This window comes from Oreochromis aureus, linkage group 18, assembly GCF_013358895.1.
Source record: "Oreochromis aureus strain Israel breed Guangdong linkage group 18, ZZ_aureus, whole genome shotgun sequence".
NCBI classification, from domain to species: Eukaryota; Metazoa; Chordata; class Actinopteri; order Cichliformes; family Cichlidae; genus Oreochromis; species Oreochromis aureus.
This window is the reverse complement of record NC_052959.1, coordinates 16951414-17095592: the sequence shown is the minus strand read 5'-3', so window position 1 is coordinate 17095592 and position 144179 is coordinate 16951414. Positions and strand designations below refer to the sequence as shown.

Here is a 144179-nt window from a genome sequence, read left to right as displayed (position 1 = left end):
CAAACACAAAAACAACTTTCAAAGTTGCAGGGTTGAGAATTTTACCAGAGGCAAGTCTTGTTTGATGAATAATGCAGCCATCTAACAAAATTGGTGAAATCCTTACAGCACATATTTGCACACGATTCTCTTAATTTTAATATGCTAGGGCTGTATGAGCTAAATGTTTAAAAAAAAACATCAGCGTTTTCATTTATGGAGAAACAAAACACCAGAAAGGTATCATTTCAGTACTGTGTATAATATAGCATTACTAATGAGAGAATATATCACCCTGTAATATTGTAAACAAACCTAATTGCACTCATTTTTAGAGGTTTATATGAGTTTTGATTGCGGTTTAAAGGTAAGCAGGTGACCAGCTATACAGTTAAACCTTATTATAAACACACTCTTTCTTGTTTTCTCTCCCTCTGTCTCATGCGCTGGCACAGACACACAAACATAAACACGCACAGCAGATGTGCACTAATGCGTTATCTTGGCTAAATGCAGTGTGGAAAAAAGGAGGGTTCGGGGACTGCCTGAGGAGCTACAGAATTTGCTTGATCCTAACTGAACAATTTTGCTGGGGAGAAAATGTACATCAATATAGCCATTAGTTATAATCATAGTCGATTAAGGCCAGAGCTGGAATGCGCACGGGTAAGCCCATCGACCAACACAGCCTAGCTATTCAACCATCATCACATGTGACAAGAAGCAAGGCAACGTAACTACTTGCTTTAATTTCTTCTTCTCTTTTCTTTTTAATCCCATGTGGACTTTCATGTTAAGGCATATAAATGGCATTGTTTCACAGGACAGAGTCATTTATAACAGGAGATGATTGGTAGGGTATGCCATGTGTCATAGGTTAATGGTCACAAATGATGGATAATGACAAAGCTGGATCGAATTTTCCAGAGCTTAAAATGCCTTTGAAGGTTGAGGCTCTGTGCCTTAACCTCTATCCGTACTGATGGACGCAATATGATTCGGTGGCTTTTCAATATTTCGGCCAGGTATTATCTTCAAGGATCATATCCCAGCTTTAGTTGCAACAAGAGAGCCCATACTAATCCCCTGAGTGCATCCTTTCTCTCTGGGTACATCTATTACACTCTTCTCTTAGGGTACACACACATACTGCAGCAACAGAGCAGTAGAGGTCATCTGCAGTTCAGTCTGCAATTAACTCTATGCAATTAATTGCTGATTTCAAGAGAATAAACTGTTCCGAACATAAGGCATGCTGTGGAATTTGGAAGGCTATGGTTTGATTGGCTTTCATGGTAGCTTAGGCTCAAACGGTTCATGCATAATGGCTAACACTGTGCATTAGTATGCCATTAGGTCCCCTTTTGCATATGGGGATGAGTATGCATTTGTAGGGAATATATAATCAAATAAAGCCTTGTGTGTTTGAATTACTGTGGAATACAAGGTCTCTTGCTGCATTATTTGTCCAGGCTGTCCATTAGTTATCCTTGACTTTCATACAAATTAATTTAGCCCTCAGCACCCAGCCCAAGACATAGTTATTCAGCATACGCTGTCTACTAAATTATGATTGTACAGTTTGTCCACAGGCGCAGGTCAGAGGTGCAGGTCAATTACAACCTGCAGTGGCTGAGAACTGTAAGCCCTGGGGGAGCCTGGGTTTGATCTGTAGAGGCATGGGGAAGACTGGGAAAGAGTAAGCACTGCAATCCCGAAAAGAGAATTGGGCATTTTGTCTGCTGGAAGGAAAAGACTTTGAAACAGTCATCCCTTTACAATTAGTTCAAGGTCTGGGCTTTTTTTTTTTTTTTTTTTTTTTTTTTTACCAGGAGGGGAGAGGATACTGTTGATTAATTTAGACAGAAAAGAGTTTGTGGCCTGTGGACCATTTTAGAAATGGAAATGAAAAAATAAAGAAAACTAATCACAGAAAATCTAGAAGCCTCAAAGACAAGAGAATAGAGATGACAGCCTAATTAGTTAGGTTCCAGCATGGTTCAGGAAAGAAAGTACTGATGCTGTGCTGTGAACCAGGATGTAATGATGAGAGAGCTGGAGTGTGATTGCCAATGTGGCCCTGAGACCCACAAGTTTTCAAAAGGCGTGGGAGGAAAGACAGCCGAGCTCTCCTCCCTGACTTGACAGTGTTTGTTTCACAATCTGATATTTGACATAATGAGCAAAAGTATGTGTGCGTGCGTGTGTTCGTTTGCGCGCGCACGTGTGGGCTAGAACTTACTCGTAAGCATAGATAGTGATGGTAATAAAAGGAAAAAAGAAACAGAGCGCTCCATCTGGTGCTAGGCACTACAACTTCCCCTGTCAACAATCCCTAATCATTGGAGACAGGCCCTATTAGAGGACACAGACTGTCCAGCCCTCACCAGAGCCCCCTCTGAGTGCAAATCATTACTCTCTGTATATCTCACTCTTTTGTCAGCACAGGTCATTAGCCAGCATAAATATGTAATGCTCTGACATTTAGGCTAAGGAAGAGGGTGTAATGTTAAAGTAAAGTTAAACTTGGGCAATTAGGGAAAAGGGAAATGTGGGGAAAATTAAAGGACAATGATCCACTAATGTCATGTTTTATTGTTTAGGAGAAGAAGAGCTAGAAAATATTTCCAAACTAAACACATTTGCGTTAAGGTTTTGATATGTATTTATTTCACACAATGCCCATTAAAGTTTAAATTGTGTAATATCCACTATTACATTTCTTTCAGCATTTGAAAACAGCACTTTACTTATTTACTCCTTTTACACAACCCATTACTTCTGTGTTAGCCAGATACATGAGGTATTTTTAGATAAGTACCAGTTAACAACATAGTCTTAAACTTCACATACAGGCATAACAATTATTTCTCCTAACAAGGAGGACAAAAGGCACCAGCAAAGTGAATGGATGGATATTTTACATATGACTTTAAAATAATATATCACTTTGCAGTGTGTTACTCCCAACGTCACTGATGCCTCATTAATCATTTATTAGTTTCCTACATGTTCTTCTTCATTTGCCAAATGCTTTACTGCAATTTAATTATAATAATTGATGGCCGTCAACTGGAAGAGAAGATGTTTGCGCGTGGTTGCTTATCATATATTAATATACATACCACTTGCAAATTTAAAAAGTGCCTCTCATTTTAGCATTTCAGCGAGTCACTGTTTTAAGACAATAAATGTTTTATTGGCTACAAGATCATCAAGGCTGCCTTGACATACAGATGTAACCACTACTGACAGCTGACTATTTCAATCACGTAGTGTATAAAAAGCATGGATCTTAACCAATTCATGAAGAAAAAGCACTAATGTGTTTTCGTGTCATGGCTAGTGGTGACTGCGCCTTATGCATAAATTCAAAGCTAGTTTTTAATAGTTTGTGTGCACCAGAAGGAGACAAAGAAGGAGTTGTTATTTTAAAATCTAAGAATTTTTTACGTTTGCAGAGCAGATATCAGGAAAAGACTGAGGCAGTGTCAAAAAACTATTTTGATTGCTAGTTAAACTGGGACTTAAAGATCTAGCAATCAGCCATCGAGGCTGTATCACACATACCACTTATTGCTTCCCACCATACTACCAATTGGGTGCAATTGTGCAAAAGAGAAAGGCTGACGGGAAAAAGGAGATAACGTTTGCCTGCAGACTTTGATTTTTTAATCAGGGAAAAATACGGAGCTGACACAATCTTTTCAGTCGCATACTGTAATGTAAAATGCAAAAATCTTCCTTGTTAAGAGTAAAAACTGTCATTGCGGGCACAGAAAATGAATTCGATTTAGGCATGGGAATATTACATGCGACCAGCCTCGTTGTTTTGAGCAAACCAGAACACTGGTGATGTTCACGCACTCCATTTCTGATCAATTTACTCTGTGTGATCAGTGAATGCCTGTATTTCCGTGAGATCAGTCGAGTCTTTTAATATAGGTTAATGTGTGTTGTTGAATGTCAGGCGTCGCGTCACGGTTGAGGCTTGAGAAAGCCAACTCTGACCACCTGTCAACTTAAAACCCATTTAAACAAACAGCTCGGTGAGACATGCTGGAAGGATATTGACTCGTGCTAGTCCCTGGAGATTGCATAGCAGCAGGAAATAAAGAAATGTCAAAGAAATCTGAACAAACGAGGCAGGTTGTTTCCAGCACCTTTGGGTAAGAAAATAGTGATGATAGTTTCTTCTTTGAGAGAAGTGCAGGCAACCTGGAAACCTCATAGTCATTGCAGGAGAGAAAGAAACTCTGGTGTATTGTAGTCTGGAGGATTTAGTCTGTTCCATTACTGAGACCCTTTAGTGTTCGACACCATATCTGCTCAAGTCACTCATTCCATCCATCATATCCTTTTAATGTTAGCTTTGCAGGATAAGCAATTTAGAAGGACAAAAAGGGCAGCCCGTGTTAATTCCACGAAGCTCCAAACTTTTAATTAGGACAAGCCACAAAACAACAACAACATTAACAATAGAATACAACACAATAAAAGGGTAATTATCGTGAAGCTATTCTCTGGCTGCCAAGAACACCATAAAACTAATTACCAATGTCTGACAGCAGATGGTTTGGGGGTGGCAAGCAAAACTGGGAAGGTATATGTGCATCAGAGTATGTGCTTGTGCATGCATGTAAAAGAAGGAGTTGTTGACTGCAAAACAAGAGCCCTGCTTGCAGTACTACTGAGCCTTATCTAGCTTTACTGCAACAACAATCTGTTTTGGAGTGACAGAAAAGAGAGAAGATTGACAGTTTCTCTTTGGTAGTCAAATAAGGTACTGTTTGGTAGGAATAATTTACCGGCTCTCACAATAAAACCTGTTCTAGTTTTCTTTAGGAGATGCAGAATCACAGGCGGGATGGGCTGAAACTTGTGAATCTCAGACTTTCTTTTTAATTGCTTTCAGATGCTGAGGAAAGTGACCTCTATTTCCAGCAACACAAGTTCAAGTGGAGGAAAAAGTTTAAAAAAAAAATCATCTAATCTGCCAGTTAAAGAGAAGAACAAGCAAACAGCCTAGTCAAAGCAAACATCCTGGGAGTGTTCTCCAGTTGACATTAAACAGAGCCATGTTTGATGGGTACACAATGTCAAACTAGTGCAGCCTGTCTTGGTGGCTTCGATAGCATAAACTCTTCTTTAATGAAGAAACAGTCTTTCTGGACCCCACTGTATGGACTCGGGGCACGTGGCAGTTATTATAATAAAGCCAGTATTTCATTTAGTTTCATTCATTTCATTCAGACTTTATCTATTTCGCTTTTAAACATCTGTCTTTATTCTGTGTATGTCCATGTGTGGCCTGTCTGTGCTACTACTACTTATTGAATTTCAGGAGTGATCACTCAGACTCATTTAAAAGGCTGGACCTGGAACATGTTGAGGACACCACTTTATATTCCTGAAAGCATCGTGGCTGTATTCCAAAAGCACTGGAATAAATGTAATTAACAATTATGGACTGCCCTGCTTGACATCTCATTATTTGAGCTTTCCTGGTGTCCTCTTCCTTCCCTGCCTTCATCTCTTTGTCTCTGCCACGGAAATGTTTCAGCCAGTCAAAACACACAAAGACAGCCACGGGGTAAAAAGGAGACAGGGGTCTAAGGGAATGCTCGTGTTTAAGTACATTTTTGGCTTGGGCTTCAAAACTAGGGGGTTGAAAGATCTTCTAGCAAACAACTGGATTAAAAAATCCATTTGTGAGCGCGCACACGGTGCTGCCCGCTGATATTTTGACATAAAAGGAGTAGGTGGATATGTAGTATGCACACATCAAACACACAGTCAAACATGCCTGTCTGCAGCAGGCCATTAGGCCCAGGTGAAGTGGCTGATGGATGATATCTCTGTCTGCCTCAAATCATTCACATCCAGCTTAGTCCAGAGGGTGACTAACGGAGGTCTTGTAGAACTTCTCAAAGTCATGCAGTGAGCTGAGTGTCTGTACTAGCTCACCCCTGAGTCCAGTGACAGAAGCACAGCGTTTCTTACATTGCTCTGAAAGAAATGTGAGGTTTTTGCTTAACATCACATATCAATAACATTTAGAAAGGTGAAACTGTTTTAGACACTGTGGCATATTTGCATCTTTAAGATTAGTTAATGAATATTCTCAGTCAACAAGTAAAGATATGGCCTGAAAAGAGAATATAGAGGATATAGTATTTAAAAAAAATCCCAAATAAAACATTTTAAAAGCTGTCAAAAAAGTGATCCCCCATAAAAAAAAATCAGGATAACATTATTCACTGTCTTTGGCCATCTGCATCAAAGAAAAGTTATGCATGAGTGATGAAACGCGTGCAAAATGACTTTTAAGTACACTGAGCTGACGAAGAGCAGTATGATCATACCTAAGGTACTTCACCGCTACAGACAAGCACACTCTTTGATTTTCAGGGCAGTCTCATTTAACTAAATTATTCAGCTGGTTTTGGAAAAAATTGTGTGTCTTCTTCATTCTTAGAAAGATGTAGACATTCAAAGAAATTCTACAAACAGGATTAAAGACGAATATCAAATGGCACTCGCTAATATTTCAGTGGGCTGGATGAAAGAGGAATTTAGAAAAAGGTATGGTAATGAACAGTTATCTGGTTGCTGAGAACTACAGCGACCTTATGACGAACTACGCTTGGAAAGCAAAATGTGACTTCTGAACAGTTTTTAGCAGATGTGGAGGACTCATTAAAAAACCCCCAACAACTGTATAATAATTTAATATTATTAAAATGACTATACTGTATGATAATGATAATGATAATTATACTGTATTTTTACATTTTAGCTAAGTGACTGCACATACTGTGAAAACGCCCTGCTAAAGTCCTCTATTATTATATATCGTATTATTATATAAAGTAATGGACAGATGAATAAAGCTGGGGGTGTTCTTTATGTCTTAAACCAGTCAGAATATTCAAAGGCAGCCCTTCATCTCAAAACATCCCTTTTATATACCATCAGAGTGTGAGTCAGAGGTTTTTGATCATTACCATGTAGCACATTTGTTTAAATTCTTCTTGTGAAAATGGGTCATTAAAAAAAGGATAGCACGACAAAAACTGCTTGTCCTTGACAGCTTATTAATCTTTGGGTTGTGAAAAGGTTTTAGCAAAACAAACTTTTTTCTGTATGTGTACTGGTTGTTTTATTGACTGACTGAGTAACTGATTGCTTCTTTGAATTCATTCACAGATCAACTGGTACAATCCTAAAGTGGTGAAAACATAATAATAATTCTTATGTAAATATTATACACATGCATATTATTTAGGTTTCAGCAGGTGATTTGTGTGTTCTAGAATCATTACTACAGGTGCATCCTTAAAAGATGATAATGTTCTGTGTGCGGTGTTAGCTTTGTGGTTATTAGATGTCACTTTTAAAGCAACTAATGTTATATTTCACAATGACACCAGAATATGTTGATTAATTGTCCAACTCCATCCTAGCTCACTAACATTAGCTCACTAAGCAGCTAGCTATCGTAGCTGAGTTTACCTGTTTCAGTAAGCTAAGCAACTGCACATTAGCCTCCCTGACAAACGTTACTGCAGTGGCAATGTGAAATATTTGCATTGACAGTAGAAGGCTCCACCTGACTGCACTTACTTTATGCATAATTCTGTTTAAACAAAACTAATGACAACAACAACAAAAACCATTCATCAAATAGGAGGAAAAGCTATCCTCCTGAGAATTAAAAAAAGAAGAAAAAGTGGATGAACAAGCAAAAACAAGCAAGCCAGTGCTGAGTGGGTCAGATAATAATGATCATATATAATAGTAAATAACTATATGCTGCTAGTCTAGGGTTAAATGTAGTGGAGACACACTTGAATGACATCCCTTCCACTAGGATTATATTATTTGTTTGTTTACTTTCACATGAATTAGCTTAGTTTGGAATAAAAATACCTGCTGTTGACTTGTTAGCATGGTTAGCAGGCTGAAAGAAGCTATCATTAACACTTCATAACCAATTAACTTGATCACGTGTTTTACGGAGTAGAAAATTTGCAGGGGTAAATTTAACAAATTTGGACGCTACTTTTTAACCTGCGTCCAACTGAGTTAACTGTCAAGTTATGAAATTTACATATTTCTCTTTTTTTGTTTTTTTGTTTTAGGTTATGTATTATCTAATGGTGATAAACACTGGTTAGAGGGGCACCCTGTGAATTTTTGACTAGGGCCCTAACAGATGAAAATTTTAATCTCAATGAGATTTTTACCTGGATTAATAACAGATCACTGACCCCAACACATATCTTGGTCTTCCGCAGACCCAGGGATCTGATGTCAAGCGCATGGTCTTAGACAGGAGTTCATAACAGTGAAATAACATTTTTTCTAATTAATATATTATAGGGAGATGTCATCAGAAATGGCAGCTTGTTTACTTCTGGCTCGTCCATTGGTTTGTTTATTCGTACTCCATATGTGACGTCTTCAGGGCTGCTGTGTTTTGTTTGCATATCCATAGGTCTGCATGTGTATAAACAGCAGTGTAAAGGGAACTTTTTGCTGCATGATTAACTAGGCACTTTCCATTAAAGCACGCGAGCCAGTGACCATGAAAGCTTTGTATAGACTATTGTTATCTATAAACACAAGTATTGAAACACTGAGGTGTACCGCCAGAAGTTCCGTCTTTCTGAATTCCTTCCAGTCGATATGAGTTGGAGTGGGTGCATTTCATAACTGTGTGATATTGTTTTGCATAACTGCATTTTGTTCTAAGTTTAGATCTCAAACTGCTGTACCGAGCAAAACTGGCAAAATCATTGTGGAGCTATAATAAGATGTGTTTCTGTTAGACAGGTGCTCCAGTTGTTTAGACACTTGGATAATAATCCTGATTTCAGTGCTAGATCACTGTTAATATATCACATTTTAAATTTCATACAAGTAATGCTCCAACTCAATATAATAATGATTTACAAATGTAATGTTTTATTTTCCTTATTTAAGTTATTCTAAGTGTATTATTCTTCATACATTACACCAGATGTGTAGATTTATGCTAGATTAAACCTTTGCTTCCAGAACTTTATTTGGTTTACTAAAAAATAAAATAAAATTGGTTCAGCACCTGTGGTGGTTAATGCTCTTTCACTTAACTGTAAAACAAAATCCATTTGCTGTAGAGTTCACTATTCACTTGCTTGGATTTAATGCATACAGTGAGTGTGGCCCAGGCAAATAGGGAGAGAAGTATTTTCTCTCACTGCCACAGAAATCCCTGCTAAGAGAGAAAAAGAAGCTACACTTAGAAGAGATCAATACCAGCTCTCGCCAAAGTAAAATGGATGACACGTCTGACCTGCTGAACTTGTTGGAACAAAAAGTCATCAGACCATTATCAGAGCATTCGTGCAAGACGCCCACAACAACAGAGAGAACAAGGGCAGCTTGTTGTGGACAAACAGGCTGCACTTCCCGAAGAACCCTCTCCTGTAAACTTCTGGCAAATACAAAACAAATCATCGAGTCATAAGACAAGTGTTGAAAAAGTGGTGACGATAATGTTGATGGTGCAAATCTGAAAAACGTAATGTCTGGAAAGAGCCGTTTTGTTAATGAAATATGTATTATTGCAACTTTATGGCATAAGAGGCTAATGTATTGCATTGCTGCTGCTCCGAATAACTTTGTTTTAATTGATTTGACGGAGCTTATTCATGAAGCTTTTTATTCAACATCCCCATTGTATCGATCAGGTGAAAATGTACAATTGCCTTGCTATGCCATAAGAGAGGAATCACTCGGGGGAAACTGTCCGGTAATTAAGAGCCTGGCCAAAACCATTAAACTGCTCAGTAGCCTCTTTAGTTTGAAGTGCACAGCCTCCAACAGTCCATTACTTTGATCTACAGGTCACAGTGGAACAAAACTCAATACTCGGGCTTAGATAGTTTTATGAGCTATATCAAGTTCAGTTCAGTGTCGCTTGGAAATCCATGACTTTTCCATTGTATAGCAGCTGTAATTTCTCAATACGATGGAGAATTGAGATAAAAATAGCTTAAGACTGTCACAGCGCATCATTTCAGTAATACAGCTGAGCAGCTCGATGGTGAATAAATGAATGAAAAGCCCCAAGTCCAAACAGCTCCATCTGAATCCCCACATAACGATAACTGAATTTCACCACATTTGAATTTCAGAGAAGTATTTGCTGATCGTGTGCCATACCTCAAACATTAAATTGTCTTTCTAGATACTGTGCTCATAATGCCAGTGCTCTGCTTTAAATAAAAATGCGATCACCAATTTTAATTGTATGTTTAACTTTTGATTATGCCATAATCAATAATCTATAAGACTATTGTAATGAAGTAAAAAATAAAATAATGACATTCTTACAGCCATCAGGTTACATTTTTTCTTGCGATAAAACAGTTTCATTATCAGTGCACTCACTACACAAGTGAGAAGGCAAGGTACTAGATTTGACGAATTATAATAATACACTCTTTACATGGCTGATTGATGCTGACAATTTTTAAGACTGCTAAAAATGTCATTCAGTAGAGAATCAAGCCCTAACAAACTATTAGTTAGTGAGAATATGGTTTTCTTCAATTTCTGATGGAGAGACTTGATTAGATTTCATTTTATTTCTACCAGTATTTGACATCAAATTTTAGTTTGTGGTAGACCACTAGAGGGCTCCACTCACACCCAGTTTTCAGGAAGTGTTTTGCTGAGTTTTGTGGCGCGCTGTGGTCAGTTGTTAAGAGGTGAAGAACAAAGCTGGAGTGAGAAGTGAGAGCTCTCGTGTCATCCGTGTTTACCTCCACATTGGTGACCCCGACGTGATGTGCGAGCGGTTTCACCGGTCACTCAAGGCCGCGCTCTGGGCTTCTCTAACAGGTGGCAACTGGGTTGACTGTCTTCTGTGGGTTTTGCTGGGATTGCGCAGCGCAGTTAAGGAAGACCTCAGGGTTTTCCCTGCTGAACTGGTCCTCAGCCAGCCCCTCCAGGAATTCCTGCCTGAGAGCCCCCCCTGTGTTTCGACACCTCTGTGCTGTCTCTCCGTTCCCCAAGAAAAACTCATTTTCTGTTCCTGGCCCGGTCCACCATTGCCTGCTCAACACTATTGTTCCAAGTTGTTGGACTCTTCTCGGTTTGTTTTCGTCAGGCACGATGCCCATAGACCTCCATTGCATCCACTGTACGACAGCCCGTTCAGAGTTATTCAACCGGACCAAAAGCATTTCCTTTTGGACTTTGGAGGTCGGCAGGAGGTTGTCGCTGTTGATAGACTTAAGCCTGTACATGTTCTGCAAGACGATCAGGTGGTGCACTCACCCACCTACTGCCCGGCTGACAGATTCTGCTTTTTCCTCTAGGAGCGCCCATCGGAGCTCAAGTTGTCTGCAGCTTTTTATGACCGCCAGTGCCAGCCTTGTCCCCAGGCTAAGTTCCGGCCGTTTATTGAAACCCTGGGACTAGTTGCGGTTCTGCTGGGTGTTTGGGGGGGACATGTGTGGTGGATCACTAGAGGGCTTCACTCACACCCAGTGTTCAGGAAGTGTTTTGCTGAGTTTTGTGGCGCGATGTGGTCAGTTGTTAAGGGATGAAGAATAAAGCTGGAGTGAGAAGTGAGAGCTCTCATGTCGCCTTATTTAATGTCTAGTTTTAGTTGATGAAATAGAATATTATCGTAGACTGATCTGAAGCTGACTGAAATATAAAATCCAAGTTTGTCGTGTGAGAGTTGTTCAACACAGTTTACAAAGCAGTCTCATTTTCCTGGACATGCAGAAGTAAGAACAAATAAGTAAGACCAATGTATCCTTTGCTATCTCGGCATTCTTCTAGGAATTTTTGAGTGCATTGGTTTACATAACTCTTGTTTTAATGTTTGTCCCCCCCCCAGTGAAAGATTTAATCAGTCTAAAGTGTGGTGTTCAACAGTTGTTGTTGGCTGTGTGAATGATGTAATGCTTTTTAAAAAACTTATCTGGCTCTTGCTTGCTGTAGACAAACAAGGTGACGCTGACAGCTGCACTTTGAGTCTGAACGTGAGAAAAGTGTTGAAGATGATGAACATGGTGTGAAGGAAAGTACTTGAATCTAACTGTGATGATAGAAAAACTCTTTATATTCATTTTCTGTATATAAATTGATATATAGAGAGAGTAATTATTCTTGTATAGTTTCTTCTTTTTGTGTCTACACTTTTTCTCTTATTTATTTTTTATATTTCTACTATATCTCTAATTCCCGTTTTCTTGTTGACCCATATGCTGCTATAACAGTGGATTTCCCTGGTGTGTTTTTAATCAAGTCTATGTCTAATAAATTCAGTAGACCACCACTGGTAATTACCAAATTACTGTTTGGTAATCACCAAAATCAATTTTAATGCTTCTTAATCTTAATGTTCTTTAATTAAAGTGGTATTTTTAATGTTAACATATAATTATTGTTGTTATTATTTTTTGATTAAGCTCCCTAATTACAGTTATTTATTTGTATTCCTCAACAATAAAAATAGTTTTACTGGCTTCCTAAAGAAATCCAGTGTGCAGGTCAATATGAGATAAAAACGTGCCCAATAAATAACAATATCATTTTAGCTTTAAACAAGCTATGACAGATTTTTCTAAATTTCAAAATAGTTTTCCCTTTTGTATGATGGGTTTTGTACTAAATTACTTAAGCACTATAAATATATGTATCTTACTGACACAATTACAGTAATAAAGTTAGCAATGAGTCACAAAATACCAAATATTATAGACGTTAGATTTGTTTATTGTATGTTACAATAATAGAGAATATCTTCACACAACATGTGATTTGGCTTGGATACCTGTTTGTGATGTGTGTACTGAAATGCCTTTAATGTGTTCGGAAATTGGTTTTCCAATTTTCCCACAGTTGGGATAAGCTGAAGTGATTTGTCTCCGTAATTACCACCTTAATTCTACAGCAGCAGCCTGAAAAACCTATTTGGCCTCTTGTACAGCAGTGCCATTATAATATCTGATTTCACTGGTCTTAACATGCAGGTACAATAAGTGGTAAATGATGCAGAGTTAGTCTCCCTGCAGAGAGGAATGCCCTGACTACTGCAATGAATTTGCAAAGCCCTTGTGAGCTAATTATGCTGTATTTCAGGGCAAATTTATCTAAATCAATCAGCACAAAACAATAGCATCTAATTTGTGCTCTTGTGTCCTATTCTGTTCCTCCATGGAAAAAAGAGGCAAAAGGCCCACCATTCTTTTAGTGTTATTAACAGTTTAAGCACTCACACACACACACAAGATACAAAAGAAATAATCCTTTTTTATACCCTGCTGATAAATACCTACAAAACAGAGCCAGCACAATACAGAAAACTGCATTATTTTGGAAATGTGGGGACCTTTAATTTCTTGAAATTTAAAAAATGCAATCAGGAAATTTAATCATGCCATTTGTTAGGCGAGTTGATTTCCCATGTTAGGTGAACAAAAATATTCTTTTCACGATCGCACTCTCTAGATCCCAACTGTCATTTCATGTGACAACAGCAGCAGTATCCACATTTTCGTTTGAAAACATAATTTTTTTGTAATACCTTAATCATTGCTGTTCAGTGACAGTTTGACACCAAAAGATGCTTTGTTTTTCTTATCAAAAAGTCCTTTTCTACAATCAGCCGCTTGTTTGTGTTTCCAGTACTAGAACATCTTTGATGACAATCTTACCCATCTAAATTTAGGCATCAAAATTCTCTGCAGTTCCTTTCAATAAGCCACGTATACCCAATAACTGTTATAAGCAGCGGGGGGTATAATAGTGTTCCTCCAGTGGTGGCCATTTAATCTGTTCAAAGTACTGTGGCATTTTATTGACCCTGTTCAACAGTTTTTGAAATGTTATTTGAAATGTAATCTCTGCTCAATGAAAGAAAAGATCATTATCGCTATTGCAGTCTAAAAATGAAATCCAGGGATCAAATGCAGGAGTCTGCAGATTTGTTAATTAGCTTCTTGTGGTTTTGTTGTGTTTTGAATACTATGAGGATAATGTTTTGCATAAGAACAAAAGTAAGACCTTTTCTATAATCCTTCAAAACAATAACAACAACAACAACAACAAAAATGAAACTGCCATTATCACCTGCCCACATTTTATGTTGAATGACTTTGTAGCAAGAAGGTTTGTAACAAGATCCCAAGAGCCTTAATGTACTTGTGAATGTTTGTCTGTCTCTTCATGCTTTAGATTGGAAGCCATATGAATCAGAATACTTTATTAATTCCTAAAGATTATCTCTATGACTAGGCTATGACTGTAGTCCAGCCTATTCAGATTCAAGATTCCCTTTATTGTCACTGTAAAAAATAATACAACAAAATTGAATTTCACCAATGTAAGAAACAGATCTCAAAAAGGGTGATTTCCATTAAGAAAACATTCACTTCACACACTAAAAACACATTGTGCACACATCCAGTCAACGTGTTTAAAAGTCCCATATGCTACATGCTAGATCATTATAAATGAGTATATATTGCACGTGAAAAGGTATCACTGCACATGAACAAAAGTTATTGCACAGATTTGAAAACTATTTCATAGCAGCATTCAGTATTTTGATAGCTTTTCAATAAAAACAGATCAGTCAACGAGAGGAGAAACTGTTAAAAGAACTACAAGGAGTAACGTGGTTATTGAACAACATTGAAGACAGTGAGACGAAACTATTAGAAACAACACAACAAAACCAAGCTCCAATAGCAGGATATGGCAGAGTTAACAGGTAAGACAGTTTCAATAAACAGCATTTATAGAGTGATTATAAGAAGTCAGCGAGTGTGAATAAGCACTGAAAAATGTTAATGTGGTTGTGTTGAGTAATACAGCGAGAGCTGATATAACAGCTTTAAGAAGCACTTGTAGATAGTAATACTTGTTTTACACTCTTTATGGTGCTAGCTTGAAGTTGCAGTGTAAAGGTTAGCGTCTATTGTACTAAAGCGGTTACCATTTAAACAATGTCATGACAGAAATATTATTATGAGAGAGGCTTTTCCTGGTTACCAGAGACAGCACCGCCTACGTCAGGGCTTCTCATAGTCATGTATTAATCATGATGATTATGAAGATGACAATGAGCGCAACTAAGACTGTAAAAATGCATGACCATGACTGTTTTGCTGCCTCCTGATTATTAATGAACATCATGAGCATGTTCGTGTGTTTTCTCATTTTTTTCACCATCATTTGTTAATAACAAAGTTGACCAAACTCAAACAGTTTAAATTCTGTATGTTTTCATCTTTACAAGCCACACTTTAACTGTAATTATGACCGAAATATTAGCTTCTCTCATAGCTAATTAAGATGCTAGTTTATTAAGTTACTGATAAAATGATTAATGAAGTTCAAACTTCAAATATGTGGTGGCATCATCAGATTGGCATCATGGATGTGTAGCGGACAAATCTGCCCAACTATGTGATGCTATCACTACGGACCGAAATCTCAGAGGAATGTTTCCAGCATGCTTTCGAACTATGTAACGAAGAATTAAGACAGTTCTGAAGGCAAAAGGGTTTCCAACTCAGAACTACCAAAGTGTACCTAATAAAGTGACCAGTGAATGTGTGAGGGAATGTTTTATAATACACAGAGGGAGAAAGAATGTCAAAGTCTGACAGTGTCAATCAATACAGCATGAACAAAACATCAGGCTGTCCTCAGTGTTGTACGTGTGTTGACCTGCTAGAAGAAATGGACCAAAACATCCTCTTACTCGATCGTGGGGCGATCGTGGCTCAAGAGTTGGCAGTTCGTCTTGTAATCGGAAGGTTGCCAGTTCGAGCCCCGGCTCCAACGGTCGTTGTGTCCTTGTGCAAGACACTTCACCCTTTGCCTACTGGTGGTGGTCAGAGGGCCCGGTGGCGCCAGTGTCCAGCAGCCTCGCCTCTGTCAGTGCGCCCCAGGGCAGCTGTGGCTACAATGTAGCTTGCCATCACCAGTGTGTGAATTTGTGGATGACTGAATGTAGTGTAAAGTGCTTTGGGGTCCATATGGACTAAGTAAAGCGCTATACAAATACAGGCCATTTACTCACCTCATGCACCCTTGAAGCATTCTCACCACATCATTGAAGACAAATGCTATTATCCATATCCAGTTTAGGATTTATCCCCCGTATGGATTAAATTATAATATCATCATGGAACATTGGTTCATCTACTAACTTGTTTACCCAGTTACCTGTTTACCCAATATTATTGTTTCATGGGATCAAAAAAACAAACAAACCAAAAAACAGGCTAGAAAAATCCCCCAAACCCCTCAATTGTAAGAGAATTATGAGTTTTGAATTATGAGTGTTTGTCAGTGTCAGGCATTAGCTCCTAACAGTCATGGTTTCCCAGACCTCTACCACCCATCTCTTCTCCATCCTTTTGCTCTCTCACTCTCTCCTCTGCCTGTGTATGCAGGTATGTGTTTAACTCCGCTTGTGTGTTCCAGAGGCGGAGCCTTACCTGGTTCTTCAACTGTCCTGCCTATTCACCTGGAGATTGCTTGGTAGCGTGGCTTAGCACCTAGTTTTGGTATATTGATGATGTAAGTGAAATCTGTCATGCTTGTGTTTGGACTTTCTGGTCTTTTCCTCTCTACACACACCTTTGTCTTTGTGGAAACCTCTGGAGAAAGTTTCAAGAAGGAAAGGACACGTGGAAGAAAAACCTGAGCTTGGAAGAAAACCTCTCGGATAACCTCCCCGTCCCCTAAATTGTTATATTATATTGTATTAATGTCTATGTCTAGAGGAATAGATACATCAAGTTGCATCAGCACTTTTCATACGTGTTCTTGTGCATTTTATCAAACATGCAGTATAGTGGTCTAAATAAATGAAATACCAAGGCCTTGAAAAGACTTTTTGTCGTGAAGAACATTTTTCTCAGTCTATCCACACTGACCTTCACATTCCCCAGTTATTTTAATTGTAAGTACTATTTCAAACTCTTTTTTTCTTCTCTGTTCTGCAGGTTTGCTATAGAAACACCGGCTTCGGATGTTATCAGTCCATTCAATGGACATTATTAGTGATATCAGCCCCATAGATATGGGCCCCATCATATCCTCCATTCAGATGGAGGATCACTAACAGGAGTATGGGAAAACTCCAGAATCCACTGTCGCTGACTTCCGGTGGATTCAGCGAGAGCTGATATAACAGCTTTGAGATGCATTTGTAGATAGTATTAAATGTTTTACTGGCTTTATGGTGCTAGCTTAAAGTAACAGTGTAAAGGTTAGCTTATATTGTACTAAAGTGGTTACCATTTAAACAATGTCATGACAGAAATATTATTATGAGAGAGGCTTTTCCTGGTTACCAGAGACAGCACCGCCTACGTCAGGGCTTCTCATAGTCATGTATTAATCATGATGATTATGAAGATGACAATGAGCGCAACTAAGACTGTAAAAATGCATGACCATGACTGTTTTGCTGCCTCCTGATTATTAATGAACATCATGAGCATGTTCGTGTGTTTTCTCATTTTTTTCACCATCATTTGTTAATAACAAAGTTGACCAAACTCAAACAGTTTAAATTCTGTATGTTTTCATCTTTACAAGCCACACTTTTAACTAAACAAACTTTAGAGATTGTTGACTCAGTGACTTTATAAAACCTTTAAGTGGTTCAGGCAGAGCCAGCTTTTGAATTACTATTAACTCTTACCAATTGCACCTGTACAGCAGATTTGTAAAAGAGGCTTTGCTCTCAGTAAGGTTGAAGTCATTTTCTGATTTTTTTGGTTTTGTAATCTCTGGTCTTTCTGTATTGTGCTCAGTTTGCATGCTCCCTTTAAGAATTTTTTTCTCTGTAAGTGATTGTAATTCAGTGAATATTCTCAGTTGCTTGTCCAGCTATTTTTTTAATACTGTTTACATCTCTTAATATGACCCCTGTGGATTGTTCAATGGACTGGTTGTCTTTCTGTTTGTAACCACTGCATGTGTTTGACCAAAGATTTGGATTTTTGGCCTTAATACAGCCTCTCTGTCCTCCATTTGTGTCCTCTTCCTCTGTGAATGTGTTAAAGACACAGATGTTTTATTTTTGATAATACAGCTTAACTAACTGTACAGATTCATACTAAAACAAGTACACAATTGACAATCTAACATGCATTATTGGTCTCAGTCATCATAAATAGTGAGCCTGAGCCTATGACATGAGAGTATGCCATTTTTCTTCGAAGTCTTGTGAGCTGGGAAGAAAATGACCTCACAATGTTACGCTTTTTTTTCTATCTTGCTTCTTTTTTCTGTTTGTGTTTTCCTTTTTCTTTTATAACTGAAACCGTGATCAAAGCTACTCACGCTCACAGAGTGTAATAATATTGACAGTTCAGGGCATTATTGTTTGTTGAGCTAGGGTTAGGGTTAGCAATTCAGACATTAATCCATATTACTCTTGCTGGATCTAACAAATATGTAGGAATATCTCGAATTATAACTCGATTTTCATGCAATAATCATATTCATTATCAGTCCTTTGAATTTATAACCACGTATCCACTCAGGCTCGTGGTGGGGCTGAGCTCTATCCTGGGTTCCTTGAGTGAAAACCAATGTACACCCTGGCCAGGTCTCCATTCTATCATAGTCATATTCAATATTTGGTTCAAAAATATGAACGCAAACAAAAATCAAACTAGGATTCTTGCATGAAAATGAAAAGATGGCTGTGCATATTTAAGTATGTCTTTGACTGTATCGTCTACCTGATCCATCAAATCACCTGCAAGTAAACCTTATTCATGACATATTTGAAGGTAACAAAGTAAAAAATTAAACAGTGACGGTGCACGCTGAATGCAATGTGCATTTTAAACTAGACTTCAGTGAATTATAGGAATGTGCAAGGAGCCATGCAGGACTGTAAAACATCAACTACAGACGCCCCCCTGTCTTCATTAAACCTCTGGATGGTTCATTTTCCTTTTTATATCAGATATTTTAAAGGTTTTAGTAAAGCTGCATAGTCATGGTGAGGTAAAGTGCTTTATATGTATGTTTGTGTATAATCAATGGCTATAAAAGGATTTTCTTAATGAAAAAGTGACGTTTGAATTTGAGTTATGGCAGACTGGCAGCTACATCACTTTGTAATGGGACATAGCCCTCCTACGCAGACAGCTACCAACAGGAATCATTCCGCCCAAAAAACAGTGGCTGCAACCACCACAGCAACTTCCTAGGATGACCTTAAAACATATTCAGCCTTCATAACTAACAAAAATATAAAATGATTTGCAAACAATGAAACTGTTACAGCTGCACTGGGCTATGGCGGTATCTTTGGAAGCTGTTTACAAAGCTAATAATGTACCATGTGATGTAACCACAGAGACAGAGAGAGTGTTAGCTAGCAGTCAATGTTTACTGCAGTGAATGAAGTGATTGTGTGCACCACCTCAACACACTGCACAGGTTAAAGACATTACTTGAATGTTGTACTAAAATATATTTTTCCTTTCTGTTGATATTCAATACAAAATCCTAGCATGCACTAATATTACACATCTGCAAACAACAATCAGTTACTAAAGACGCATGTTGCTTTTAAAACCATGTGCAGTGCGTGACCATGACTGGCACACTGTAATTAGGATTTACACAGCAATTCAATGCAGTGTCTCAGGTAGTCTTAGTCTTTTACATCTGTTGATATCAGCTCAATACAAGTAACACTCTGTGTCAGGGAGCTCCTGTTTGGTAACTAGTGGTTTTTATGTTTGTAGTCATTTAACTTCTATTCATTTAACCATTTAACTTATGCATTAACTTATGGGGGAAGAAATGTCAGGTTTGTGCAGGCTAGTTAGAGGTGCTAGGTACATTTGGTGCCGTATTGTCTTTAACTAAATGAGTTAGTTCACCTTCTGGGGGTGTATCTGGGGTTATATCATGTCAGTTTGTGCAGGAGTGCCTGTCCCTGGTTAGACTTAGCAAGTTTCTCTAGGAACTTGTTGTTTTTAGGTAGAAGTGAATGTGGGTAGAGCTTCTAGCTCAGAAGCACATCTGTGGCTGTGCAGGCTGCCAGTTTTTTAGTTGCTCTTTTTACCCAACTGCATTTGAGTTTGGAAATACCCCTCACTAGTTAGCGCTGACTGCAGACTTGTGTAGTAGCGGTGGGTCTCCTGTGACAAAAAGAAAAACAATTATCTAGGATATATAAGTGGCTCATTGGGACATAGAAACCTTTTAAACGAAATCCCATCACTTGATATCGAACATCAAAGAATATCAAACCTGTAAAAGTTGTTTCATTTTGTAATTTTTTTGTAATCGTAAATAAATTCGAACATGTGAGCTTTTCTCTATGTGTCGAATATCAACAGCAGACCTCTTAGACTGTAAGCTTTATTCAAGGACAACCAAAAACTGAGTTGTAGAAGCTGTCACTCCAGATGTCTTATGATAACAAGATAAAATACCCTTTCAGTACACGGCCTCAAATATTTCTTCCCCGACTTCTGAATGCCATCGGCCTTGTCGGCTGATTTGAAGACAATAAACCACAAAAAACAGGATTTTGTCATTTTATTTGCATCATGGAACTTCAATGTGTAATGAGATTGAAAAACCATAGTTATCCCTCCCCCGTGTCAGAAGTATTGTACTGTACAGCATCTGATTGATATGTAAGAAATCCTTATGTAATATGATAACAACCATCTGGTCTAAGAACCACATACAATTTACTAAATAGCTGGATGAACATGAAGAATATGTCCATCATTGCAAATGAAGATAAGAGTCACTCGAATAATATTCAACTAAAGATTTAAACGATGTTCTTAAATGTCCTCTAAGTGGCAGAACAAATGAACAAACCATTGTTAATCGCTTACTTGAGATGAAATCTGTTCAGCCACTTTGAAAGCAGCTTCTAACTGGTTCCTCCCTGGTAAGGCCATCATGCAGTCCAACGACCTTTATAGTTCTGCTTTGATTCACCAGGAACCGGTAGGAGATCCTTTCAGTGCCTCCAGCCTCCTCTGAAACACACGGGCATAAACATGTTCCACAGTGTTCCACAGTTTGATCATTTTGATTTTCTCATCCTGTGGGAAACAATGTACATGGATGCAGGTTGTTGTAAGGTTTATTTATTTAACATATCCACCTCCAGCACCTCTGTGATCCTGAACTGGATAATTAGTTAAGAAAATGTGTGAATAAATGTGAGAATGTCTCATGCTCACAGACTTGGAAACTTGACAAAACTTCTTCAGACTTTTCAGACTTCATGAAGCTTTCCTTGTATATCAGGTGTATTTAACACAATTACCTTTTCTATCTGCTTTCCTGTTTTTGTAATTGGTCATTACTTACATTTTGATTACATACTGTGAGTTTTTAAACTATCAGATAACATAAATGGAAACAATGTTTCCAATTCAGGGTTGGCTGTGCCCTCAGTGCAGTTGTCTCTGCAAGTGCTTCTGCTTCTTGTCTTCTCCTAATATTGACTGCCTGCCTTTAGTATCATTCACTGTACCTTAAGGAAAAAAGGACAAACACTTGTCTTCCTTTAATAAATATATTCATACAATCTATGGAAACTCACTAGCTCACCCTATGGTAGAGAAATCCATTTCTCTAAAACATTTCTGTAAATGAACATCGTGTGAGAAAGAATGAAATGAGTTTTTCAGGTGGCACAGCAGTCCCACACTGATAAATGAAACTTCTGTGGATGAAGAAACTGCCAGACACCATCCTGGAAAATGTCGAATGAATACAAGACTGGTATATAAATGAGAAATATGTTAAACGCACATAAGTATTGTTGCTCCCCTTTGTTTCTCAGAATGTCACTTTAAAAAATTGTATGCCATCAGCTCTCAGGATTGGGGCAGAAAAAAAAGCTTTTAAAGACCTTTCGATTTACAATCTGGCTCTGAAAGAGCAATAGCAAAAAACTACAGTGATGTAATAATTAGATATGCTGCTTATTGGTGCAGCACTAAACACAGGTTTCCGAACTGTAGCCGATGCAACTTAAAAGTATTAAGGATGAAGCAACAATGCTTCTCTTTGCTTTTCCTCTGAAATCTGTGTTCTCTGTACTAAACAAAAACAAACAATGTGAAACGTATTAATAAATTAATAAAACTTACTAATAAATGTATCATTAGGCTCCTAAATTTGCAACTTTAAAGCTCTGTGAACCATCTTCAGCCTGTTTTCAACAGAGAAAAGTCTCACACTCAGTGCAGCCTGACTCAAACCTGATTATAAATGTTCAGCAGAGACACACAGACAGAGAGCTTAACTTAAGTAACTGATCATTTACCGTATTCCCCAGAGTGAAAAGACGGCCATGAGTCTGGCTGTCGTTGCATTAAACGTTACTGTAAACTTCTAGCTGATTCTCAGGTGTGACAGGTGTGCCAGCAGGAAAGAGGGTCTATAAATCTGCATCCTGCGGTTTCTCATGCAGGATCAAAGGAGTCAGACTTTGTTCAGAAATGTCGAATTTTATTTTATCGACCCTGGCTGAGTCTCATACAGTTTAAATGAAGCGCTGGAACTAGCACATATTGAATATGAATGCACTGAAGCTAATCAGGATGTTTATTTCAAATCTGTGGCTGTGATTAATCATTTTACTGGTAACTTAATTAACTATCAACTTAAATAGCCATGACAGAAGCTAACAATTCTGTCATAACATCCTTTAAATAGTAACTGCGTTACTGCAATATATGCTAACCTTTACAAAGCGACTTTAAGCCAGCACCATAAAGGCATTAAAACATGTAGTAATATCTACAAATATATCTCAAAGCTGTTATATCCACTCTCACTGACTTCTGGTGGATTCAGCGAGAGTGGATTCAGGGGTCTTCCCATACTCCTGTTAGTGATCCTCCATCTGAATATGATCTGATATCCGCTAATAACATCCATTGAATGGACTGATAACACCTGAAGCAGGTGTTTCTGTAGCTAAACTGCAGGACAGAGAAGAAAAAAAGAATTGAAAAAAAGTACTTACAATTAAAATAACTGGAAATTGTGAAGGTCAGTGTGGATAGACTGAGAAAAATGTTCTTCACAACAAAAAGTCTTTTCAAGGCGTTGGTATTTCATTTATTTAGACCACTAAACAAACAAACAAACAAAAAACCCTAATGTATCTATGCCTCTCTGCCTGGACATAGACATCAACACGTGGAAACATTTATTTCATCATATTGTCAGTGTTTGGATAATTTAGGGGAAGGGCAGGTTATCCTAGAGGTTTTCTTCCAAGCTCGGGTTTTTTCCACACGTGTCCTTTCCTTCTTGACTTTCCCCAAAAGTGTGTGTAGAGAGGAAAAGACCAGAAAGTCCAAACACAAGCATGACAGATTTCACTGACATCATCACTATACCAAAACTAGGTGCTAAGCCACGCTACCAATCAAGCAATCTCCAGGTGAATAGGCAGGACAATTGAAGAACCGGGTAAGGCTCCGCCTCTGGAACACACAAGCGGAGTTAAACACATACCTGCATACACAGGCAGAGGAGAGAGTGAGAGAGCAAAAGGTAGAGGACTGGGAAACCATGACTGTTAGGAGCTAATGCCTGACACTGACAAACACTCATAATTCAAACTCATTATTTTCTTACATGTGAGGGTTTTTTTTTAATCACATGAAACAATAACATGTATAAATATACAGGTAACTGGGTAAACAGGTTAGTAGGTGAAGCAATGTTCTATGCCGATATTATAATTTAATCCATACGGAGGATAAATCCTAATCTGGATATGGATAACAAAGTTTGTCCTCAACTTGTATGATGCAGTCAGTGAGTCAGTAGTTGGAAAAACTACTTTGTATTTGGAAAAAAGAAAGCAGATTATGAGGACCAACAGCTGCATCCTCAGACTGTCATAATGTCACTGATGATGTGGTGAGAATGCTTCAAGAGTGCATGTGGCAAGTAAGAGGATGTTTTGGTCTAGTTCTTGTAGCAGGTCAACACACCTGTACAACACTGAGGACAGCCTGATGTTTTGTTCATGCTGTATTTTGTCAAAGTCTAAATCCTGTCCCAGATTTCTCCAAAGGATTGACACTGTCAGACTTTGACATTCTTTCTCCCTCTGTGTATTATCAAACATTCCCTCACACATTCACTGGTCACTTTATTAGGTACACTTTGGTAGTTCTGAGTTGGAAACCCTTTTGCCTTCAGAACTGTCTTAATTGTTCATGACATAGTTCAAAAGCATGCTGGAAACCTTCCTCAGAGTTTTTGGTCCGTAGAGAACTGATAGCATCACACGGTTGGGGCAGATTTGTCCGCTACACATCCATGATGCCAATCTGATGATGCCAGCACATATTTGAAGTGGCCAGCAGGTCATCTTGATCCTGTCAACATGGTTAAATGCACCGAGTTGCTGCAATGTAATGGGCTTATTATTTTCAATAACGTATAGTGGCCATTGAGTGTATATTTGTAAATTAACTAAATGATGGTGAAAACTGGTAAAAGATAACAGGCATTTAAAGATACAAACTGATAGGTGATCATGACACAGAGCAGAAGTTCTTAAACTTAACTTTAAGTTAGTGGTAGTGTTAAATAGTACCATTAAAAGTAATTTTAATGCTAATAAAATATTAAAGTGAAAAGTCAGACATGAAATCAGGTAAGAGCAATCATCCAATATTCCAGGACACCAAAATATTCAGAAATGGTGCTGTATCAATTAGCTCCCTAAAATGAATCAATGTAATAATTACACATCAGTGTTGAGTAATTAAGAGTTCTAATTGACTTCTTACATTTTAGTTTCCACCTTAGTAGAGACTGGTAGCCTTTCCTCTACCCGGTGAGACCTTGCTAGTTTGTAACCATTTTAAGTTTTTAAATATCACTTTTTAAAGCCCTCATAGATAAATGAGACTCCCTCACTTCTGAAGAATATGTTCTGGCTTGCACTCCTGTTCTTTGACTGCTTACTGTATTCATCTTATTTGCGCTACGTACATGGAGAACACGTGGCAGTGTTAGTGCCAGGTTAGAGAGAATCTGTCAGTGTCAGTCCAAGGCCCCCCCCACCCCCGTCCCACAGTCAAGGCACTTAGTGCAAGGCCTTTATTAAAGATATCTCAGGGTGAAACTGAAGCAATGCCAGCAATGCAATTAAGAGTTGGGAAAAAAAAAAATCAAAGTCAAGCTGTAAGGAATTTAATGTGTTATTTTATTTACTCAGCCTATCTCACATTACCTCAGTGTTTGTTTTATTATGTGAAGCCAAACTTTCTGTCAGTGCTGAGAAGGAAAGGGCAACGTTAAACCGATACCAGTTGTGAGCATCTGGATCTTGTGAAATTCAGAGCAGCAAACGTGTTTTACATGATTTCCGCTTCCATCTATAGACTTTTCTTTCAACTTTACTGGAGAGCAAAGGGTCAGTTTAACTTTCCACCAACAAAAACAAAACAAAATAAAATTAAAAAAAACAAAAAATGAAGTAAAGGTTCACCACATTAATTACGTGCAAAGAAACTTGCTGTTTAACGGAGCTGTCGCCTGAGTCTACCGACCAGGACGATGGAAACTTGCTGTGCAGTTAATAGCGGTGCTCCATCTTTGGCGCCTCAAATAGGCTGATCATACAGCCACCGAACTTTCTATTTGTCATCACCCTCCAGAAACTTCTCAGTGTGGCAAGTTTCTCTCAGTGGAGATTAAACCCTCCCAAAACAAACATTTTTTAGCATATCTCATTTCTCACTGAGCAGATATCGTTGTAGAGATATGGAGATATGCTGTAATAGAGGTCTTTTAGAAAATGACTCATATACTCGAAACAATAATTTTGGCTGCAGCAACCTCATGCAAAATCATAATTTGTTATCATGCCAGCATCGGACATATCTCATTTAACAGATTTAAAGGGTTACACATAGCCCCTAGGTTTTTATTTATTTTTTTACAATACATGCGTAAGGCCAGACTAATCAAGAAATTAAAGACAAGAAAATTAATTCTTACGGAGAAATAACTCGAGGCCATATGATTAACATCATTTTAGATCTAACTGATGAGCTCTCTACACAGACAGCGAGATGTTTCCACTCTGTTGGAAGGATTAATAACAATCATAAACATGGGTATGGTCCATGAAGGACACTGGTAGGAGAAGCCTGTTTAACATGTCAGTATTTGTATCAGAAATCTAATTAGCTATTTTAAGATAACACATTTTTTTCCTACTTTGGATGCAGGGAGATGTCACATTGTCCTTTCAAATTGTAAATTGCGAACACAAATTAAATTAATATCATAATATAGCAAGGACAATTTTCTGAATCTGCTTCACACGATTGTTATTTTTATCCTGCTGTAGTCCCGAATACATCTCAGATGTTTGATGTGTTTGAGAAGCAGAAGAGACATAGGCATGGCATAGAATAAAGTGGGTTTTCACAATAGATTTCACTAATCTTTAGCCACATGTTTGGCCTATTTTTACCTAACTCGCAGCGAAGGTTAGGAAAGGACAGCAAAGATGTCCTGCTTTTCAGCTGAACGCTTTGGCAGGAGCTGGATGATTATGACAGAGAGCCACAAATTTGTTTCTCTCACAGTGTAAGAGGAATCATACATGAGCAGTAAATCATAAAAAAGCAGCTTTGAAAATATATTAAGGGGATTAAAGCATCCAAAATAACCTGCCTTTGAAATCAATCATTTTAATCCCATAAGTAATAATTCAGGTTAACAAGGTGATTTGCTGGATATTGAGCAGCATTTTAATTGAATAAAATAAACAAGAGTATATAAAATGTGCTAAAAATATAAATGTAATTAATAGAATTAAAGAAAGTATATTGCAGTTTTTTTTAAAGAACAACAGCGGTGAACAGTGGAAAGACGTGGAAAGATTTTAAGGGGCATAAATATGGAAATTGAACAAGTAGATCACAAGTGAAGTTGCACGTATGTATAAAAGCACAGCCAACTTGAGTTACTTTCCTAGATCCAGGATTGCTCAAAGAATTGCTAAAAATAACATGCAGGTAATGGAAAGAGGTAAATCTCAGCTGGTTCCTTTATTTTATCACCGTATTTTTCTGATTCCAACATGGTGCCGTGGGGAGATTGAACGTTACACCTGTTCCAAGTTTATACAGTGGATAGGAAGGTTTGATAAGCAAAAGAGCTTTAAACTTTAATCTGATTGTTTCTGTGTGATATAAAGGATTTTTTTTTTTCTTTTTGACACATGGCTCTTAAGTGTTTCAGCCTCCCCGTGGCATCGCGGATTCCAAAATGTGGTGGAAAAGGTGGATCGGTGAGTCAAACTGAAGAAAGTGCATGAAAATCAACAAAAGCATATTTTTGGAAAAATAAATCACAAATTATTATCTGTTTTTTAAGCATGCTCATCTGCTGTGGTTAATATGTACTGCTCAATCTACATGTGTGTGGGGTTTTTTTAAATTTGTTTTGTTTTTTTAGTTGTTGTATGCTGAGGTCTCTCAGCCACTGTAGAAAAGTGCAAAGCCCAGAAACTGAGAAAAAAAAAATGCTTGGCTGCACCGGCTCTTCCACTCCGAGCATGAGCAGCGTAAGCTTGTCAGGAGTGAACCGACTCATCTGCTGACTGCCTCTCTCCACCTCAGTGCCACCTTGTTTAGCCTGATCCGCCAATCTTCAGCAAGCTAATGCAAGATGACACTTTGTCACCAGAATCCTAAACTCTACCCACAATACAATTTGTCATCGCATTCAGGATCCCGTGACATTCATAAGAGCTTCTCTGTCAGTATCAATTTCAGTCTTACTTTAAGGGGGTCTGAGCCCTGGCATTCTCAATAACAGATGCTCCAACAGTGTCCCCAAGGTTCATCAGCACTGTATCCTCAGAGTGCTCACGGCCCTGACAGCTGGTCATATTCATAGCATAATATCTACATCTGCTCTGCGTCTTTAGATTGTCCCTAATTAATATAGTCATTTTTAGTTCAGTTTTTAAATTGTGCTATGTTTAGAGACCTGTTTCAAAAATAATTTCATACATCAACACACACTTTTATAATTGTGCATTGAATTATGCTGCATTTACTAGCCTATGAGGCTGTAACATCCATCTCTAATCAAGGTGACACCTGTCTGATACGGGCCTAAAGGCAGAACTGAAATACAAGCGTAATGATGCATTTATGAGAAGTAATGTCTGACCCTTGAGGAAACAATGCAAATTAGACACCCGGACATTAACATACTGGCTCTTGACCTAACCGACATTATACTAACATTTACATTAGTTGTTCAGCGCATAATATGATCACTGTGGAGAAAGTTTTAACTGAAGGTTGACGCAACCTTTTCAAGAGTATGGCTGGGCAATCAGTCTTAATCTTGGGGGAGCAATGTGCGGTTAACCTACTCAGGTTACATCACATCTAATATATCTGCTTTTTGCAATCTGCCTGTATTAGAAAAGCAAAGTAATGAATTGAACGTGGAACCTAATTAAAAGTAGACTGCGAATCTGTAAGTCAAAAGGTCAGCAATCTGTTTCACTGTAAACTGGGCCTCACAAAATTAACCTTGTCAAGTAAGATTAGGATAAAAATACTTGTGTGCAAATCAAAAAACACCAGTAGAACCAACTTGGTGAAATCAGTGTGACTTCAAAAGGTGAATGGCTGTAACCTTCTCCGAGTAACCGCTTCCTATAGCGAGACCTGGCAAAGCGATTAATCTTTTTATTTTTGGATCACTTTCCTACTTCTCTATTTCTTCATTTCTTAATGCAAAAGTCAGACAACAGTTCTGCCAGAAGAAATACTTTGTCAGCAAGTTAATTGCATTTACATGGTAGAGTGAAGCCAAAGCTGGAGCAAATTAGAGAACTCAGCCATGGACTCTGCTGAAACAACAGGCACTTTGCGAAATGCCACGTGAAAAATAAACACTCGACAATACTTAAAAAAAACAACATTTGTCAAAGTTACTCGCCATCTGCATTTTGTACAAGATCTTTTTCAATATTTTTCCTTCTGATTTGTCCACATGCAGATCATTTTATATCCTAAAATAAAGAAAGAAAGAAAATAGACCTCCAAGGGAAAACAACAGGATAAAGAGGACTGCATACAACGGCAGATGGCCAGTATTATAACCTAAATCTCTGAGGGACAAAATCCATAATTTGGATATTGTGCAATGCATCCAGTTGTGGTTGTTGGTATATGAGACATTTGAACACTCAGTCGATGTTTTAAATAATAACAGCTTGTCATTTACAGTTTTGTTTCTTTCACTTTCTCATACTGATAACTGTGTACTCAATAGTACCTTGATTTTTGAATTTCTACTTTTCCTGAAATTGGTTTTGATTATTGCAAGAAAATATACTTCCGAATGGCTAACGGTATAATTTGAGCACAGCAGTCGACCAGGTTTTGAAGATGTCCCTGCTGATTTAGAAGGCTTGATGACTCAGTGTTTACCACTAATGTTTTCAATGAAGTATTTCCACTGAAAAACATTTCCACTGCTGGCAGCTCTTGAAAACTCTCAAGGTGACCTCACCTCACTTCACATAGTTTATAGCTGGCCAGCACTCGCCAGTAATACGTCATCAAGCACCAGGCCCAGAAAAATATCTCTTCCTACATTATAAATAACATTTGGGGTTTGGATTTGATTTTTCTTTTCGCTCAGCACAGATTAGTGAATCTAGTTAGTGAATTGGAATAATGAAACATAAATTAACATTTTCAGCCAAACAAATTATTAACAAATGTAGCTTTTATTACTAGGGTGAGAAAACAGATGTTTATTTATATATCCAGTAAAGATAAAGTAACTTCACCAATAATTTGAGAGTAATACTCAATATAATTTCTCTAATTAATTCTGTTTGCAGCTCCAGGAAAAATCTGTCCCTTTCAGAGCCTCATTTCTTTGCACCATTCAAGTTAGTTGCAAGCATCGGGTGTTTTCTGTGCAGTTTGTGAAATGCTTTTAGACATTCGCAGCAGTTTTTAAATATTTAATGGTTATATTTAACAATTAAGTTGTAGACAAAATGAAGATGCTAAAACTTTAGGCACAAGTAAGGGAAACCAGATAGTTGCGTGTTGTTTTTCGCTTTTCACGTTGCACCCAGTCTAAAACTTAAAGTTAATAAATAAATATTAGAAGTAAAAACTGACCACATAGTGCTTTTCTGGGTGTATCTATACTGCTGTAAGCAGGAGTTAAAGTGCACTGGAATGATGTGGAATGGTGTTCTGACACCTTCAGTAAATCAGTATTTAAGTAGTAGTTTAACTAGTGAGTCATTGCTTTTTATGCATTAATGGTGCAGATGGAAGAGTTGCTCTCATGGTACTTCAGCATCTAGCTCGTGTTACTAAAGAGCAGTGAGCATAAATGGAGTAAAGTGGCAGGTACTTTCAAATGCATCTTTTCAAACAGCTCAACAAATCACAAATCACCAAACTAAAACTTTTGTTCTGTGCTGTTTGTCATACAATGTATCGCATTAGCTAAGTGTAAACTGGGTAAAAAAAAATGTAACACATGAGAAGAAGATAAACGATTATTTTTCAAAGGTAAGAAATGCTCAGCTCATGACATTTAATAAACTGAAATTTTAAAGCTTACATGTAATGTCCTAATTCACTATTACTTGATGTGTTGCTGAAGTTACGATCTTTTCATGTTGGGAAACATCTCACATGAAAAACTCTGCAGTTTAGTGCAGGGTTGTTCACAGTAATGCACTTTGTTGGACTGGTGCAGAGTACGGTGTGGCGTTCATGGTCAGTTAGGTTAAATAAAGGGTCACAGACATCAATTTAAATTTATGGTGATGATGTTGATTAGATTTACTGACCAAATTCTACATTTTATACTAGCTTCATTATGTGAGGGGTTGGAAATTACCCATGATGGCCCACGAAACATCTGCTTGTAGCTTGTTAAACTCAGCTAGCTAAAGCCACAGAGAGCAGGAGAAGCGGCAGGACAGATCAGCTGATCACAACCTGCAAACAAAGTAAAATCTACTGAAGCTCCCAATACAAATCATTGCGTGAGTTATTTCTAACTGATTCTTTTTCCCACGCTCCACTGCTGCACCTGATCTTAGGGTCCCCCCCACCTGCCAAAGCCCACTTTAACCCCTGCCTGTAAGGTATGATTTGTAAATTGTCTTTGCAGTGTGCTCCAGGAATCCAAATCAGCCCATCCTGTCCATTAATTTAAAATGAAAAAAAAAAACAACATTAACCAAAAAACAATTTGCAATTACAACCTCATGAGCGCACCAGGGGCCATTGAAAATTTAAATCAAACAATAAAAGCTTAATTTCATTTGTGCGTTCAGATCATAGGACTGCGAATACAACAGTTGTGTGAGGCTGATTCATGTAATATCCCCCCTCTCTCTGGTTCCAGAATCCCGCTGACACAGCAGCTGCTGTGTGTGTGTGTATGTGGGTGTGGGATCTGTGTGTGAGTGGGAGGGTGAGTGTGGGTGTGTGCACCTCTGCCTGCGTGTGTGCATTTGTGTGTGTGTGTGTCACTGTCTGCGTGATTGTGTGCCTGTGCAGGTGGTAAGAGGGAGGGACAGAAATGCCTGTGAGCTGAATAACAAATCTAGCATACGGCACACCTGAGGAGCTGTCACTGTCATAATCAGCCGTTTATAATGCATGGCAGAAGGGGGACAGGAGTTGAGAGGAGGAAACGAGGACACAGTTGGTATCAAAGCTCTGTCAGTATTATATCCTTTTCTTTTATCCTCTCTATTGCTGCATGCAGAATTGAAAAGGTGAGGCGAGACGCTTTTTTTTCAAATTAATTTTCACTCTGTTCAAATGTTCTACGAGTGATGGCGTGGATTTTTTGCTCAGTCACATTTGTCACATGTGAAAATCTGGACAGCTCTACTTCCTCCTTGCCTTCATCCTTTTTTCACACCCCGCCTGGCCCAGCAGGTGTATGTCCGGACACCTCCTCCAGAGAGAACTCAAGGTGACACGTAGTTCCTCAGGCACAGATGAGAGGCTGTGTCCCTCGGCTTCCTGACAACCGCCAGTTGGCCCCCTCGTTTCTTCCTTTTCACAACCGCACCAGAGTCTCTGCCCAGTGTGTACAAACACCCCTCCTCTTGAGCCCTGTGTTGTTTCAGTGCTACGCTAATCTATGGTTCAGCTGTGAGGGCCACAGGAGCGGCAGGTTGACTCAATTCCAGCTCACTGACACAATCATTCACTGCTTGCACTGGGAGTGCTGGGGTTGTGTCCGGGTAGCCGGAACGCTGCCTGTTAGACAGCCTGCCTGATATTTTTCTGCAGGGTCAGCAGAGACTTGGCCAAGCTAGCATCGTGATGGAGTAAATCAATGAAACCCAATTAGATACCAAGAAAGGTGAGGGGGGTATTGAGTAGAAAAAGCACAAACAGAGACAAAAACGGATCCTTAAGACTTTTTTTTTGGATGAAAATATCCTGAAGCACAGAATATCATATTTTTAAAAAACGGAACTGCAGATAGCTTCAGTGAAAATCCATGAGATTTCCAAAGTATTGTGTGAAACATGCTTTGTGTGTTTAAGGAATGTGGATTCTGTGATTCACACTGATGAATCATTCTTTGGTTTAACCAAATATAGTAAAGCTCCACTATGACTAAGGAAACACCAGAAACACTGACCCTAAAAACTCTTCACTTCAAAGTCTTTGCTGTGTCCTACTGACCCTTCCTCAGCATCCCAGCGGGTGAAAGGAACAGTCATGAGTCTGTGTGGAGGGCGAGAGTAAAGGCAATATGTCTCATGATCACCTCCTGAGTGAGCCAAATGAGGCACCCTTCGCACTGAGCAACCTGCCACTAACATCTGCTGCTTTGGCTACAAGTGCCTTTCTATGCTATATAATTTGTGTGCTGCTTAATGGTTTGAAGCATTGTCTATGATACAAGGAAAGAGCTGAATAAAAAAAAACTACCATTAGTTTAACAAAAAAATGCATTTTTTTATTGATGTCAGTGGATCGTTTTTTTGGGTATTTGGGTTTTTTTTTTTTTTTTTTTTTTTGGATGGCAGAGAGTTGCACATATTGAAGGCAAACACAAGTCTATCACTGGATGAAATCCAGGCAGAATCACAGAATGAACAACAATGCATTACAACCTTCTCCATATTGCTCATTTTCAGGTGCTTTATTTTTCAGCAATTATCTGTTCCAGATGAAAAGTGCAGCAATATTTTCAAAGTTAATGAAAGAAAAACATCACTTTTGATAACCTGCTGACTGCTAATGAGCTGTAAAGATAGCATTATGCACCAGATAATAATCCTGTTCATACTAATGGGGAAAAAATAAATACTAATATCCACGGGCAAGCGTGTTGGAGTAGGTACTATGACAATTACTGTGAACTAGGATCATATTTTAATCTCATTAGAGCACAGTATAATGTATCAAATCAACAATGTTGTCTTCAGTAAAATTCATAATGATCTTAATTTGGTTGTCCCTAAGACGATTGGTTTTATATTAAAAATAAGCATCTTAATTTTCTATGTTTAATCTATAATGATACACTGCGATGATGTTTTATATTCACAAACTTTCTTTTTGTAATTTTTTCCCCCTTGTAATTATAATGAACACACTGTACCGCTTTAAGCAATCTGACAAACTCCGAGAACAAGCCAGACCTTTGCCACCTTTTTAAGCCTGCAGTAATTATTAACACATTTTTGTTACCAGGCTTCTCCTTCATTTGCATTAAAGCAATCTAATAAATGTGAAAACTAAACTCTCCCAGCTGAAAACATGAAGATAACCAAAAAAAAAAAAAAAATTCAAGCATTTATTGGGATAACCTCTAATCTCATTACCTCTGTGATTACAGAAAAAAACCAGTGTCTTATTCCCCAACTGCCTCCAAAATTAAGCTCCTAATAAGAAAGCCCAGTGTGAGGTAGAGGGAGATGCAAGGGGTAGATCAGCAGCAGCACCAGCCTTCGTATAAATCCCCTGATGCCCCTGTGCTTAGACAGGCTGTTGGTCCACTCCTAAATCATACGGGCTGGGCTGTCACGGCCAAAGACCTTGTCTTCTTGCAGATCAATAGTGATAAGGGGAAATACATTTTTGAGCTGGAAATACTGAAGACAAAAGAGACAACAGATTTCAGAAAGCTCAGGAGGAATGTTAAAAGAATAAAAAGAAATGTTATGTGTCAATTTGGAAATTGATAGTCTCCCTGCATTAGCTTATCATTTAGGCAATGCAGTGTGGTCATGCAGTCAAGTGCTGTGAGTGTCTGTATATGTATGCATGTTTTCTGCAGAAGCCTTACTTTGATCTGTCATATAAGATAACATGGTGATATGATAGCATTATTTATTAAAGCAAACTTTCAAGTTTCGCTCCAAAAGCTCAAGTGACAGAATCACAGGCGTGTAAAGGAAACTTGTTAAGCTGCTTTTCTCATAACCATTAGGATGTGCATGGCAGATATTTTATGCCATGTTTGCGGGTTGGGTCTGTGGATAGACTAAGATGTCTCAGCACCTAATGACAGAACACTCCCATTAGCTTGTACTGTAGGTGACTGTGTGTTTTATGCTAATGAGCAAATGTAGCACGCTAACACTCTAAGCTGAAATGTGAGCAATAAATAATTGGGATAAGTGTCTTTTTGCACACACATGTGCCATTACAAATCAATAGCCACACTTTTATTGCATCACTAATTAAAGATGTTTTCTTCTCTCCTTGGGTTGCTCGGGAGTTCAACACAATTTCCCTCAATCAGACAATCAATCACTATTAGATCTGTGTGGCACACCAGCATGCAGCAGACAGATGTGGCCTCCAGCAAAAACTGCAATCCATAAATTGGGGCAGACACACACTTGTAAAAGCCCCGTGACTCCGTAGACATTGCCAGAGCTGCTTGCAAAGCAGCATTTTGCCTTTATTTGTCGACAAAGGGGGTGGCACCAAGCTGCTTTACTGACATGTCTTTTCACAAGAAATTACAGAGAGAAAATGCTCAGCAGAAATCTTCGTGCATGTCTCCCTTGCTGTTTGTCACTTTGCAAATAATAAAATATAATCAGATCCTTTCAAGGTTACAAAACTTCAGCCAAGTAACCGTGCAATATTTTCGTCAACATGCCACGCACTATGTGGAGGATGCGAAGCGGAAACCTCGCTAAAAATCATTGTAAAAAGCAGGGAAAAAAACAGGCGTATATCTGTGTACATGCAATAGAGAGTTGCAGCTACACCTTACTATACGCCACGTCTCTTTTTGGCTCTATTGTTCAAATGGAATAAAAGACTCAATGAGCCGATTTGGAATGAGAGGAGAATAATCAGAGCAATACGACGGTCCTTAGAGATCCTTTATTGAATGCATAACAATGAAGCTTGATTGAAATTGATAATGGCGTTGAGGTGCTCCTTTCCACTCACTAATTTGTTCCAAAGCAACCTTTGACATGCATAGGACAATAGCAGTGACAATGTAATTAGCCAATTGTTGAAGGAGGTCGAAATATGTGTGTTTATACCCAAAGGGAATATATTTCAATGCTAAATACTACTATTTGCAAGATACAAAGCTGTGCCCACAAGTGTCATTGAATATTGTGATATACAGTAAATTTGGCTTTCGCAAGAAAATGCCTAAGCTCCGCATTACACTGTGTGCGAGCAGAGGGTGAACTGTGTCATATTCCTGTATCAACACAAAGTCAGCATGAAGAAGTGCCGCGGATGTGAAAGTGCTGCTGACCTCGTCCATTTTTCTTCCAGTGCGGTCAAGGCCACCGTGCTGCAATACACCACACAACATCCAATTGTGCAGACTAAAAGGTGTGGAATCGAGGGCTCCTCCAGGCCACCGGCCCCCAGACACCTGTGCTTATGAGAGTCAACAGCAGTGTCAGCATCACCACCAACATGCATCATATAGCTGCCTCACCCATGCTTGCAAAACAAAGTTATCTGTCTGCACACAGAGTCGCTCAGGCCTGAGAATATATTATCCATAGACTGCAAAGTGACCTTGATGGCAAAAATGTTCTCCCCTAATCGTACATTTTGAAGCCACGGTAAAACATGTGCTGCACGAAGAGTTCTTGGGGGTCTCAGATTGGTATTATGCATCATGCAATGTGATATTGTTTGATTGAATGCACCAAGTCCAAATTGGATTCCCACTAACGCCTCCTCCCGTCCCTGCCTAGACAAGTACTGATGAAAGATAACCGCCTCTGCATTAATCAAAGAGATGGAGCATTTTGATCCCACTCTCAATTAGATTACATAAATGTAACAATTTGTACAAAATGTGATATCAATTATCAACAGGTCATTCGGTTTGATCTCTTGCCCTATTCTGTCACAGCAAAGAAAGGAAGGGCACGTGAAATGTGGCTGCCTTGGGTAAATAAAAACATGACTTTGTGACTTTCTTTAATCGACGAAAGAAAGGGAAACGTGACCACAACAGTTTATCTGTGACAGGTGTGTGTTATATTCATTTTTCATGTGCATTCTTCTTCTTCTTTTGTTTACATTAATGAACGGTTTAATTATTACTTTTAATCATCAGGCTTGTTAATTAATGATAAGAGTCAGAGGTGACTTATGTCCCTTTTCTGCAAAAAGGAAACACTTAAAAAACAAAGCTACACATGGTTTGCTTCTCATGTGTGTGTATGTGTGTTGCATGTAAGAGGAATTTGATGGTGCTTACTGTTTGTTTAGGATTACAACAGACTCTCAGGAGTGGATGGTTTGATTTGTAGAAGGAGTGGAGGCAGCATCACACGCATACTTGTCTGCACCTGAAACCGCCAATAACTTGGAAAACAATAGATTGCCCAGGAGGAGGTGAACCGAAAGTCAGCCTTTGTTTATTATTTGCAGATGGAATAAGTATTTTTTTTTCCCCCTCCCTCATCTACAGAAATAAAATATCTCAGATGCGATCTCTTTCGTGGAGCTATCTCATGATAGTTAATTAGGTGTCAGCAGCACAACCCAGGTGACTTAACCTTCATCAGGCTGTATCACATGAGGAGGCAATTTAAGAGAATTATTCATTGTGTCTTTGAGTGGAACATGAAAAAAATATCTTTACTTGCAAATTCTAAGCCGAGGAAAGATGAATAGACTGCAGAATTCCAAATTCCAGAGCGAGTGAGCCATTTATGAAACAATGAGCTTGTTAGCCTGTGATGGGGTGCTCAGTGTATATGTGTATATGCATGCGTGTGTGTGTGTGCGCCTGTGTGTGTGTGTGTTAGAGAGAGAGAGATCAATAAAGGATAACCAAAGCAGATTCACACCCTAATCACTGATAAATGATAATCCTTAGGATGTAACATGCGGCAAACAATATTTATCCGAGGGCTGGTGTGATCTGAATGTCACACCTAATGATCGGTAAAATCTGGGCTGTTTTTCATGCCAGCTGACAGACAGCTAACTGGTTTACTGATGCCCATGACATTCAAAAAGCATTTTCCTTCTCAGAGGAGTCTGGAGCCAATGACCAAAGAGCTTGGCTGGGAAACTATAAGGAAATACCAAAATGTTCCACTAAATGTGTGACAATCAGAGGCTAAATAACTGTGTGAGTGTTTAGTTTGATACACTACTAAAACTTTGTAATACCTATGTATATGAAAACCATATATACTGTGTTTGGAATCAGGACACTAATGTCCAATCAGCAGTTTTGTAATTGTGTATCTTTTCAGGCTGGAAACCTAAACCTATAGTTATTTCTTCTACGTTTGAAAGCATACTTTCATTTGATGCATACTTTACCTATAAGACAGACAACAAGAACAACGGCAATAAAAATGCCATGCCAATAGTCATTAGACGAGATAGCTAAGGAGAACCCGCTCCTTTCCAACAGTGAAATTGGCTGTGTCACCGGCAGGGAGAGACAGTGAGATGGGCGGTTTATAGACTAGTGGCCGGGGCTTTTTTTTTTTTTTTTCGTGTCGGACTGGATGGGAGGGCGCAGCAGCCTCAGTACCAGGCAGTGCTCTCCCCTCCGTCAGCTACGGACTGGATAGATAGACAGAGGAGGAGGCTGCTACATGCTGCCGCCGCTCCTGCCGCTGCTCCTGCCTTTGTCGTAGAAGGATCTCTCTTTTTTTTTCTCCATCGAGGGCTGTTACTTGAGTCAGCGGGATATTCTTTTTTTTATTTTTAAATTTCTTTTTTTTCTCCCTTTCTTTTCACGGATTCGGAGGGAATTAAGCATTCACGGGCGTCCAAATGTACTCCTTACACGAGGGCAGCGGTCTGCTTCTGCTGCTGGTCTTGGCAGGACTGCAGGTAATGTAACGTGTAAAGCGGCTTCGAGCAGGAGTTACACCGGACAGTTTGGCCGCTTGTTCTCTTTAGTAGCGACGCTGTTAACGTTGAGTTTAGGGAACCCGGGCGAGCTGCTTAGACCCTCCAGCGGTCACTTTACATTGCGTGCAGTTTGATAAAAACAGTACACAAGAATCCGCTATAAAGTGGATTTGACTTAAATGGCTTATTTCTTTCTTTCTTTTCTTCTTTTTCAAGAGATGCTGCGTGCGCATTTTAGCCAAAAAATAAAAATAATCATTTAGATGATTTGCAATCATGTTGCAGGCTAATATGTTCTCAGTTGGGCGATACAGGCCCACGTTAACCTAGTTATGACTTGGTTATATTTAGTTTGGTTTAATATTTATGTAGATTGCTGCAGCGTGTCCCTGTCCCCCCGGGCGAGTTAATTGCATCTGTGGTAGAAAAGAAAAGTATTTAAGAAGAACAATGAAAAGTAGCCGACTACATATTATTGTGGTAATTTCACCTCAGTGATGGGATAATGATTGTTGTCCAGCCTTAAGGTTGGAACCCCTCTGTGTAATGGGGTGACTTGTGGAAATGTATTTATTTTCATTAGTCAGACACTTTGAGCAACAGAAAAAAAGCAGTCAGGCAGTTAAATGAAAGCTTTTGGGATCTGAAAAAACGGCAACTGTGATTTATGTTAACATTTGTATCTAGAAATATACATCCCTTATATACCTCCCTTATTCTAACGTGCCAGACTTCCAGCTCTGCTCCTCCTCCTGCTCCCCAACCCCTCCTCTCTGCGAGCATTTTCCATTTAAATTCCTCTGATTAAGAATGGCAAGTGGCACGGATACTCACAATGCTCTTTTTCAGCGGGGCTCCTCTCGTCTTACATTCTTTTGAGAGTGCACGCAAAGAAACAGGGCCAGGCCTCCCTTCCTAGGAGCTGTTAGTTGGCTACATTTGGGCATGCCTGGAGACCAGAGCATTTTTTCTTAATAAGTATACCCTGCGTGTGTTCTTCAGAGTCGCTGTTTTCTTTGTTTCGCGCAAAACTCACTCTTGATGGAACACAAGTGTCAGTGATTCACATAAGCTTTGTTTTCTTTCTTTACACCAGGCATATTACTCTCTAAATATCTTGTCCCCCCCAACTATAGCTTTCTTCTTGAAATTAGGAGTTGAAAAAAAGATAAAAAAAAGGAACATATTGATCAGTCACAACCTCGCAGAGTCTTTAGAAAAAGCTGTGGTTTGGGGGTGTTTATTCAGACATTCACACGTAAATGTTTATTCCCTCAACAGTGGATTGTTAGCATTTACTTTTTATTCCCTTGTTCCTGTACTTCAAAGTGAAGAGTGTTTGTCTAGAGTAGTGTGTTGATCAGAGGGGCTGGCCGAGAGCGTTGGCTATTACCCTGTGCCTGGGCCCCTACACAGAGACAAATGGAGCTTGTTCTTGCCTAGCCATGCTTTTTGGCTAATGCTTAACCCTTTTGGCCTCATTATCCTAATTGCGGTCCCTGCTATAAAAACAACAGATGCTTTTGTACAACTGTAGGGACTTCAGAACGTGACCAAGGGGTTTCGGAGGCAACAGGAGTACATTTCTGAAGGTTGATTTATGACATTGTTGCCCCTTTCCCACCCCCACCCCACTATTACAGATTGCAGCAGAGAGCAGGGGTGCCCCACCATGCAGGCCAGGCTTCTCTGAAGATGTATACAAGATTGTGGTGCCAGATATCACCGAGAAAGGACAGCCCCTTTTTAACGGTAAGTAGTGAACATTCCTTGCCCTGTTATGTCTCTCCTTGAGGGTGCGAGTGTGTGCATGCATGCATATCAGTTGAGCGTGCTCACCTACCTCCATGTGGTACAATTCGGGGAGGATCAGAACAAGCCTGACAGATTTAAACAATTAGCTTTAGTGCTGTTGTGTGGTATTGCAAGTCATGTAGTTTGCCTTGTAAACCAGCTTAAATGTGCCTCAGCTTTTTATGGCTCTTTTCCGCTTTGCTTGCATGGTGTTTTTTTTTCTCATCTCAGAGCAAGTTGAAAACCAGGCACATTGTTAGCTGAGTGCTGGGCAAACACTGTGGCTACATTATTATTATTATTATTTTTAGTTGACCTTTTTAGCAACTAATATCTGGTGGATCAAAACTTGTTGAATCCGGTGAAGATATGCCTCCTGTTGCAAAGCATTGAAACCCAATTACTCACACATTCGAACACTTACACAACGTTAATCAAGCAAACAGTTTAGTTATTAAACATTCCCTGCCTTGCAGTGATGGGATGAATCATTTTCATTATCTTATGCCATTGCCTTGCAATGTGTTGTCATAATTTATCCTCACTTCTGTACAGATTTAAATCAAACTCGTTAAACATTTCGCCTGTTAGTTCAAACACTCAAAAGTTCCTGCTACAATGATAGTGTTCTCAACTACAGGGTGACACTGCTAAGCCCACTCAATAGCAGTAATAACAGCAATTTAAATATCCTGGGGAATGTTTGTTACCTTCTTTGCTGAACACAGAAGTGGGTTTTATGTTTTTTTTCCAGCATATAAACTGGCGCAAACAAGAAAGTAGCAGTTCATTACATTGCAGCAGGCATGACCAATACTGCTTCTTTGGAGTTTAATATTGGTGAAATGAGGATGCAGCTACTGTGAAATGGTACGCAGGTCTGGAGACGGTAATAAAAGTGGAATATATCACCGGTGTGCCATCAAAAGGGTTTAGAGCCTTGAGGTCATTTGGACTAGGAAACATTTTCGCTTGTGTTGGATTTCACAGCGCGTGCCTAAAACTCGCACGCTGCCGTTGGTGTGAGTCTGAGGGGTGGAGGTGGCGGGGTAGCAGTGCCGAGGGAAGAAAGAAAGGAGCGAGGGAAGAGAGTGCTCCGATGGGTGGGTGCAGCTTTCACTGGGCTTTACCTTGTGCACAAGTTCCTGTTTGATCCAGCAGGTGATGGATTTCCCTCCGTCGGCTCGTGGATGAGCCGTGACTGGGGGTAATCAGGTTCTCTTTTGTTTGCCCCCACACTACCCCCCCTACCTCCTCTTTTCTCTGCCCTCCCCTCCCCCAGACGAGTTGCTGCTCTGTGGAGATTTCCTTGACAGAGTGGGGCACTCCTGTGTCATTGTAATGCAGCAGAGCTCAGCAGCGTGGGATGATGTTAATGAAACTGCATTCTCTAATGAAAATCTCCTGTGGCATGTTTTGAAAGACAAAGCCCCCACAGTGTGAAGAGTATTCCCAAAGTTTTACAACGTTGCTTTCACCATGCTGGTGTAGAATATTGCTTTTCACTAGCAAGCTTTTATTTTTTTAACTAATGCTTCTTTAGCCACACTGAGCAGGCTAACGCTTTATGTTTCCTCGCATTTCATTAACGTCGTCAGTTGTGAGCCTGAAGGTTTTAAATAACGAATCGGAAAGACACTGGCTGAATTGTGGAGTAGCTGATTAACCAGTGAAGGTTCATTTCAGTATGCAAAGTTTTCTCTTTAAGTTGTTGGTGAAGGGTCACCAGATGTCTGATGGTTTGATTAGCTTATTTGAAAGAGGATCTTCTGGACTGGCCCATGTAATGCTATCAGTGCATTGTGTCTGGTGTCAGTAACATGAGTCCTTTGATCATATGATTTTGCATTTGACCCCAGATGCATTAGACACCTCGGAGGTGAGTCGTCTGACATCTTTGTCCCATCTAATTGCAGCGTCGTCTTTGCCATTGAATGACAATACACATCCCGAGGCCTGTAAGACCTGGAAATGGTGGCGGTTCACATGGAAACTGCTGACATTGTATGCGCTAATTTAAAGACATCCTGTGGATTTAATGATAGGAACTGTGGCCAGCCAGTTAACAATGTGTATTTAGTAGTAAGCGTTAATCAGGTTTATGTAAAGCAGACTTTAACTGTTTGCTAACCATCTGAAAGCCCATTGATTTTCATTAGATTGGTAACAACTAATTGCATCAAAGTAACATGGCGGAGCAACACACAGAAAAGTCAGGGAGTACAACTATTCTTTTATGAGGATTCCTCTACAATGAGCCATTCAAGGGAGGCTGTGCTCATTGTTTGTAGATGCAAAACCACATCAGGCATGGGCAGTTGCGCGCTATGTCTCCTCTGGGCTGGACATGACCTTGCTTTTAGGCTGGAATATTTGCTTTGGCCTGATACTACCGAAGAGAAATGACCAAACATAGTTGTTTATTATCAGACCATCACACACGTGAAGGCAGTGCTTCCCCCTTATCTAGTTTAGTTGTTTGACAAAGTGACTTTACTAAATTGCATTTAATTTCAGGTAGGCTGCGGCTGCGGGTGGTTTGCTCCTGGGTTTCTAATGGAATCCTTGCGGCTTTGGAGAGCTGACACACATTGTGCCGTTTTTTTTTTTTTTTCTTCTAGATGAAGCCTTTAAAGCAGGGTTGCAAAGCGAGTTTGTTGGAGCATTATTCAGCAGAGGTTTCCCTCCCTAAAAACTGGGTTAATGAAAAGCCCAAAAGCTTAATTGAGTTTAATACACTCTCTTATGCTGCTGTTCTGCTATCCCCACCCCCTCCCAACCTTCTATGCTGCTTTCATTTTTCTTTCCTCCACCCCTGAGCCCCGAGTTTCACTTATTTTCTTGACAATTATGGGAGCTCTGGTGATGAAAAAGAAGTATGTTTATAGTCAGCTTTGGCCTTGGTTCAAGTGCTTTAAATGTGCTGGTGTCAAGAGGGCCCAGTTGGCTGGCTGGCTCCACGCATGACTTGGAGGATGGATTTACAGTTGACCGGTTTAATAAAGGGATTGAAAAAAGCTGCATCAATATCAGCAAGTAGAATACATCAGGAAAATGTTTCCAGGCTAAATATATCTCAGAATTTGTGGTAAATGTATTATTATGACTAATTGCACCTCTTTGCTATGTTTGTTTAAGGCAAACCTTTCAGACAAACCCGATTTTGCTCTTTTGGCAGAAGAACGAATCTGTTTGGAAATTCAAAAACTCTGAAGCAGATGAACCCAGTGTGTTGTTTTTCCGTCTCTCTGCTCTGTGTTAACATTCTAATACAGCCGGGGCCACTCATATGTGTTCAAGGGGCCCCAGTGTTTGGTGAGACATGACCCTGCTCGACCTGCTCTGCAAACTGGACCTAGTGCTCAGCAACACGCTCAACCTTTCTGCCTGGCCTCAAATTGGGAATGAGGTTGTTGGGGGTTTCCTGATGAAGTATAGATAAATGGAATACCAGCCAAAAAGGTCCTGACCCATCACCGGGGGAGGCCGCAAATGCATAGCACTTCTACCTTATGTTATTCTGACCCGCAGAGATGATCATTCATCACTTAGAGACACAAATCTGGACTCATCTGGACTCATCTGCAGCATCTGGACTCCCCAGGAACCTACGCCAGGATCCTGTTTGTGGACTTCAGCTCTGCCTTTAACACCATCCTTCCAGACCATCTCCAAGGCAAGCTTTCCCAGATGAATGTGCCTGATCCCATCTGCCGGTGGATCACTGACTTCCTGACGGACAGGAAGCAGCATGTGAGGCTGGGAAAGAATGTCTCGGACTCCCGGACCATCAGCACCGGCTCCCCTCAGGGCTGTGTTCTTTCTCCTCTGCTCTTCTCCCTGTACACCAACTGCTGCACCTCCACCCACCAGTCTGTAAAGCTAATCAAGTTTGCAGATGACACCACCGTTATTGGACTCATTTTCGACGGGGATGAGTCTGCCTACAGGAGGGAGGTTGAACGTCTGGTGTCCTGGTGCAGCCACAACAACCTGGTGCTGAATGCCCAGAAGACAGTGGAGATTATTGTGGACTTCAGGAAGCACACAGCCCCACTCCCCCCCATCATCCTGACTGACACCCTCATCACCTCTGTGGACTCATTCCGCTTCCTGGGTACCACCATCACCCAGGACCTGAAGTGGGAGCCCACCATCACCTCCGTCATAAAGAAAGCCCAGCAGAGGATGTACTTCCTGAGGCAGCTGAAGAAATTCAACCTGCCAACACGGACTATGATGCAATACTACACCGCAATCATCGAGTCCATCGTCACCTCTTCCATCACCGTGTGGTACGCTGGAGCCACTATCAGGGACAAACAGAGACTACAGCGTGTTGTGCGCTCTGCTGAGAAGGTGATTGGCTGCAGACTCCCATCTCTGCAGGACCTGTACACCTCCAGGACACTGGGGCGTGCAGCTCGGATCACAGCTGACCCTTCTCACCCTGGACACAGTCTGTTTGACCTGCTCCCCTCAGGCAGGAGGCTCCGGTCCATTCGCACCAGAACCTCTCGCCATAAGAACAGTTTCTTCCCCTCTGCTGTTGGACTCATGAACAATAACCATATGACTGTTCCCACCACTAACACATGACCCTACACTGCGTTCACTGAATCATCCCATGTTTGGCACTGATCACCACCTGCACTCATGTATATATCTAACTACTTAGCACTTTTAATTCTTATTTTTATGTCTATTTAAGCATTATATGACAGAATGTTCGCACTAAGTACCGCAGCAATTTCCTAATGTTGTAAACCTGCTCAACATTTGGCAATAAAACCCTTTCTGATTCTGATTCTGATTCTGAAATGGAAATTTAAAACCTGGGGTTTTTGAGACGTATGCAAGTTTCTAAGCATTTGCCCTCCAGCAGCATGATGGACAGTAGGTAACTATTATGGTTTTTGTTGAGTGGACCGAGAGCTGTATGGATCTGCCTTTGGAAAAATCTATAGAGCTCTTTTGTTTGTTGAAATATTTACTGATAACTCTGAAAAACAGGAGAAACAGGATATTTACTGAGCTGTTGAGATCTCTGTTTTTTGGGTGTGTGAAATAGATATATTTTTTTAAACTCTGTGGCAGGACTCCGCATTTTAATCACAAAACATGACTTTATTGATATTCAAATTCATTTTCGAGATGAGATCCATAGGCACAGAGTAGATGGGAAAATAAGGAGCACTACGAGGAGACGCTCGTCCTTTATAGCAACTGCTGCTCCGTATTTCACGTATTCTCTTTGTCGCTGCGGAACAACGGGACCATGGCCATCTTTCTCTTTTACCTCCCTTCATTTTTTTAAGCTAAGGCAGCACTTTCACTATAACTTTGTTCAAAAGAGCAGTCCGCTGCCCCTGCCTCCCTCTTTTTTTTTTTCTCAAAGTGAATCAATGAATTCAGGGTCTTTGTTTGCTGAGATCAATATGTTGTAATGAAGGCTGCGCTCCAATTCCCAGCTAAAGAATCACTGTCGGGTTCGGGTTGAATTTGTTTTATTCTTTATTGTTATCAGCCTGCATACATTTGCTTTCATCTGACTTCACTCTACCTTTTCTTTCCTGGGAGCAGCGTGGCCTAGATAACCACCACATATTGTGACGACAGATTGAATCTTGGCAGCAAATGGTTTTGGAGAGTAACCTCTTGTAAGTTGCCTGCAATATAACAAGGAAACAGAGTGACTGGAGTGCCATTGGTAATAACATCGCAGTCATTTGTCAGAACATTATAGCTCCATTGCAGTCCTAAGGCTACACTGTAACAGTGAAATACTAGTAATGTTAGCGTATGAAAGCAAATACACCTATTTGTAGCTAAATTGTGTGCGCTTTCTGAGCCTGCTGTGCAGGATGCATTTTATTGGTTTCTGAACTTAGCTGAAGTTTTTCACCGAATCAAAGCTAGTATCAAATTAATACTCCATATTTGGAGGCAAATGAGTAACTTACACAGACACTGGCTCGAAGCTTCTTATCGCCTCAGTTCATGTCCCTCTTATCAGTTACAGGCCCTGCCCTCTACAATGGGCACCTAACAGCGTACCACTGACACTTGGAAGTAGTTAAGTTGCCCTTCTGTCATGCCTGTGAGTGTGCGTAGGAAGTTCGACCTTGGCATATAATTAGCTTGTTCTGCCCAGAGAGGTCTCGGTGGAGGTGGAGGTGACGAAGTATAATGGTGACTGAAGCTTCTATAACCAGCGAGGTTTAAAGGTTCTGTTAACATAAGATTTGACAGAAAATCAGCTGTCAGGCCGTGCTATATAATTTTGACTGTGACTGGTGTGTCGTAAATGGTCATTTGCCTCTCGCATAGTGTACACGTGGAACTCCATTTGCCAAATCACAGTTTTAATGTCTGTTTTCAGTGCGCAGTGATTGAAGACGGATTTGAGAAGCAGGTATTTCACACGGTCATATGAAGGTTAAGGGAGTTTATGGGTTATTTGGTTCTAGATCACACCTGTGCTTCTAGTCTTTTCATCTAGAGACTGAAGAGAAATGAAGTTTTTATCTTGCCACGTTTGCAGTTGGTAGTGACATGAAAAAGATCTGGAACATTCCTAGTTATTGTGATTATGAATACCTGGCGCACTGGTTCTGATGTGTTTTATTTAATGTGAAGAACACCCAGAACGTGCAATAGATGACCCCGCCGTGTAATGAGGCCATGTATAAATAGCTGTATTGACCTGACTTTCTGCATATATGTCTCTATATAACTGGGCTAGTATTATTTTTCACAAGTGAAATGCTAGAACCAGTGAGGAAAAAAAAAGAAAATGCCAGCTTGCACCTAGAAGACAATACATCATCACTTTGGAGTGAATTGTTTTCTTTTCTAGGGTCTGATTTGTGGATTTCAGCGTCATTTTTCTTCTGTGGGAGAGCCTTTTTTTGGCTGGTAGAGCAAACAACTCCACGTCTCTTTCACAGATTCTGTCTCTACAGAGAAAGCGCTCTTTGTAGTGTTTCTCCAGCTGTTTATTGTGCAATAACCCTGTTCGATTTTGCCCACAGTTTCTGTCTGTGCTGTGCTTGTTTTTCTCATTATGTTAAGCTACATGAGTGCACGGAGGACTCTGTCCTCACGTTTATGCTGGCAGGCATGTGAAAGGAAGCCCCTCCCACTCCCCTCACTGCTCTCTCACTCTTGTTAAATCTTTTGTTCGTAAGGCGTTACATTTAACTCCAGCCTTTTTTGCTTTCCACCAGACAAGTAGGCATTCACTTACTGCTCAGGTGTAAAAGTCGTCGGCATTACCTGTCTTGCGTAGCTACGAACGACAGACAGCGGGCAGACAATGGAGTCTTTGAGCGCAGGGTCAAACCAGGAAGCTAATACTCGAATGAATATATTAATGAGATAGTTTGTGCAAAATAAAGACTGAGCAAGCCTTGTCTTTAGCCTTAATTATGTATGCAAGCGACACACATATCTCACATATTTCAAGCCTCAAAATCAAGAGACTACAAGAATTGGCTTTGTATTATTCCTCTGACAAAAGCAAACAAGTGAAATTTGAAGCATGGATAGATTAATTGACCCACATAGTGTCGCCGTGTTCAAAAGGCCCAGTATCCTGCTTAGGAAGAGGCCAGTCCAACTATTGTGTTCTGCTGCAAGCTGAAATTTCAATGCACCAGCTTTTTTCTGGACACTAGCCTCTGATGACTTGCTAGGTTGTATCTTGTGACATTCTCCATGTTTGATCCAGTCCTCTATCACCTCCACCACTCGCCTTTTTTTCCCTTCCCCCTCTGCGTCATGATGAGTGCTTTAAGATGGAGGAGCTCCCCTGGCTCTATATAATGATTGATGTGCCTTAATTGGGTAATGCAAGGACAGTACTGTAGCATTTAGTCCTTTTACTTTGTTTCTTTCTTTCTTTCTTGGTTGCAGTGACCTTGGTGTGTTCTTGGTTGAATACATATGTATATATATGTAAACTAGTGCATAAAGCTTTCAGTTTAATATTGATTTGGACTGGCGATTGTAAATATTTCTTTACATTCTCTCCCCACAAACTGGTGGCTCATCATATGTAGCCCACAGTATTACTCGTCTCAAGTGATCTACTGTTACCAGGCCTTGCTGACACCAGTGTCTGCCAACCCCAGGGATATTATGATTGACCTACAACAATTTCTTGCCTCCATTTGAGCATGCACTATAGCAGTGAGCAACATATCACTTTGCGGTCTGTGTTGTCTAAGTTTATATTATCTCTGTCTATATTTACTAAGACATTAAAGATCTCAGAGAATGTCACCGTTTTTCCCCCCAGTTGCACTGCCACCTCAGCAGAACAGGGTCTGCAAGGGTAATGTTTCTTTTCTAATTGGTTATGCAAACTGCAGGTCTGATAGTTTCAAAGCATGTTTAACCAAGATATATGGTGCTTAGGCAGGTAAGAACAAAGAACGGGCATGTTTCAATCTGATTTTGATTGGTATCGCTCTTGTTATGAATGTACCTTTTCTGACATTTGTGTGTTTCCTTGCTTTTGTCCTTCCTATTCTTTATGAATTGAACAGCATTTGCTAGAAAACATAAGCTAGCTATGCAGTCAAGTAGCTACATTAGCAAAGCTTTGCTAGAAGTGGCTGTAAGATTTCTGAGATAGAAATGTTACCACAAAACTTACTTATACTTTCATATGAGATCTTAGCTAACAGTGGTGTGGTTTGCACAGAAGAAAACTTGAACAAGGGAAGCTATATAACTCCTTGTTACAATGCAATGCCATACTCTTTGGATGCTGCGTGATTGGAGCTGGTTTCCTCCCACAACAGGACACTGACCCAAAGCAGAGCTTCAAACTTTGCAAAAACTAAAGTTTTAAGAGAAGAAGCAGTCAGTTGTACATTGCCTGTAACAGTGGGCAGATCTCAAATGAATATTAATGAGATATGTTTTGCAAATGTGCAAAATAACGAACAGAGCGAGCCTTGTCTTTAGCCTTTTTATGTATGCAAGTGACACACACAGGGCGCACATATTTTAACCCAGATTTGAACCCCATTTTAAGCAGAGTGCACGAACTGGCGTTATGTATATTTTTATCACAATACAAGTGAGATTTGAAGCAGAGGTATGTTAATTTGCATGAGTTCAAATCAGCTTTTAATAATCTGTCCATCCCCAATTGGACTTAGGGATGGATGTTTAACAAGATTCAGATGAAATGTGTCTAAACAGGCAGAATTCGCAAGTCCTGCAAGCCTTTGACTTCTGCATTATTCTTCAAGATATTCAAATATGAAAAGTAATAATATATTTTAGGTGAAACTTATAACTTCTATTCAGCTACCTTAAAAACAACAACAGCATTGTGATGTAAATTATAGGTCATATTACACATGTCTGCCTATTCTTACCTGTCAAAGCAGCTCAGGTATTCTCACTATTGTAATGGCCACTTTCTTCCAAGTACTGGGCCATGCTTAGTGTCCCGAGTTCTTCCGTACTCGTTCATTTTCTTTATGGCTTTATATCATTTCATCCTGGGCAGATAGAATCTGCCTGTGTCAGAGAGCTGGCAGCAGCTGCCCATTAGATCTGCATGAGCACTAATATTAAAATCAATATTTACATTCCTAACTTTGAAATCTTATTCTGCATGTCAGTGTTTTTTTTCCCTTTGTTTAAATTAGCAGGAAACCTGTTGGCACACTTGTATAGAGTCCAAGATGGTGGTGGTGGACAAAAACACATAGCTGGGAGAAGAAAATCATAGCTGTACTAGTGGAAGGTGAGATCAGATAATTTGCCCAATGCCATGAAGCAGTCAAGGCCATGAAACTACTATGAAATCCCAGCTGTTTCCATAGTTTAGTCTCTTGACGCCTGGAGCAGAAAAAGTAGTCTTAACAAAAACCTTCAGGTCAGACGTTAGGCTGGTGCTGTGCTTGTGCTGCTGTTTTCTGGTCACTCATACTGATCTTTTTTAGCCATGGGAAATGCATGGTAAATTCAGTGTATCTGTTTTCCCATACAGGGTGTTGTGTGATTCAAGGTTAAAAAAAAAAAAAAAAAACTCAATAAGGCTTTAAAGAAGTTTCAGAAATCACTCTGTATGCTGCGAATGTGGCTTCGAAAAAGTCCGAATTGGTCGAGAGAATTGCACATCTCTGCTCTTTATCTTTACCCCATTGTGTATATTTCTAAAGATCAGAAAGTAGTGAGTTGAACTATTGCTCAATAAAATTGAACTTTGACAAACTGAACATTCATTGAAAACACAATAGAAGCCCCTCAATGGCTTTTTAGATAGAGTACCAGAAGTCGTTACACTTTGTATAGCCTGGATTTGAAGATGCTGAACAACATCCCACCTACCTTCCATGTGATTTCTCACAAATAGAATATGCTCGGTCTTACTGTATATAGGTCCTGTGTCAGTTCTTCGCTGTCACACTAAGTGATCTAAATGTTGTGACCTTTGAAGAAGATAAGCTTCCTTTGGCTGACTTGAAGAGTTTGGAATAACGCCTTGAACCATTAATTCGCGGCACTGCTAACCATACGAGGGCTATGAGCCAAGGTTATTGACCTTTCACGCCTGTCACTAGTGATAGAGGGACCCACACCCAGAAGGGAAAATAAAATGTGCTTATTAAGGAGCCGAGCTTTGTATCTAACCGAGGGGGCAGCTTTATTCTCCAGATTGTTTTTTATTAGTTTTTTTGCTTTCATTTAAATCATTACTGTGTTTTTTTTAACAGTGTTTGAACAATTGTTTGCAAATAAATTAGACAGCGAGAGCACATAAAGCTAGAATTACACAAAATCACAGTGCTTCTATGAATATGTCTGGGAGAGATCGGGGTATGTAATGTGCAGACTCCATGGAGGATTAAAACTTGGAGCACAAAACACATTACAGCAGCCAATCTTAAACTGAGGTCATTATTATCTGATGGATTCAGAGCCACTCGTGAGCCTTTCTGCAAAGATAATTTGAAGGACCTTGGAGTTTTATTTCAATCACAAATCTTTCTTCTTTGTTTTTTTGTTTTTTGTCTTCACAATTCTTGCTTATGCTTTATTGTGGCTGGAAGACAATGGGGTAATCTAACAGGCAGAAAAACCATTTGAATAAAATGAAGCATGTAAAGAATGTTTGTGTGGACTGTGGAGAACCAGAGCTGTGAATAGAGAAGACTGAGCACATGTTATTTCAGCCCTGTCCTCCCTCTGAGCTCCCAGCCTGTAAAATCTTGTGGGAGGGATGCATTTATATTGGATCAACATGCTATGATGTTATTTTTTTTTACAGCCCCGCTGGTTTTGTGTTCATAATCATACCTGTTATCTTACGGGATTCAACTAAAACCGGTTTTATATAGTGTGGAGAAGCTCTGTGATGCATTGTTTGTATATAGGTCTGCAATTACATCCCAGTGGAAAAGGAAATAGATAAAAACAAGAGACTTGTACCATAAATGTATTTTAGTTATTAGACAACTTTGTCAGTGCGGTTTAAAATAAGGGCAATTTTAATATCGTGCATTTGTTTCGTTCACATGTACCTCAGATATTGCGTGCGTGCTTCACTATAGTCCAATTTGGAGAATCAGTAAAATTATGCTACTTACACCATCCTCCAAGGAGGGCTGCTATTTTTTCAAGTGTTTGTTTGTTTGTAGGAAGATAGATATAGGTTGAGGCAAAAGGACTAATGCATGAGAATTGCGTGCTTGAGCGTGCTGTCGGTGAGTGCAGTGCCTACTTATGCGTTATGGTGGTGGGGCTTGTTTTTGTGCTTAAATGGACTGTTTATCAAAATGTACAGTATAAAACTGGAAAAAGTATTATCTTGGCCTGTGGGTAGCAGGGGTGGGTATGAGTGGGAGTGTGTATTTTGGACCTGAAAAGCTCCATATCGCAAGAGCTTATACGTCGAGCTGGTGCTGCAGACAAGTGGGTGGCAGCTGATGGAAAAACATGCACTTAGGGTATGATCACACTGTAGCTAAGCATGGCTGTCACCTAAATCTCGGGTTCACACACAGTTCAGTTACAAAAGAGGAGGACCACAAAATGCTGGAAATGAAAAAGTAAAGCCAAAAAAAAAAAAAAATCTGGCTGAATTTCAGCGTGTATTTATTTGAAATTTACAATGTGTGTTGAAAACACAGTGGCGAGATAGTTTTGCAACATCACTCATAACCTTTTTACTTTCTCCTCATTTCTCTTGGAGGTGTGAGTTGCCTGTGCCCTTTCAGTTGCAGATACAGATATAGAGACGGGAATAAGCTGTAACATCCTAACATTTTCAATCCAGACGGTGTCTTTGCACAGGGGCCGCCTCAGAATGTGGGACATTTTGCAGTCTGTGACCGATTGCAGCACTTCACACTGAGCATTTCTTTAAAAAAAAAAAAGCCATGAAATTTGTCAGAAAGAAGAGTAAGTATTGTGCAAAAGTCTTGAGCCACCCCTCATTTCTTTATATTTTACTTCTGAGGAGACTTTCTTGTAAGGTTTTAAAGTGGTTCTGAATAAGCATTTCTCAAGGTTTTCTGAAAGTCTTTTAAATTTGGGTTTATTCAACTTTGGCTGCTGTTTCGCTCATTTTCAGTCCAATCCTTTTACCTAACCTTTTTCAGATGACTGTTTTTTTAATTGTCCAGTTACTTAATACTGAATCGTTCATGGAAAAACAAAAGCCAGCAACCTGTCACAGTATTTGAAATTCATGTCCTTAAGAAATAGGAAAAATACAGCTGACACAGGACCTGAAAGATGCATCTGACCGTTTAGTTGACCCACTTGCTCTTCACAAATGGTCTGAGTGAAAGAGTGGCTTACAAGAAGCTATTTCTAAGTAAGAGAAAGAGGAACAAAAAGGCTAAAGTATGCCAAATGACACAAAAGCTGGGCTGAAAATTAGTGGCAACGGGTCTTATGAAGGTTTTTGGTTTAAATTGCCGTCAGTATGTATGAAGCAGGTCAGGAGAGAGGTACAACAGCGGGAGATATAATCTTCTGTAAAACACGGTGTTGGAGATCTTGTCAAAACTGACGAATTATGAATGGAGAAAAGTACAGCGAGAGTTTGATCCGCCATTCAGTACCACCTGGAAAGTGTCTGATTGGCTTCATTTTTCAGCATGACAATAATCCCAAACACACCTCCAATGCAGTAAAGGCATAGCTGGATAGAAAAACCCACAATGGACCTCAGCATTATTGAAGCAGTGTGGGGTCATCTTAACAAAGAACAGAACAAAAGGCAGCCAACATCCAGAGAAGAGCTCTTTTAATGTCCTTCAGGAAGTCCGGAGAACTATTCCCAAAGACAACTTAAAGAAAAAAACAAAAGAGATGCTTAAGATCAAGCTTGTGTTGAAGTAAAAAGGTGACCATACCAAACATTGACTTTCAAGCTCTGTAGATTTGTACACGCGCTGTTTTTGTTTTGTTTTCATGTTTTTTTTCTTGATAAATTGCAGCACCTATCTGAGTTTAGACTTTTGCCCGGTATTGTAAATAATGTCGCTTTAATAAAATGAAAGCAATGTTTATTTGAACTATGCAGCCCTGGCGCTTTTGGCCGTTTGTAACCTTTTAAATTATCATGTTCTGCTCTCATGGAGTTTGCCATTTCTAATCTCGGTTGGTGGTTGATAGGGCTGTCAGTCAGAAACACACAGTCCGAACACTAGCTGGCCACCTTAGTCTATTTGTCATTAGTGTTTGAGTCAGGTTTTTACTGGAAATGAGAAATTAGCATTCACTCACGTCACTCCTTTGTGGAGCAATGATGGTGAGGTGATTTTCCAAAAACACTGTTCCACTGATTATCCTCTCAAAGAGTAAACAAAGAACTTTTTTTTAAACAACAGACAGCTGTTGATGATTTACCAAGAGCACAGACCATCAGGTTGACATGGCATTATTAAGCCAGTATTTAGTGTTTGTTTAAAGCTGCTGTCTCCTCCCCCGCCCTTCTCCTCACAGCACTCACACACACACACACACACACACACACACACACACAGAGCTTGTCTTTTAAAGGAGATCTTATTGGATAAATAGCGGAAAAACAACTGTGGTGAACCCGTTTGAATGTTTCCCCTCTGTCCTACCAAGAATGTGTTGTCTTGGAGAGCTGAGGTCAGACACACAAACAAGGCTTTGTTCTCCATTTACCAGGCTTATTCTGTGCAGAGTGACTGTAGTGGGCAACACTGGCACACATTGTTCATTTATGCATCCGCTGAATGATTGGGTAGTTAATTGGAGGAGAATATTTATTTATGAGTGTCAGTGCTGTGTATTAGTTTTATTTAATTTTGACTGTCAACACAGTCACAAACATCTTCGGAATTACAATATATTGAAGTTTTGCACTCTGAGGCTTTTCCATAGACCAAAAAAAAAAATGCATTCAATTAAATGCACTTATGTTTTTCAGAATTTAGACTATGCATATAGTGCATGCAAGCATGCAGCTGCTATTAGGATATGAGAATTTAGACTTTTTATTTAGAGTGATGTCATTTCTAAAGCAGAGCTGCATAAATGAATTTCCTGACGATGTCAGATAATCACTGTGTTATAAAGAAGATTGGTACAAATGTCAACAGTGTGGCTGGTGTTGCTTTTTTACAGACAGTGAGACTAACAACCAGAGCATCTTTGTAGGTATTTAAAAACATCTGAGCAGCATTCTATGAATCGCGGTCACAGAAAGCGTCTAGCCTTTGCGTCGCCCAAACCCTGGGTTTCATTTATACATCCCGCTGCAGCGTGCTTGGAAAATGCAATTGCACAACCCTTGATTTGTGTCTGTTTGAAACAAGGCAGTTGAAACACAGGTGGCATGCATTGATGTTAGGTTTTTTTTCTCCATTTCATATCAATGTCCATTTCACTGCAATCCACTTCTAGCAGATCCATTGGTAGCATGCCCCACAGGTGAAAACCGTGGTTCCTTAGTTCCTTATCGTGCCCTCTACCAGACCAACAAGGGGTCTAAGCATGTGTATACAGGCGCCAGTGCACCACCATTAAATTCCATTCTGTGCTGGATAAGTGGGGATTGGCATTTTTCTCTGCCCGTCAGAGGGGGGTTTCATCTGCTGGAAAACGTGACAGCTGGGCAGAATTCTTTCACTCTTCCCGTATCAGAAAGAGAGACAGGAATGAGGAGAGTCACGCAGAGAGTGGGGTAGCCACATTTTCCTGGCTGCGGCTTGAAACGTGGCAAACATTGGCACATGTGGTATGAGTTATCGCTAACATAACAGTTTTTTTAAGAGTGGCCTCAAACATAAAAGATGCGGAGACAACTTCTGTTTTCTTTCGTTTGTCGTGATGCTCTAAACAGTGAGAAGTAATGGAAGGAAGGGTGTAAGAAAAGTAATTTATGTGTGGACTAGAAGCATGCGATGAGCCCTCCCTTTGGGATTAATGGGAGTCTCTGTCTCTGTTCACAGGAAATATGAAAGGCCCTTTGTTGGTAAAGGGCTTGCTGCTGCCAGCAAATAACTACCCCCTGTCATATCAAAAAATCCCCCAACCTCTAAATTCATTGCGTCCTCTGCTGCTCATCCTTCACCCCCTTTTTTTTTTCTATAAGCCTATGCTGTTTTCTGTCAAAGTCGCTCATTTATGATTCTACTCTGCGCCTGCTGTACGGAGGCCCATGAGACACAAGCTCGCATTGTTAGTATTCACTGTCACTTCTAGGGTTCCGGCCATTGGGTGAGCAGGGAGAAGAGTAGGAGCAATAGTCCTGTACAGGTGGTGATTTATACTTTCACCTGTGACACCCATGTTCACCCCTTTGTCTGTCCTTTTTCTGCCCGTGTTTAATTTCAGGACGCGCTATCTTATCAGGCAGGGAATAGCTGGTTTGCCGTGGTTGATGTGCGACTTGTGGGCCGTGCTGGTGGTAATGGTTTATTTTTAGTGTCGGTGCCGGTGAGTGTTGGTGTGTGTGTGTGGTGACTAAGAACACCTCCTTAGGCTGCTCTAAATTAAGAGTGGCCTATCAGTGAGGGGAAATGACTGTTTGCCACTAGACTGGCAGTGTGCCTTTCATCAGGTCACACATTGGTCTCCTCACACCTGCAGCTCAGGACAGGAGGGTGAAAGGCTGTTGGCAGGTGTTAATTGCTAAAAGAAATAAGACAGTGGAAAACGAGGCTTGATGCTGTTTGTGTTTTTGCCATAATTTTGTTTTTTCACTGAGCTGATATTTCATACATGTATCATTTCTGTTTTTGCATCTACTCTGGAGGAGTAAAGAATTTCACCAACATTTTTTTTTTCTGCATTTGCTCGCATTTCATTAATTTTCTCAGGTCTGTACAAAAATCCCTCATTGTTTCAGAGTTTACTACAACTCCTTTCCCCCTCAACTTTTCATTAAGCTCTTGGCTCACTGTGTATCGTATACACTGCACTTTTTTATATCAAAAAATCTTTTTTCCTTTTACTAAAAACTCTTGCCTTTAAAAAGTTAGTTGTTTAAAGCTTTCTGTCATACTCTCGGCAAAGTCTGCCTCAGCGTTTAATAAAAAGCGCATAATCTATTGGCTCCATATTGACTTCCCCAGGCTGACTCCAATGGATTTGACATGGATAACATGGTTGTGTTTGTAACGAAAGGGAGGGGAGGGGATTTAATAAAAACAGGAGACCCCCAACTGAAAAAAGGACGTAGGCAGAGTGAAATAAGAAGAGAGGAACTTAAATTAAGAGGGCTCAACTTGGCAAAAGCCACAGGTTGTTTGGGGCAACTGAAATGGTGCTGTGCAAGCTGCCTCTCTCACCCCCTCCCTTCCTGAAAGCTAACATTCAGGCATTCATCAGGACTGAATATGAGCCTGACATTAAAAGACTGAAAGAAAATGTACACACTGAACGTCTTCCCTATAAGTGATTTATAACTGACTTATCTAATTCTCTTCATGGAGTGAAGATCGTCAATGAGCTTCATTGTTTGATGTTATTCAATGCTTTAATTGTAATACTGGGGACGCCATTCATTTGTTTAATTTACTAGACTGGGTGCTGATGGCTGTGCTGGCATAGTAGGAGGGGGTTTAATGGCCATCTTCTGGAAAGGATAAGGCTTATTAGGTCTGATGGGCCTCCTGTCTCATGTAACCTAATGTGGTCATGATAGACAGAGGATTCTGGGTTTGGATGCATTGGAACTATAAATCGAAGCATATTCCCAGACTCTGGACTTTGTAATTGCCCATTAAGGGCCATGTTTGTAGATGGAGGGGCCAGATGTCCCTGATGTGGCTGAAGGTCCAACGTGTGCTTTGAGGCAGCGTGCAGTTAAAGCGACGAGGAGCATGGACTGGACATTACCCCCTCATTAAAATGACCCATTCTCTGCAAGCAGGCTCATAAAAAACCCTTTAATGTTCTTAACAGAGGAGCTTCACAATTTGCCCACAATTCCACAGCCGTAAAAGAGGAGGAATTGAATTCCATACAAATTCTCTGCTGTCTTAGCTCACAGCACCAGCTGTCTGTCCATGTTTAAATCTAACCCATGGGCGCCACTCCCTCTCAGTTTAGTGTGTTCCATATGCTACATGGATCTTAAAAGCTCAGCTCCCACTGGTCTATTTGAGCAGAAGACTCTGACTGGATTGAAAGAGACATTTGCAAGGACAACATCAGACATTTTAGTATTTCATGGAAGAAAACAAACGATCCCGGTGATGATAACCTGATGGATTTGTGGTACAAAAACGAGGCTTCTCATATTACCACTCACATCATTTGTCCATTATTCTCTCTTTCTTAGTAAATATATGCAAATGCGTACTTGGTTCTGTGAAACCGGTTGTCATGAGATGGATGGTAATTTAATTTACTCCAGGCGCACAGTCAGGCATAGTGTTACTGTCATATTGTTCATGCACGACAACATCAAACCCCCGCTTTAGACAATAAACTGGCACGATTTGAGGCGACTCCCAAGCGTTAGTTAGCATTGCATATTTTTAGCAATGACAATATGGCTCAAAGTAAATACTGAAGTATGTATATCTGTGTATATCTGGTTCAATATGCAGTACTGCTAACAAGGATCTCAAACAAGGATTAGCCTATGCTCACTAAATAATTAATGGACTAATTATATTCAAACTTTTATTGAACATTATGTAGTTTTTGAAAGTTACATGCCGCACGTAAATAAAGTTACATTTCTACTTTTGTTCATATTGCGATGAGAATAAAAATGTGATTTGTTGTAAGTGCTAATAAAATCCTAACTCTGGTTTTTGTTTGGCCTATAAAACGCACTGCACAGCTGCCATTGATCTGTAAGGGGTGGGGGTGAGGGGATCTGTGATGCCGATGACCTCCTAATGTGGATTCCAGTGAGGTCAAAAGGCAAATGTTTGTGCTTACAGGTCTTCCCGGTATCCCGGGTTGCTACAGCTGTCATGTTAACCTCCTTTCGCATAAAACACCAGCTCGAAACACAACATATTATCTTCAAACATCGCAGCTGCTGACACTTTAATGCGTCTGCTGTTATTTTGACAGAAGTCACGATATTTAATTGTTAGGTTTCCGACGCAGCCGCCCTCAGACTAACCAGGAAACTCAGCTGTAGCTGTTGAGGATGAAATCGTATTTCTAGCTCTTACAACGCCGTGCGCTAATGACACTGCTGAATGAACATACATTTTTATGTGGGTTGTGTTCTGGAGAAAGTCAATTCTCCGCTATGCTTGTTTAGTGTGCAACAATCCCCCGCCCACTACGTCTGTAATTTAATTGTTTTCTTTCAGTGGAATGTTAGCCTTGCCTGTATGCTGGCTATAATGAGTGCCGATGGAAATCTTATTTACACTAGCTGGTTTAAAAAGTGTTGGCCAGCACAGTGGAAAGTGTCTGCTCTTTTTCTGATGGATGGGTCTTTTAATGTGACAGCTGAAAGAAGCCCTGCAGTTTCTGCCATGGGCCAGGATACAATAAAACATCTACAAGCAGAGGACTACTTTTACCCCCTCCTCTTTCTCTTTGCTTCACAATGCCTTTGTAGCACGTATTGCTGTCTTGTTCCCTCTGCTCTTCTTGTTTGGCCAAAAAGTAATATGCAACGGACTGCTTCAGGTTACAATGCAGCATGTAAGATACTTTTCAAATGGTTAATATAAGGGGTTATAGTAGAGCGCTGAAGGAACGCAGCACCGAGGGAGGAGCTACTTTCCCCTTTGCTGCTACGCTCAAAGCATTCAGCTCCTGCCCATTGTGTGCTCTTCCTGAAAGGGATTTGTTATGGGGATGATCTTTGACCTCTCTACACCCACATTATGTAAATGAGTGCACAAAAGAGAGAGGTGATACTATTATTTTTCTACAAACACAAGGAGCGTTAGTGCGTTAGTGCTTTGATTTTTGTGAGTTTGCTGATAAGCCAGATACTTGCTTGCATGTTAAAGTAGTTATTATACATTTGTCACTGGATTTCTGCAGGGGGTTTGTTTGTTTTTTTGGTGAAAATCACTGGACAAAAAGCCCCTCAAGCTGTGAAGTAGCACAGATACCCCTAAAGTAAGCTGTACCTGTTGTCATGCAACTAAACTTCTTCCGTATGTTGCTAAGGTAGTGGTTGGGAAGGTAACTGGATCCCCCCTCGACATCCCTCAGATGCCCTCCGCTCAAATGCTGTTATTGTCCCTGTGCACAAAGGATGGTGGGGGGGATGTGTAATGTAAGATGGAGCAACACGCTGAGGTTCATGGACAACGCCCTTTCCCAGACTGTATCCGAGTATATCAGCTAACCATTTCTGGCCTTAGAGGTTTTAGATTTCACACCGAGGAGACCATCTTGTCAGCTACAAGGGAAATAAACATAATAACAACTGATTGTCTCCACTGTTCAAGCATTTTAATTGATATCTGTATATTTATAAAGCTGAATAGTATGAGGAAAAAAGGGGTATAATACCGACTGATGTATTTAGTATATGGATATAATATGAAAAAGGAGCTGACCCAGTAGGCCGATGTTATAGTCCAAAGTACTTTTGAATGTCTTCAATAAGCGACTCATCAGTTATCATTTTGCTGTGTTTGTTTTAATCAGTCATTAAAAAATCCTGTTGCCCTTCCCCTCCTGCCTTTTGTGTGCAGTGTTAATGATTTTAACAGCCCCCTAGTTGACACTTTAGTAAAGTTACACAGCTGGACTTAATGGTTCTCAGTGTTGTCTTTTTATACACTTTCTCTGCTTTTATGTTGATTTTCTTTTCTCTCAGTTCAGTAATGCGCTTGAAAAACGGCGTAATGCCTTTCAAAAGAAGGACGGCCTTCGCACTGAATAAACTAAAGTTTTGCATCTGCGTGATTGGCAGTTGTTGGTAATGTGTGTCTACTACTGAAAATGTGCAGGCGATGGCGGGCGTTGTAGCCTGTAGTCTAGCATGTTAACACTACACACACAACGCTTTCCTGTGCTGATAGAAAGAGTTTGTGGTTTACAGTATTTAATTTCAACCAGGCTGATTTCACCTGAGCTGTTTCAGCTTAAAAGTATTTTTATAGGTGGAAAATGCATGTTGCTGCTTAAAGGGTCAAACCGAGGGATGCTCACTGTCAAAAGCTATCTAGATTTTAATTTAAAACATTTGCTGGACGCCCATGAAACAGCCGGCTAAGTGTTTTTCTTTTGGTAACACAAGTACGCTGTCAGCATTTCTGCACATCAAGATCCATTTGAAATGTGTTCTTCAGTTTTTTAATTAATTCAGCATTTGCAAATATGCGGGACCTTTTGCTTGTTTTTAAAAACTCAGTCTGACTCTGATGTGCATGATTCGAACCATATGCTGCAGGAGCTTAAAAGGTTTCCAGTGCATCAACAGACACAGCTGGCCAGCAGTCTGTGATCTCATAGCATGACATGTTTGCTGTATTTTGCTGCATTGCCAAAGCCCTACCTCTGCTAACAAATTTTTTTTGCCCTCAGATGCCAAATTGCATGCTGATGAATAACCTTCCAAAGTATCCAGTGTTATGCTTTCGTTCAAAAACAAGAGCTGGTGAATCAGATACTGCGGTGAGCTTCAGGGCTCCACAAAGACTGTGGTGACGTCACAGAGCTGTTGAGACTGTACAAATGTCAGCTGAAAGTTATTTATGCGCGCTCGGCTTTGGTGGAGCATCTCTTCGACACCCATGTATAGTGTTAGAATGAGAATTACAGTCTGCTCTGGCACTGAGGTGGAGATGGACAGTGAGTTACAGCTCAACTGTCATCACTGCTGATCATTAGCGGGCCTAACAAACTGGGCTATTAAAGTTTGTTTTACTGCTCCTATCAATAACCATGCAGAGCTATAGACATGTGCTATTGAATTCATATAATATGAGTTATTAGGCTGTACATCTTGAGTGTCCATGTATATTGCCACATCTGTCCTGTGTGGTCCTAGAGAAAATTGAGTAGCACAGGAGATCATATTAGTTCATAAGCAGCTGTGCCATACCCCGACCACATAAGATATGAAAAAAATAAATAAATAAAAGTTTATTGTTATCACCCCTGGACTGCTTGTCCGAATCCCTGTATTCATCCGAGGGTGGTCACACATTTGGCGCAGATACACTTTGTTCAAAACAATAAATAATAAGCTTACTTCTACCACAGGGTTTTATCAGCCAATGAAAGTAATGAGATTAAACTCGTAAAAAAAAAAAGAAAAAAAACTTAATTCCTGTGCCCACCCCAGTGAATCAGAGGCATGTGGATAAGTGAGGAGAACAGCCCTAGATGAGAAACAGTGCGAGCAATAAAATCAGCCACACACCAAGAGATGCAACCCCCATCACTCCTCTTGGTCTGTTCATGTGCTTTAAAAAATAGGATCAATTTTCAGTCTTGAGAACTGCTATTCTTGTACCTGCAGGCCTATCGGAGGAGTTTTAAAGAAAACAGGACCCCACCTGGAACAATTTAATTCCAACACATATTTCCAACAAAGAAGCAGTGCTGTATCGCACCCGCGTCATGTGCCTGCTGGCCAGTTCCTGCCAACGTGATCCGACTTTGGCCTTTTCCAAGTAATGAAAAAGTGGACCAGTGTCCTTAAAAAACAAAACCAAAAAACATCCGCAAAAGAATACCTTTTTTGTTAAGTAAGTTGTAATTCTCCTTTAAAAAAGTCTTACAAGAACTTCTCAAGCACAGGACTCAATGTGAATTAGTTTGTCTTTTCAAATGAATACATAAAGGAAGAAAGCAAGACAAACAGCGGAACACATCAGGAATTTGGCGTTGGATTAGGGTGCAACAGTGTGGTTTGATGTTTAATCACTTTCTATGCGTAAGCTCTTCTAAGGGAGATAGAAAGGCTTTTCAGTAAGCTCTAATGACAGCGGGATGTTTTCTTGGTGAATCTTGCCTCGGCTGGCATAACACTCTGTAAACCGGCATTTTTTAAATTTATTTTTTTATTTTTTCCTGCCCGAGAGGTTCCACTGAAGCAGAATGATCGGACAGCACCAACCAAACATAGCACCTCACTTCTCTCCCTCTCCTCTATGTATCTCGCTCTCTATGTCTCCGGGTCTGTTAGCGTGACTCACGTGGAGGCAGCATGATCGCTTGCATGCTTAAAGTTTGAAAACCATATTTCACATTTGCACAGAAATAAGAAAGAAAAAGCCCAAACAAAAGAATTGTGCTACCAAATCAGGCTGCTTTTTCCCTTACTTTTAAATAATGGGCACATGAAGAAAAAGCAGGGAAACAGCGCTCGTCATTCGCTGTAAAACTCTGGGCAATGATATGTGATACACATGCAGAGACTGGCCGGCGGTGTGAGGAGCTGTCTGCAGTGATTCACATGTTTGTGCCACCTGCTTGTTTGTGCCACCGCTCTCGATGTTAGTGTGACCCCGACGAACATCGCTATCACCATGAGGCAACAGAGTATTCCCACGAGTCCTCGCATTAAAAACCCGAGGTCTGGAAACATTTCCGCAGGCGGCCTTTCCAAGCGAAGACAGATTTGTACATGGTCGTGCTTGCGGTGTGGTGTTTTAGCTGCAGACAAACTGAGGACAGATGTGTTTGTAGCTCCCTTTCCTCCTCTCCCTTGATCATCTATTCCCTTCCTCGCTACTTCCAGCTTCCCTAATCTGGGAGTCATTGTGTGTATAATAAAGCACAGCTGCACAGATTCTTTTTTTTTAACCCACTTAGTTCAGCTGATTACATGGGAGTAAAAAAAAAAAGAGGGCTCTCGTCTCACAGAGTCCAGTTCACAGACATGCTCCCCACATGGTAATGTTCAACTGTTCCCCTAACACGGATAACGCTTGTGAGAGGAGACACTTCCTTGTGCTGGACCGATGCCAGGACTAATTGTTCACACCTGATGTTGCATTTGCACCGAGCAACTGTTACCACGGAGGGACTTCGAATATGAATTTCTATCTGTGATTTGCAAAACAGATTTTTTGCGCACAGTGGGGGGAGGAAACTGTGCAAGCGTACACATCTTCATGTCTACACGTTGTTAAAATGGGCACATGTTGTCTGATCAACAGGCTTTTTGGAATGGAAAACTTTTTTTGAATTAGACTTTTTTTTTTTTTTTTTGGTAGTTTTAATCTTGCTCTTGCTGAATAATGTGAAGACTCCAATGCAGCATGTCAATTTTCTAGACTGGATTGTGTTAAATTGCTTCTGCTCAGAAAAAAAAAAAAAAAAAAGTCATGCATATGAAAGTGAGCAGCTCCAATAGAAAGATGTGTCTCTTTTACAAATTGGTGCCACATTGAGCGACAGAGGCTAAACTTCTGCAATAAAGACCGAAAAAAAAAAAGTAACAAAAATCAATAAAAAATTCTGAATTCTACCCAAACCGCTTGTCACGCGCAACATACCAACTTTCTACTTAAATGAGATAAACAACTGGTGGCAGCATTGCTTGTGCAGTTTGCTTGCAAATCATATTTTAAAAATCAACAATTTATTTTTTAAAAATTGCTATATTAGAAAAAGTTAAATATCTGCATGATTGCCACATATCTTGTTAATATCCATTTAAAACAGCATTACAGAAAACGACACTTAGACCATTACACAAAATCGGTTCAAGAGATCACGCCAAGAAACTGTTTCTCCACAGAAGAGAAGTTCATTTTAAAGTAAACTTTTGGCAGACTACTTTAAAACAGGGGTGTATTTCCACTGATGTAATGAAACTGTGGAATCGCCAATAAAAAGCTTGTTGTACAGTATGAGTCAGATGATCTGTGTCTTTCGGGATTTGTAGAAAATGGCCAGTTCGGCAGCTCATTTTAAAGTTGTCATGCTTATTTTGCTTCTCTTCTGTTTTTGATCTTGTCAGTGTATGAATTATGCTGTCACCTGCTTGTTTTTGTGCATGTTTGTTAATGCACATATGTATATTTGCATCCATACAGTCATTTTGCTCTTGTAAATTGCCTTATTTTAAACTCCTTGTTCACACAAAGGGCAGGTTTCTAAGATTTTCCTCTTCCTGCACCTTTTTTTATCCGCTTTGATCCAAGTTTTTTTATTTTTATCCTTTATATTCTCAAATAAACTTAAATTCAGCTCTGAGATAAAGATTTGAGATGGATGTTAATTGCCTCGCAGTTAAGGCTTGTGGCTGATACAGCCGTAGAATAACAGCACCCAACCACCCCCACACTCCTATTATTCCACTTAGCTGATCTCTTTGAGCTCGAACTGAGTGTGGGGGTGCCAAGGTTCAGTCGGGTCAAAAGAAGTTGCATGCATTCACCATCTCAGTTGTGGTTTGATATCCCCAGGAACCAAAAAAACAGTGCAAAAGGATAAGCTCAGTTGACACACTAAGACGCTGTTTGTAAATTCATACAAATGCATGGTTTCCTCGCTGTTTGCTTTCTTCGACTTGGTGCAGCAAATAACAAGCTGTCATGTGTTGACGTGCAAGCTTTTGAGGGGAACATCGGACTTACCTTTAATCTTCCTTCTGTGTATTTTCCGTCTTTTTCTTTAAACACGGGCTAATTGTGTTTCAAGCAGAATTTGACACGTATTGATTCAAATGTACCAATGGCAAACGCGCACACTCTGTATATTGGCAGCGGCAGTAATCCCTGTCTTTGAAGAATTTCAGTCCTTACAGGGTTTTTTTTTCCCCTTCCTGTCATTGTTTTGACGGTTAATTTTTGTTTTTACGTTGTCTCTTCTACCCAGCGTTTCAGAAGATGCACGCTAACTCCACAGTGCCGAGATTTTCAAAATCACGTTGGTTTGTTTTTGTTCACGTGAAAGGGTTTCGGAGAGCGAGGGAGAGAGAGAGATTTCCAAGTGTCTCATGGTGTGTGGCATAGGGCAAGTGAGTAAAATGAGGATAATGGTTGGTAGCTGTGACTGTAATGGTCTGCCTACCACGATGACTCATTTGCTTTGTTTAGGTTGAAAGGGAAGCATTTAAATGTCCTTGTGGCCTTTTTGGCAAAAGAGTGATTTTTTTCTCTCAGCTCCTCTAATATTTTTGCTTTGAAATGTAAAAATCCACATTCCATCCCTATAGCAACATTTCAGCTGATTAATGCATAATTTTTTTACAGTTTATATTGATGCATACGTATTTTTTTTCTTGTGTGGATGACTCAGTAATTCATCTTTCTTTCTTCGAGAGAGATGCAGAAGCAGCCTCGATCTTACAATACAATAGTCTACTCCAGAGGCTGTCAGCCTCATCTTCCTTTGTCTGCTGCTTTGTTTCCCAGCCAAAGCAGATTCACATGCATTCTCCTTGTTTCTCCCTGTGCCCTGACTTCTACACAGCAAAAGGCAGAGAAGCAGGAATTCCATTAGCTTTGTTCTCGAAAGCTCAGCATGAACTTGTGACTGTGCTATACGTGACATAATGGCCCCGGAACTGGTCCCATATCCCCACGCATTTTTTTTCCCGATAGCTTTTATTTTACATGATATTCTGCAGGTAAGTGAATCACATCCCTCCATTTACAGGCACTATCTGTTCTATAAAATCCCCCAGCTTGCTGCGCTGGACTGTTGTGAGCATGCACATGGATAAAGGGAAACAGTGTATGTGAGAATGTGCAAGCATACATTTTTTTTTGGTGTGAAACTTAAGAAGAAAATTCAAAAAAGTGAACAAAAATGGCATGTTTGTGTGTGTGGTTAGGTTTGTAATTGGATGCAGTGGACTGTAACAGTCTTTACCTGAACTAGTCATTTGCATTGGTTTGATTGACAACAGAGCTATGCAAAGTAGGCACAGGCTTTATTCCCTGTGAAGGCAGAGACGTTGTAAAAAAAAAAAAAAGCATCCTTTTTTTTATTAGCTATCACTTTTTTGTTGATTAATATTGAGTCATTATTGCTGAGAAAATTGTTAAAATAAAGGCATGTACTTTATATTCAGATGCAGTCCTTGAACTGGAGTTGATCGTGGTGGATTAGCTCTCAGCATAGGTTGAAGCTATAATGGGCATTTCTGCAAATGTTTAGGAGACATTTGATCTTCCTGCACTCCAAAAAAAACCCCTAAATGTCCTATTCTGTCCTTACACAAGCAGCAAAGCTAAAAAAAGAAACATCGGGTCGACTTTAGGATGGCATTTGTGCTTGAGATTAGTCAAGCACGAAAACACATCCAGGAAAAAAAAAGCTGAAAGAAGGTGAAAGAAATAAAATTCCTTTCTATGTATGGTGCACACAGAAATAAACCTGGCTTCCCTATTATGCCTTGTGCATTTTTCTACTGTTGTTTTCCAGTATACAGGATGTTGTTTTTTTTATTCCACCCACTTTAAAAGTCTGCTTGACTTCCACTCACTTGTAAATGTGCAATTATGACTCAACAAACAGATGGGAAGTAGTGCTTCTGAATCGTAGTATTATTCATACCAGTTTGTTAGGCTCTTTGCAGACACGGGAAAAGTAAGATTGCTTCACCACGCTCCTGTCATCACACAGGCATTGGTCATTTTCATGTTAATATGCACTTAGACATACCTGTGACAGAGAGAACTGTCACAGGTATGTGACATATGTGCAATATCAAATTTTCTTACCATAGAATTGATACTTCAATCTAGAAAGACTTGCATTGGAGCTTTCACAGACTTTCAATGACCAGCATTGGCTTTGCCAGTGTAAGATTTTTAAGGCCGATACTAATGTTTGGTGTTTAAAAAAAGCCAATATTCTGATATATCTTTCTTTTTTTCTGTCAGACACACAAAACACAAGCATTTCACTTTCTGTTATATTAGTTATTTGTAGTTACCTTAGATTCAGACTCAGATTATTTGCAGCTTTCCGAATGTGCATTGCTATCAGAGAAGTTCCAGAGTGCCTTTCTTGGTTCTGGTGCAACATTAACACTCATAACATGAAGGGTGTTTCTTTCATCTTGTCTTTAGTTTTTAAACTTTTCATTTATCATCAATGGCAAAATAGTTAATATTGGTCAATATTATCAACATAGCAACAATGCCAGGTGGGATCTAGCTCGTTCAGAAGTCAAAGGTCACATATTCCGTTGAGAATAACTGAATGGAGTGCACATCTAAAAGGGTAGTCATGTATTATTAATCTATAGGTATGCATGCAGTGTCTGAAAAGCAGGCGTCTCAGCATCGAGGTCCACTGACTTTCTATATTAAATGAACTCCATGTCATTACTTGACATAGAGAGGGTAGGCAATTTGTCAGAAGTTAATCACATTCTAATAAATAACTGGTAATATTATCAAAATTGTGGTCAATCTGCTGGGAAATAGCCTTGTCTTGAACATTCATTTGCACAACCTCGGTCCAGTCCAAATCAAAGTTTTAATTAACAGTGTGGTTTGTTGTCTCCGAGTAAAAGTCCTCTCTAGCTTTTTAACTCCCTCGCATTATATTTGGTGTGATATTTAACAAGTGTGTATGTGAAGACGTCTTACTTATCAGATTCTTTTTTCTTATTTCAACGCAGAACAAACTGCACTGTGACGAGACGATGGCCGCCGTTGTCTCCCGTCAGTGGTTTTAACATTGCGGCTAATTTCTTTGTTTCGTCTCTCAGAAACAAACGGAGACAGGAACCAATTTGTTGGTATGATTAAAAAAATCTTTCAAAGACCTGAAGCCTGAACATGCCAGCAGAGGTTATCTCATCACTGGCCACTGCTACCTTTTTTTGTCTCTTTGATTTTTACGATGGTGTTTTGACATGAATGATCAAGGGGAAGAATTAAATAGCTTTGAGTCTGTGCCTTTGAGATCAAAAGACCCTAATAATGTCACATTACAGGCTGCACTAAGGCAGTTTTAGTGCCTGGCCCTCGTGATCAGCCTCTTCAGAAAATAACAGCTCAGCTTGAAACCCGAGACACGGGGCTCATAGTGATAAGCTGATACAGTAATAGACTGCTTTACTTTTGTACTTTTCTCTTTTGAATATTAACCACCAAATTAAACCTGGATACCACTGGCTCTTTTAGCTTATTCACTTATAGGTTTAATAATTGTGTCTGTCAAAATCTAAAAATTAGTGAAAGTAATACAACGGATAAGGTTATCTCACCTAAAGATTTATTTGAAGTTCTTGCGTAGTTCATAGCAGCAGATACATAAATGAAAGCAATCAATATCTGATGTTTAATATTTATGGTTATATCTCACCCAACCAGAGCCTCGGGGATGCATTAACTTTCTGTTCAGCTGAAAAAGCCTGCGACGCAGCAACGCTGTAGCAACACATTGGCATAGTAGTGATAGATGCAGAGTGCAGTGGAGCATTTCCTAGATTGTGTATTACTGCAGTGTATGGTCACAAGAGAATGACCTCTGTAATAGAGAAACAATAAAAGCTAATGCATGTGAACACCTAAAATGGTGTATTAGGCTTATTACTCACAATCTGATTTCCAAAAACGTTTCTCAGTGTCTCAGTCCACCTCAACCAAATTGTTTATCTTTTTATAAAAAAATTTTTAACCCCTCTTCCTTTTTCTATCCTCTGTTCTTCGTCATCAAAGCCTTTGTTGATTGAAAAAATGGACTATTGTTAGTACCTATAAGGAGAAGTAAGTTGTGGTGATGACTCAAGAATGACAATAAGGTCGAGGGTTAGCTATTACAGACATGAATTGAAAACTTAACCCATTTCGCTGAACTTTGGTTTAAATGAGAGGTTCTGCATTGTAGATGTTTGTATAAGAGATAGGAGTCTGTGTTCTTAATATATGGTCATGCATCTAACATTTAGCCTTATCATAGTGTGCAGTAATTATAGGTTTACTTTTTCAGTGTCAATTATAGTTCTTTGATGCTGAAGATGAAGGAAACTATGAACTATGTTTTTGTTTTTTAGGTTTTATTATAGAACCATTCTAATTTTAGTTATTTTATTTTTCGACTTATTAATGCAACAACAATGCAATCAGCTTTACCTCCGGGCATTTACATTGGGGTCACAGAGCTTTCCTCAGAAGGATCGTGATGAGTAAGCGTAATTGACACGTTAGTAATGTGGTCAGCGTGATGGCATACTAAAGCCTGAGTATCAAGCTGCTTGTCTCAATAACTCACAGAACAAAACCCCAGTAGCTATGCACTGATAACTGCAGAAAGATGCAGCTTAGCCTTATCAGTTCTTCGTTTCACTGACACGGTAATCCACACAATGCTCGGCTGTCATTGTACTGGAAAACACAGGATCGTTTCATTTACCAACAAAGGCCTGGACATAATTGTGATGTTCCTTTGCTTGCCCTCTTTCACTACTAACCCAGTGAGATTACTCATTTTCAAAGGCTAATTATTACTTATTCAAAAGAAACCTACTATCATACATTTTTCTTTTTAAATAACCTCCTTTTTTTTTTTGCTTCTGGAATAAGATCATTTTAGAAAGTGGTTGGTTGCATTTGATTAGCATTTTAGCCTAGTCAGAGCCCAGCGGGTATGTACCAAGCATGCAGTTGATATGTTCGCATTGGGCAGCCAGTGGAGAGGGGTAATGTTTCCCTGTGGCTCATTGCTGGAATATAACCACTGTATCCTACAGGACTATGGAGAAGTGTTGAGACTCCTGGAGAAAAGGGAGATGATTCTTGTCCTGGTGGGTATTTTGCTTGCATTGTAATTGTCTTTGAGTACAATAGTTTATAAATGGGATTGCTGTACCCTAGAGAAAAAATGACCAAATGTACAAATGTGATATTAATGCAAGTTAAAAAAAAAAAAAACAAGAAGAAGAAGAAGAAGGAAAGAACATCAAAACAAATTAAATTTGTTTCCATCTCCTAAGGGCCAGATTGCTAGATCAAGAGAGCTTAAAAACCCCAGTGTGAAAGATTAGGCATGCTTGCGCTGTATATTGTCATCCCCAGTCAGTGTGTACACTAATATGTATGTGTATGTGATAAGGAAAGGTAGTATCAGTGTGTTTTTTGAGAGCCTCTTCATAATTCCCTAATTGAAGTGGCAATTTTAGGGAGAAAAAAATTTATCTCCAACCATATGCATAAACCTCACAAACCAAATACTGGGGGAATGGTCACTGCAATCAAGCTCGGAAAATGAGCCAGATGCTTGTTAAATGTGTTTATGCTCTGATGCAATTCCTCTTTAGTTTTCCTAATTGCTGGAGACACTGAACAGAGAATAAACACTGCAATATTTTTCATGCAAATCCCTTACATATTTTAGGCCTAGCTATAAATGCATGGAATGCTTTTGAACGTTTGAAGTGCAATGCATTAGTAAAACGCCTTCAAGGGCTTAGTCTGGCAAAAGGCAGTATCATCATTCCCAGATCCAAGCTTGAGCTACATGTTGGTTTCTCTGAAGAATATCCTATTTTTGAAAGAAAGGGGGAAAAAAACACAAATATACCATGGGCCTCTATGTGCCTTTTAAATAAATCAATATTTAGCTTTTAATATAATGAGTGAGTTGTTGTTTTATGAGAATTTAATAATGCATGATGCAACCATTTCTGTACATTTGAGTACATTATAAATATCCAAAATATCCATCATTTGGCATAATTTATAAAACACATATGTTGCTAGAGATATAAATATCGACAGGAGGGCTTGAAAAATAATAAATGGACTCAGTATATGAAAACAGCTGTATTAAGTTGCACAGTGGTGTTTGTTTACTTACCAGCCTTGAAGGTGTAGTTTACACCTTCAGAGTAATAGCATTAGAAAAAAAAAAACTAATCTTGCAACAATTTAGAATTTCATATCACAGCAGTTTGAACTGAAGTACAAGAGTGCGAGCTTCAGTGGGGGCTTAACGGGATCTTATAAACAGTGGTGCTGGCATGGATGTCTCTCACAGCACATTCAGTGGAAGCCTCTGCTTCATATCGCATTGTCTCCTTGCCAGTGCGGGCCACTGTACTAAACGTGGTCGCATTCATTAGTGAGGAATGCATTTTGTCAGAGGTACAGATTTACCAGTGCTGGGTCAGAGAGGCATTTACCTCAGTATGCAACACCTACGCTGAGTATTTCTCAACTGTCAGTGACCTCACTTCCCATAAAATGAATGATGGCATATTGATATGATCTCACACGAGAAGTTTCAGTCGTGTCACATTTATAGCGCATTAGGAGGGACTTTCAGCCTGCTCGCTTGCAGCCGATGCATTTGGCAGGCAGGCATAAAAGATGAGATTGTGGAACATATTCTTTGCTTCCGTGAAATCCCAGCCTTCACATTCTATGTTTGAAATTAAATGCATCTCTCGGTGCACCCCCCGCACCCCCACCCCTTCTCTCTCCAACTATTTGTGTCTGTCTGAGTTGGAGTTGTCACGTGACTCATCAGACAATAGAGAGGCACTCTTGCACTATGGAGAGGTTAGTCGGGGTTTTTGTGTTGTCAGGCAAGAGGGGGGATGGCATCTAAGCTGTGAATGGGATCATTGAGTTGGAGGTAATTTTGGGCCCCGGTGAAGGGCATTAGTCAGAGAGGCCTTTCTGCTGACATGCCTGTTTCCCCAGCTCTCTCTCTCCCGCGCTCCCCCCCATCTTTTTTAACCCCAATCCACAGTCGCCCCCCTCCACCTATGCTGCATCGGCATTTCTGTCCAATTCCAGCCTTCATCGTTGTGCCCACGATGACATGTGTGTTAGGGCGTGGCAACCAAGACCTCTTTTCACCCTGTACCTTAGGGAGCCAACACTCCTAGCTATAGATAAGCAGCAGTGCCACACTACACATTTCTCTGGTTTTATAAGCCACCAGAGCAAGCCTGATAAATGAATAGACACATGCAGGACATTCACATTCATTATCATTGGAAATGGTTGTGCCTGCTGGGAGTTTTTGTAGCAATTGCTGTGGGGCCTGACTGTTGAAGGGCCTCTCAGAGGTGTCCTGATGGCCAAATTTCAGGCAATGTTAAGGAGCTGCAGCTCAGCTCAAGAAGAGGCCTGGGCTTAAAAAAAACTCACGGGGGAAATGCTGCTGTCAAGTGCATGTCTGCACACATTCACAAAAGACTCATTGTTAAAAGCGGCAGTAGGACAGAACATGGAAAATAGGAGGCAATATATGGTATGAACCTCCAAACTGAGAGAGCGAGCAACACCTAGATGTATTTATATGTAAGTGGGGCCATGAATGTCAGGTAATTTTTTTTGGGAGAGAAGCCAGTTGGGCTAGATAGACATATGTTGTCTATTAATTGCCTTTTTAAGGCTAGACATACCAATGCTTGTATGGCATTCCTATTTATTGACAAAAATCTGAATGAAGTGTCACTCAGTACAATGAGGAGGGGAGGAAATGGTTAGTTAGTACAGCTGAAAGAATGCAGAGGTGGATAAAAATGTTGGAGGGTTTGTGTCAATAATCAACCAAGCACAAGGCTCTCTGTTCCTGCAATCGCAGGTCATTAACTAATTAACAAAATAACCAGCTAATTTGATCAAATCTACGAACATTTGCTGAAAAGGATTATATATTTCTTAATCCACTTCAGTCAGAGCAGTGTGAGACTACCTACCTTACGCAGTGTGAAGCGTTTTGAATCTTTTGACTGCCTTCAGTTTTGTAAGTTTTTTTGACAGCCTCTTACTCTGTATTCTGCCTCTGAGTATCTGCTGACTTGGGCTGGATCATGATAGCCTGAAGGCTCTGAGTTTACGTGTACCTGTCTTTAAGGTAGAACCTTCAGAGGGAGAAGGTCATTTATCTGATGTCAGCAAGAAGAAAACAAATGGTCAAGGGTAATTGAACCAGAAGGGGGAAGGTCAATAGAGAGTATATTCCAGTATGGAAGAAAGATGGTGTCATTTTTATCTTTATTATTTGAACTGTTGGATATGAACAGTTTGTAATGGAATGCAGAGCATGGTCCTTGCAAAAGATGTTCTCTTCCCATTTTGAAGAATGAATATGTGATCCCACTGCATGCCAATTTTCAAACTTTCCTCAGGCAACCTCATTGATTAATTCTCTCTCTTTCTCTTTTCTTCTCGCTTCTGTCATCACCAAGAGATTTAATAGTTGCAAGATGCGGTGTGCTTGTGGGGATTTCCAGTAGACCTTAAGCAAGTCTGCTGCATCCTCAAAACCCAGAGGAACTCAATGCTCTCCAAGAGCAGATGATGCTCTGAAGACATGAGCAAGTCCCCAGGGAAGCAGCACAAAGGAAGATTAGGCACCCACCTGCAAGGGTTTTGTTAAGTTATTCCACATCTGCTTTAATAATTCAAAGCAGCATCACCAGAGCGGCCATAGAAATGATATATCTGTTTTTCAAGTATGGGGTGGGATGTTTGGGGTGTGGGGTGGGTTAACGGGGAAACATACCCATACACAAAGAAATTACACAAAGATGTTCTTAAGTGTCCAAATATGTGTGTATGTTTGTGTGTATGGGCTTGTGCACGCACCTGCAAGAGCTACATAGGTTGTGCTGGACTGTCACTCACTTGTAACATGAACTGATGTTGTACCACTGCCACTGAGGCACCTGTGGGACTCGAAACTCCACCTGTCTGATGCCTCGGTGTGTTTTTTGTGAACTTGCCTTTAAAATAAATACTCATGCACATTCCCACACATGCCCACACCCACACAAACACACGCACCTGTCTTTCGAGGATCTGAGGATCGCAGTCCTCCACAGAAGGCTTCCCTGTGTGTCATCGGGGACAACGCTGCATGGAATGGCTTTAGCTGGAAAGAAAATAGTATTTAACTAGCAGGATAAACCATGTTTATGCACTTGCCTCGTAGTTTCTTAAACACAGGGAAGCATGCAGACTAGTCTAATTTATACATCTCCCTGTTAATGTATTGTTGTGGGTTTTGGGGCTTTTCATTAATAGCCCTTGAGGGGCACTCTTCCTCTCTTTTTCTTTAGTTATTTTTTTTTTCCTCCTTCCATCTTTCTCCTCCGCTGCACCTGTTTTGAGCAATACCTTTGGGGCACAGCTTGAAGTGAATAATGTATGAGCATGAGAAGGAGAATCAGAAAACCTTTGTGGACCTTCTGTCTGGCTGCCTGTCTTCCTTCTCCTTTGTCTATATCCCTAGCTCTTTCTTCTTTATTTTCTGGGGTTTTACAGTTAAACTAATTTTGAACTCAAATCTATTTGTCTCTGTCTCTTGCAGTGAGGTTTGTCAGCTGTGGCCGTGGTGGTCTGATGCGGTTTGAATGCAGCAACCCATCTGACTTTCGGATAGAGGCCGACGGAGTCCTTTATGCTGCCAGGACTCTTCAGCGCTCCACACTCCCTGTGTCACCTTTGCAGATCACGGCGAGTGACACCGCCACTCAGCAGCAATGGGTGGCCCAAGTCAGACTGGTGCCCAGGCAGCAGGTGAATACACCTCATCCCTTTTTATAACATTTCTAACTTGTTTGTTGAGTGTCTGATTGATGTTTAGTGCCATAAAGAAAGGTTGAATGGTCAATTCTCCCCTTGCATCAAATAACTTACACTTATTAGGTGCACTTCACATTCACAGTTGACTACTTCCCTAAATTGTAGCAGGTGTTCCGAAAGACTGGATGGATGCTTGCTAATTAAAAGTTAATGTGTCAATTTACTAGGAGCACAAACATACACTCAACACGGTCAGTGGGTAGCAAGAGCAGATGCCGAATAGCTCCCCATAAAGTTGATTTCACTGAGCGTGCCTTGTGATTGGGAGGTTATTGCCTTATCATGCAAAAGGGGCCACACCTCTTTCAGTGCTTTGGAAGATGGGGAGCATCTGTCTGAGCTGTAGAGTACCGCTCTAACTGTTCCTCTGGATGTGCTGTGCAGTCATCTGCAATTAGTCTGAATGACCATGTGCTCTTACGTCAACATTGTGGTTGGGAGGAGATCAAAGGAATTTTACCAAAAAAGTGCTCCACATGTCCTGTCTGTCAGATTTAGAAAAATGTTGTTGTAGAAGTCTTAACTAAAAGACAGTAGATTGTGTAATCTACTCAATTAAAAAATATCTGCTTACAGTGCAGACAGATACAATAATATATAAAAGACTTGAGCCACTCCTCATATTTTTTTCCCAAACAGCCAGATGTTTTCCTTCATTTTTTTAAAGTAATATTAAGCAATAGTTCTCATTCTCTCTGAAGATTTTTTAAAGTGTTTTTCAGTCCTTCTATCTGACCATTTTCAGAGGAATGTGATTTTGTTTGTTAAACCACTTGAAACTGACCTATGAATAATTCAAACATGGCACCTAACCCAAGAGATGGACCTGTGTTGTGTCTAAATGTAGCAGACATATTAGCAAAGAGACAATTGTATCTTTAGGCACTTCGTTACTGGAAACCTGTCACAAAAACACATAATATGTCCCTCTTTTTCATGCTTGTTGAATCTATGAAAATGCCAAAAATAACAGTGTGACAGATACAAAAAAGGTTTTTGCACCAACGAGATGGTCAGCTGAAACGTTATCTCAGCATGGAGTTTAGTGTGTCCTTAAAAAAATCTGAGGAAACTGGACAAGTGGAGGACAAACGTAACTGTAGTAGGCCTAAACACTATCTACAGCAGATGAACAGCATCTGTAAGTCATGCCCTTAAGGATGGAAAAAAATCCATCTGACAGTATCTGAGAGACACATCTGGTCCTTCGGGTTATCTAGCTACCTGTCTATTGGTGCCTATCAAGAATAGACTCTTAAGGAATGGAAACTGGGAGAAAAGGCTGAGCTATGCAAAATTACACAAGAACCAGACTGAAAATCAATGGTAACAGGTCGTATAGAGAAAGGAATTTAAATTATATACAGAGGAAGGTGAGTATCTAAAGGAATCCGTGAAGCCTGGTGGAGCTTCTGTCATGGTTTGGGGTTGTATTTCAGCCAGTGGTGTTGAGGATCTTTTCAGAATTGACTGAATTGCAAACACACACCCTTAAGTACCATCTGGAAAGCATCTGATTGGCATTGGCTTCAGTTTTCAGCATGACAAGGACCCCAAACACACTGTCAGTGCAGAAAAGGCATACCTGGATAGAAAACATACACAATGGAACACTATCAGTCATAGATTGACCTCCCCAGAGCCTGGACCTCAACATTAGTGGAATCACCTTGACAGAGAACAGAACAAAAGGCAGCCAATGTTCAAAGAAGAGCTTTGAATGTCCTTCAAGAAGTCTGGAAAACGATTCCTGAAGACGTCTTAAAGAAATTACTAGAAAGCTTGCCAAAGAATGTTCAGGCTGTGTTAAAGAATAAAACTTTGCTTTTTTTAATCTTATATACTGCATTTTTAATTATGTTTGCGTGTTTCAATAAATGCAGATATTTCTAAAGAAATGAGTGGTGGCTCAAGACAAACTACTGTACATAGATACTATTTTCATCTGCTACTGTCCAGTTTAGCCCTTACTATAAGGTTAAAAATGAGCTTTTAAGTGGCTCTGTAAGTAGTCATTAAAATCTAGTACTCAGTAAAAACTTTCATTGGCCTTCCGGTGACTCTCAATGAATTTTCCGAAAAGCAAAACTCTTTTCAAAAGACCAATGTTCTTTTAATTTCAATCCAAGTACTGGACTTAAATAAACTCCCAAAAGTATTCATTTCTAAATGTTTAGCAACACGGATAAAAAGTCAATAGTTATTTTGTGTGTTTCTAGAATTAATACTGACAGTTCTGTGTAGTTACTATCAGTGCTGCAGGCATAGTGGTCTGCTTGGCCGAAATTAAACTTAGTGGGCTTTTCAAAACACCATCGTTAGCCACTGACAGTCATTTGCTATAGGGACTCCTGCAGGTATATGTGATTTTAATGATACCATTACTCACTGTTGTTGGGTGGTCACAGGTAAATATATTTTTTTAAATAATCAGGTAAACATAGACTTTTCCCAGTTTCTGCATTGTTAAGTCCAAATCTCACGTGGTTGCTACATGTGTATAGAAATGATTAACTTTATTATCAGTATCTGAACTCTGATCTGTATCTGGTGAGAGCTGCTGGATTTGGCCTGATTTGCTTGTAATGAAATCAGGGATTGACTTTCCCGTATCTTCCACGTTTACGAGGTCACGAGCGGCTATGTTATCTTCCCCTAGCACAATTATTGTCATGAATCATCACGCATCTCTTAATCACATCAGTGATTACATTTTTTTTAGTAGTCCCCTGAATGCTCCAGCCTTGGGGAAACATTTTAATCAATGACAACCAAACAATATCCTCATTAACATGAGTGTGTACTTGCCCACTGTCTTGACCTCCATTAGAACCTGAGATCCAAAACAGTCCGTGAGGAGAAAACATTTCAATATCCGAAAGAAGAATTTCTCCTAAAAGGGGAAACACACACACACACACACACACATATGAAATCCTTTCCACACACTCACAAACACTCAGGCCATCACTCAGCCAAACACTCTCCTGCACTCTGAAGTAGACTCCTAGTCGGAAGATGAAGAGGGGTTCGCAGAGTGTGGATTGGTACAGACCTCCAGCGTACCAGAGATAGATTCGCGTTGGGCAGAACAAACCCACCATGCCATTCATCATTCCAGACACAAGTTGCAAATAATTACTGCTCTCACTCACACCCATTTTAATAGGGTAATAGATATTTCTGAAGCATGCTCCTTCACTATCTGTCCGCTTGCCTCTCTGCATTTCCAATGTGTGAAAGCAGTATAATCGGATTTCAAACATGATTAGTGGAAGCTCGGCAACAGCTCCCCAGATGTTAGAGCAGGGGGAGTGTGGGATATGGGTCATGTTATAAAGGTGAGAAAGTGGTAATTAATTTCTGTGTTTGCATAGGATACTTTGTAGTTTTTAGGACTTGACTACCTCACAACCGGTCAACATTTAATTAATTACATAAAAATAACAGTGGGGGAGATACTTGAAGGGGCACGGCAGCTCCATTAAAATTCCAGCTATCATAGATTGACATTGACGGATTTTGCATATTGTTTTTCTGTTTTCCTTTCTGCCTTGTTTTGTTCAAGGTTATTTTAACTTTCTCTGGCACTACTTCAGTCTCCTCAGTCTCTGGAGCAGCATAGGCAATTTGAGCCATCTGTGTGTTTAGTGTCTGGCTTTCAGGTACCATCCTCCTTTGTTTCAAATCTCATTCATTACAGCCGAGGGAGGATGGCAGATCCATTATGGAAGCTGCTCTATCTCTGTGGGTGTATTTTATCAGGACATAAGAAGACGTCTGCCATTTAAAACAAACCAGAACTCGTAGTGTGTTTCCTTACCATGCTTATATTCTGAAATCGCCACGTTAGTGTTTGCCGATGAATGCTATTAACCCATAAAATAAATACATGTAATTACAAAGGAACGTCTTAACACAAGGGTAAGAATCACTTTTATATATCCTGAAGGGAATGTACCACATTTTTCTGGCATGCATTAATGGTCTCTTCAGTTCCCAGATCCTGGTTCTGCCAGAGGTTTCTTCCCGTTAAAATAGAGTGTTTCCTTCCCACTGTCGCCAAGTGCTTGTTCATAATGGGTTATCTGGTTGTATTATTGTAGTATCCTTACCTTACAATATAAAGCACCTTGAAGTGACTGTTGTTTTGATTTGTTGCTATATAAACTAAATTGAACTGAATTGAATTCAGTTGTTCTAACCACAGTTGTCCGCCTGATGCTTGTGTCTGAGGTAGAGTCAGATCAGTGAAGTCATCAGGAGTCTAAAATGCAAGAATCTTTGTACAAGCATTCTCTGCAAAATGTAAAGTGACTGTTGATAAACTTCTGTGGCATTCAAACTTAAGGATCAGCTTTACCGTCCACAGAGCCGTGCGCTGGCAGGGCTAAAAATGTACGTGCTCATACTTGACCGCATACATGTGATCACTAAATCATTTGCTTTTGCCAGGTGCAGGAAGGCGCTGTCCCTCCAGTCATGTCCAAGGATTTAAAGGAAATAGCATTTCCACCACGAAACATGGACAGCCAGCTGAAACGCATGAAGAGAGACTGGGTCATCCCCCCAATCAATGTCCCAGAGAACTCACGAGGCCCATTCCCACAAGAGCTTGTCCGGGTAATGTACTTCACACAGGCACATGCATGTCCACGCACACACGCGCGCACACGCACACACACACACACACATACTGCTGCCCAAACCAAAAAAAAGCCTTTTGCTCTATATGATAACCTTGCAGGCTCGTCCTTACCCTGGGCCTTCACTCAAAGGGTCATAGACAGGAGATTTGTGCCTTGAACAAAATGCTTCATATTTACAGCACTTTGCTAAAGGTTAGGGTTTTTTTCTTCCAACTGTATTATTTATCTTTTGTTTCAGGGAGCAGTCGGTACCAGTATAACCTGGCATTATTTAGAAGCAGGGAGAAATCTGAAGTGCTCACCAGCATAATTGCTCTTCGGTTGACTGCTGAGATATTACACTCCTTTTTTCATGGCTCAAGGACAGACACAACCCAATTCATTTACACCAATTCTCTAGTCAGGGCTAGGTGTGGGTGGCTGACAGAGGACACGGAAAGCTTGAGACAGCTAAGAAGTAGATCCTTTCAGCATATTAGGCTTACTTCCTTACGGAGTGTTAAGTACTGTACATTCTCTAAGTATGATTTATTTTTAATCCGGCCATATTTGATGGGATGTTTATTGGCTTTAGTGGGTGATATCAGGAAGAGGAAAAGCTCAGTTTGCTCAGAACGGATCAAGAGTGTAGGAGCTGGGGTCTCAGCTTACATGGCAAGCAGGATAGACAACCAAGAGAGAATTTCAATACGTGTATATGTAGACGCTCAGTTTTATGTACTATTGTATTCACATAACAACCTATTTTTAAACCAATATTGTGATTGCTGTTGAAATCATTGATTAGTACTGGAAATAATTAGCAATTCAGGGATTATTGGGTTTCATATATATACATATATGCCCTATCATTAACAAATCTTTATACCAACAGATCCGATCAGATCATGATAAAAACCGATCCCTGCGATACAGCGTGACAGGCCCTGGTGCTGACCAGCCTCCCACTGGAATCTTCATCATCGACCCAATTTCCGGAGAGCTGTCTGTCAACAAGCCCCTTGATCGGGAGCACATCCCCAGCTTCCATGTGAGTCATGTAAAATAGTTAGAAACAAAGGCCCTCTTCAATAATTCCTTGTGATTTGAAAAGGTTTTTTCCATTCTGGATTATAAAGAGAAATGTTCTGTGGTAGTGCTGTACGTGCCTGCCAATTGGCATGTGCTCAAGAGTCATGTGTAGCCTTAACAATCTCAGACTCCATAAAGACTGGGGTCTCCCAGGAAATCTGACTTATCCGTCTGAGAATTTCAAGGATTTTGAATAAATTGCATGTGTGTTAGATATATCACACTGAGCTGCGATGCTGCTGTATTAGTGGTTTTTCCATTCCATTAAGTTTGACTTAAATAATGCGCTTGAAAGCAATATGGTAGAAAATCATGAAGGTTGTAGTTTAAATGAAATTATAGCCTTTGACATATTCGTCTTGTAAAGTCTAATCAACTGGCCTTGGAAGGTCACAGTCACAGATGTCTATGCTTGTCCAATTTAAGCTACATGTCCATAATTCTTCTGTAGTTTTTGCAATTTCCTCTATTAATTTTACTGTCTGCACTTGACACTGTAACATGAAGTCCACTGATTATTTTGCAATTCAAGCACAAGGTATAAGAATCACACAGCAACTTGTGGCAAAAGACTAGTAGATGATGCTATTCTGCTGCTGCACTCGATACATCACATGACCTGAAAGAAAACAGACAAAATCATAAAGATTTTATTTATCCTCTGCTTTGTAGTGTCAGTATGTGTCTATGTGTAGAGCTCTGTTGTAATAATGTGTCAGTTAAGTTGATTTGGCTTCATTTTATATACCATTTCTCCCCCGTGTGAGTTTCTTCATTACAACTTGGTTAACTTTATCTTCATTCATTTGATGGGAATTATCACAGTGACTTAAGAAGTAGTATCTCTCAATCTGTTTAGAGAGCTTGCATCTAATAGAGTAACTGTATTCGCTGCCACAGATATAGCTCTGGATTTATATTTTGTTTTTATACTTTTATGCTATGCTAGAAGTATGACAACTCATATATGAGTGAGTTTAAATCCCATGTTAGGCATGAACCATACATTATGTTGGACAAAATGGACTTGAACGGCAAAAAGATGCAGTGAATCAGATTTAGTCTTATAAAACAAATGGGCTTCCGTGTTAGGCAGCAGTATAACTATGATAAATGATAAATATGGTAAATATGATATGAGTTAAACCAGAATGTATTTGTCTCGAGAGACATCCATGAAACAGCAGTGGCATTTCATTTGAATAAATATAGTCGTCCTTTATCTTTTGCTATACATGCATAGCTATCTTTACTGCGCCTTGAAAAAGTATTCATACTCTTTGAATTTCTCCGTGTTTTGTTATGTTGCAGCCACAAACATAAATGAATTTTATTGGGATTTTATGTGATAGACCAACACAAAGAAGGGTATAATTGTAAAGTAGAAGAAAAAATATGCATCTTTTTATAAAGAAAGATCTGAAAAGTGTGCCGTGCGTTTGTATTCAGCCCACTTGTGTCAGTACTTTTTTGAACCATCTTTTGCTGCAATTACAGTTGCAAGTCTTTTGGGGTTTGTGTCTACTAGCTTTGCACATCGACAGACTGCAATTTTTGCCCATTCTTCTTTGCAAAATAGCTCTAGCTCAGTCAGATTGGATGGAGAGTGTCTGTGAACACCAATTTTAAAGTCTTTCCACAGATTCTCAATAGGATTTAGGTCTGGACTTCAAATGGGCCATTCTAATGCATGAATAGGCTTTGACCTAATCCATTTCATTGTAGCTCTGGCTGTATGTTTAGGGTCGTTGTCGCTGTTGGAAGGTGAACCTCCGCCCAGTCTCAAGAATTTTGCAGCCTCAAACAGGTTTCCTTCCAGGATTGCCCAGTATTTAGCTCCATCCACTTTCCCATGATCTCTCGCCAGCTTCCCCACAACATGATGATGCTGCCACCACTATGTTTCATAGTTTTTTCAGATGATGGATTGAAAAGTGCTCTGTGAGATATTCAAAACCCAAAATATGTTTTCATAACTTAACCCTGCTTTAAACTTCTCCACAACTTTATCAGTGACATGTCTGGTATGTTTCCTGGTCTTCATGATGGTTTTTTGTTCACTAATGCTCTCTGAGGTTCCTAGAATGCGAGGCAGAGCCTTCAGCTCTCAGGCCTCTCCTCTGTATAACCAGCTCCCAGTTTGGATTCGAGAGAAAGACACCCTCTCTACTTTTAGGATTAGACTAGATAGGGCTTATAGTTATGCCTGGATCAGGTGACCCCGAATCCTCCCTTAGTTATACTGTAACAGGGCCAGGTCTTTTGCCCTGTCTTCCTCCTATTACCCCCAGATTGCTCTCTGATGCCTGATTCTGCCACAGGCTTCTTCCTGGAAAAGAGAGTTTTTCCTTCCCACTGTTGCCAAGTGTTTGCTCATAGGAGCTTATTTTAAGGTTGTCTCTGTATTATTGTTGGGTCTTTACCTTAAAATATAAAGCACTTTGAGGCACATGTTGTTTGTTTTGGACCTATATAAATACATTTGAATTAACAAACCTCTGAAGCCTTCACAGAACAGCTGTATTTATACTGAAGTTAAAGTACACATAGGTGGACTATCCAAGTAAAGGAGGCTGAAAAGAAATGCACACTTTATGTGGCTATCACATATAATATCTGTTAAAATATGTTGTTGTAACATGACAAAACGTGGAAAAATACTCCAAATGCTTTTTCAAGGCACTGTATGTGAGCAGTATCCCGCACACAAGTTGGTATAAGACTAATTCTTGTAATGGCTTTAACACAAAGTTGAATAGGTGAGACTGAGTAAGTGCTTTGTGGTTTAAGCCCATATGGTGTTTATGCGTATGAGAACATCCTTTACTTGAACAGTGCTTATAGTACAGATGTGTTTGTATTTTCCTCCAGCTGAGAGCTCATGCAGTAGACCTGAATGGAAACCAAGTTGAAAACCCTATTGATATCGTGATCAATGTGATCGACATGAATGACAACAGACCCGAGTTCACCCATCAGATCTGGAATGGCACCGTTCCAGAGGGTTCCAAGCCAGGTAATAAAGTGTATTCTCTACCATTGTGTTCGCAGATTAAAGAGTATTGATGGCATTTCTGGGATGGCCACTGTGTTATCACTTTGTCTAGCGATCAGCTGTATTATAAGAAAACAAAAGCATTAAGGATGTATTACAGCAGAGCTATAATTCAGCGTAGCGGCGTTCGCTGAACTTCTAATGTATTTTGATTGCCAATTAGAGCGGTGACGTGAAACTATCGACACCCTGTCTCGTTCTTTCTATCCCATAGGATCATTTGTTATGACAGTAACTGCTGTTGACAAAGATGACCCCAAAACAGCTAATGGGATGCTACGTTACAAGATCTTGTCTCAGAATCCCGAGAGTCCAACCTCCAATATGTTCACCATCAACAACAAAACCGGAGGCATCATTACAGTGGCAGCAGGCCTGGACAGAGAGGTATTTGACACTTTTCTTTCCTTGGTGCTTGTTTAATCTGCTCAAATACTGTTACTACCTCACTCTGACTGTAAGAATAGTGTTTAAGAAGGTTGATTTAATAGGCATACTGCATCTGCGTTTAAGTGACACCTTCATTAGGAAGGCCATCCATTATATTCTGTGTTCTTCATCTTCTTACTCTGGAGATATATCAGTACAATTGAGGTTTATGTTTCGATTCCTTTTTAAAGGAATGCCAAACCTGCTTAAACATATATCAAGGCTGTCTGAGAGCTAACAAGCCAAAGGGAATATTTCTTATTTAGAATTAAAAGAGAAGTAGAACTGGACTTTCTTCATTTTCACCTTCTCTGTGTTTTTCTTTTTTTTCTCCTTCTGTCTTTTTTCAAGCCTACGAGCTGTACTCTCATCTTATTTTTCTATCTCTGGAATTGCAGGGCTCTATCTCATAATAAATAAAGTAATATATACAGCTAGTTGCCAGTTGGTTCAATTCTAGTGAGGGCAATCTGGCTGAGGTGGCTGCTCAATCACTTCCGCCCTGGGGGCCACCATTTTATGTCCGCCAGTTGCCACCATGAAAGTAATTTGGCCGATTCTCATTACCTAGCAACTGGTCCATCACCTGAGTGGTTTTTAATGTGAAAAGAGTCATTTGTTAGCTTCATGATAGTGTCCAGAGCAGAGATGTACTTTTCACACGCGCACACAGAGACACATGAACAAATTCAGAGTACCTCACAGGAAATAAACCAGATTATTATAAAAAACCCACCATCAGTCACGATAATTATGAAGCTAGCCTGTTCAGTTTGGTTTCACTTTATTTGGACACATTAATACTGATTTACTGTGTGCTGCCTTCTTAATAGGGAGCCTCAATCAATTCAATAGTCTTAAGAATGGATCCTGTTTTTATGAAGCTTCAAATGGAGATTTTTTGATGATGCTGTTGGGAGTGATGCTAATTCAGCCTCTTTTTTCTTTCCCTTTAGAAAGTGCCACAGTACACACTGATAATCCAGGCCAGTGACATGGAGGGCAATCCCATGTATGGCCTCTCTAACACGGCCACAGCTGTCATCAGAGTCACTGACATTAATGACAACCCGCCAGAGTTTACTGCTGAGACGGTAAGAAACAAGCTCATATTGGAGATGTCAGCACAGCAATCTTAGCGTAAAAGAGGCACCACAAGGACTCCTGTTTCACCCCAATGTAGATATATGCACTCAGCCATCAGTTCTGCTCACTTACCTAGTTCTGCTTGCCCTGCATTTCTGAAGCCATACACAGATATACAAGTTACCAGCCATGCGTAAAGTGTTATATCCCCCTCCAAATGTTGACACATGCAAGTACAGGGGATGCCTGCCCGAGTGAAAGAGGCACTTACTGTGCCTGCGAATCACTGAAATTTGTAATGCTACTGTTGTGCTATCAGGGGAGCACGGGGAATGAGATGACCATGACGACATGATAAGTTACCTTAGATATCTATTTACCCAAGATCGGTCCTGCTGTGCCGTGTGAGGCAAGGCTCGGTGTATTTTTCGCTGCCACAGCAGTATCACTAACAGCTCGCTGCTCTCTGTGTTCATGGTTTATTCATGCAGTTTTTCGGCGAGGTGCCTGAAAACCGCGTGAATGTCATTGTGGCTAACCTGACAGTGACTGACAAGGACCAGCCCAACACGCCGGCCTGGAATGCTGTCTACAAAATCACCGGGGGCGACCCCACCGGCAGGTTCTCCGTGCCCACTGATCCAACCACTAATGAGGGCTTGGTAACAGTCGTCAAGGTAAAGCCTCCTATTGAAAAAGCTCTTCAAACAGCCTGTAATCCCATGGAAACGCATAGTATATGTATGCATATATGTTTGCAATGATACGTGACTTGTGGTCTTGCATGAAAAACATGTGGCATGTTTATTTGATTAGAACATGCATGGATTTAATAGAAGGAAAGTTGCCTCATATGTCATCTCACCTCTTGTCAGTAAAAACACATTAGCAATCCATCCTGATTAATTATCTGAAAGTAGAAAAAGAATTTTGTGTAAAGCAAAGTAGAAGAGTACTGATAAATTGCTCTCGGATTTTGTTTTTGATTTTTCTTTACAAAGGTTAATTTAGTGATAGCAATTCATATTTTGTAAAAGCTTTGCTGCTAGCAAATATTGTGCAAAATCAAAATTTTAAAACATAATGAAAGATTAAAATCCTTTTTTTTGTTAATTCCGACCACATTTCAAATGGAAAAGATTGGTTGCACATCTCTTACACCAGCTCTCCTGCTGTTTTGTATCCTTGAGCTGACCACAAAAGGATTTAGTCTCTTTATCTCGTCCCACTGTCCAATGCAAGTGTTCACTATAGCATTTTTCAGGCAAAGACGAAGAAAATGATTTAGTTATTGCTTTCAGATCAGTGACACATAACCACAACTTTCATGTGATTTAGTTTACCCTATATGTTTAAGGTGTGATTCACTCCAATCTCTTTTACTGTTTTTCAGCCTATTGATTATGAAACCAGCAGGACTTATGTGCTGACAGTGGAAGCGAGGAATGAAGTTCCCCTGGCCAAAGGCATCCACACTCCCCGACAGTCCACTGCCACCGTCTCCATCAGAGTGATAGATGTCAATGAGAGTCCCTACTTTGAGCCCAACCCCAAATTCATTAGGCTTGAAGAGGGAATGATGCCAGACTCAACACTGACCACTTTCAGTGCACAGGATCCTGATCGCTTCATGCAGCAAACCATCAGGTACATTTTGCAGTAAAAAGTAAAAAGGAGAGTCTGATCGAAACTTTACACCTCTTCAAAAGATTCAAGTCCACCTTTCAGATGTGGAAATTTGGAAGAATTCCTCTAATCTTTAAAGTTACCCCAATTTCCTCGAATGTCTTCTCCCCTTTTAAAGTACATCACATCCAGCTTCTAATATGAATAATGCTATTCAGCATGTGTGAAAAATACGGAGTAATATGGTAGGTTAAGGTGACAGCTATTCTCTCCATTAGGCCTGTTAAGATAACACTTAGCAGCCAGCAGCAGTCTCCATCTTATTCTTCAGCGAGCCTTATTTTTTCCTTTTCATCACAGCTATTTGGCAGTGGAAGTATTTATCTGCTTGAAAACAGTCCATGAGAAATGAGCTAGCTTTGTAATTCCACGGCTTGTCCTACAAATTAGTTTGAGCTACTGATAACAATAAGCCAGTTTGGTTTCCCCTGTGAGGCTGCTCTCAAAAGTTAGAATAATTATGTAAAAATTCATGGTCTAAAATATTTATTCTGTGTAAACTAATAAAGACAAAAAGAATAAAATGCCAAGCTGGAAACAGAGACTTTTTTTCCAGCAGAATACAAAATTAAACCTTTGAGACGTTCTCGTTGCTTTTATCAGAGAACTCGGTAAATAACGCCTGGCTTGAAATAACGAGTCACTGTGTGAATCTCTTTGTATTTCTTTTCAGGTACTCCAAACTCTCAGATCCAGCCAACTGGTTAAGGATCGACACAAACACCGGCCGGATCACAACGATTGCCATTTTGGACCGAGAATCACCTTATGTGAAGAACAATCTGTACAATGCAACATTCCTGGCTACTGACAATGGTACGCATCTATTTAGATGGTAGTATAGTAGTTTAAAAAAAAAAAAATAAATAAAAAAATAAAGTTCCTGTGATGCACAGAATCTATTTTTTTGTGTTTTACCCAGGCTGTCACAAGCGCTCTATTCCGGGCCTTACTGTTAGAGCATGCAGTAAGAGCTAATACTCACTTCTCTAAAGGAAGCCTAGCTGTCTAGTGTAGCCCACCTCTCAAAGGTCAATCTTCCACCTTGCATCACTTTGACTACCTCTGTGATGTGTTTCACCTGAAGCCAGTGCACAAGTGCAACGCATCTGCTGAAAAAAAAATCTATCTCGGTTAAAGCCACAAAGACATCCTCAATTCTCGAAGGTCAACCTTAAACCAGGCACTTGGCACATCTGAAACGCCGAGCACCTTATTGGGGGGTTAATGTGCTAGCAATCCCAGAGCATGTGGATGTATTCACCTCGTCTCTGAACTGGCGGGATTTACCTCTGTTCAGGTTTACCCTGTTCTACGGAGCATAGCTTAGGCCAATAGGCTTAAAAACTCCACCAATAAAGAGGTTTCTCAGCATTAATGGGTCAGGATTGGATGACTAGCTCCTTTGAGCGTGGCCTGAATGGTAAAAAAGCCTCTTAGCTGAGTGAATACATAGAGGAGCCTGAGAGGAGCGACAGTGGGCTCTGTTTGTCTGCTTTAGTATTCCCGACCCGTGCCCTTCGTCAGGAAGACATTCTTCAGACACACATACAAACATACACACTCAGAGACACACACACACACACACCAAATGTTCTGATATCCAAGTCTTTCGGCCCATCTCCCCACATAAGATTAAATTCTCAGATCAGTATTCATTTTGTGCAGATCTTCCTCCACTAGAGCAAAAAGCTTTTTAGAGTGGAACCCAAAGTTTAAACTTCATGCTTTACTTTTCTATGTCCACTGTATAGTAACTGCAAAATGAGAAATTGCATTTCAATAGCAAGTATTACTTTCCATATGTGAATTTTGGGAAATCTTGCGTCTCGTAAAAAGTTGATGTTAACTATATGTGTGTTTTTATTTTACACAGGTATACCGCCAGCAAGTGGCACAGGAACTCTCCAAATCTTCCTACTGGATATCAATGACAATGCGCCCCGGGTGTCCCCTCAGGAGGTGGAAATATGTGAAAAGCCAGACCCCAATGCCATCAACATCACTGCATTTGATGGAGACCTGAGCCCAAATGCTGGGCCATTTGCCTTTGAGTTAGCCAACAGGCCCGCTGATGTTCGGAGAAACTGGACCATAACAAGAATCAGCGGTAAGATACAGACTGTGATTTCACCGTGCTGCTCAGGAACTCGAGCCCTGGGCTAATTAAGTAAAACTAATCTTCATGTTGCTGTTCCCCAGATAGTATGTGAAAGAAGAAGGCTGTTTTGCCCTTGCGTGCCCACGTTTGTGTTTGTTGATGTAAAAGAAAAGTAAAAAGTGGCATTTGATGATTAATTAGAAAACTCCAAAGTCTCAAATCATACAGTATTTATAGCATTCACATCTGTTATCCTCCAAAGCACTTGTGAAATTTGTGTATTAGTAGAAATCACGCTGTAGAAATCACACAGCCAGATCTGACAATGAAACAATATATTAACCTTACTCAGCAGTCATTAATTGTTTATGCTAATTTACAACAAAACACGAGTGTAGGAACTCATCTGTTGTTTGTTAGCTACTAGATGGTGCGAGTTGAAACGCAGTGAATATATCTTAATAGGATAATGGCATTTGGATTATCGCAGCTGGGAATTTAGCCTAAGCAGCATTATCAAAACGCATTCAGTAGATTTATAAGCTCCAAATCCAAATCAGGACCATGTTTTGGATTAGATATGCTGATGCAACTTCCAGGTAGGAATTTATGTTGCATATTTGTGGTAATAGGAGTGTAATCGTGCTGCGAACATAGTCTACACAAACGAGCATTCAGAGTTTAGACTTAATCCCCTATGAAAGGCTTCCTGTCTCTTTTATATTTAAACAGCCTGAGTTATTTAATCTTTAGACTCACCACTCCAAATGTGTTTCCTCTAACAAGGTGCTAAGACAGCTCTTTTCTCCTGTCTGTCTCTCAGGTGACTATGCTCAGGTGAGCCTGAAGATTGGCTTCCTTGAAAGTGGTATCTATGAGATCCCCATCATAATCACGGACTCAGGCAACCTGCCCATGTCTAACACCTCCTACCTGCGGATTAAAGTGTGCCAGTGCGACATCAACGGAGACTGCACTGACCAGCAGCACATCATGGCCGCTGGCCTAGGCACAGGCGCCATCATATCCATTCTGCTCTGCATCATCATCCTCCTCAGTGAGTGTCTCAGTGCCTCTCTCAAACAGCACACCACGCGAACGCACACAGGGATTATAAAGACAGCTAAACATTATCCGAGATATCACTAGATTACCGCAGGATTACCAAAAAGATAGCCTTGATCAGGCCCACGTCCAAGCTCTAAAACACCGGATCCGATTACATTTGAATGAAAATATGCCGGTTATTATTTTTCATTGTATGAGATCTGTCTTTCTTTCTGCCTATTAGTTCTCGTGCTGATGTTTGTGGTGTGGATGAAGCGTCGTGATAAAGAACGTCAGGCTAAGCAGCTCCTTATCGATCCTGAGGATGACGTGAGAGACAACATCCTGAAGTATGATGAAGAAGGTGGAGGAGAAGAGGATCAGGTAAGAATCATGTGGTAAACACACTGTGTAACAGTTTGGGTGAAACTCTGAAGAATCAGAAAGCCTGCTGTTCTCAATAGAATAGGTAACAACAGATGTTAATTACTGATTGTGAATTTTACCAGGATTTAAATGATTTTAAGAGAATCTGATGACATTTGTGGCAGTGTCTGCTTTTTCATTCAGCCCCAAACAAACATCATAAAACCCAAACAGTGCTGAATTGAAAAGTTAAATTAATAATAAATAATAAATGAATCATAGAGTACTGTGCAAAAGCCTTGAGCTACCCCACATTTCTTTATATTTTGTTTCCAAGGAGCCAGACGTTCTTATTTTTAAAATGGTCCTGAGCAATAGTTTTCCTGGATTTCTAAAGGATCTTTTAAAGCAGCAAATATTTTTATGGACAATTGCTGCTTTTTTCACTCATTTTCAGTCCAGTCTTTGTACCTGATTATTTTTCAGAGATTTTTGTTTGTTTAACTTAATGGAGGAAGCTATTTTTCAAAGAGTCATAGTTAAAATTGTAATTTTATGCCTTTTACTAGTTACTCGCAAACACTTTCCCCTTCCATTTCTATAGTTGAATCTACTGAAAATACCACAGATTACACAGTTTGATAACAAAGTCCTTTTTGCACCAAGAAGGTGATTCCCAAGAGCTATTATCCAAAAACATGGCATATTTCACCACCAGAACTGAGGAAACTGAACAAGTGAATGACAAAATGCAAAATGTTAAGCCTAAAAACAAGGGCTGAATGATGCAAACTTCCACAAGAACTATAGTCAAAATCAAAATTAACAAAAAGTCTTATGGTGTGAAATTTTTCGTTCAAATTGTCGTCAGTATGTTCAGAAAAGATCAGGAGAGAAGTACGGCACGAGAGTCTACAGCCAACTGTAAAACACGGTGGAGGCTCTGTCATGGTTTGGGTCTGCTCTCAATGTCAAACTTCATGGAATTATGAACGCAGCAAAGTACGATCAGATTTTATCTACCATGCAGTATCATCTGCAAAGCATTTAATTGCAACATAGAAATGTTTCAGCATGGCAAAGACCCCAAATACAAGTATACCTGAATAGAAAAACAAAAAAATAATAGACCACTATCAATCAGCTTTCAGTGTCCTTCAAGAAGCCTGGAGAACTATTCCTGAAGACTGCTTGGGAAAGCTTGCCAGGGAGAGTTCAGGGTGTGTCAAAGAGTAAAGGTGATCGTACTAGGGCTGTGCGATATGACCAAAATCTCATATCCCGATATAAGACATCTATCGTCCCGATAACGATATAAATCACAAAATTTAACATTTTCTGTAAATTCTGTGAATCTCGGGCAACTCGACTTGCATGAAGTGTTTCCAGCTGGGCGTCGTGTACCTGGAGTCGAGTGTTTTAACCGATGCATGAAACTATACATTTTTAGACATAAGTTGTAATGGCCACCGTTTTCTTTGTGAGTATTTATTACACCGCGTGCTGCGGGGAAAAGCCTGTTCTAACGTTTGAGTCTAAGGTTTATGTTTTAGCGCCTGACGGCTCTTTTTTGCTTCTTATCCCTAAATACTCTGCATACCCTTTCAGGTGATTCAGTTTATTTTGAAAAGTCTCAACAGGATCTTGAGCTTTATTGTGAAAGGTTTATGTGGAAAATAAACAACCGGACACGCGATGGTTTTACCGTTGTTGTTGCTAACGGCAACGCATAAAAACAGGCGCTTGTCCGTCCGTAGTGTGGTTATATTAAATATAAGAGAAAGAGAGAACTTTAAGAAATTAATATAGCCACTACAGTGACCATCAAAACGATGAAAAAGTATTGCCGTAAACAGTTTATTTTGCGACACCACGAAACAAACGATAGCGTAAAATGAAACAATAGATGTTTTTATATCATCATCCGATATATATCGTTAAATCGAACAGCCCTAGATCGTACCAAATATCGACTTTCAAGTTGGTTAGGATTATAGAGACTCTGTTTTTGATTTTTGCACATTACTGTATGTATTGATGTCTATATTAATTAGACATTAATAAATAAAGTAACAGAAAAATACTTTACAAATGGAAAGTTACATTTTTTTTTTAATTTATTTGGACTGTGTCAACATAGTTTAGTACAGGGAGATATGAAACAAGAAAACATCTCAGGGGCAGTTAAGAGTAACTGCAGTAAAGTAAACCAGATTTTAATTCTTGGGTTTATTAAAGCATAAAAACCCCACTGGAACAAAAGACCAATAACTGCACGACAAAACAAGACAAGAAGGCGCTCTCCGTGTTTGTGGCTCGCGAGGGAAGTCAGCCAAAGTTGAGGAAAAGATTCCTTCACCTGAACTCAGCCCACTTCAACTGACTCCTTCGCTACAGCCCTTTTTATTGTCACATACATGAATATGGAATTACAAATACACGTGACATTCTTAAGCAGGCATATCTGAACAACATCAGTGTCTGTATTCATGTGTGTGGGTGTGTGTAGGTGCATGTGTGTGTGTGTTTCCAGCCATGCCATACATAGACAAATGCAGAAGTAAGCGTCTTGCTAAACTATAAAAACAGGAACTTGCAATAGGTCATATCTCAAATGAACATTTAAAGGTGTGAAGTCTTGCACTTTAAGAAACAGAACAGTCTGGTTTCTAAAGCTATAATGGAAATTATAACGTCGAGGCTGCTTCTTGTCGTCTCATGGTACACAAGTGCACACAGAATCTTATCAGACCTAATAAGGATAAGATATTTTATCAGCATACAAATGATTATATGCTTTTAAGCACAAATGACAATATAAAAAATATCAATCCTGACATTAATGGTCCTAAATAACTGTAATTCTTTGATGTACCCAAAAAGTATCAAAATTCCACATCAGCACATTTTTAAGTTAATAATAACGACAATAATGCTCAGATTTCTAAAATTCTTTTTGCACTCTATCATGTTTATATGTTTACCCAAACACCTTTTTGTTCTTTTTCTTTCTTTTCTTGTTTTGTGGAGAACTTTTGTGTTATTGCAGCTTAGGAGTCTATTCAAACTGCAGAGAAATGCCATGCTATACACATCATTTAGCTGTACAGTGTGTGGTCTTTGTTGGTGAGGAATATTCAGGTCATATTTATGCAGCACGGAAGCAATTTCTGCATAGCTGAAGCTACTAAGGACATAGAGGACCACCTAGATTCTTTCTGCAAGCATGCATAGACTTACAATGCTTCATTCTAGCATGAGGTCTGCTCATTGTGCCGCTTTAGGATACACTTCAGCAATTCACAATGAATTGTAAGACAGTTTTTATTGTAAATTGGAAGTTTTTTTTCTAGGAGGGAGCTGGAAATCGAAAGCTCGAATCAATAAGGCAAACACATTTTGATCCAATTGGTTCCAGAAATATTGGGAATGTCTCTCAACTGGAACTGCTCTCCGCTTCGCAACACCAACACAACAGACATACATTGCCACAGGCATCGGTAGAGTCACATCTCTATATCATCCCGCACTGATCAGGCTCACACACAGGCACAAATTCAATTGTCCTAATAACCCCTTGTTAGCAAAATGGAATCATTTCATAAAAAAAAGGCAGTAATATACCAAATGGGCTATTTTCTTGCTGCTTGCTGAAGTGCTTTGGTAGCTTAGATATAGCAGAAATGTGCGGGAGACCCCAGCCTGACCCAGAGCAGTGGCAAATTAGCCTGGGAGACTTGTAATTGGTAAGCTGATGTCATTTAGAGACAGACATCTGCTGTGGCACAATAATGAAGCCCTGTCTAAGGTAACAATACGACTGGAAAGCCATTACACATCTGCCAGTGATTAGACAGGAGGGACTGAACCACTTGTGTATTCGCGTCCTCACTTTCCAGCACAAAATGCACAAACTTGCGGCCCAAAACATGTTGAAAAGGAAACGGCCACATGATATAACACCCCTCAAAGGCAAACGAGCGGGTGCAGCGATTTATTGAGGGAAAACAAGCTTCCATTTTGAGTGGTGCTGAGAAGGGCAGGGAGCCAGGAGAAAATGGTCTTGTCTGTGGAATCGGCGAAGTCAGTGTTGGGTAAAAAATAGACCTGACTTTCCCAGCAATGTGGTCTTTATAATGCCCACCTCTGTTCTCCCTATCTCCCGCTGGGGAGGAAATTGAAGTGTCAGACCATTGGGTGCGCTCAGAGTATATGATTTTAGTTGTTGCTGCCATTGCCCTGGTTTTGTATTGCTCTGTGAAGTACGCATTTTATCAAAGGCAGACAGCTGATCAGGCACACACTCAGCACACAGTGAAAAAAGTAATAATAAGGAAATAATGACAGATGGACAAACAGTTGTCGACAGGTTTGCAAGTTAAAAAAATGGGAGAGAAAGAGCCATCTGCTTCCTTAAGTGACCTCAGGAAAATTTCCTTCACCTTAACCTAACCCAGCGTGGCTTTGAAGGCATGCTTTAAAAAAAAGAGAAAGGTTTTGATTTATTTTTCAATAAATGAAACAAATTAACCACCTGTTACACAGATAAGAAGACATTCTGCACATCAGAGGAACTATGACTTAACTTCAAGGAGAACTCCAAATTTATTAGAAAATAGCGCTTGCTTTTTTGCACCTTTGGTCATTATTTAAATTTTTCATAACCCTGAGCAAAAGAAAATAATTACTGAACTACATCTACAGCTTTCAAATAGTTTTTCAAATTTTTGGATTTCTTTTTTTTTTTTAACTCTTGTTTTATTAATATTGCTGTATATAAGAAAAGGAAAACTATGCTCAAATCTGCACAGTAAGAAGTAACCTCAGCGAAGATGGGGAACTGCTTACAAGCAGCCCTATTTCTAGTCTCTATGCTGAGCTAATGATAAGCTTATAATTGCATGGACATGAGAATGGTAGTAATCTTCTGATCTGATCCTCCACTGAGAATGATGACCAAACGCATCACAATAAAACAGAATGACAAAATAATCCTCTAACAGTCACCTTGCATTTTAAAGCATGTTTTAAAGTTTTAAGCATGGTTTGGACTTGCAGTTCAAATACATACATACATATATATATATATATATATATATATATATATATATATATATATATATATATATATATATATATATATATATATATATATATATATATATATATATAGGGTGTATAAGGCTTAACAATGTTTAGTCTTCTTTGAATGTGGGTCATGAACGCCGGTGGCAACTATTTCGTCAGGCCAGCGTATGTGTGAAGAGTCTGATCCCTGAAGGGGGCTGGTATATCATTAGACCTTCCTGCATAGTTCAGCCATTATATGGCTCCATTGCAATTCCTGTCACTTGTTCCTGACCCTTCTGGAGCACGACCTTAGACAAGGTGAAATGGGAGTTGGACTGAAATGAGCCAAAGATGATGGATACCTTTTTTGTGTGGCATGTGATTGTTATTATACTCCATTCACCATCAGAGCTTTTGTTATTGGGTATTAAATCAAATAGCAAAAGAAAAAAAATAGAGTAAAGTAGTTGTAAACTGAATTCTTGCTTGGCTGTGTTTTTTCTATTCAGGATGTTGGTGCTTCATTTGAGGATTTGTTGTATTGGTATTTTTTTTTAAAAATAGTTTCAAGAATATCTGCACGTTTTTCCACTCTTTCGAGCGTCTGTGTGTAGGTACATGTGCAACTGAGCAAAGACAATTTTGAAGGGGGATATTAGAGATGGATGGATTACGAAAATCTCTTAAAGAGGGACAATCCATCATGCACGCTTATTAGGCACACACTCTGATTCTCAAATGGCATTTTCTCTATCATATCTGCTGTCACCCTGATACCATTCAGTCATTCAGCTCAGCTGGGTTGTTCTTCACCACAGCCTCTTTCTCGCTCTTAACTCCTTTTTTCTCTTCACCCTTTTTTTCCTCCTTCTTCCTTGCCCATGACTTTGCACAAACTGCGAGCCATTCAGGTTGCCTTGGTAATGTTAATAGGATTAGGAATGGCTTATGCATATCCACCATCCCGTGTCTGGGCATTGATTAGAGCAAAACAGTCGCCTGCACATCCTTCCTGCAGCACACCGCCCAAGTACAAACACTCTGCAGCGTATGATGTGGTCCTCAGCTTGGCCCCCCCTCAGCGCTGGCGCTTTTTTATGTGTCAAATTGTCCCTGGGCTTGTACTTCACAGACAAGAAGATTAAAGTTTCCCTCGTGTTCCCTCAACTCTTCTCGCTGCATTCTAACTTTAAAATCTCCCCTCCACTGAGCTGAACTCCTTCTTCCTACTTACAGCACAGGATGTGCTTACCTATTTAAATAATCATACTCAGTTTGGGGTCTTTCCACGGTGCTTAGCTAAGTCCCTTCTGTCTGTGTTCCCCAGGATTACGACCTGAGTCAGCTCCAGCAGCCGGACACGATAGAGCCCGATGCCATCAAGCCGGTGGGAATCCGCCGTCTAGACGAGAGGCCCCTCCACCCTGAGCCACAGTACCCAATGAGGTCGGCAGCACCCCACCCCGGAGACATCGGAGACTTCATCAATGAGGTAAAAACATCAGCCAGTAATGTTGTTGAAATCTGACATTGTTTTGCGGTGAGGTGAAAATCAAATCCAAAGATAAGAGCTAAAATAAAAGGATCAGAGATCTCGCAAAGCTTGAATTTCATTTCCAAGCTGACTGGTTTTCTTATAATAAACTTGTGTCTAAATAAACAATTTGGCTCATATGACTGAGCATCAAGGAGTTGCTCGCTCCCTTGTAGTTGACAGAGAAGTACTTTAAATTGAATCAGTCGTTATGAGAATTGTTTTCATCTTTTCCCAGCAGAAAGTTGAAACTTTTCTCATTTCAGAAATATCCACTCAGACATGTATAAAGCCCAAAAAGTACATGATGCTAACTCACTTGGATATAATTGTTTTTCTCCTCACTTTCCGCCAAAGTAGAGTTATAGATGTGTCAGCATAGAAATAGGAGATGAGAGAAGCAATACATTGGCTTTCTATCGCAGTGAACTGTTCGGCGTGCCCTCGTTTGCCTCAGGCCATCATTGACTCCAGCATGAAGGGAGAATGTAAAATGAAAAGAGCAGTCATATATTTTTCACAAGCTCCAACAGACAAGAGTTTCACAGCATTACAAATGGAGTTCTCCCCTAGTTTTTGGATGGTGCCCATGTTTTTAGATTAGCGCTAGCTCTCTCTGCTCTGCCCCCGAACATCTATCTCTCAGATCCCTTTACTCAGGCACCTCTTATTTTAATCTCACCGTGAGCCATGTTACTTGTCGTAACAGCTAATATGTGGTGAAATGTAATAGTCTGTGCTGTCCCGCGAGTAGCAGCCTGACAGTTTAAACCATTCTTGATCACCTATTTTTTTCTTTAGTTTTTTTTTTTAAACATATCATTTTATAGTGCTTGCAAGACCTTTGAGACATTTCCGAGCACCCTGACCTAGAAAATGCTGTTTTTAGTTCCAAATTTGACTGCCACTAAAGCTCAGTCATGGTAGCTTCAGCATGCACATGGAGCTGGAATCCGACCTAACTGATAGGGCTATCTGCCAAAGGAGCAGGGAGACAGCGAGGGCTGGGGGAGGGGGAGTGTGTCTGATCTCCATCCTGAATGGTCTGCACATGCCCCAGGAGCTTGTGTCTCCTAATTAAATTAGATGGACAAAAAATAGGAATAGGTTTAGCAGAAGGACTTTAACTTGACAATCTGACAAACAAAGGTCTATTACTGAACTCCTGCTCTGTTCTGACAGAGGGGGAGGGGTTAGTTTAAATACAATAGCACCAACGTCAAATGACCTTTGTTGTCCACAGGTGGGACGTCTCTCCACAGAGGGACGCAAACCTTAAATGATTGCGTTCATTGTTTTACATAGAGCCTGGCGGGGTTAGGTGTGCCTAGAGATTACAGTGGATTGATTGCACATCTCTTTGTTAACCGTGGCACAAAAAAAGAGACCGCGAGTTCACCATTTTACTACGAGTGGTTATTATCTTCGGTGCGGTGTATGACTCAGTTAACAATGAAATTACAGTGAGTTCTGTGATTGACTAACCTTATGAAACTGCCAGTGGGGTTGTGGTTGTAGATGGAGGGGGCTATAACCAGCAGAGCGATTATGGTTGTAATTGTAATGAACGATCCATCTGTCATATTTCCCACAAAATTATCAGCACCACAGCCCTGAGCAAATACTTAACAAAAAGCTAACAAGTGGAAAATAATCGCTAAGTGCCCGGGCACTTTAATTCAATACATCTTTTTATTTGAGAGCATTTCAGCACTGTAATGGCAGTGCAGAGGAAACTATAAATCTTCGACAAGTTCCCAGCGAGCTGAGGTCTCGTCTCTCTGCGTTATGTTGCTCCACTTTATTTTTAATTCATTTGTTATTTGTTGGGTGTCCTCAGTTCCGGGGGGTAAAAGGGAGAAAAGAAGCCTGGATCCAAATGGTTCATGGCCAAAGCGCATCTCAACTCCTAGACTGGCAATCCATCAACTCTCCCAAGTCCCGTTAAGGAAGGAGGCTGGAAATCAATAACAATCCATGAGGACTTTTCACACTGGTGTGAGGATTTCTGGGAATGTCAAACATGATCTTGAAAGTAGAACTGCTCCCACCAGCACTGCGGGCTTCACGATAACACACAGAGACACATTCTCTCTGGTTGCAACAGTTAGGCTTAGTGTTTAGGCCACATTCAGATATAAAATGTTACAAATATTTTGATCTGATGATAGACGACCATGTGTCGGTGCCAGAGTCGTGCTCCCTGTACGAAGCCAGAGGAGTGTTAGTTGGGGGAAGGGGAGATGGAACTGTCATCTGAGGCTACTGGTCATGCTCAATCTTGGCTTTCGATCAAGCCAGCAGCCTAGAAACATCAGGAGAATCCCAATGAAAAAACACAGAGGAAACACACAGGAACAGTAGAGCCTGATTAATCCAGACAAGAACCTTATTTCCTGAACAAGTGCGGAGGGAGCGACCGACTGTTTTTAGTACAGCCGTTTGTGTGCGGCAGTGGGTGGGAGAGAGTTATTTTTACGTGACTCACTCCTTGTTGGAGACGGTGTTTAATCTTCTCATCTAACTCTTTTTTTTTTTGTACAGGGACTCAAGGCAGCAGACAATGACCCCACCGCTCCTCCCTACGACTCCCTGCTAGTGTTCGACTACGAGGGCAGCGGCTCCACAGCTGGCTCCCTAAGCTCCCTCAACTCCTCCAGCAGCGGGGGTGACCAGGACTACGATTACCTCAACGACTGGGGCCCTCGCTTTAGAAAACTGGCAGACATGTACGGTGGAAGTGACGACTAGGACACACAGTCACGCCCTGAAGGATATAAAGATGAGAGAAAAAAAAAATGAAGAAAAGGAAAGATTTCCTGTTGATGGACATGGACAGCTGATATTCCCTGAGAGAGAGAGGTAGAACCATGACAGAAAATAAACAAAAAAATAAACATTGATTCAGAATTTTTTTCAAAAAACAACCAACCTAGGCTTATTGTTGTAGTCTACGCATACATATGCTTGTTGAAAGCTTAGGCATAGACTGTGGTCCAGTTACGGAGGAAGTGGGAGGGAACACTGGTGGACTGTCACCATTCAGATTGTTGGTATTGAATGCGCTCAGTTACACTTGAATTTCACAGTACAGAAGCACTGGGATATAATGTGCCTTTTTGTACATTTTTTTGGATCTAAATGATTAGTTTTATGTTCAAGGCTTTAATGGTACTGACTTTTGGAGTGATTTCAAACAAAGTATGTTACACTCTGGTATGCTTCTACATGCTTTTTTTTTCTCCTTTGGTTACAAAAATGCTCCTGTTTGTTGAGGATTATTTAAATGAACCACAACGATGAAGAAATGAAGGATCATTTGTTAGTTTGGTTGGAAAAGAAAAACAGTTACGAGCAACACTGTACAGTATGCTAGACTTCTAGACTTTCTCACTAAAAAAAACACAAAAAAATTAAAAAATTATGCAGCTGGTTGCAAATAAAGGGAGTTATGAATCATACTTTTGTAGCAGCTTTTTGTTCTCTTTTTTTGAAGTGATGTAGTATTTTACAAAAACAACAAAAAACTTTTTTGGTCTAATCTATGTACACTTCATTTGCCTTAGTCATCATCTGGTATTTTCGAGTTTTACTTCACTGTAAAAAGATAAGATAATGTGTACATAATGTTTTCTTTTCTTTATCCTTTCTTTTGATGTAGTATATGAAGAAGTGCGAAAAGTTCCAAACTTGTAAATGTATAATTTGAACTACAAATTCAAGTTTTTTGCATGTTTTTATCTTTTCATGACAACAGAAAGGAAAAAAAAAATTGTTGTTTCCCAAATTTATTTACAAAGTGGAAAGAAAAAAAATAAAAATCTGGGTGACATTAAATGTGTAGAAGTTAAGAGAGTTTTTTGTAAGAAAAAAACGAAAAAAAAAAAACACACTTAAAAAAAAAGAAATTAAAGTAGTGATCTTGTCAGCACAACTGTTGAATTTGTACCAAAAAGGGTTGGGGGTGGGGGTGGGCACTAATTACGGAATCAGCTTTAAGACTGGAAAAAGGTGTTGGACTTAAGCTTTGTGGATAACCATGTGTACTGGAACACAAATTATACATCTCTGACCCCAACCTTCCAAATAAAATGCTAATTTTGGAGCTAAAAACTGCCTCTTTATTTGTTCATACTGAAACTCAACGTTGTTGCAGAGGCTTAATTAGATTGCGAATTATGTAAGCTATCTCAAAGGACAATAGAGTTAAACAAAAACAAAAATAAATAATAATTCTACAACATTCTGCCAGAAGCGAGAATTAAATCATTTAAATCCTTATTTATTTGTTTCTTGCACATACATATAAAATCAAATTGCTTAAGGCCAATATAAGGCCATAGATGATAAGTTGTGTGGCTGGAAGGCTACACGCTAAACAATAAGCTCATTCTGGAACACTGTGTGTGTCCCTAAAGCAAGTCAAGGTCAAAGGCTCATGGCAAACTCAAATCCATCCAGCACCTCTCTGCCATCAGGGATTTGTACTGTTGAGTACTGTAGGTCAGATTGGACTTGACCTCAAAATGAAGAACGCCTCCAAAAACTGCCTCTAGGGACTCTGCGTGTATCTTGACTCCGGGGACATTTGGGAGGATGAACAAGAACAGCTGTGCGTGTGTGTGTGTGTGTGTGCTCTACGTGGGGGTTGCGGCAGTAACGATGTGTTCAGTTGTCACGTGCAAGTCGTTTGGCCTTCACCTGCCTTTCGTTTCCACTCTCTCCTCTATTACATTGGGACTTGTAATTCACAGCCACCATTTGCCAAGTTGAATAGATGTGGACATGGCTTATTAATTCAACCAAATTAGACAGGCGCGAGTTTGGTTTTGTAGTCGTCACACAAAGCACAATGAATGTCTGTTAGAGAATAACCAGTGAACCGTACCTGGCTTTTGTTTTTCAGTTGGTGTAATCAGTGTGCTGATCTGTGTTAATCAGTTCCACATCCTGTACCTCTTAGCAGTCTTTCATATATCCTGCGTGAGCCGCGGCGTTATTCTTGCAGACCTCAAATGACCTTGTGCGGTGTGTATCATTTATCTTGCTGTATGCATAACCCTGCCCTCCATTTGCCAGAAGCAACATAAAATTTTACAGTGCCCAGTCAGATGAAATGTTTAACGATGAACTGCCTGACCTCAAAGTGTTGTTTCATCTGCAACCGAATCGAATTTGCTTTTCCAAATTACTCCCTTTAACTTTCAGGTTTTTAAGCCAGATGGCTGGTGGGGTTTTTTTTGTATATCCCTTTGTTTCTGCTCTCCTGATAGAAGGCTTACACCACTTAAACCTTTGGTTAACTGTTTTCTTTACTTTGATCTTGAGCAGGGACAGATGTGGTTTGTGAATCAACGTCTTAAAAGGGTTTTCATAAAATCCTTTTGATGGCTCTGATGTGCCCAAACTGTGTATCCATAGTTTTTCAATCCTTAAAAGAAAAAAAACTCATTTGTTTCCCATAAAATAAACATAGAGTCCAAAAGTTCTGATTCATCTGCTGTTTCTATATATTCTGCTAGGAAAATAGGGAATGGGAACAGGTATTTATTGAAACATGCAAAGGTACTTGGAAAACTGCATAAAAGGTAAAAGCAAAGTTTGTACAATACTAACAAGCTTGAAAGTCAATATTTGGTATGACCACCTTTATTCTTCAACATACCGTGAACTCTCCTTGACATGTGTTCTTGCAATTTATTTAAGTAGTCCTTTGGAATAGTTCTCCTGGCTTCTTGAAGGAGATTTAAAGCTGTTCTTTGCTGGCTGATTTTTGTTCTGTTGTCTGTCAAGATGATCCCACACTGCTTCAGTAATGTTGAGGTCCAGACTCTGAGCAGGCCAATCGATTTTACTTTGTTCTATCCTGAAATGCTTTTGCTGTAGTGGCGGTGTGTGGGTTCATGCTGAAAAATGAAGCCATTGCCAATCAGATGCTTTCAAGATGGTACTGCAAGGTACATCAAAATCTGATCACCCTTGTGTGCATTTGCAATTTAATCAATTTTGACAAGATCCGCAGCAGTGTGGGATCATCTTGAAATGCAACCCTAAACCATGAACGAACCTCCACTAGGTTTTACAGATTGCAGTAGATACTCCCTGTTGTACTGATCTCCTGGCCTTCCTCCATACATACTGTCTGAATTTGGATTCATCACTCCATCAGACCTGTTGCCACTGATTTTCAGTCTAGTCTTGTGTTATTTTGCATTGCTCAAAATCTGACTGTATTTCTCTGCGTTAATAATTTGACAAGATCCCCAACATCCCTGGCTGAAACGCAGCTGTGTTTTACAGATGACTGGAGACCTTCACTGCTATGGATCAACTAAAAGGCTAGATGCATATCTCAGGTCCTGTCTCAAGTCTTTGCTCCTCAAAGACAGGACTTTTAGATACTGTTCATCTGTTGTAGACAGTTTTTTTTTAGGCCTGCTACTTCTTCATTAATCCTGCACTTGTCAGTTTCCTGATATTTCTGAAGGGGACACTGCACACTATATCTTAGATATCCCAGATATGTCAGGGTTTGGCTAATAGCTCTTTGGAAATCACCAACAAGCTATGCCAAAATACTATTTTACGCCTGTCAAACTGTGTTATCGTGTTTTTGTGATAGGCTGCTAGTAACACAGTGCCTGAAGACACAATATAATATTGGTTCCTTGCTAAATTGTCTCTTATGTGTAGCCACTGATTCATACCTTGATTCAGGTGCCTTTTTTATGGTTGAATGAATCATCATTAAGTGTTAATTTGCTTAAAAAAACAACAAAACATTCCTCTGGAAATGGTAAAGACGCAATTACTTACTGAATAAATGAATTGGTTGCGTTCCTTGTTATATTACTTTTATTTTACTCTGAAAAAAATGACCTGAAATTCATTGCCACATAATTATCAGTTAACGATATAAAACTTTTACAGGGTACACTTATGCACACATCCTTATCCTAATGAGGACACACACACAATCTTTTTTTGGGGGGGGGGGTTTATATGTATGAACATAAAGCTGGCAACACAAAGCAAAGATGAAAACCGAATAGACAAAGATCAAATGGACTTCAAAGTGATCACTACAATGATTCTACTGAAACATATACAGGTATAAATGGAGACTGCAAGCCTGACTCCTCATTACTCCCTTTGTTAAAGTTCAGGGTCTGCCTGCTAATCTATAGTCGGCATGGACTCAGCTTTAATACTATTCTGGGTTCCTTGCTGTAGACCACTTCACTGTTTTCCTCCTTTAAGCACATCTACTGAAAAAAGCTGATTGTTGCACAAACGAACAGGGAAAAAAAAAAGTGTTTTTTTTCTGTCCAGTGTGAAAAACTGCAGATTATGTAACGCATAAAACAACATACTGATATTACAGTTAATTATATTGTTATATTATTACCGAAATAAGTACAGTAACATGTCACATTACTGCATTACTGGAAAATGTAATGGGATTACAATAACACGTTAAGTTGGAATGTGTTCAATCCTAATAGAATATATTGTTTGCTTATCATGTTATGCTTCCCCATGCTTGTAGTTTTTATGCTAAGCTAGCTCTTGCCAATCTCTTGCCAAAATCAAAATAAATAGCTGTTGCGTTTTTTAGACACTTTTTTAAAAAAAATTGACACGATGCATTTTTTTAACTTTACTGTCTCATTTCTGCCTCCTCTCCAGCAAGATCTCGTCCACAGTACCTCCCATCCTGCCATATTGTCATCTTGATGTTTACATTGCTCTAGCCGGCTCCAAGAAGTCAAATTCTGTTCCATTTTTTAAAACTCCCAGCAGGGAGAAAAAAAGCATTGATATTCCAGCACTGCACTTCAATTTCACAACATGGATTATCCCCTAAGGTACCTGGCATAGGACATAAAGGCAGCTGCTAGACAGTGCCTTCAGTATCCTCACCCAAAACATATAGCTTTGTACTATTTATAGACATATACTGTTAGAGACGGTGGACTAATGCAAGGAATGTGGTTTGCTATAGTTGGAGTGCAGCAGGAGTATGTTTTAAAAGAAAGTGAAAAGGATGTTATAGAGTATTTGGAAGATTATGTTCACTGACATTGAGTGATTTTTATCATTAATATGCCGTATGTTCTAGCAAGGTTGAGCAAAATTAATGTTCAAAACATTATCTCATTTGCACATTTTTAGCTAGCTGACAAATGAGTGCAAACACCCGTTTAAAATGGATTAATATGGATATGAATGACAGCAGTTTCTTCTGCCAGTTTATGCAAATGTCACACAAAATGTACGCTAAAAAAACACCTCAGCAACACTAAACAATAAATAATGAATGTGCTATTAATTGCTGGCTAGCATTATGGGCTTTGCTGTCCCTCCTGGGGTGAGATTTGGCTCTCGTGTGCATATTGCTTTCCAGTGACACCATATCTTTTCCCATTAGATTCTGCAATATGTGGCGGGCACATTATTATTTTAGGTTTTATCCGAAAAATTAACTCCAAATACGAGGTGGGACTCAACTTAAACCCCCTCGGGTACTCCCAAGATGTTGTCTTGGAAAACTGCTGCAGATTGCTGTTCTTACAAGCACCCCAGGGCCACTTTTATTGACTGTGAAACAATGCTTTTACCATCACCCCCTACACCATAGCAGATTTACAAGACAGCCATCTCAGCTCCTCGGTGTGTGTGTGTGTGTGTGTGTGTGTGGATGGCTGCGCAAGTGTCACAGAGCCACCCAGCCTCCATGGGGGGACTGTCAGTAAACATGCAGAATACAGACTAGAATCCAATGCAAACCAGCTTCTAAGTTATGCTGCTCCTGACCTTTGGTGGACTTTGGGAAGATGGATGCTACCCAGGCTATCGATAGAAATTTCTGGCCTGAAGGAGAAAGAACATATTTCTTATGGTTTCCCAGCTCCTGCAAGCTACCTTGAATGAATAAGTAAGCAGGCTGGATGACAGAGAATGCACAGTGGGCCACATGAAGTCTTTAATGTATTTGTGTAGTGTCAGTGGCGTAGAATAAGTCAAATTCATTTCCATGCGATTGTTCACTAAGTATAATATGAGATCATTTTTGCTTGTGTTGTCTTACTAGCAGAGAGTGTAAGAGAACTGCTCTGGAGTCCCAGTTTTTTTTTTGTTTTTTTTTTGCAGTTGCACCAGCCTTGATCTACACCTCCCTGTGTTCACACTGACGGCAGGCAGATATCTCTCGAATGGGTTTCCCTCTGTTTCAGCAGATATTGTTCTTCCTCTGTTCGTGATACTGATTTATCGGCTCTCATTTATCAGCTTCCACCCTGCCATTATTCTCAGTCAACACACAGTTGTGACACTGGTCACAGAACTGAGAGATGGAGGGGCGGTTGATTACGTGATTGGGAGTGAGCTTGGTGGCGTGGACTGACATGAATATGATGAAAGCTATTTTTTTTTCTCCATAACATGCATATCAGCTGAGCATGAGACTTTCAGCTTGTATATGAACGTTCAATGTCACTTGTTCTTGCCTGCGAGTGCACTGAAGGCATTTCTCATCTTGCTCTGGTCTCTCTTGCATGACTGGTTGATGTGATCCACAGAGGACATGTAATCGTAAACCATGCACATGCACAGAAAGACACCCAGGCCATCACTTTGTCTTTCTCTCTCTCACACTTGCACACACAGCAGCACTAGCCATCTCCCGCACAACCTGAAACTGACTAAAAGGAGCAATTACATCAAGCAACTGCAACTCACTCCAGAGAAATACTTTTGAGATTTTAATTTTCAAATGAAATAGAATATGCAAAACTTGAGCTGGAAAAAGAGAACAGCAAGCAAAAAAGGAGCGAAACAAAGAATCCCTCGAGTACTGTTAGATTTATTCATGCTTTCAAACACTTGACATTCCATCACCCTCTTGTCATTAAGGCTTTGGGTCCCCTTGGCCACATTCACACAATAACTGGATAATTTCTTCCAATAAGCACAAATATGTTACTGGGATCTTGGTGCTGACTACACAGGGAGTTCCATGATCACTGGCTAATAAATGTAGAGAGTCCTGAGATCAATGTTATATTATGGTCTATATGGAGGGGGGAAAGAGGCCACTGGCTAGTCAAGTCTTTCCTGTCTGCTGACTCTATTGTAGTCAGTCATTCATATAGATAGCCGAGAGCTAAAGTGACAAGCGACTCATGAACAAAGCTCCGGAGCATAGACAGTCTAAAGAGCATTGGTTTTCATTCACGCGTTGTCAAAGAATGCTGGACTTGATATGAGAGTGCAAATCAATTCAAGAATGTTTTATACACCATCTTATTTCTTTGGTATCTGTAAAATGTCGGTAATAACATGAAGAACATTACTGAATAGTAATAAAAAAGTGGTAGTCAGCTCTGACAGATGTGTCAAACAATCTACTGTGATGAGCTAAACACAGCAATTATGAAATCCCTTTACTCTTTTTTTGCTTCTTTAGATTCAATTTAAATTCCTTTAAAAATAAATTGCTCAAACTGGCATTCGATAATAATATAATATATAGTGTAATATGCACCTTAATATCAACACTTTACTTAATGATGGGTGTTTGAGAACATTTAATTGAGATCAGGTTACTGTGAAGGCCATTTAAGTACAGTGAACTGGTTGTGATGTCAAGAAACCAGTTTGAACTTTGTAACTTGGTGCTTTATTCTGCTGGAAGCAGCCATAGTGATAAAAGGATGGACATGGTCAGCGACAATACTCAGGTGGGCTGTGAAGTTTAAACAATGCACAATGTTCGTTGCTGTCAGAATTGGCAGCCAGTGCGGTCTTCTGCTGCTGTAGTCCATCCGTTTCAAGTTTTCACATACTGTACGTTCAGAGATGCTTCTGTAAACCTTGGTTGTAATGTGTGGTTATTTGAGTTATTGTTGACTTCCAGACTAGAAGCAGTCTGACCTTTCTCCTCTGACCCCTAGCATCAACAAGGTATTTTCATTCAGAGAGCTGCTACTCAATGGTTATTGTCTGTATTTCAAAACATCCATCCATCCATCCATCCATCCATCCATCCATCCATTCTCTTCTGCTTATCCTTGTCAGGGTTGCGGGGGGTGGGGGTGGGGGGTTGAGCCTATCCCAGGACAACCTGGACAGGTCTCCAGTCTGTCGCAGGGTTAACACTGTATTTCAAACCATTCTCTGTAAACTCTAGAGACGCTTTTAAGGAAAAATCACAGTAGATCAACAGTTTCTGAAATACTCAGGCACTAACAACCATGCCCAGTCATCTAGTCATCACTCTTTATGATTCTTAACTTTATCAGGGAGTCTTGAGCATCTCTATATGGCTAAATAGACGGACTTACTGCCATGTGACAGGCTGATTAGATATTTGTGTTAAGATGCAATTCTGTCTCAAGTTTTTTGTTTTGTGTTTTCAAACAAATATTTTTAGCTAGTAGAAGAAGAAAAAGAAGAAAGGGTTTTAAGATGATTAGAACCATCATCTCACTCCAAGAAGGCTGTGGGTTCAAATCCAGCAGCTGATCTGTGTGGAGTAAGCATGTTTTCAGGTACAGGTACACTGGCTTCCTCCACACAATCCAAAGACATGTGTGTTAGGTTAACTGGCAATTTTAAACTGGCTGTAGGTGAGTGTGAATTGTTATCTACATCTGTGTGTGTTAACCCTGTGACAGACTGTGATCTGTGCAGGGTGTGCCCTGTCTCTCACTCCATGACAACTGGGATAAGTTCCAACTCTCCTGTGACCTGAACTGGATAAGTGGGAGAAAATGGATGGATAGACTGATGAAAAAAAAGAACAGAGTAACAGGACTAAGAAAAATCATGAAACTAAAGCAGTGAGGGGACTATCTAGCCATGATTTGGAAGCAATTAATACAACACCAGATAATTTAGGATACTGCAACACTTAACCACGTACCAGAGTTCATATTTGTGCTTATACACCTACTCCCATCCATGCCAAAAAACATTGTTTAGATTTGTTTTATTCTCCTGCAACACAGAGGCAGATTCAAAAGGAAAGCAGTACCAAATGCCAGATAAAGACAACAGTGAAAAACAAAAAGACAAAAAAAGTAAGACCCCCATAAACTCTTCATTTTATAAACAAGTAGCAACGCATGGCTGCCAAAATGGATAAATCATCTTCATGCTTTTAAAGCCCCAAACACAGAATTCACAATACCGAAAATGACTTTATTATAAACGTGTGCAGCATGCTGGAAGGTTTTAGTCAGTTACACAAACAATAACAATGCTCAGTAGAAAGAAACGACAATAACTGTGTGCCCTTTCATACTGCTGTTTCAGTATCCCCATTTCTGGCAGCAAGTACAGCGCGCGACAGTCAAGATGATCAAGTATGCTACGTACAGAACAGTGCGGCCAAGTAAATGCAAGCGCGCCAACAGATTCGGCATCGGCGTCATGTGGTAATAAATGGGTGGTTAGATGAAGTTAAATGAACAAAAGTAGCCATTCATTAATCTTTTAATCAATCAACTTCTAAATACAGTATATTGCAGATGTAATGAGAGGGTGTGTGACCTCACAAATGCCTTTACATTCATAATTCTTTGTTTAATTAGACAACCAATGTGCGACAATAAGACTAATTAATTCCAATTAAGCGTAAAATATGCTCACCCTTAATTGATAACATAACAATTTCAGCTCATTATCTCCATCTATTGATACCAAGGCCAAGCCAGTCATTGCACATGCTGCTCTTTGTGCATTTTTCATTGATTTCCCTCGTTTCAGTATGGACAACAAACTGCAGATGAGCATGCCCATACATGTTGCTCTCTTTAATTATGAAGGCCCACTATGCACTTTTGCTCCAGACCCACTTTACAGCATCAATGAAAAATACATCAGTAGCAAGACAGGTATGAGACAGATATTGCATATGAGGCTAAGATCTATAATTAATTAGATGTTACACACCACAGTTTGGGATCTGTTACTGCCGATTAGCGTCTTAAATAGGAACTATAGAGATACCATTAACACACATTAGTCATGAATTGGCTATGCAAAGCCAATAATTCCTTGGTTATAGCTGCCTGGGTGAGAGCCATTAAACATTCATATGCAAAGTAGTTTTTTGTTTTTTTTTAAAGGATGTACTATTATTATATGGCTGAATCTGAATTTGTGCAATAATGGAAATCAATTACAGTGAAAAGTTTTTGTAGTACAAGTCACAAGCAGATATTTCTACCATGTCAAGGATCAGCACTGCACAGTAATATAGTAGCAAGACCTTTTTCCAGGAGTCTCGGATTGAGCTCCACCATCACTGATGGCAGAATACTGTGATCAGTCACACTTCATAATATGGAAGAGTTAAGGCTTACTTTAGTGCTTCGGCTGATTCCTTCTTTTATCTGTGTCTCTCTTCCGTTTTCCTGACATATAAGACAGTTTTATAGTTGCGGTGTGCTGCATTGGTTTTAGCAGTCAGTCAGTCGTTCTTATGCAGCATAATTTATATGCAGCAGGAACTGGTGTCATTTTAAGACCTAAACCTGCCATGATGTTCAGGTTTACTGTAGGAGGCCTGTTTTAACTCATGACTTGAGAGAAATGTGACACTCAGCAAAATTTGGATATCGAGACAGAAAGATGCTTTTTAACTTTTAACTAAAGCAATGCATAAGTGTTTATATGGCTCAGCTTGTTTTATTATTTCCAGCACACAAATGTTTATATTAGATATATTTAGTGTATTTTCCTGAAAAATAGAGACTGAAAAGGGATTATACATATAATCTCTTTTGACAAAATCTCCACCAGCTGAAAAATGAGCTACTGAACAACACCATGGATAATCTCATCTGCAACACACACATTGGAGTTCCTACACTATAAGAATTACATTTAATGGAGCACACTGTATGCATGAGTGATTGTAAAATCATTACCAAACAGCATCCAACAGGTAGACGTGAATATTTGTCTTTATTTAGTTATTCGCTTGCCTGCTTGTTTGCATATGTATTTAATAGTTTGTGGAGCCCCTGCTTTTAGTCCAGGCACACAGAGGAAGCAGGACATCAGCAGAATATCAATCCCCAAGGCTGATGAGCATGTATGGAGGAGTGTTGAAAAACACACGGGCGGCACACCAGCCATCTATCATCTTCACCGGACTATTCGGCACATCCTTACCAAGGACAACACTCATGTTTACACAATGGAAATGATCTCAGATGAATATCTGATAAGGCTTTCTCTGGTGTATTACTCCACATGCTTCACTGATAATAAAGTGTTAGTGTAAAGAGTACATCAGAGAAAACATTTTCTTAAACCTTTGACACAGTGTCATAAATCGAAAAAACCCCACAATGCATCATTGGAAGTGCTTTTTAGTGATGATTGCATACATGTGTGTATATTTATGGGCCAGATTCTGTGTTAAGAGGTCAGATTGACAATGTTAACAAAACTGCAGCATACTAAAATATATTTTTCTTTTTGAATGATCTCTACTTCTACTTCAAGCAGAGCAGAGAAAGAAATTATATAGAGTGCACCAAATCTGTTGTTGCCGTTATCAAATCATGTTTTCTGGTGACTCCTAATGTGTCAAAGAGAGATAAGTAGAAAATAATCACGTAGCGGGCCTGTCACAGGCTGAAAGTCAAGTAACATTAGGTGCACAATGGAGTGTGAGGTTTTGTGAGCTTCTGATCTTCATGTAAAAGCCATGCTAGATTGTAAAAGTACCCCTTAGATAGTGTGCTAATCCCTTCATGTTTTTATTGAACTATTAATATTAAATGTCCCCTGCTTATTAAATGTAGTAGGTTATTTACTATATCTCTTACATTATGCTGAATACCTGCGTTACTTGGTACTTGGGAGAAATATACAGCTGTTGAGGGGCAGACTACAGGACTTAGAAAACAAAGGAACACATTTCATATGCAGATTTTGAATGACAGCTTGCTTTTTTGCTTGAGAAATACCAGGTGTCACGCGGTGCCACTCAAGATGGTGTTCAAGCGCCACTCAAGATGGTGTGTTTGACCACCATTTTTATTCACTGGGCGGCATCTGGCACTGAATAAACAGTGTTCAACAAGCTCTGAATGACATATTGTGAAGGGAAAAAAAACAGCTATTAAAACACAATTGTACAGAGAGGCCAACAAGCTTGAAGGCAGCGTGTCTGCTTTGCTTCTGCTGAACTTGTTTGTTCCTGCCACTCATCTGCTAAATTTAGCCGGTTAGCCCGTAGCTAGAACAACCAACAATGCCAATGTAACTCTTCATCAACCAACAATACAGCGCCCCTCCAATTAAACAGAGTACACAGGCAGAGTAACGAGTAACTTTGCTTATTAATAAGAATCCATATGCCTAAAAAGCTGAAGTTTATAGGTCATATTTTACATAACTGTAATTTTTAGATAACATATTATGATAGGAAATACATTTTTATAAGAAAAAAAGTTTCTAATTCGAAATCCAACTGGAAATGTACAGATTCCAAAACAAAAAGAGCAAAGAGTTCGGAGAGGATTTTCTTAAATGTTCCAAAAATAATTGGTATTAGTACAGGACTCTGCTCTTTGTGGCTTCACAAAAAGCATGATTGGACATCAAGCATTGTACATAGTCTGTTATCTGAATGGTGTAATTGATGTGAGAATTTGACTGGCTACAGTCCACCAGTAACCCTGCAGTTTTTCTAAGAAAAAAGCCTTTGTTTTCCCAGCACTTGACTTGAATCTTCCTCTGAGGTTTGATCACCCTCCCAATGAAGGAAAGAGGAGGACTGGAGGGGGGCTCGGGCAGGGGCACTTTTCTCTTTATGCCAGTACCAGCTGCATCTCTGGGCACCCAGAGACAGTATTAAGGTAGACACGTTTCTTTTGTGTTTCAGACACTGTGATGACTGCCAGTATTCACAGGTACTGCCTGGGATAGAGAGGGGAACCTTTGGATGTGTGTGGGTAGGATGCACCAACAGGAGCTCCTTTTACTTGAGAGGACACCCACAGGCTCCAGTGGGAGATGTTCTGACTGTGAGATGCCTACAAAGCTGGAGGTGGTGAGCAGAGGGAAAAAAAAAGCAAAGAAATGTAAATTCTTTTGCTCATTTGAAAAAAGGACAGACTGTGGGATACCGGGTGTTAAAAATCAGTTTACATCCTGCTTAGCTTTCTCAAAATAACCCAGTTTAGACAATGTTCTACAGCACAAGGGAATTAATCGGGCCCTGCAGGCAAATTAGTGGGACACTTGTACCTGCATGGCAATGCTTACAGGGATTCTGCTCAGCATTCAGAGCACAGGGAAACACATTAAACAAGGTAACTTCTGACTTTGGTACAAATGCCAGTTTTCATTCTTTGCACAGCTTTATTCATAACGCTCTCATAAAAAGACAGTGGAACATTTCTGAAAAGCCCATTTTTCTGGAAGCTTGTTCCACAACATTAAAAACACTCACAGTTAATATTGATCACATTACTCCAATCCAACCTTCTGGGGAATGCTTAATTCTGGCATTCATTTGGATTGTATTTTGACATGTACCAACAAACTTTAACAGACCAAACATCCCACAAGAAATTTTTAAAAACAGCCAAGAAACTTTGCACCAGAACTTCCCATATCCCAGTCAGATTGCACATGCCTTATACTCTGTGTGTCATTACAAGGTCGTTCTACAGTTATAAAACATCCTTAGATGTCCATGTCCAGACAAGTCCGATCTGTTTTGGTGGAATAAGGGGAGGTAACTGGTTTTAATCTTTGAGCTGATAGGTGTTTTTTTTTGTTTTTGTTTTTAATTTTTAACTATGAAATGCTGCGGGGAAGGATATTGCAAAATATTAAAATTTTTTATAATACGCTTTAATTTGGTGCTGTGATCAGCGGTCAGTATGCATGAACATCAATCAACATATTAAACCACCGGATTAAAATTTGTAAGAAATGTATAGCAAGAAAAAACTAACTACAGGTCTTGTAGAGCAAGCACAGACACAAAACACAAGCCTGTATTCATGGTAAGATGTGACTGAAGGTCTCTTCTTCTATATGAGGCCATTAACCCTGCAGGTCTCTCCAGCCCTATATGTTTTTCCACAGTTAAGCAAAGAGGTGAGGAGGCACTGACCCACTTCAATAATGAGGAGGGGGTTTGACCATCCCTTGTGCGCAGCCTATATTTTATTAATATGGGTATTAACACTGTGCTAGAGTGGGGATAGAGACAGTGATTAATATAAATATCTTGACAAAGGAAATGTACTAAAACGGTGGACCAATTTGCACTTTTTCGGAAATACTTTTATGGAAAAAACTAAAAGCTGGGTGATTAGTCAGGGCTCATTGGTCTCTGAGCTGCTTTGAAATAAATGAATAATGCTTGATACAGCCTGCCCCCTCTTAAGCCCCCAACACCCATCACACAAACACACACACCTCCCCTCCATCCCACCCAAGAAGTGGTACCAGCGATTAGAGCACCATTAACGGAGCACAGGGGGGGGCTGAGGTCTGGACCGCACCAGATTTATGATGGCTAAGGCCCACGCACCAGTGACCCTCTTCAAGCTGGCCCTTTGTAAGGCTTCACCATAGATACAGTTAATGGATGCACACAATGAGCCTCAATGGCCCTGCAATGATGGATCTGGGGCATTGTGAAAAGCTCTACAGACAAGGTATTTCAGAGGCCTGTCACCCAAACTTAGAAGTAGGAAGGAGAGGGAGTAGAGTGCACACTGCAGAAATGTTGCTGGGAACATCTGGAGGAAAATAATTGGGACACGGTATAGTATTCTTTACTTTTGTCTTTCTTTTAATTGTACATAGAGGGAATGGACTAAATTCGAATCTGACACTGGAGTGTCTAATTTTGTGCCAGCTTAGATAAAATGAACATATACACACACACAGACACTTACACAATAATGCATGTTAGAACAACACAGACACTTAGGTGTCAGATTCAAATGTAGTCCATTCCCTCTATGTACAATTAAAAGAAAGACAAAAGTAAGGAATACTATACCGTGTCCCAATTATATTTCTCCAAGTATTCCATCAAAAAAGACCAGAGAGGAAATAAAAAAAAGAAAAATAAGTGTGATGACAGCTTATGTTTTTTTTTAAGTAATCAATTAACAGATATGCTACTGGCATTTTAATATTTTCTTGAGCTATTGACACAATCAATTCTCTGGTAGAAAAAAACTTGATTCTGAAGCTATTGCCTTTGTACCTAATGAAGGTCAGCAGGACCAGACTGGTATTCACGAAACACATTAAAGGTAAATGAGACAGTGAGTTACATTTATGTATTTTTATGATATTATTTTAGCATTTTAACTTGTCAAAACACTGTTTCCAAAAATGATCATAACTACCTTTTTACATTGTTAAACCTTAAACCAGCTATAACTTTAAGTGTTTGAAACATTTACCTTGAAATTATACATTTCTTGCAATGAGGTATCTGCATGTGCACAATCTATAGGCAAGGGACAAGCTTGTTGGTACTGGAAGCTTTTTGGTGTTTGCTTGAGGTCAGTTTGTAGTTTGAGATCTGCTGGCCTTTATTGCATAAAGGAAAACACAGCAAAAGAGAGAAATGCAATCTTAACATATTCAGCGTCATGCAATGATAATTTAGCATTTTATGTATTTTTTAATTTATGTGCATTTGTAAATAATAATGACACAAAAAAGAAGGTATCGAAATGAAGATTATGTCAAAGTTCATTAAGGAAGATCTGTAATCACTCAGCTGTCTGCTTTCATGGGCGTTCGGCTTCTTGTTTATTCTTTTCAACACTTCCATGTTTTCCATGCTGCCAAACTCAGTGCTGACATCATTGCTCTTGGCCAATCATTTTGTTGCCCGCTTTTTCTGAGCCAATCAGTCTCCGTTCTGCATGCTTTAAATCTCAGTGCGCTTGTGTCATTCTGCCTTTCAGACTGTCATTCGTGTGACTCACTTCGTCCCCGTCTCCGCCTCACCCGGGTGACCCAGAGCCCCATCCAAGCCTTCATCTTAATCTTCACCACCAGCAGCATCTAGACTCCAGGGGGTCCTGTCCTAATTCCTATAACCTCTGGTATCCAGTTCTGCTGTGATGGGTCATCTGAGTATAATGACCAAATAACTGAATTCTGCATCTCAATAAATCGTGTTCAGTTCTTCCAAATGATCTCTCCTTATTGAACTGGATATTCATTATTCTCTAGACTAGATGGCTATGTTAGAGGTCCTGAAAAAAACTGAGCCAAGAGCCAAAGTCATCAGACTAGCTGATCAGTTCTGAGGCTGAATTTTGTCTGGTTGAATTTCTGTAATTGTATTCACAGTAAAAAGCTTCATTCACAGATCAAAATATGCATTCAGAATTATTCAGCAGATTGCACTTAAAAATAAGGGCCCGCTCTCCGATGTAAACAAACCATTAGCAAGAAAAATGATTATAAAATGTTGTTGTCCAGTTATCAACAGAGCAGTCAATAAATGTGCAAGATCCATTGTTGCGTTGTGAATTTATTTTTCATTTGCTTCATTATTGTCTTGCCTTTAAATAGAGAAAAAAAATAAACAAACATTGGTAACTGACAGAGTGAAAACAAAACTAATTCTGTGGCTCGTTGATTCATGGGGAAAGCTCCAAGCTGCTCCATTGTGAGGAGGAACAATGACATCATACAGCGGGATTTATATCAGTGAGCATCACTTACAGCTTTGCAGTCTGCAACACAATTTGGATAGCTCTAAATTACACCCATTTAACTAGCTCCATTTAATTCCACCACCCCTTTATGGGTTTCTACTTGCCCCGTCCAATTCAGCTCCTTTCCTGAGCGTGCAGCCATTACGTGGTAGCTGTCTGCTGATCCTTGCCTCCACCCAGTGTCTAATGACAGTGGTTGGTGTCACACGTCTATCTCCCTCTACAGGGATGCAGCTCCTACCGGTAATACTCACTACAGGGGAGAAATGCGGTAATTATGTACAAGTAGGGAGACTGTAAATGGAGAGGGAGATTGCAAGTGTGCTACAGAATGGAGGTTGTTCCCTTGTCAGTTTGATTACAATGTACAGTGTTGACCGGGCCTCACGCTCTGACATGCATTTTTCGGTTGACGTTCCTGTCTTTTGTCACACCTCAGGTAATAATACGATTATTACCTAGGCTACTGTTTAATTACAACGCAGTTGCAGACACAGTATCACAACTTGACTGGCTCTGAGGTTACGCCATGACACTATAAGGGTATTGACTGGTTATGATTAATGAATCGCAACAGCACGCCCATTTCATCCCACGAACTGCAGCGCGAGAGAAACTTTGTGTCGAGGTGATCTGTTTCACTACGCTACATACTGTCCTCCACACCCCCACTCCAATCAGTGTTTCTTCCACTCAGCAGCTTTGATCATGCTGAGATTGTTTTGCTCAAGCCTGTCCCAGTTCTTTTTTTCCCCCCACACTGAATCATTTCAGTGTCAGCAGTGCTGTCCTCCTGAACTCTGGTAACATAGAGAAAAAGAAATTAACAATGGGCCCCATTAGCCAAACAAGAGGCAGAAGTAATAAGCATTAGGAGATTTGCTAATAATGCACATTCTAAAAAATAATTAAACTGTCAGATAGACTGTGGGGAGTCATTACAAACATCTGGCTAGAAGGTTTTGTGTTATGAATTACTGAATAGATGGTGATGCCGGCTTGTCTTTAAAAAAAAAAGTCTTTGTTATTTCTGAATATTTCAAGCAAAAAATATTCAGAAAGCAAAAAATAAATAAAACGATAAATACAAGTGACAATATTGATCTATTTGTTCTTGACTTCTTTCTATATATTGGGGTCATGGCTAAAGAAAACAAACAGTACACGAAATTGTACCAATTCTAGTACCTGTGCGACGACAAGTGTATTTCATATTACTCCAAATCGTGCAGCCCAAGGCACAAGATCAAGAAACACCAGTGCTTTGGACCATTCCCAGTCCAAGTTCATGGTCACCTTGTGTACACACAGCTTGAGAAAAATGCCAAAGCTGGATGTAACAGTCAGGAAGAAGGAAAGAGGAATGTAAGACAGAAAGGTCACATTGACTCCACAGCTAATCTCCATCCTCTCCAGTCAAGTGTACACGGTGACAGACAAATGAGCTCCTCTCCGATACATTAACACCATAAATATATCTGCCATTATGCATCCTATTTCGATGTGCAGGTGCCACCGTCACCTCGGACAATCTCTCTCCTTTGTACCCGATGGGCGATCTCTCCATTAGCCCTGTGATTTGGAGTGTGATGAGTCTATCACAGGTGACGGTGACAAGGAGATCCCTCATTATACTTCATATATGAGCACACAGCTGCGAATTTCCAAAAAAAAAAAAAAAAAAAATCCTGGTTGTCCTTTTTGCTGCTTTCAGTCACTTTATCATCCAGACACAATGACACCATATGGCCAATGAATTACAAGCAAAAGCGGATACTATAAAAGCGTGTCTCATGAATTATTCTTCACATATATTTAGCCTAAAGAGGAGAAATTGAGCCATTTACCAAGGAAAATATTCCCTTCTCATCTTGTGGACTAAAAAAAAGTGTCAGCCAGAAACCAGAAAATGCACACACACACACACACACACACACACACACACACACACACACACAAAAATGCTATTCGAAGTGTCATAACAATTAGGCACCTGGAGCTGAAATACAGATTCATGAGTCACTCATCTGCAACTAAATGCTTAAAATGACCTTGATATCAATAAATGCCATATTGTAACCACGGAAAAGAATTGTTATTGTGGCCAATGTGTTTTTCATTCCACATTAGGCTGCAGGTTTGCCTATGTTAAATCTAAAGGGCATAAAGTTGCGGAGGCTCATATTTAAAAACTGGAAATCAATCATGCCTCCTCCAAATAATTGTGTCTGCGTGCATGTGCAGAGTTGTGCTTGTGTAACAAGAATGATCTGGCACGGAGCATATGGCCACTCTGCCAGTCCTAGTTTCACAGTTTCGTTATTGCCAGAGTAGTCAAACGGATTTCTACTGTGCCATGCGCTCCAATTGTTCTCAATTTGCAACTCCTGAAACACAATGAAGAAAGGGAAAAAAAGAAAAGAAAATGTGTAGACAGCACATTATCCTGTCCATCTACCTTATTTTCTCCTCAGATTTGTTGAACTAAGCAGCTTAAAGTGCACACAGGGAAAACTTGTCCTACATTATGAGCTGCTTGGTACCGAGGCATTCTGACAATCCATATATCTCTGTCTATCCTTTTGGCTGCAGCGTTGTGCTGACCTGATGCTCCTCTCTGCCGCATAGAGGCCCGGTCAAGATAAACAGTAATTCTCTTTCAGTTCACTGGACCCACACTTAAATTAAACAGCTACTGTTTAAAAGAACTCAGTGGAGTCTGTGGCCTGCAGGGATCCTGAGAAACTCACAGACGCAACTTAACTTCTGTCAGGGCAATTGCTTTTTTGCTGGATTGATTTTTGTACCACAGAGACATGGCTACTGCCCTTTCCCCCGTGCGACTTGTACTCCATTTTCAGTTGTGTGTGTGAGACAAGCATTTCTGATACTTTTCATCATGAGGTGTCACAGTAACGTCTGAACATGCATTTGTCGACCAAAAAATGCCCCCGAAACATCTTTGCATTTACACCATATTTCCCACAACACAATACGAACTAGCACTCTTAGTTTGCTTCTTGCTGAGAAATTGATAACATGACTTGTGTTTGTACATTAAACGAAAAGCAGTAAGCTGCCTGTTATCTTAGCTTAGCAGAAAGACTCACTTTGTCCAAAAGTAAACTGCACTACAGCACCTATAAGCTTCACTAGTTACATGTTATCCTGTTTGTTTAATATGTAGCTACAAAAAGAAGAGTGTTAAAGCCACTGTGAGTTTTTAAAAGGTTATGCACAGGACAGAATTTTGGCTTGGAGGCAGTCACCTCTTAGAGTCTCTCCTGATTGCTTTGTAGCTGCAAGTTGATAACATTTTATCTTTGGACATGCCAGGCTGGCTGCTTGCCTTGCAGTCTTTGTGCTAATCTGAGCTAAGTTGCTGCTGGCTATAGTGGGTTCATATACTGTACAGACATGTCATTGGTTTTGATGCTTTCATCTAACTTTCAGCGAGAAAGTGAATTAGAAAACTTCCTGAAATGTCAGTCTTTTAATGATGGTTTTCGTTTTGCAGAAAACATGGCGCAACTAATTTATTTTCTGATTGACTGTGAGTGATAATAAAGAGGAATCTGTTTTTCACTTCAACTTCAAGGAGTTTTAAAGGGCTTCCTTTAGATGTGTGAGGTTAGAGATGTGTGAGGCTAGGCTCCAGACAAAGACTAGAGCATCACTGATGAGCACAATGAGCCGCTACAATGTCAACCTGCAAAGTAATGGCGAGTGCACACAATAAAAATTTCCACAAGCTGAAGCATTGTTAGGTCACATGTATGTATTTGTGCAGTTTGAATGTGTGTCAGTGTGAGTTGGCTCATGTGCCTATATAGCAGTTACTCTTTAGGCACTTTAGTGCAGAAGTGTATGCATAACAATTCTCTGTCTCTCTGTCTCTCCCTTGCTGCTCAGTGGAGATCAGCAGAGTGTCACAGGGGAAATAAACAGCAGCAGCTCAGCAGGACAGGCCTAATTAAACACAGCGCCATAGCACTGTACCTAACAGGCTGCTGCAGCTTGGACCGGTCTAGACCTGAGCGGTCCCGCCAAAGACTATTCGTTGCCATGATCACCGGCTGCCACAGCAAGTGAATGCCAGGAAGAAAGAGGAGGACGAGCCGGAAGGCATATACAGTAGTTCATTCCTGCTCTGTGCAGCAGCTATGGACAGCACTCAGTCAGCACTTTAATGAGGTAGTCCTGAGGAAATGGACCTAGGACTTTGCTTTTTCTTCCATTATGACTGGAAAAGAAAGCTGAATCTGGGGATAAAGACCTAACATGAGATTTTGTTAGAAGTTTAAAGGCGTTAGACAAGTTTCGAAATTGAATTGCTATATCTGTGATACTAGGGGGAAAAAAACATTATCTTTTTAAATTCTGCCCACGTTTAAGAGAGATTTTAACTAACTATTGTACCTCCTTTTGCTTAAACCTACAGTATAGCTGCCAAAAATTACTGAATGTCTCAGCCTGAATGCTGGAATGAGTTAGCCTGTAAATGTTACTGGTTAAGCTGCTTATTTATTTATCCATTTCTTCCACTTATTCAGGTCAGAATTGCTGCTGGGGGGATGGAGCCTATCCCAGCTGTCATATAGTGAAAGGGAGTGTAAACCCTTGACAAGTCATGAGTCTGTTGCAGAACTAACCCAGAGATAGACAACCATTCATGCTCACTTCACACCTATGGCCAGTTTAGAATTGGTAGTTAACCATCTACTGTGAGAGGAAGCAGGAGAACACAGAGAGAAGTCACGGCAGCCATTTGTCTGTTAAGGCTTTTTCTTTTCATTACAGGTTTAATTAGTGTCATGTTAAAAGGTATTTATCTCATTTACTAACATTATAAAGTTATATCAAAAGTGGTGATGAACTAACAATATGTAAAAATTGAGTTTTTGACACAATGAGAGTTGTGGGCAAAATAAGCCAGAACTCTGTAGGCCAAGATGTACAAACAAAGGCATTGTTGTTTATGTTGTGTTTATCAGCTAAAACACCTTTTCTTAAAATAAACATGTAATTTAGAGTGACACTGATAATTAAAAAAAATCAGGTGGCTTATCTTACTGTCTCAGCTGGCCAACATAATCCTTTACATCAGGCAGGTTGAGCCAATTGCTATTGACAGTTAACACCCTTAAGTTCAGTTGTGTGTGTTATTTTTATTAATGTGTCATTCAGCTACACTTACATGAAAACTATAATTTTGCATCTCATTCTACATTGCAAGTGACTATTTTTAATCATTAGTTGAAGAACTCTTTTATGGAAAAACTTGTATGGATGTTTTAACCAAAACAGCTGTTACAGCTCTTCAGCTGCAAGATGTTTATTTACTATGTTTCCACAACACCTGTCTGTTTCTTATTTTTTGACATGATATGTAACGGATTGCCAGAGTGCTAAGAGTAATTGTCCTGTTGAAAGGTTCACTTTCAGTCCATGCTAATCTCAAATGAACACTTAAAAAATAATTTTATTAACATAAAATTTACAGATGACTCAACAACCATGACGTTGTCGGCCACTAAGGCAGAAAAGCAACCCAAGATGAGAACATTTCCACCAGCAAAATGCACAGTTTGTATACTCCTGGTCTGTTGTTGCTGTTGTCAAACTGTTCTTTCTTTGACTTGACTTTCCACAGCAAAGTTTGTTCCAAAAAAGCTCTTTTTCCCCCTCATTGGCTCACTGGCAAAACTGTAGTTCTGCTCTGATGGTTATTTGGAAGGCGTGGGGTTTTTCTTGGCACATCAACAATTCGAGTCAACTTTAGGTAATCTCTTTCTTATTGTAGATGCATGTGTGTTGACACTAACAGTTCCAAGAGTTCAGTGCAGATCTGGTGATGAAATTTTGAGGGCCCTTTGAAAATTCTTTTTACATCAAATTGTCTGCTCTAGGGCTGAATTTGCTGGAATGGCCAGACAGGGACAAATTGGCATGGCATCTTTGCCAGTAGTTTATTCATTACAGTGGAATGATTTATTTCAAATAAATTTTTTAATCTTCTGCTAGACTCATGGGCATCCACAGCCTTTTTCTCAGATGGTGGATGGCAGCATACTAAGGAAGAACTAAGAGAGCCTAGATGTCAGAGTGTCAGATATAATGCGTGCCACCTGTTACTCCTTGAGGAGGCTCTAATCATTGCCAGCTAATCCAAAGATTTTTTTGATGTGACTGATTTGTGATTTCATCAAGGCTGCTTTCAGCTGCTGGGTCTTCTTTTTCTTTTACACGTATTAATATCCACTAGTCTACTATCTCTGAAAAACAAAAGGTTAGAACTGCAATATGTAGTGAAATTAGAAGAAATTTTTCACAGGGTACTTTCTCCCACTGGTCGATGAGCCAAGAGATGTTCAACAAAAATGAAATATCAGAGCTGCCCTCGTGTGATTTAAAACAGCAGACTGCCGTAAGAGCTATTCCTGACTGTGTCTTTTAAGGTCTCACAGGAAATTACGATAAGCTTTTGTGAATGTTTGTGTGAAAGTGTGAATTGGATGGAAGCCAGGGTAAAATCATAAGGCAGTGTAGCTCTAGCAGGACTCTGAGCACTGACTCAGGTTTCAGCTCTGTTTCCTTTCTGCTTCACACAGACTCGCTTCCTTTATTGCGTCGTACATAATAGAAGATGACAGCAAAGACGTTGGTGAGACAGCATAACATGCAGAGTGGCATTTGAATCTAAGCACAACCCACAGCATTACCCTAGCATGTGCCTCAGTCATCTAATCTACTGAGCACCTTATTCGTCTGTTCCAGCCTTGTATGTTTCATTTGACCTTTTGGCTCTCATGGTGTCACTTAAAATAAGCAGCTCCATCTCTTGTGCTATTCTTAAACCACTTAAACTGCCAGAGCGAGAAGACGGGGAGAGGGAGGAAGCTCATTCCCAGTTTGATGTTTATCTGGCATTTTCCACTGGCCTGTGACTCTGAGTGCTGTGATTGCTAGCAGAACACATCAGGTTGGCAGAGGCTCTACCAGCGCTGGCTATAGGGCACCACACACTGGATGCTGCATTCCCGTAACCTCGCTCACACAGGAGACAGGAACGGCAAAATATTCCAGTAGGATTAGAGGAGGAATTTGGACCCATTCATGCTTCTTGTTTCCCGCATCTGCATTGTGTGCGCATTTGTTTTGAGTGCATTCATCTGCATCTGTGCTTTTATTGTCTTGCCGAGAGCGCTGTCAGTTCTGTGGTGTCTAGATCCTGAGCCAAAATGATCATTTTTCTATTAAGTAATAATTCAGATCTTTGAATGTTTTTTTTCCCACAAAAAAATAAACAAACCGAAGAAAACACCTGATTACTTGGTGATTAACGCAGTATAAAAATTAGAAGAAAGTATGCTTGTCTTTAGTGTACTGCCTGATGTGTTGCGTAGTGTATGAACTTCCACTATGTAAACCTTTATTCCAAGATTGTAGCTTTCATCCTAATCCTCTCACTGCTTGCCTGTAATAATGGGAAGAAAGCAGCTATGCGGCACCCTTGAGATTATTCTTGTAGCAAAATGTATGAGATTCTCTATTGCTTTTTAAAGCTGTGCAGTCTATACATATGCAACTTTCAAGAAACTTCTGTTAGTAGCTGTGATGTGACAGCATAACATCCAGGTGTCCTGAAATAGGAAATACAGATGTCATTCCTCCATATTCAGATTTCATACAGCGAAACAGTGATTAGCATACATATCACATCACGACCACCTGCTGATTGAGTTACATTTTTGTGCCGCACCGATTCAAAAACTCTCTCACCTACACTCCCCACACACACACACACACACACACGCGCACACACACACACACACACACACACACACACACACACACACGAGTGAAATTTAATTATTCCAGATGTTGCACTCTAATGTATTCAGTAACTGTGTATGCGGTGTGGGATTCAGAGCCTCTTGGTGACGATATTAAGATATTTTAGAACATACAGCAAAGAGCGGGCAAATACACACTTTGGGAAACATATTTCCTCATCCTTGATTCAGAACAGCTTTTAAGCATTTAGGGTCACCGGTTTTCAAAACCACAAGGCCCCTCATAATAAGAGCCACATGTGAACCGGGGGCAGAGTCTGGTCACCAGAATCCGCAGTGCTAACAACCCAAAGCATTAGCCATGACACATTTTTCATCAGTTTGATCTAATCTTGTTTGTCTGCATTCAGAAGAAGGTTCCCAGATCATTTTTCACAGCAGTAGGCAGAAAAAAACCCTCCTTCCATTCATTTCATTCATTTCCTTCTCTCTGTAGACTGAAATTATCAATCCACATAAGTACAGCCTGCCTTTAGGTTCCCTGTTTCTATACCTGTTCTTTGCAGTGTAAGTCTGAGGTGAATGTTAAATACTAGGGCATTAAATAATGTAGGGGATTCACTCAAATGCAAAATTTAGTTGCCAAAGTGCAGTAAGTGTTCAGGCTATTCACAGGATGAAATGACTTAACAGCACAATTTAATGAAATGACAGCTTCGTATATAATCTTTCAAAAAAAATGTATTTCAGTAAAATTACTTTTTTTGTTTCAATTTTCTCTTTTTATTCAAGATCAGAAAAGTCATTTTAGATATCAGCCCTGTTCTGTGACATTAGGGGCAGGGATAGCTCAGTAGGTAAAGCGGTTGCTCCGTGATTGGAAGGTCGGGGGTTCAAATCCCCTGAACGGCTACCCTGAGGTTCCCCTGAGCAAGGTACCGTCCCCACACACTGCTCCCCGGGCACCACACTGGTGGCTGCCCACTGCTTCACTGAGTGAATGGGTTAAATGCAGAGAAGAATTTCCCCACGGGGATCAGTAAAGTATACATTATTACATGACTTTAAAGGTTTATACTCATTTGTTTTCTGAATCTCACTTCAAACACTTTGTTATTAGACTTTTCCAAGCAGAGATTTGAACTGTTAAAAGGACACCATATGTCATACATTACTGCATCTATCATCAGTTCATAATTCAGTTCAACTCAATTTTATCTATATAGCACCAGTTGCAACAGTTGCCTCAATGTGCTTTATATTGTAAGGTAAAAGCCCTACAAAAATACAGAGAAAACCCCAATAATCAGATGACCCCCTATGAGCAAGCACTCAGTGCCACTGATTTTCAGCCTTTGTGTAATTTGACATACCTCAGCATTCTGTCCCTGTCCCCCGTCCTTAAAACTGCCTTCTTGACACCCACCCTTCCATTGGGTCCATTTCTTATGAGTGCTCAGAGATCAGTAGATGGATCAACTGAAGAGCAGCTGCATCTCTCTCATTAGGTCTTTGGTGGATTATGTGTTTCTGCAACAGGCGACTAGTAACAAAGTGCCTAAAGTTACAATTTGAAAATTTGTTCTTTGTCTTTTGTGTGCAGATACAATACTTATTCATCCCTTGAGGTCAGTGTTGATATTTAGTTGAATGATTCATGGGTCAGTGATAAATGGTTTAACAAACAAACAAAGAAAAAGCTATCAGGACTGGACTGAAAAAGCAGCCAATGTCTAAAAACCTAAAAGACCCTCAGAAAGCCTGGAGAACTATTGTGCAACACCACGTCAAAAGATAAAAAAAACTAAGTTTGACTTCTTAGAAGCAAATATAAAGAAATGAGGAGTGGCACAAGACATTTCCACAGTATTGTAGAGAAGAATACCATTTTAATAGAATATGATGTTATGAATGTATGTTTTCTGTCTCTAATAACATAATTATGCTGTGAATATGAAGCAGATTTATTTTTTGAAGAGGAAAACAAAATAATATTTATGGGACTGTAAATGCATGGAAGAATAATATAATTTTGTGAGTGCAGTGAGGTGTTATTAGTCCCTTTTTATGGTCATACAGCACAAAAATATGATTTCTGTCTTTGTGTCTTGGATTTTGGACGACATGCACAGTCTGCCATGGATGAGTTTACAGGCAGCAGGAAAAGGATATAACGGCAGACAGTCAGGCAGACAGTGACTTAATTTTAAGGATAAATAAAGGCATGTACGGGAACTGATATAGACTGGATTGCAACCAAGGGGGTATTAGATTGCAAAAATCAGTCCATATCATAAAAAAAACTATAAATGATATAACAAACCATCAGCAAGTTCACTCTGTGTAACACACACACACACACTTGTTTTCATATCTTAGTGAGGACCTGCTGCTTACCCTAGCCATCAAAAATGAATGCCTAACCCTAACCCTTAGCCTAAACCGAACCAAAACCTAATTGTAACCCTGACACTAAAACCACATTTTGAGCCTCAATAATGTCTTCAAACTCACGGGGACGGGCATTTTGTCCCCATAAGTGATTGTTGGTCCCCACAAGTGTAGTGGCATGCCAATTAGCTGTCCTCACAAAAATGTCTAAACATGCACACACACACACACACACACACACACGCAAGACAAGTGCTTGAGTGGGTGGGGAATGGAACAGAAATGCTAGGGGCATCTGGTGAGTAGTGGCATCTAGTGGCAGGTTCAGAGGTCAAGTTAGAATCTGTAAAAGAGGCAGCGAACTCGTAACACTGCCCGTGTATAATACACAGATCATATAAGTTATTATTATATTGCACTTGACATTGAAATTACTTTTTTTTTTTTTTGCAGATTCCACAGCATTAAGTGTCCATTGTTGCTGACTGTTGTTTCATCTCAAGAGACCGTATTCTCTTCCCTCTGTGTTGCCTGGTTTCATCTGCGGTATTTTTATATTTGCATTTTCAGCTTTATTGATTCACTTATTTTGGAATCCAGTCTGACAGAAATGATCTGATACGATCAAAAAAAAAGCTGATGGAAGTCCAAGCTCCTTCAGTATTAATCATTACTGAGAGATGTTTTTGGTTTGTGTTTGTCCTCCACTCTTCTCTAATCAAACGGTCAGGCTTTCTCGTTGACAGCCTGAGACACAGTGCTCATTGACAATGTTGTGTCCGGGCTCCCTCCTTCAGAGACTTCTGCACCAGTGAACAGAGAACCGTGCTAATTAAAGAATTTTAATTTTTCACACATGTAAGATCTTGTTGTGCAAATACCAGGGAACTGCTCACATTCTAGTTAACAGCAAAAACAAGGAATTTTAAATGTCCAGTGAAATAAATTACATGTGGATAAACTGCCAGTGACTCACAAGAAATATGCCTATAAATGTGTATTTACACATTTACACACACACACACACACACACACACATATATATATATATATATATATATATATATATATATATATATATATATATATATATATATATATATATATATATATATATATATATAATTTTTAAATTCTATTAAAAAAAACAACTGTTTTATTTCAGCTAAAAAAGCCTGTAAGCCACTTCTGGCAGGCAACTTAAAATGCAATGCCACCTCCCACATGATTTACACTCCTAGCTGAAGTATACATCCAAGGCACCCTTTGCTGTAGCCAAAGATCTGTTTGTGCAGCCTTAATGCTACAGTTTTTTTGTGCTGCTCTCCCCATTTGGTAAGTTTTCCCTAACACTTGCTGCCACGGCTTCTTCTCACGTTAGCTTTCAAAAGAAGATATGTCTCCAACTTCAGTGTGACTTAAAGGCAAAAAAGAAGAGAAAAAAAAAAACAGATGTCGAGGAACAATAATGTTTTGGACCTTGCTCGCCACTGCTCTGACTTCCACAACACCATTCATTGTTTTCTTTATTACTTCTCAGCCACAGGATGCTTTAGAAGCCAGTGGACTGTTTTTCTGTCATTGGTGTGTCATTTAAGATCAATGCTGCTAACAAGTGGTTGTTTACTGAAATGCCAGGTATCACCACTGTTTCTTATCAAGATCAAGCACAGTTCACTTTACCAAACCAGCTCATGCCTTTGCCTTTCTATGTTTTTTGCACTTAGTAATATGAAACCATGATCTGCTCCTAAGCAAAGTCTTAGTTTCTGCTTTCACAGTGCTTTATGTTGCTTCCTGCTTGAACTAGCTGCACCAAAAGCCACCTAATAATGATTTTAGGATTAGAGAAAGTCATCTTTAATATCCTTTATAACTAAAATAGACATTTTATGATTGGAAATATCTGCTAAAATCCCTTCTCATGACAGATAGCTTACATTTTCTTTCCAAGGAGACTTCAGCCATCCATCCATTGTCTATACCAGCTTATCTATTTAGGATCCCAGCAGGGCTGAATCCACCTCAGCATGCACTGGCCAGTGGAGTACTGGATACCCTCAGGTTTCAACTGTATCACCGTGTTCTAAAAATAAATATAAGGAAATGTGAAAAAGACTTGGTTTCACTAAACATCAGCCATGGACGTTTGACATGAAAGCACATGTTAAACATGCAGTAAAAGTGCATTTTAAGTTATGGTTTTCTATTTCCCAGGTTTTTGTAAACTGCTTTTTATACATCTTGACATGCAGTGTTTATAGTTGTGATGTCTTTCCTGTGTTTTTGTGTTTTGCCTCTTGGCATTGGCAAACATTCCTGCAGATCTACTCTGTGATAGTAGCTGCTCTTCATTGTGTGCTGACCTTGCCTTGTTCGATTAAAACTGATAAACTCACACAAGCCATTGTTCGGATTGAGTAGAGGGTAGAAGAGAGCGGTGCAAGGTTATTCATCAACCCATCTAAGAAATAGGTAAATTTTTAGCTGTGTGAAAAAAATAAAAGTCGGGATAGAATATCCTTCCTTTGTTTTTGTTTTTTTGTTTTTGTTTTTTACAGAATTCTGACAGAAGAATCACTCGTGGCCTTTCTTAGGGAGACTTTGGTTAAATCACAGGAAAGTAATAACCTGGCTTTCTGGCTTTCCCAGAAATATGGGCAATTAAAAGTAATAAAGAGTAACATTTTGTTGAATATTTAACACTATTAATGGAAGCATATGTATTCCCAAAGGCTTGGTCAGATAAACAACTGCTGCAGATTTATGCTGTTATTTTTTTTATGATTTTATTTCCCCCTATCATTAAATTTACCATATGCTCACAACACATAAGAAGCTGATGGCTCTCAATAGAGCTGCACATCATCCTGTAGAGGATGGAAGAGGCGATATACAGCTAATGAGTATAATTACAATCATAATGGCCTCACTATTGTACAGTGTTAATAAAGGTTCAGAGTTCTATTAATTCTGACCTCCAGCTCTCACTTTCCTCTTTTGTGCCTCCCTCTAAATCATCTCCTCGTGTTGCTCTGTGCACAGGATGTGAACCCACACACATATGTTTGACTAACTTGTGCATAAATATGTGTAGATGATTTGTGGCTGGATATGCCGTTACCCCTGTTTATTTGTCTTTCCCGGTCATTATGGAGGAGATTTACTGTGAACACATGGCACCATAATAATTTGTGTGCAATGCCAGTGCAGGAAAAACAATGAATGAATGGTGTGGCATTTCAAGTTTATTATTGTTAATATAACAAGAGGTAAAGACATTTCAAAGAAATACAAACAGACATGGAGAGAATGCAACAAGTTTGTTCTAGAAACTTGTACTCAACAGTGAAATTTTGAGAAATAAATGCACTTTGGGGGATTTTGTTGCAAAAATAATGTAGTAAGAAAGTCATGGGCTGCACACCAAAGTGACCAACTTTACTGTGTCATGAATTTAAGGGCACCACATAAGATGCTACTGTTATTGACTGACTTTATTGATCATCAATGGAGAAACAGAGGGGTCATGATTCCTCAGGACCTCCTCATTTCCAACAACCTTGCCTGGTCTGCTGACACTACAGCTGCACTTAAGGCTCAGCAGTGCCTTTACTTCTTGAGGTTGCTGAAGAAGAGCTGTCTGGATGAGAAAGTGCTGGTGGCCTTCTGTTGCTCCACCATAGAAAGTATCTTGGTTTACTATGTAACAGTGCGGTATGCCAGATGCTCTGCAGCAGATGAAAAAGCTATCCAGAAAACACTAAACACAGAAAAAAAGACCACTAGCTGTCCTCTTCCTTCCCTGGAAGAGATGCCACTCAGGAGCCTAAAAGAAAATCACTCAAAGGCAGTTTACACCTTGGACACTTGCTGTTTGACCTGTTGCCCTCTGATAGACACTACAGGTTCATCACAACAAGGACCAACAGATTAAAGAACAGTTCTTAACTGAGTGCAGTGACCATCCTAAATCAAACATGACTACTGCACCATGGCACCTTTGATTTAATTCTTGATTCCTTCATATTAATAACTGTTTTTTATTGTCTGCTGAAAGATCTTGGTTTAATATGTGAATGACTTTGTTGTTTTGTGACTGGCTTGTTATTTATTTTGAGACTGCAACAGGACTAGTTCCAGATTTTATTTTCCTTTCGAATGACCGTGAAACGAACTCTGATTCAAACTAAATATAAATTACAATAGCTGCTTCATCAAGATAGTTATAAAGCATCAAGGTAGCCATAGCAACATCAACTGGTACTAAAATGCTAAAATTAGAACTTTCAAAGTTATTTTTCAAGTGAACACCCAGCAGTACCCCTTTCTTTTCTTTTTTTCTTTTTTTTTTTCACTTCAGGGATTCATGGACCAAACCAAGACTGACATGTGGTGACTCAATATTGGGCTTATATTTGACAGGTAGAAGGAAAATAAAGACTCCAGTGGGATGCTGTGGTAGCTCAGTGTTTGTTGAATGTGTAAACAGCCAAATTTCTGCTAATACTTTAGCCCCAAGCACTTGATAAGCCGATGGTATATCAAGGCTCTGTTGATTCTGTTTTGGAGGCTCCCCTCTCTCGTGGTAAAAACTTAATGCAGGTTTAGGAGACATTCATTAGTGCACGACAGTACATGACAGACTTTCCTGGGGGACATCTTATTTGTACTCTTAAATTTTTTGTTTAATTTATCATTAGACTAGAGGCATTTCGCAACACCAATACTGTCAACGGAAGACAGTAAGCACAAAGAAGAGGCTGATCCTGTCACGTTCCTGAGAGTAGTGCAGAAATTTACCAAATGTTTTTTGTAAAATGCTCCAAACTTCACGTGTCAAGACACTTATGATTTATGAAGCCTTCACTCTATTGGTCCAGTATAGTTCATGACAGCTTGGAAAGCCATTAATCATGTGATGTGCATCTTGCACTTCCCATGGGGCCGATCTACTGTCATTGATCATTTTTATGTCAACAGGCCTGAGACTCAGCCTGGAGATATTAAACTTTAAATAAAGATGATGGGAGCATTTCTTAACATTACTTAATGGGAGTGACTATTATGACTCTTGACCGGGCTATCCTGTAACTCAACAGGACTGTGAATGTATTACATGAATGGTCACTCTCGGTGAGGGGAGATAATCCCTTCTTGGATTAACCTGAATGTTCACTGATGTAGTAAATATGAAAAGGCAGTTTGTGCTCTCATCTTAATTAAACATGGGGGTTCACATTTCAAGCAGATTAGATGGAGGTGACACGTTGGATCACATGAAATGTATTATGACCTCAGGTAACTTAGTGAAGAAGTTTAAGTCAGACTAGAGAACTGAGAAAATATTGAAAATTTGCATAACAATAAAAGTGAGATATTGCTAATTGATATATTTATCTCTCTCTATATGGAAAAGAGATCAATTCATCATTGAAACTGCACTACAAAGACATTTGTCTAAACCAATATTAATTCTTTTTACAAAGATGGGCACTTTGCAGCTTGGGCATATGACTAATTAAAGACTTCCTCATAGCTTCTTAGCAACCCCCCCCCCCCCCAATTACACAGTTTGACAGGCATAAAAAAGTATTTTATTTATAGTTATGTCTATAAGAAATAGGAACAATCCAGCACAGTCTGGTCACAGGACCCAAGAGATGCATCTGACCCTTCAGTTAATCCACTTACTATTTGGATATAAAAAATTCCCCCCAGTTTTTATTAAGCTTGGGTCCTCTAACACAGGCCTGGAAGATTGAGGGTCCTGCGCTGTATCTTTGCTGTTTCTAGGACTGCACTCTTCTGGACAGAGGTCTCAGATGTTGTTCCTGGGATCTGCTGGAACCACTTGCCTAGCTTGGGAGTCACTGCACCAAGTGCTCTGATTACCACAGGGACCACTGTTACCTTCACCCTCCACATCTTCTCGAGCTGTCTTTCAGTCCAGCTTTGTCCAGCCACTGGTAGGATTTCTGGATGTCGGCCACTTCCTGTATCTGCCGGTGGTACATACCGTGCAGGGGCCTGTCCTTCCATGATGATTCCTCCTCTTGCTCCTCTTCTTTAGGTTTCTGCTGCCTTAGGTATTCACTGAGCACGCGGTCGGGTTGGGGCCATCTTTTTGATGTACTCGTGAATGTTTGGTGTCTCATCCTGAAATGTGGTACTGACACTCACTAGTCCCCAGCCTCCTTCCTTCCACTTAGCATATACAGTCTCAGGGTGCTGCACTTGGGGTGAAATCCTCTATGTATGGTCAGGAGCTTCCTCATCTTGATGTCAGTTGCTTATATCTCCTCGTTTGGCCAGCTTATTATCCCAGCAGGGTACCTAATCATGGGCAGGGTGTAGGTGTTGATAGCCCGGATCTTGTACTTGCCGTTCAGCTGACTCCTCAGGACTTGCCTGACACTTTGCAGGTACTTGGTGGTTGCAGCCTCTTCGTGGTTCCCATTTGCCTGTGGGATTCCCAGCTATTTGTAACTGTCCTCAATGTCTGTTTTACATATCTCTCTATATATGTATATATCTATATCTATATATATATATATAGATCAGTGTTTATTAATGGTAATTGTAAAAGGTGCAATCAAAAAGCCATCCTTAACACTATGTTCTTTTGAATTTGTTTGTCTAGCATTCATTAACTGCTAATGGAAATCCACCCCCCCTTAAAAACCAGGTAATTTTGCAGAGCCTGACACTGATTGAACTAAACAGTGTGAGAAGTAAAACTGTCACTGGCAACTGTAACAGATTGCTTCACTGCCCGGTTAAGGTTCAAAGAATATCAATAGCTCGTAGAAACATGGTAATCAAGTTTCACACTGTACACATAGTATAGACAGCCACCAATTTTCAGAGGAGATTGTGAGTAAAGCCTAAAGCGCTCAATGGCAATACTGTTTTAATCACTCTGTCACAGACTGGAAGCCAGCTTTAAGAGCACGCTAAAACATGATGAATGAGGACTTAGGCTCAGCACAAATATGTAGTCTGCAGGATTGCTATGATACAACAGTAGAAAAAGCTGATTAGTGGCATCTGTGGACATGATTAATTGATGCAAACACATTTCAATTTAACGGCTCTTTGATCAATTATTAATTAACAGATATCCCTGCCCCCCCACCCACACCCCTCAACCCCTTCTTTTATTATGTACAACTTCAATTAACAGTCCCGCTGCTTTGACCCATCACTGCCCTCTCTTGCAATTCTAAAACACTGGAAGCAAGAATATCTCAAAGAGCAAATAGTTCATGCAGATTCTTATTTGGGAGAAATCGCCACTTTTATATGCGTAAATCTCACTGAGAGTTGTATGTGGTTCTATTTGGACGCTGTTATCTTTGCCTGAAGCTGGTTTTCACCCAAAATTAATGAAATTTAACAAAGAGCTGATTCCTCATCTGAGGGCAGTGATTTTGCACATTCTTGTGGAAGCAGTAAACTGGAGCACAGATTTCTCTAAGGACTTCTAGGTGAATGTGTTGCAGGTACGCTCAAAATTGTTCCCCTTAGGGCATCACTGCCTTCATTCTCATGATTTTGCTTGTCTCACAGACTGGTAGGAAAAGAAGAAAAAAAAAGAAAATTGGAAAAAAAAAACCTTTTGAGGATTATCCTGGGGCAAATGTTAAAATGCTTCCAGTAACATGTGGATTTTATTGTTGTTTCTGATTGCCAGGTAGCCATGGGTAATATCTGACACCCACTTAAAACTGGCAGAAACCTGAAACTGGAGTAGAAATATAATGACTATGTTTGCTCTTACTCCACTGAGGTCAAACTGCACCTGAAAATGAAATATTTAAGGGGATTTGATCGATTTAATTTATGCAGCAGAGTGGATTATTACAGTTAAGATCAATTGTTTGCACAGAATTCATAAAATAACCAAGTGATGCTAAATATTTTTATTCAAAATTCATGTAGCTCATTGTTTTCCATTTCTGAAAAAAAAATATTGCTGGAAAATTTTGAAATTTAAGATGGTGCACGACCTATAATACTTTAAAACCTATTTTGGTAAAAGGGCAAATGATGCTTTCCATATCATTTTATTGCAGTCATCGCTCCTTTTATTGGTATGTTTACGCCGAGGTAAATGCGCTACCCCCTTGCTCTCCGTACTATAAATAATTCATTAAGGAACTGAGGATAGCAAGGATATAACAAAAAATATATGTATTGCTAGTGATCTGGGAGTACAGCCAAAGGATATGTCAGACATAGTTATGGGGAAAGGGGTGAATAATTCCTTCCATGTACTGATTTGGCCCCACTTGTCCCTTTGGCTCTGTTCTCAGCTCTTCTAGCCAGTGTGGATGGGTACATTAAGACACAGGTGGACTGATAGGGGTTGAAAGTGACCCTCTGCTCTTAACACTTGTGCAATGCTGCAGTGCATCAGGCTAAGCCACTTTGACTCTCCCAGCTCTCTTAATTGCTCAGTGAACCTGGCTGCAGCATTGAGCTGGCTGACTTGCTGCTCCCCTGAGAATGTATTACGAGTGCTCTGTCCAACTAATTGCCTCCTTTGTCCCCCATCATCCCCACATGGTTTGTCCACACATAGTGACAGACCAGTCATGGCCATACTAGCATTATCACGTTCCTCATGTTCCCCGGGATCCCAGTCACTATTTTATTTCCTCTATACACCATCATATACAGATATATGCAAGTAGAGCCGATAAAAGAAAATTGGATTTTCCCTGTTCTAGAGTCATAAAAATATTCTGCACGGACTTCTTCTGCAAACACTCGCTACAGTTCGACACTCTAACACACACTGGAAATTTTTGCATTCATTTTACATTCTTTTCTCTCTGTACAAGCCATCAGCATTCAAGGACACTGGATAATTTGATTTATAAAGATTGCTGTAGATCGAGGGCTCCTTTCTTCTACAAGGTGCACTTACAAATTAATATATTAGCTGTAGATTTAAGTAACCCTTGGGAAAGACACAGATACACAACAGTGAGTGGAGCATGTTTTTGAAAGGACTGGATATCACAAATTAGGGAAAAAGATAGCGACTGCCAAGATGTGTTATCACTGTCTAAGGTATTTAAATATACTATTAAATGACCTTGACACAGATTAAATTAGATATTTGATTTGCATTAAATCATGCAGATAAAAAATGAATCTATTAGAAAATTGTGTGCTAATACTATTAACATTATAATAGAGCAATATTTTAGGGGATATTAGGCTAACTTTGTGAACTGGCAGTCTAAGTCTGCATCCAGAACAAGAGGGGTAGAAAATGTAGATCTACTAAATACTTTTACAGCACTTTGTCTATAATTTCAATGTCATTTATATTGTCAAGAGACCTCTGAAGTGATTCTGGTTTATTTTTAGTGCAATAGTTCAAATCAAATCTTTAATTTAAATATTTAAAATGCATTTTCATGTTGTGGCCTCTGTTATTGTTTAAAGTAAAATAACAAAAAAAAACCCAACAACAATATACTGGCAAGGTTCAGGAAGAAAGAGGACCTGAAAGCAGGACTTTCAGCAAACCAGGGAAACATAAAGCTGACCTTTTTTTTTTTTTTTTTTATTAAAGTAGTAATCAAAAATCCCCAAAGTGCAAAAAAAAAAAAAAAACCACACAGGAACACACAAACAGGAACTGGTCATCACAGGGGAGGTTAAACAGACAGACTGACAAAGACTGAAGGAGACTAAGGTTATAAATACACACATGACGGAAAAAAAGGGAGACAAGAAACACCTAGGAAACAAGAGATAGCTCAAAATAATCAAGGCAATGACAAAAGGTAGCAAAATTAAATGCAAGACACAAACATATGACGACAGAAATAAAATAGGAAGTGAATAACTGAAACACTGAATACATAGACATTGACTCAGGAGGGAGAATAAAGGGAACAAACACTCGCAGAAAAGAAACTGTAACCAAGACTAACAATCTAATGGGAAATGAAAGCACAGCTTACAGGAAAATATACACCGGTAACTAAGAAACCATTACTGAATGAAAAGAAATCACACACTTGGTAACAATTAAACTCTTGAATGATTCTATTAACATAATGATTGTTGTTTACCTGATCAGGTTTATTAAATGTATAATGTTCATAGTATCTTGCGATACACTAATAAGTATTTAACCACAACTTTATTGGATACTTAAGACTATTTTTTGTCAGATTTTTTTGTTTGTTTGTTTATTGTTGTTTTGCATCTTAGAGTTGTAATTTTCACCTGGCAAGCAATGGTTAGAAAGTAATGAAGTTATGATTTATTTTCACTAATATGTTTCTCATTAGAATAAGTTTTACTTGCTATTTGCTCGCCAACTTAAGTAGAACTGCAACATCATTTATAATTTATAATAGCTAGTTTTTTTTTGTATGTTTGTTTCTTTGTATGTTTGTTTCTTCATATTTTAATATATTGTTAATAGACATTTTAAAATACAATAAGAAATTCAATTCATTTGCTTTCTTACTTCTAGATTGTGTGTATGTGTTCATCTTCATCTAGTTATGAGCAGTATGTTTGATTTGGTGGTTTTGCTGGTCATTTGGGGGGGATACATATAAAATCTCATTTAGGGTCACTGAAGTCTAAGCACAAATTGTTAACCTGGGCTTTATCAATCTAGCTACCAGCACATTCACATGATTGGGGTGGTGTTGGTGGTATTTGCCCAATCAAAAACACAGATAAGTGTACTGGAATTGGAGCAAATGATTATACAAGTGAAGATGAAAGTGTAATACTGCAAAAATATGAAGATGTTAAACAAATAAACCAGACCGAAAAGAACAGAACTGATCAGACACATCAGCCTGTCGGTAACAGGAAAAGCAATGCACAGTAATATCTTTTTAAAAACGTTGTAGGAGCGTGTGTGTGCTTTACATACTTTGGTCGGTAAGACTAGAAATGAGCTACTATATTAATAAAGTTTAGTATACTTGAAGTCAGGAGGGAACCTCGGTAAGTGTAAGTTAACAGAGTAATAATGCTCTATCAGTAAGACACATTTGATGCATTACAGTTGATTTTCTTCTTTCATGTCCTCCTTCACTACATCCACAAATTTCCTCTGAGGTTTTTGTCCAGTGTCCAAATCATCTCCACCTTGCCTCTCCAAACTGCTCATCCTAACCTGTCCCTCTGATGTTCTAATGTCTAATCTTGTCCATTTTGGTCTCTCCCGATGAAAACTTTCTTATTGCCACCATCTCCAAACCAAAAATTGTAGCAGGTCTCGCTACTGTGCTGCAAAACCTTCCCTTTCACTCTTGCTGCCTTCTGTCACAAATTACACCGGAGAGTCGTCTCCACTTTCTCCACGCTGTCTGCACTTTATTCTTCACCTTTCTTGAGCTCTGTCCATCGCTTTGGATGGTTAGCTCCAGGTATTTAAACTCACTCATCTCCCTTTTATTTACGCTTCTACTGCTTTCTTCGACTGACTTTCATTCCTCTTCTCTCCAGAACATGTCTCCACCTCTTCGGACTCTCTTCAACCTACTCCCTGCTCTCACTACAGATCACAGTGTCATCTTCAAACATCCTAGTCCACAGAGACTTCATGTCTCGGCCTGTCCTTCACAATCACAAACAAGAAGGGGCTCAGAGACGATTCCTAATGTAATCCCACCCCCACCTTGAACCCATCTGTCACTCCTACTTCACATCTCACCACTGTCTTGCTGTCCTAACGCATTTTGTGCATTAGCTTCACATACCTCTCTTCCACTCCTGAATTGCTCACACATTACCACAGTTCCTTTCTATCATATACTTTCTCTAGATCCACAAAGACACACTGCATTTCCTTCCGACCTTCTCTATGCCTTCCCATTAACACTCTCATAGAAAACATAGCATCTACAGTGCTCTTTTTCAGCATGGAGCCATAGTGCTGCTTGCCGGCTGTCACCTCTCTCCTTAACCTATCTTCAACAACTCTTTGATATAATTTCAAATAATCATCTTCATGGTATGGCTCATCACTTTTATCTCTCTGTAGTTACTACAGCTATGCATATCACTCTTGTTCTTGAAAGTCTGTGTCACTATGAATCTCCATTTTTCAGAAAGCTGGTGTCTAAGCCAGATGCCGAATCATAGTGAGGCAGAATGAGCGTCAGCATCTCGATGGAGGTTGTTAGGCAGGAGGACAGGGCCGGAGACTTTCTAGCTGTTGCTGAACAAAGGAACTCAAAGTTGCATACATAATGGTGGCATTTTAAATGCAAAGTTTTGAGGGCAAATTCAAAGAAGCATCTGAGCAATGACAAATGTGTTTATCATTCAAGGGAGGTGTTCGTGTTGACTGTCTTCTTTGGACAGCCCCATGAAGGGTTCAGAGGCTATTCACAAGAGAAGGTGGCTTTAGAGGTGACTTTTAATGCAGCTGTTAGAGAATTTTAGCCACACTTTAAACAATTTCGGTGAGTACATATTTACTGTCTTGATACCAGCAGGACTCTTATGGCACAAAACATCATGTTTGAAGCACACCAACATATAAAAAAACAAATAAAGGTCATGAAGTAATATCATCCTGGATTATATACATTTCTGTTGAAAAAGGTTAGAGCAAAGAAGAGGAGGGAAGTAGTGGGATGTCAGGGTGTCTGTTCCTGTGACACAGAGACAATCAGGCTCAAGAACAGAAACAACAAAGAAGTTAAATTGGTTGCTGTGCTGTTTCTGGGGTTTGGGGTGTGCAGCTGTTAATAGGTTTAGGGGCTAAACGAGGGGGTGTTTTAGGCATTGTAATCAAAAAGAGTGTGATGTTCTCAGTTTTGAGTAATATTTAAGTGTTCTACATCTAATGTACAGTTCTGTGTGAGTGGGAAACTTATGGTTCTTTATTTCAGATGCTGAATGGGGGAGGAATGCAGCTTTACCGTCTTTTTGTTCTTGAATTTAGTCCTGATAAGAGGTGTCATAATGTCCCATCCTGTGGCTCTCTAGGGTCATAAAATGCATATCTTTGTGGCCACTGGTGGTCTGTTTCAACAGGATAATCTATATTAGGGAGGCTGACAAAGTGTAGGTCTTTAGGAAGTCCTTGTTTTATCACAAATTCTTCTGAGCTCTGCCAGCAGTTTCCTGCATTGATGTTCAAAAGATGATGTTTAAATAGATAACAACAGATAAGCCGAATGGGTGGCAGGAAGATAACAGACACTACGTACTGACGGATATTACTCTGTGCAAATGACCTCTCATTCAAGAACATCTGCGCTTTTGCATAAGCTATGGGCCAGTATTTGGAACATGACCTTTAAAAACAATGAGATATTTACCCAAAGGAAGGTGCTGGCATATTAGAAGGACTAAAGAGATGAAAATATCTGCATACAGTATGAGACTGGCAGAAGGAATTAAAGATAATGGCTGTCTAAATTAGAGCTGCCACGATTAGTCGACTAGTCACGATTACGTCGACTATCAAAATCGTCGACGACTGATTTAATAGTCGACGCGTCGTTTGAAGCTTTGTAAGATCACAAAAGACGCAGGAATAAGTAGTAGGATTTAAAAGTGTAATAACGGACTGAAACAGAAGATGGCAGCAGTGCATGTAAAGGATGCCAGCTGCCGTTAAACCCCGAAGAAGAAGAAGCTGTGTCCCAGAATTCATAGTGCGGCCCAGCGCAGTTGTCAACAATGGCGGCAGCTAGTTAGTTTTAATATTACTCTTATTATTCTTTCTGGGTCACAAAATAAACGTTTAACATATTTTCAAGCTGTAAGTTTTACGTCCAATCGATGCATGATCTGATTAGTCGACTAATCGCAAAAATAATCGGTGACTAGTCGACTATCAAAATAATCGTTTGTGGCAGCCCTAGTCTAAATAGCCATTTAAACGGCTGAATCTTTCAATTATAACATAAAGCCTCCCTCGCATTTCTTATATCTCACTCTTTTCACCATTTTCCTCCTTTTTTTCATTCTATATCATCATGTGGACATAATTTATTCATCCATCTTCACCAGCTTTCAAAATGACCCATCCCCCTCTCAAACATTTACCATTAATAAAACATTAAGTGTGTGTGGAAATGTAAACAAATCTGGTTTTTATGTGAACATGACGTCAATGAAGGACAATGTTGTTAAATAGAAAATCTAACATAAATTGTGTTGTACAATATGTGCTTGCTGTATGCGTGGCTTTTCTTAATAAAGGCTTGTAATGCAAAGTGCTCTTTGTGTTCTTGCCTGCGCCTTGAATCAACAATGTTAATGAAGCCTCTTTCCTGCACATTGCCACACATCAGTAACACATGGCTATGAGAGATTCGCTTCTCCCTTCCCTGTGTGGCTTTCTGCCTGTCTCTTTGTGTTTCTTTCGTCTTTTCCCTCCCTTCCCGCTTCGTCTCTCCTCCCCCTCTCGCTCTCTTCCTCTTCTGGTCTGTCTCCCTTTTGCTGGCATCAAAGAGGTGCATAACCTGAAATGAATGCATGTGTTAATCACTATCTCCTAAGAATTAAATGATCTCCAACCACGCTGACAATTCATGTGCAAAAGAGAGCTCTCAGTATTCATAAGCACTGTGCAGAGCATTTACATGGATAACGGTGTCAAAACATTAAGTAGGAGGTTCAGAGAAAATGGCTCTTGCAGGAGATGAAAACCTTTCACTGTTCTGTGTGAATTGGTTTTCCCATATGTCTCTATTGCAGCCTAGGAGTGTGTTTTGTAACCTAGATATGTTCCAGAAACGAACCTTTTCATGAGATTTTTAAGGTTTCATTTCTCCGCGGAGTTCATGCCGCATGAGTAATTAACAGGAAACATCAACATCACATAACCAAGCTAATAATACTTTCATGAGCATTAAACAATGATGTTTAGGCTGGCGTCTAGAGGTGTCTATATCTTTGAAATCTACAGCTAGGAAAAGAAGAAGAAAGATCAATGAAAATAAAAGAATGATCCAGCTTTAGCTTTTTTTTTGGCCTATTGGAAGCAATCTAAATAAGCTGTGAAGAAAACAGTGAAATATTCTCACCCTTTACTCCACATCCATCAGGAACAGAGTAGCATTAGCATTTATTTATAGTCACTTTCCTTTTAGCCCTGCTTTTGGTCTCAACTCACTTCTCATGAAATTACCTGTCAGCGAAAAGTTCCTGCTAATGTTTTATGTCTGCAGTTTGGTGCAGAGTGGATTTCTGCAGCTTTGTCACTGAAAACATCTGCCTGCTGCATTGAGAGGCATAATATTAATTCCCCAAATTCTACGTTAAACAGTATTTCCATTTAGTGCCATCCAAAATCCAAGATCCAGGGATGAGGACCAAAAGTAATTAAATTTATATCCTTGTTTTACTCAGAGAGTTGAATTCATTTTAAACTTAAGATGCCAACTTGTGATCACAGAGTTATGACACGTCCCTGCGAATTGTCACACAGCGGTTCTAAATTCTGTAAGTATGAAATGAGGGATGTGTCTGTTTTTGGAGCGGGTTAACATTGTTAGAAAGACACTTATCATCTTTAGAAGTAACAGCAGTAGGTAAATGAGAAGGAAGTGTTTTTCCTGATTTATGTAAATGGCTTTGTTGAAAAGCAGATGTAACTGTGGAGTGGAAATGTTTGCACTGTTTGCTTTCAAATACACAAAAGAATTTTGAACTCAAGGAACTCCAAAAATCCTGCTGCTGATGAGTATTCACAAGTAAGTCAAAATATTATGTGGGTTCGTGATATAACATTAAGCCATCCACTCTACACTCCACTGACTGAAGTGGCTCCATTTAGTCATGACAAGGATTTTTGTTGTTGATCGTTTCGTTTTTGAAAGGAGCACCGGCATCAAGAGAACTGATGTAAGTGATGTTAAAGCAATCAAAAAACTCTTCAGAAGTGAGCGAAAGCACTGAAGTAGTGTTGGAAGAGAAAATGGGCTTAAAAGGCTTCCGTAAATTTGTTGGCTGATGCAGAGTTAAACCTTTAGAAGTAGACGAGTGTATAAGAGACTGGGCAACCATTTAAAAGGTTAGCATATGGTAGGCTACACACAGAGTACTTTGAACAGCATTAAATCTGTCACGCAGTCAGAGAACCTCAAAAAATGTTGTGGATACACTATGAATAAAATAGGCTATGTACCTTAAGCATAGTCCAGTGTTTATAGGGCATGTGTCAAAACAACTTAAGCTGTCATCACAAATGTCTTCAGAAATCTCCTCAAACCAGTGCTTTTCCTCGTGTTTGCTTTGCAGTTTCTATGGAGTGAGATTCTTTTACTTGACTGCCTTGGGGCTGAAAAATGAAGCCAACCCAGAAAGTAAGTCAAACCCAATAGACTCTCATGTTAAAACGGTTACATTCTCAGCAAAAATAAAAAAAAAATTCGCTTTGGTGTTTGTAAGATAAGTTGCACCTTACCTACAAACTACATATTTCAAAAGCCAGAACTTTTACTTTGAAGGTATTTTGCCACCACTTCTGGTTCACTATTTAACTACTTCTTGGAGAGCAGTTGCATAGAGTTTTCAGGCAAATCTAAGTCCTTTCTGCAATGACCAAAACAATCAAAATCATGTTTTCATAGTAGCACTATGTGCCACTTTGCAACAAATTTCATGTTGGAAATGGCAGAGCCCTCCAGCAACTCCTCGTCAACCAGTCAGGGAATTTTTTTTTTCTTTAGCAACCTATGGTTGCCAAGGGATTACCGACTGGTGTCTACTGTAGATATTACTCATTGAACTCTATGTCTAGTCTATGTTTCTGGTATCTTTTGGAGCATTTTTGCAGCACAGTTAATATGGCTTGCTCTGTGGTTAATTGTATTAAAAACCCGTCTGTGCTCCACAATTTATCATTTTATTAGTATCTTATCAAGCACCAGCAAACAGTTGTACCACTCAACTTACTGATAAACCTAGCTAATGAAACATTTTTACAAAAAAATAAATAAATCACCAGCGGTAGGTCTGAGAGGGAGTTAACTGGTTGATATTTTTAACTTGGGCGAGA

At 39.7% G+C, this 144179-nt stretch overlaps 1 protein-coding gene across 1 annotated transcript; it reads left to right on the top strand.

Moving 5' to 3' along the window:
• Positions 1–38106: 38106 nt before the first annotated feature.
• Positions 38107–101352, top strand: cdh2 (cadherin 2, type 1, N-cadherin (neuronal)). Its single transcript, XM_031737750.2, has 16 exons — positions 38107–38408; positions 40073–40181; positions 74871–75079; positions 79601–79768; positions 80669–80824; positions 83737–83881; positions 84135–84307; positions 85306–85443; positions 85927–86112; positions 86829–87082; positions 87795–87937; positions 88998–89231; positions 90046–90279; positions 90514–90653; positions 97033–97197; positions 99784–101352. The coding sequence occupies exons 1-16, from the start codon at positions 38349–38351 to the stop codon at positions 99988–99990; spliced, it is 2721 nt and encodes a 906-aa protein (XP_031593610.2). The 5' UTR covers positions 38107–38348; the 3' UTR covers positions 99991–101352.
• The last annotated feature ends 42827 nt before the right edge of the window (positions 101353–144179 follow it).

Excerpts from the sequence above, each read along its gene's own strand:
- cdh2 (XM_031737750.2), top strand. The coding sequence starts at position 38,349 with ATGTACTCCTTACACGAGGGCAGCGGTCTGCTTCTGCTGCTGGTCTTG. Across the intron at positions 79,769-80,668 it reads TCCCACAAGAGCTTGTCCGG|ATCCGATCAGATCATGATAA; the intron begins GTAATGTACTTC and ends TTATACCAACAG. Across the intron at positions 85,444-85,926 it reads CAGAGTTTACTGCTGAGACG|TTTTTCGGCGAGGTGCCTGA; the intron begins GTAAGAAACAAG and ends TTATTCATGCAG.